General features: G+C 43.1%; 4 protein-coding genes and 10 non-coding genes across 55 annotated transcripts; 9 read left to right on the forward strand and 5 right to left on the reverse strand.

The window, feature by feature from the left end:
- Positions 1-417: 417 nt before the first annotated feature.
- Med17 (mediator complex subunit 17) lies at positions 418-20,555 on the reverse strand. Of its 3 annotated transcripts, none has more exons than XM_076575693.1 (12): positions 20,355-20,555; positions 16,632-16,798; positions 14,919-15,138; positions 13,617-13,753; positions 13,452-13,536; positions 11,179-11,331; positions 10,061-10,191; positions 9,013-9,197; positions 5,541-5,678; positions 3,785-3,902; positions 2,150-2,309; positions 418-941 (listed from the first exon to the last, which is right to left on the reverse strand). In XM_076575693.1, exons 2-12 carry the CDS (start codon positions 16,722-16,724, stop codon positions 730-732), a joined length of 1,632 nt encoding a protein of 543 aa, XP_076431808.1. In that variant the 5' UTR covers positions 16,725-16,798; positions 20,355-20,555; the 3' UTR covers positions 418-729. The 3 variants fall into 3 exon arrangements, with proteins under 3 accessions (XP_076431808.1, XP_006990591.1, XP_076431807.1); XM_006990529.4 differs by lacking the exon at positions 20,355-20,555 and adding an exon at positions 19,222-19,657; XM_076575692.1 differs by lacking the exons at positions 13,452-13,536; positions 13,617-13,753; positions 20,355-20,555 and adding an exon at positions 19,222-19,604.
- Positions 20,556-24,923: 4,368 nt separating this feature from the next.
- On the reverse strand, positions 24,924-47,259 carry Bkgd (beta-keto-L-gulonate decarboxylase). 3 transcript variants are annotated; one of them, XM_042280441.2, is made up of 10 exons: positions 47,083-47,243; positions 41,750-41,873; positions 41,272-41,419; positions 37,926-38,024; positions 34,484-34,557; positions 34,236-34,337; positions 32,059-32,235; positions 30,984-31,133; positions 28,166-28,282; positions 24,924-25,830 (listed from the first exon to the last, which is right to left on the reverse strand). In XM_042280441.2, the coding sequence occupies exons 3-10, from the start codon at positions 41,324-41,326 to the stop codon at positions 25,657-25,659; spliced, it is 948 nt and encodes a 315-aa protein (XP_042136375.2). In that variant the 5' UTR covers positions 41,327-41,419; positions 41,750-41,873; positions 47,083-47,243; the 3' UTR covers positions 24,924-25,656. The 3 variants fall into 3 exon arrangements, with proteins under 3 accessions (XP_042136375.2, XP_076431809.1, XP_006990592.3); XM_076575694.1 differs by lacking the exon at positions 34,484-34,557 and having other exon boundaries at positions 47,083-47,259; XM_006990530.4 differs by lacking the exon at positions 41,750-41,873 and having other exon boundaries at positions 47,083-47,229.
- An 89-nt stretch (positions 47,260-47,348) lies between these two features.
- On the forward strand, positions 47,349-57,079 carry Taf1d (TATA-box binding protein associated factor, RNA polymerase I subunit D). 23 transcript variants are annotated; one of them, XM_076575695.1, is made up of 14 exons: positions 47,626-47,751; positions 48,744-48,835; positions 49,027-49,124; positions 49,795-50,167; positions 51,392-51,567; positions 51,930-51,981; positions 53,756-53,817; positions 54,506-54,561; positions 54,773-54,806; positions 55,746-55,778; positions 56,048-56,087; positions 56,462-56,505; positions 56,738-56,783; positions 56,995-57,079. In XM_076575695.1, exons 3-12 carry the CDS (start codon positions 49,054-49,056, stop codon positions 56,501-56,503), a joined length of 939 nt encoding a protein of 312 aa, XP_076431810.1. In that variant the 5' UTR covers positions 47,626-47,751; positions 48,744-48,835; positions 49,027-49,053; the 3' UTR covers positions 56,504-56,505; positions 56,738-56,783; positions 56,995-57,079. The 23 variants fall into 23 exon arrangements, 9 of the variants coding, with proteins under 9 accessions (XP_076431815.1, XP_006990594.1, XP_076431811.1 ...); XM_006990532.4 differs by lacking the exon at positions 48,744-48,835 and having other exon boundaries at positions 47,612-47,751; XM_076575696.1 differs by lacking the exon at positions 48,744-48,835 and having other exon boundaries at positions 47,612-47,751; positions 54,524-54,561.
- LOC121831238 (small nucleolar RNA SNORA40) lies at positions 53,511-53,638 on the forward strand. Its single transcript, XR_006074614.1, has one exon. It is a non-coding gene; the product is annotated as a small nucleolar RNA SNORA40 (small nucleolar RNA).
- Positions 54,343-54,475, forward strand: LOC121831234 (small nucleolar RNA SNORA18). Its single transcript, XR_006074610.1, has one exon. It is a non-coding gene; the product is annotated as a small nucleolar RNA SNORA18 (small nucleolar RNA).
- Positions 54,600-54,672, forward strand: LOC121831246 (small nucleolar RNA SNORD5). Its single transcript, XR_006074621.1, has one exon. It is a non-coding gene; the product is annotated as a small nucleolar RNA SNORD5 (small nucleolar RNA).
- LOC121831226 (small nucleolar RNA SNORA8) lies at positions 55,491-55,628 on the forward strand. Its single transcript, XR_006074602.1, has one exon. It is a non-coding gene; the product is annotated as a small nucleolar RNA SNORA8 (small nucleolar RNA).
- On the forward strand, positions 55,846-55,978 carry LOC121831229 (small nucleolar RNA SNORA1). Its single transcript, XR_006074605.1, has one exon. It is a non-coding gene; the product is annotated as a small nucleolar RNA SNORA1 (small nucleolar RNA).
- Positions 56,157-56,230, forward strand: LOC121831225 (small nucleolar RNA Z40). Its single transcript, XR_006074601.1, has one exon. It is a non-coding gene; the product is annotated as a small nucleolar RNA Z40 (small nucleolar RNA).
- On the forward strand, positions 56,539-56,659 carry LOC121831232 (small nucleolar RNA SNORA32). The gene has a single exon (XR_006074608.1). It is a non-coding gene; the product is annotated as a small nucleolar RNA SNORA32 (small nucleolar RNA).
- On the forward strand, positions 56,808-56,936 carry LOC121831228 (small nucleolar RNA SNORA25). Its single transcript, XR_006074604.1, has one exon. It is a non-coding gene; the product is annotated as a small nucleolar RNA SNORA25 (small nucleolar RNA).
- Positions 57,043-102,496, reverse strand: Cep295 (centrosomal protein 295). 16 transcript variants are annotated; one of them, XR_013052608.1, is made up of 30 exons: positions 102,273-102,477; positions 98,801-98,934; positions 96,648-96,848; positions 94,759-94,883; positions 93,638-93,731; positions 88,196-88,291; positions 83,923-84,063; positions 81,451-81,634; positions 81,147-81,254; positions 78,472-78,693; positions 75,514-75,606; positions 75,281-75,381; positions 74,804-74,944; positions 74,518-74,615; positions 70,832-74,234; positions 69,631-69,811; positions 69,382-69,525; positions 65,450-65,599; positions 64,367-64,470; positions 63,804-63,906; positions 63,214-63,450; positions 62,176-62,321; positions 60,123-60,264; positions 59,132-59,670; positions 58,246-58,377; positions 57,815-57,877; positions 57,641-57,730; positions 57,461-57,560; positions 57,283-57,385; positions 57,043-57,203 (listed from the first exon to the last, which is right to left on the reverse strand). XR_013052608.1 is itself a non-coding variant. In XM_076575687.1 (30 exons), exons 1-30 carry the CDS (start codon positions 102,388-102,390, stop codon positions 57,165-57,167), a joined length of 7,563 nt encoding a protein of 2,520 aa, XP_076431802.1. In that variant the 5' UTR covers positions 102,391-102,477; the 3' UTR covers positions 57,043-57,164. The 16 variants fall into 16 exon arrangements, 13 of the variants coding, with proteins under 13 accessions (XP_076431802.1, XP_076431803.1, XP_042136372.1 ...); XR_013052609.1 differs by having other exon boundaries at positions 63,364-63,450; positions 75,281-75,384; XM_076575687.1 differs by having other exon boundaries at positions 57,815-57,908.
- Positions 63,996-64,064, reverse strand: LOC121831236 (small nucleolar RNA U2-30). Its single transcript, XR_006074612.1, has one exon. It is a non-coding gene; the product is annotated as a small nucleolar RNA U2-30 (small nucleolar RNA).
- Positions 64,185-64,264, reverse strand: LOC121831237 (small nucleolar RNA U2-19). Its single transcript, XR_006074613.1, has one exon. It is a non-coding gene; the product is annotated as a small nucleolar RNA U2-19 (small nucleolar RNA).
- Positions 102,497-142,054: the final 39,558 nt, after the last annotated feature.

A 142,054-nucleotide genomic window follows, 5' to 3' on the forward strand; every position in this document is an offset into this window, starting at 1 on the left:
CAAAAACTCACACCGAAAAGCAAGATCTGATGACCTCTTTCTGTGATAAAGTCAGACTCCTAGGAACCAGGAAGCATGGAGAGCAGGGTGGGCATGTCTGGAGTGGAAAAGCCACGTAAGTGGGAAAACAAGTGCTAGACCGCACCCATCTCCTTCTGCGCTCCCTGCTGAGGAACTTCTTAACCTGCTCCTATTGGCCCAGGTGAGGAGAGGGGCGTCACTTCCCAGACCCCCAAGAACCCCAGTGCTGGGGAGGACTGCTGCCTGTGGGTGATCTTGGTGAACTTCAGGGGAAGGGCCGGCTGTGCTCAGTGACTGTGTCAATGATGTGCTTCTTAGGTGGTTTTTAAAGAGACAGGCGTGGCTGATTTGATACAGCTTACATTCACAAAGTACTTGGAGATTTTAAACACCAAGTTAACATCAAAGATAGGATTTTTATTTTAAAAAGCAAATTCAAGCCCTTAAGTTAGTAATGTTTTCAGTTTAGCCGTATAAAAAATGTATTATTTTACATCTCCCCATACTGTATACTACAACTGTACATAAACTTTCCCCTTCCCAAGCACTCGTCACTTATAAAGTGAGGGTGCCAGCTGCTAACTTTTACACAGTGCTCCTGTGAAGGACTGGAGTGCCAGTACTTATATGGAAGACATCTCTCCTTTGTGCTTGTAACTGATCTGCAGACATCCAAGTCAATGTTTTTGGAACTTGTTCTGGAGAAAATCACAACAGACAGGGGCTCAGTGCAGACATGAGCAGCTCCATTTTATAAACAAAATTACGGCCCTCCATCTTGTTCCACTGAACCTCCTTGAATGGTCCACGGAGATGACTCCACTTGCTGTCCTGTAAAACATCACTTTTCGGAAGGTCTTTGCACTGGTTCCGGGGAAACTGGACCATAATCTTGCTGCCACTCTCAGGTCCGTTACGAACTATTGAGGAAACCAAACATCAGTACACATACTGCAACTCAGGAAGTGATGGAAAAACAAACTTCAATCTGGGAGCACAGAAACCTACCCAATCTCCTTAACAAGTGTTTCAGGAGCTGGCCGTGGCGGGGCACCCCACACACACACACCTGGTGGTGCACACCCCTAACCCTGGCATCTGGTTTGGCACACTCTGAGGCCTGGTACCCAGTGGTGCAGTCTGCAGGATCAGGAGTTCAAGGCTAGTTTTGGCTGCATAGTAAGTTCAAGGGCAGTGTGTCTCAGTTCCAAAATACTATATTTATTAATAATTTATGCATGTGTATGTATGAATGCATGTGTGTATGTATGTGTGAAAGTCAGAACACAGCTTTTTTTTTGGGGGGGGGAGATTTCGAGACAGGGTTTCTCTGTGTAGTTTTGGTGCCTGCCCTGGATCTCGTTCTGTAGACCCAGAAGACAACTTTCAATTGTTACCTCTGACCACCATGCGGTTCTTGGGATCAAAGAGGTCATCAAAGGCACATCATGGCAAGTGTCTTTACCTGCTACACCACCTTGTCTGACATCCAATGCCAAATTTTTGCTCACACTCTAAGATGATTTAAATATCTTTGAATTATTTGTTCTATAAAAATTAGACAAGATGTGCCAGGTGTGGTGACCTGCAATCCAAGCCCTCAAAGGCTGAGACAGGAAGACCAAGGCTGGCCTGGGCTACAAAGTAAATTCAATGCCAGCCTGAGCTACAAAGAGTTTGAAGCCAGCCTAAACTGCACACAAGACCTGGTCTCCCAGAAAAAGAAAAAAGTAAATAAAGGGAGAATGCTTGGTTTTAATGAAGTTTTAACTGATGCAGGTAAGAATTAAAAAATGGCCCCTTGAACTTCCCAATATTCTTAGTTATAAGAACAGAAGGCTTGCTTAGTAAGTTCTCACACACATTCTTTCCTCCCTCTGTCCCTCCCCCTACACACACACACACACACACACACACACACAAACACACACACACACACTCACTCACTCACTCACTCACACACACTCACTCACTCACACACACTCACTCACTCACACACACTCACTCTCCTGTCTGGAGTAACAAATAACATCAGATAACAGCAGTGTAAACATGTCAGCTCATCCCAGAGATAACATTAAAGCATAATGTTACAGAGCTGCCTCCCATTTGGAGCAGTGGGAAGTACCTGAAATAGCATAGTCACCACTTGGGGAGGCCACTGTGATGGCAGAGGCATTGCCAATGCTCTCTATGGGTCCGAGTCCCACGTGATTGCTGAAGCTGAGGACCTGCCAGCCCATAACCTTGGCAAGCTGCTGAACTGCATGCACCTGGTGCTGTGACATCTGTGAATGAGAAGATGGGACTGAATCATAGGCCCACTTTGGTGATCTGATGTAATTCTAAGTTTGTTGGGGTTCTCAACCTCTGGCCCAAAGTTGAGGACTTCTGTGACTACTAGAGGAGGGCAGATTCCCACCTTCCCTGCAGAAACTGCAGCTGCCTGGTACTGTCTCTCTGTGTCCACTGGCAGCTGGAGTGCAGACACCATTAGCTTACTATGTTCTCTGGCTTTAGTAACAGCAGCCATCTAAGGGGGGGGGGGGGGGCGGGTTACTTAATGCAGCCGGTAATGCAGAATGGTAAGGAACAGAGTGGGTCAGGTCTTGTCCTCCTGGCACTGTCCCTGTGAGGCTGGCTAGGTCAGTTGGACATCATAACAAAAAGCTGCTCATCAAGTGGCTTGTTCTACACGACAGCCCTCAAGGCCAGAAGACTACTGACCTCAGGCTCACATGATCAGCTGACCCATGGTAAACAGCATCCTCCCTGTTCTTCACTCTCATCCGGGTAGAATGCACTCTACCACCAACAGCGAAGGCAGCGGCACCACCACTACCCGCTTTCCCTGGTCCCTGTCCACTTGCAGACCTTGGTCTCTAGACACGCCATTCTCTGAGACACTCCAACACATCTGTGTGCACCCCAGTTAGCCAAACCCACTTAGGGTGTAACCAGCTAGGGCTAAGTTAGCCATGGCCCTCACAGATGCACCTCATTACCAGGCGTCACAGAGATAAATCCTCTATGAGAGTACTGCACCTGGAGGAACTTTAACATATTTTTTTCTTACTTTATGCAAATAATCATTATTTTACATTAGCATTAAAACCAACAACCTACATTTCTGCCACAGTTCATCACTGTACAAGGTAATCCCAAGCAAGAAGGCAAACCAAAGCCCTTACACTCCAGTGTCAGAACAAGCCTGGACTTTCTGTACTGCCCTTTCACAGGAGCAGCCCTCTCCAGGGCCAAAGACTCAACCGCTGCACTTGTTACTATGGATAATGGCTGCTGTAGTTGGCATCTGTCTTGTTCTCTCTGCTTTCCTTGGGCTAATACTTCCCCACCCCAGAGAGGTCCTATCCCCCGACAATCGTGAAACACAGAGACCCTGCTGGCTGCAGAACTGCACATCCTTCACTGCACCACAAAGAAGTGCAAATAAAACCAGGACAGAAGATGAACCAGAAGTGTGCAGTGGAAATAAGTGACAAGGTGGAAAAAATGGTTTCCCCTTCTGTAACCATGGCAGTACTGCTTGTCCAATGTGTTCGTTAAACAGTTAATGACAAGGGACTTGAGGCCTGAAGTGTGGCTGGGCATGTGCTGCACACTAGCAATTCCAGCAACCAGCAGGCAGAGGCTGGGGACCACTGGGCTGCACAACTCATTTCAGGCTGGCTGAGCCACAGTGAGACCCTATCTCAAAGAAATAAAACAACAAAATCTCCAACCCAAACAGCGTGCAGCATACCTGAGACAGAAGGAAATCCTGCAGCTCCTGCTCCTGATGAGACAACGTGATCACCCGTCCGTCTCTGTGCACAACTCGCACCTGCTCAACACCAATGTTCAACTGCAGCTGGATGGACCTGCAGACACACACTCCAGTCTGTACAATCGCAAGGCTCTTTACATCATGTTGACAGCATGGACAAAGACGGCAGCAGTTCTGACAACCTAAACTAACCTTTATGTTACCGAGAGGAGGGTGGTTTCTCAGCCTCCACCGAATGAGATCCAAGGCAGACTTCCTAGAAGTCTGCACCCAGCACTAGCTCCACAGCAGGCTAGTTGGAGTCATCATAGGACATGCCCACAGCAGCACACTTCATCCCCCAAATGGCAGGATATGTGGGACTGGCCCTGACTTAAGAAGTGAATAAGAGTTCTTGCAGCCAAGCCTGAGGACCTGAGTTCAATCCCAGGTACCCACATGATGGAAGGAGAGAACCAACTTCCACAGATTGTCCTTTACCTCTAGGCATGTACCATGGCATGCATACACGACAGTGCCCAAATAAGGAAATACATGAAAAACACACTCCCCTCAGTTCCTTCACATCACATACTTTTACTTTCTGTACTTCATCTCATGCTTGTTTATTGTTATTGAAAGTTAGTACCGCATGCAGATCTGCTGCTCCTCCCTCACAGGGGAGTGCTTTGCTCACAGTGGCCAGCTAGCTGTCTTAAGTTAGCATCTAAGCACTTGCAGAGCCTAGAGAGGCAGGATCAGGTCTCTCAGACCAACATAGGGGGTTGCAGCTGTACCTTTTTATTGCGGTTTTTAAAGACAGGATCTTGTTTTGTAAAGCCCAGGCTGGCCTTGACCTCACTGCAATCTTTCTGCCTCCACCTCTCAAGCTCTGGGATTACAGGTGTATACCACCACACCCAGTTGGGGATCAAACAGAAAACACACTTCTTTTTGTTGCAATGTTGGGAATGGAACCCAGGGCCTTGAACGCACCAAACAAGCATTCTGAGCCATACACCTTATCAAGCATCTGCCTAAGAATGCCAGGACAAGGACTGTGCTGCTCTTCACAGACACACAATGGTCAACCTGGTTGAGAGGCACAATTATCAACTCATGCACCAGAACCAAGGGCAACGCCAAGTCGGGAGAGAACTACAAACTCAGACTGCCCTGAGCAGACAATGCTGAGTGCAGACTCGGATGGCCAAACTCACGCCTGACACACTAGACGTGTACAGCCTCTAGACAAGAACCGACACAGGCTCGTCTCAGCAAGTGAGGTAGCTTTCTACTCAATGCTAGGGCTCATTTTCCACTTTAAAACCTAGGCATGTTTGACTGGGAGCCCACAGGCTGCATGTGGCTAAGGAGAGCTATGAATATGGCCCACCACAAAGCTGCAAACACGAGAGTTTATGTGTTTTTAAAAAAGATCTGTATGTGTAGGTAACATATGTGCAGGCACCCCTGGAGGTCAGAAGGGAATCTAAGATTCCCTGGAGCTAGAAGTACAGACAGTTGTGAGTCACCTGATGTGGGTGCTAGGGACAGAACTCAGGTCCCCTGGAAGAGCACTGAGCCATCTCTCCAGCCTCTTACCTCTTGTTTTTGCAAATACTTTACAGGTGATATAATTTATGGGAACTCCATGACAACTAGCAAATAACCTGAGGCTTTATAGAGTCCCTTGGAGAAAGACACAGCCAGACCTCAGCAGCGACCTGTGTGATGTGCTGGTGACACTTACTTGCATATTTGTTCATAACCTTGAGATGTGATTAAAACTTTGACACTAGACTCATAAACGTCATTGATGTTTGACCAGTGGGCCTGGATCTGGGGATCTTCAATACGACTTGCCAAGCTGTCAATCGTTGCAGCTGTTCTTTAAAAGGAAAATTAAAAAATTAAAATCATCATATACATGAGAGCATCAATTTTACAAAAACCTAAGCATTTTCATTTCTGCTTACTTTTTGATCATATCAGCATCTAGAAGGTGAAGCTTCTGGAGACATGAGCTGATTCTGGGAGCCCCTGCACACACACTGCTCTGTTGGTCCCAGTTTTGCACCGTAACACACACACACCACCTCTCATTATCCTGACGGGCTGGTTCCTTTACGACTCCATTCATCCTGTCCTGCTCATGAAAGCTTATCACATACAGTAAGATACTTCCTAGGTTCCCAGGTACTAATCTGTCACGCACCATTCACAGGTATGCCTGATCTCTGGCAACAAGTGACTTGGGACACACCCAGACCTGTTATTAAAATCATAATCAAGGCAAACCAGAGCCTTGAGCACAATCCAAACATACTGGATGCAGCTCAGTGGCAGAGGCTTGCCTACCAAGTGCTAGCTGCCAAGCTTGATCCATACCCCCCCCCCACCAGCCACTAACTGGGGAAATAAATCATGGAATATGTATCTAATGCTATGTTAACAGCTACTAAAATATCTTTGAGAAACACTTAATGAAAGAAAAATGTATAATAGTAATGATTAAATGATTCTAAATGTTTTTGTTTTAAGAGATAGAGAGAGCAGGAGCGCGCACAGGCCTATGAAGAGGAGGCAGGAGGAAAGCACACCCGAGTCCAGCCAAGGTCTACATAAGCCGCTATCTTACTGGGCCTATGGTGTAGGCTAGTGGGAGAGTACTTGCCCAGCACACACAGGCTGATCCAGCACTGCAAAACAAAACAAAAAAGTAACGGGACTGGCTGGGCATGGTGGTATACACTTTTAATGCCAGAACTCAGGAGATAGAAGTAGGTGGAGCTCTGTGAGTCCAAGGCCAGCCTGGTCTACAAAGCAAGTTCTGCAAGAGCTCCATAGACTAAGATCCTGTCTCAAAAACAAAACAAAACAAAACAAAACAAAACAAAACAAAACAAAAAAACCACCACCACCACCAACAAAAATCACAACTCATTCACTGCACACACATATAAAACATCACCAGCACATTAATGATCCTCAGGTGTGGCAGCATGCATACAAGTACCCTCCACACTACACATTTTGTACATATTTCAAGGAATATTTACTTCATGGTCAATGAGAAAAATGTAAGACTAACAACATATTCATATCAATACCATCTATCACTGAAATCCATAAAGGAAAGCAGTACCTTAGACACAGCACTTTAATGTTTCTAAGATACATCTGCACAAGTTACTCAGTTTGTCCCAAGCCCAGGCTTTTATTTACACCCACAGTGAAGCAGGAATAAACGGAGGGCCTTGGACACTAAGGGCATGTCAGTGATTAGACTGGTCTTAAACCCATCCCCACCTTCCTTCTGCTGCATCACAGCACTCTAAAACCTCTTCCTAATTTAGCTGACTAGAAGCTGAAGGATCCATGTTTTCATTCCGGCTGGGACCATACGCAAACGTCCTAATAAACCATTGTAAAGAATGGAATCTGCCTCCAGGGGAAGACCAGCCCTTGTCTCTCTCCAGAAAGGTTAATCTGGTGGGGTGAGGCGGGGACCTAGCTCATAGATCACCCCTAGGAAGTGAAGCAGGCACCTTAAGATAACGCGTGCTTTTCTTTCCCAGAAGGTCTTCCCCCCCGTACAGTCGCAGGAGCCACTACACAGTGTGAGGGTTGGCTGGGTCTGCCTAGCCTGTTCCTGCCTGACTCGGAACGACAGAACTATTTCTTTTTCTTCTCTTTTCCTTGGGTGCTGGCAAGAGCTCAGGTCGTGTTTTTAGCTCCCTAACAACTGCCTTGGGCTTCTCTGCTCTTCTGCTAAAGCTCCCACCTTCCACTGCCTCAGCTCAGGCTGCACTCCATGGTTCCTTCTGGGCAGCTGGGAGACTCACGGCTTTCGTGTGTGTGTGTGTGTGTGTGTGTGTGTGTGTGTGTGTGTGTGGTGTCCCTTTTAAACTCTAATAAACTGTTTTAATCTTAAGAGGGGACCCTGATTCCCAGATACCACTAGATGGCTCTGCTAGGTCCCCTCAAGATTTATTCTGGTAATCTTTCCTGATGTTTAACTTACTTTAAAAAACAAACAAAAAAAACCCCAAAAAAACCACGATTTATTTATTTACTTATTTTTACCTATATGTATGTCTGTGTGAAAATGCTGGATCCCCTGGAACTGGAGACACAGACAGTTGTGAGCTACCATGTGGGTGCTGGGAATTGAACGTGGGTCCTCTGGAAGAGCAGCTAGTGCTCTTATTAACAGCTGAGGCATCTCTCCAGCCCTCCTGCCATTTACTATTTTGATTGACAGAGAAAATAAACCTGTTCCTGCACCCCTAGATAGCATCACCATGACAACTGGGAAGAAGACACTGAAAATCAAGACATCCATCAGCAATATCACCTATTCACTGACAATGCCACAGACCTTCCAAGGCAAGATTATCAAGTGGAAACAGACCCTCCTCCCCCACCAGCTACGGTAACGATGGAGAGGGCAGCCTCAACAAGATGCCCTCCCTCTCATGACGCCCGCTATCCTGCAAATACTGAGCATGGAAGACGGATAACAAAGCCGGCGTGGCAGCGCGCGCCTTTGGTGCCACACACAGGCAGAGGCTGCAGACCTGTCAGTTCAAGGCCAGGTCTACAGTGAAACCCTTCTCAGAAAGACAAGGCTGTTTGGGCTTACACAACCTTGGGCTGTTATCTTTAGCTGGGTAACCTTGAGCAAACTGACTAAATTATCAAAGCCTCAACCAGCTCATCAGTGAAAATGGCTTTAATGCTATTTGCCCCCAGTAACAATTAAATCAACATGTGAGAATAAGGCCTCAAGGATGAGCTGCCAAACAAAACACAAAGCCAGGAGAAAAGTTGTTTTCCTGGCTATCAGCCAACTGTTAGCACCAGTTCAGGGTAGTATTAAAATCAGAGCATTCAGCCAGGCGGTGGTGGTGCACACCTTTAATCCCAGCACTCAGGAGGCAGAGGCAGGCGGATCTCTGTGAGTTCAAGGCCAGCCTGGGCTACAAAGAGTGAGTTCTAGGGAAGGCTCCAAAACTACACAGAGAAACCCTGTCTCAAACAAACAAACAAACAAAGCATTCAGCTAGCCGGGAGGACCCAGTCCATCACCATAACCTTACTCTCAGCCGCTTTCTCCCTGCAGGAAAAAGGAAATTTACATACACTCAAAATGAGCACACATTAGAGAGAGCAGGAAAAGGACCAATGTCAGAGAAAAGCAGTAATTTCTTCATTCTTACCTGTTCCTCAGAAAAATATGCTTGGCTTGTTTGATGATTTTTTCTAGGAGTCCTTCTGTGGACTGTATTGAATTAATTTCATTTTTATCGAAAGCTTGAGGACCTGAAAGTCTCATTCTCTTGTGGCCAAAAGGAGCACTTGCTGGGTGAGGCATCACGACGGAACTCAAGGTCTGTTTGTGAAACTGACAAAAAAGCCACTTTAATAACCAGTACCTATGTAATAAGCGTGACAAAAATGTTTAATCAAAGCTTGGCTCAAACTTTTTGAAATAATGAAAGTAATGAATTAAAAAGTAATCTTGCCAGACGTAGTAGCAATGCTTTTAATTTCAGTACTCAGGGGGCAGATGCCAGCCTGGTCTACATGGTTGGTACAGGTTAGCCAGGACTACACAGTGAGACCCTGCCTCCAAATCATCGTCATCATCTTCTTGATGCAGAGATAAATGCACTGAGTGGCCATGGGCATGACTCAAGTCTATAAAGAGGAGGGCTCCTTTGAGCTGTCATTTTTGTCTTGAAAGTTTTAAATTACAAAGCATTCTTCATTAAGTCTCATATCATGATCAGATTAACTGTCCTAGACTATCTGGTAGAACCCAGGAAACATGTAATACTGAGACTGAACTGAGAGCATCACCCATACTAAGCAAATGCCCAACCCTGAGTGAAACCCTCAGTCTGAAAACCTTTTAAAAACACAGGCTTGTCACCATTATGACCAACGGAACGCCACCTTGGGAGTTGGGGGTAGGGAGGTGGGAGGCTGGAATATATTCATCTATAGAGATTCTCAAAACAGGGCATTTCCGTGCAGCTCAGGCCTCCCCACCACGGCCACCCTTTCTCTGTCCAGTGGCACATGCTTCCCATGGTAACTCCAGAACGTGCTGTACATCCCTAGTGCTACAAGCTATCCTGCGAGCAAGGCCCATGCACTGTGTCTCTGAATCCCTTGGCACACAGCAGCAGGCCTTTCCACACTGCAGCAGGTTGCCGGCAGCGGCGGAGGCTGTGCACTGCTCAGCCGTGCTCACACTGTTACCTCTCTGATCAGCAGGTGCAGGTTGTGCTCCAGAACATAGAGGTGGTCCTCCGGACCCGGCTTCTCGGTGGCGCATTTCTGGGACTTCTTGTCATTTGAGGAGTGGCACAGGGAAATGGACAACTGCAAGCCTGTGTGGAGAGAGGCAGGACAGATGCAGAGCCAAGCACTGGACACCGAGACCAACTTCACAAAGGACAATCAGGCAATGCGCCTGACTCAAGACTCTCTCCAACTGCTTCATGTGAGCACCTCTACTCCACTGACCCTTACTTAACATGGTAAACTGCCACAGGCTGGACACTCATTCCAGACTATAATGTGGTGCTGCTCCTGAGTGAGCTGAAGACTGGGGGAAATCAACTCTTGTTTTCACAAACACACCATCTTAAAAACAAGCTTGTCTGGGTCTGTTTCAATATGCAGTTAGTACCTGGTTTTAACAGGCTCTCCTCCTGTTCCCAAAAGTAAAAGGGAAAAAATTGTTCATGTCTAACCCTAAACAAGTGGTTCTCAACTTCCTAACGCTTTAACCCTTTAATTCAGTTCCTCGTGTTGTGCTGAGCCCCAACCATAAAATGATTGAGTTGTTACTTTATAACCGTAATTCTGGTAGGAGTTGTAACAGAAATACCTGATATGTAGCCCCAGAGGGTCACGACCCACAGGTTGAGAACCACTGCCTAAACCACGAGCACAGCTATGACAACTGATTTCTAAGTTAAGCCCGTTTGCTTCTGAACAAAAATCTCATGTCTACAAATTAGAAGTAGTTTTGCAAAGTATTTTTCAGTTGGAACCTCATTTAGAATAGGCAGTATCCTTGAAATAAAATGCCACCTGACAGCAGCTACTGAACTACAGCAACTACCACAGCACCACACATTTTTAAACACCATCTGTGAAAGCCAAGATGCCCCCGTCAGGACACAGAACAGAATGGGCGGCACTGCTGGCCCACAGCATTACTGGATACACAGCACAGCCTGTTCCTGCAGCTCTCTCACAGCGCGCGCGCGCACACACACACACACACACACACACACACACACACACACACACACACACACACACCATAAAGTCCTGTTTACAGGCCTCAGCAGGCTGGCTGCTCTTACTTGGGAAGGGCTGAGAGATGATCTGGTTTTTCACCACAATGTGAGGGATCTGAGACTTAATCTGAACGGCTTCCCGAGAAAGCTGTGCAAAAATTTCTTTACAAAGGAGGACGTTTTGTGCTGCTTCTAATTTCGTCTGCCAATGTGGGGAACCTGGAAGACAGAAGGCATGTATAATCCCAGTGTCCAGCCAGATTATGTACACAGTGCACAAATAATAACATGACTTCATAATCAAGGTTCGGAATACTGGTATAGTCTTTTCTCCAACATAAAATCTCACTTAACTTTTTCTGACAATTTGACAGATGCAAACAAACTTCTGTTCGTTTTCACCACTGTCTCCCTTACCCCTTTCCTCTCCTACTCTACCTCTTCGTCCAAAGACCCCCCCTTGTGCGTGTGCGAGAGAGAGAGAGAGAGAGAGAGACAGACAGACAGACAGACAGACAGACAGACAGAGACAAAGACAATACAGACAGACAGTTTGTGAGCATGAGATTAGATTATTTACAGGAACGAGATTGAGATTATTGTGCATGAGATTATCTACAGGAATGTAGGCAACTAATCAGTGGCTACAATGTAGAGGCTAGAGGTTCTTGTATACACAGATAAGCACTGGAGAACCCAGAAAAAGTAAACACCCAGGCTTATCTCTTCAAAGGGAGGATATGTTTACCATGTCTTCCTCCCAGGATACTGGATAAGGATGCACTTTAAAACCTGTGATCCTTCGCTGTCTATAGAGACAAGCTTCACACACATTCCCCAGAATTTATGTTTTATTTGTCGCAGACCTTTCCCTTTATATCCTGAGCAATGCTTCTAAGTCCCTTAATCCCATTAAGGATCGTGACAATGTCACATGTACTTTACAACAGCCTAAGTGACTTCTATGTTATCATAGGACCAGGCCAAATCCTGAACTCACACGGACGTTACGTTCACTTCAGTCATTCTCCCTAGACCTTGATCTTGAGCACTGTCTCTGAGTCAACAGAACATTTTTAGGGAAGAAGCCAGATGTACTTTGTAAAGAGTTTCAATGTAAACATGACCTAAGCTTTGTTGTATACACAGGACTGAGTTAATTGTTATCAAAACTTTTTTTCCAAAATTGTGCTGTGCTTAAATATGGCTAAAATAAATGACCTGGTGTCAGACTCTAGAAGTCTGAACCAGTGACAGCTGACTAAGATGCACAGTGATGATTAAGATGCACAGTGATGACTAAGATGCACAATGATGACTAAGATGAACAGTGATGACTAAGATGCACAGTGATGACTAAGATGCACAGTGATGACTAAGATGCACAGTGATGACTAAGATGAACAGTGATGGCTGACTAAGATGCACAGTGATGACTAAGATGCACAGTGATGGCTGACTAAGATGCACAGTGATGACTAAGATGCACAGTGATGACTGACTTAGATAAGTCAGTGATGGCTAAGTCAAGATGAACTGGTAATGGCTAAGATGTGCCAGTGATGCTGACTAAGTCAATATGAACCAGGTTTCATATTTACCTCACCTGGATCATTTTGCTGCTGGCTGTGAAGACTGCAGAGACCCTAAACCACACCACAGAGGAAAAGGCTGCCCCTTGCCTAGAAACATCAGCTGCCTAGAGTCCCTCGGTAAGGGTCGGGGCCTCCCGAGCCCCTTGGCCATCCACAGTAAAATGGTGAGGGCCTGGTCTTGTACTAATCCGCAGCAGGTTACCACAGCCACGGAGAGCACCTGTGGAACGGGTGTGTCATACCCAGAACACACTGCTTCACAGCCCTCCTCCCCACCTCTGGCTCCTACGTTCTTTCTGTCTCTACTTTCATGTTATTCCCTGAGCCCTGGGTGGGTTGAAATCTTACTTCTTTTACAATCTACAAAAACACACAGCTCTTCACTAGCGATTTACTCATAACTTATAAGAAGTTCACTTCCAGAAGCAATCATGGCTCTTACCTCCTGCAATTCCAGGACACAAGAGGCTGAGGCAGAGGATTATGAGTTTAAAGTCAAAGATTACCTCGAAAAGCCAGAACAGATGACAGTTCTTTGAGAAACCCATGCCCATGCTCTGGGTGCCTTTCTGAGCGCCCCTCCTTCTCTCAACCCTCAATGCTTAAACCGTCTTCAATAACCACCAACTCTGCTTTTAAAGATGGACTTCCTACTGTTTTCACAGCGCAGGTCTCTTTTCCTCTCTCTCTGTTTGGCTTACTGACTATAAGAGTATAGAGTGGAGGTCGGACGCCATGACATACCTGGCTTGGATTTGGGCAATGGTCTCTTAAAAAGGTTGACTGTGCCAAGATCACCAATGTCTGGAGCCTGTTTCTGAATAGAAACCTAGACAACATGAAAAATGTTAGCAAAGTTGCTTCTGGGTAATTGGCAAGAAATGGCTTGGTAAAGATTCTAATCAGTACCTTGATGTATGCAGACCCCTCTAAATCACTAGGAATCTGGACATCCAGAGGACAGTAATCTTCTGGTATCTTTTTATCCAAATCAATGTCTGTATTCTTAATCACTTCAAAGGTGCCATGATGGGGAAAGAGAGAACCTAATTGGGTATTAAAGATGAAAACAATTAATACAGCACATTAACTGAACACAAACTGTCAAGTATAGCACATCACACCCACATCACTAAAGCATGAATTCTTTCCACTGGAAATGTGTATGTGCAGAGAGAGGAGACACTGCTGAGCCAAACCAAAAGAGGAAGTGGACGAGAGGTAGAGGCAGGTAATCTACACAGTGTGAGGCCAGCCTGGGCTACACAGTGAATTCTAGGCCAGCCAGAGCTATACAATGAGATCGGATGTCAAAATAAAACCAAAAGACAGCAACAAAATAATACTACGCAAGCATGGTGGTGACCTCCACAAGCCACACACTGTAACTAATGGAGCGTTGATAAAATGAACATGCCTCTACGAGTACATTCCTTAGACCTGAGTTCAGCATCAGAAGGACAGACCAACAGTGCTTACAGTACTATTTCCAGCCAGTTCCTCTACTTTTATGTGAAGCACCTCTGTGCAGGTCAGAAGTCTAAGTAACTGCTACATTATGAGTGGATGGTTAGGTCCAATGCCTGTCTAACAAGGGAAGACAGTCAGGATCTTCTTGCAGTTAAAGAATGCAACTAAATTCTTCTATAATCTCAAAGGACCACCACAAAGAAAAATTAAATATTTGCCCATAATTGTTTTGGGAGAAAGAACTTACAAGTCTAAAAGCAGAAAGCCCCGATTCATCTTGCAGTAGAATTCACATCAGTGTAGGAGCCTGACTCTGGCACAAGGACTCTGGTACACTTCTACTACTGTTCTCAAGCATCCCAGCAGGAATGCCTGGTCATCTCCCACTGAGCTCTGAACCTTAAACAGCCCATCCTTGAATGTATCTAAAAGGTTTTCAAACTGATGGTAGGTTGTTTATTATAGGACTACAGTAAGACTGGTCTGTGTGGGGTTTTAAAGATAGGGTCTCACGTAGGCAAAGCTTGCCTTGAACTGTTGACCCTCCCACTCAGCCTTCAAGTGTTAGGACTCCAGGTGTTTGACACCAGGCCCTGCCAAGAATGTTTTGGCTTAGAGGTAAAGAAATTAAATTCCACTGTACAACAGGGAGCTGAGAAATGATCACGACAGGAGGCTGGAAGACATCATAGTTTACCCCCTTTGCTCACACAAAGCAGTTTCTAGGGTCAGAATCTGTACCCGCACTTCTGTAGCTCAGGTCGCCCAGGATCTTATCTCCAACCTTCCTCAGTTTCCAGTGCTGCCGTAGCCTCAAGAGTTCAGAGTTGAAGTCTCGCTGGAGCTTGTTCTCCTGGTTCTCAGTCACGGACTTGGTCAGTCTTTCTGCCCCCTTCAGCAGGATCTGAGCTGCTCCGGCAAGGGACTTCTTCTTAGAGATCAGCTGCAGTGTCTGAGGACTCTACCAAAAAGAAGTCAGCATCTTCCCTATCCAAAACTGGAGTTCCAAATTATTTTAGATAACTTTAAAACTGCATCTCTTCTCAAGCAGGAAGTCCGTAATGAAAACAGGGAGGAAGAGGGTGACAGCCAGCAACGGGCTTGCCGTGCCAGCACGAGGGCCTGCTGAGTTCCAGCCCCAGCACCCACACAGAGCCCGGGGCAGCCACACGCACCTGTGACCCCCGTCCCAGGGAGGAAGGACAATTCCGGAGGCTTGGAATTGTCAGTCTAGCCAGTCTAGCCAACTGGTGAATTTTACATTCGGAAAGAGAAGCTGACTCAAAGATAGAGTAATTCAGAGAGCAACTGAGGCAGACACCCAAAGTAACCTCTGTCCTCTCCACCCTTCCACACACGCGCGCACACACAAGTACATACACAAATGAATAACTGTAGAGGAAGACAGGTGGGTGGTAAAGTGACATACACCAAGACTCTGAAAACACTTTCCCATGCAAACCTTCTTTAAAACAGAACTAACCTGTTTCTTGGCCAAGTTACAAAAAGACCTTAAGTCAAAACTGCCACAGTGGCCTAGAAACTAAACTCAGCAATGCACCACCCAGGGCAGAGCTAAGCAGGGCCCTGTCCTTATTCACCATCCCAGCCCTACCCCGTTCATATCTTTCTGTGGCCCTCACACTTCACAGTAAATCCCAAATCCCTGCTTAGATACAACCTAGGCATAGAAACCACCACCTACACGGCACACATCAATGCCCAGCTTACAATAAACGACTATGACGGGGTAGGTACCTCCTGGGAACACACTTTAAACCTACTAAAGTACTTCTGAAATTGTGACTGGCTTCAGTCATACAGCACTACACTCACTGACTGAAGATGTTGAAAACTGACCTCAGATTGTGGATACCACAACAACCAAGTGGTAAGTCTAATAAGTGCAAGTTTTCTGACTGTAGAAATGTATCAAAAAACAAAGCAAAAAGACACAGGTAAGTTTTATAGAAAGGCCACAGTCTTCTATGACCAGACTGCTCTGAATACCCCCAACCTCAGCTGACTTTAGAAGCTAGCTAAGCTGGGTGAGGCTGGCTAATACTCGGATGGGAGAGAGACCATATCACTCTGTTCCTACTTAAAGGAGCCTGACTCAAAGATGCTCCTCATCTGTGAAGCACTCAGTCCTTACATCTTCATGGGGACTTAATTTTTCTCTTTCTTAGTAATAATGTTACTCTATTATGTGAGCATGTGTGTCTGTGCATATGAAGAGGTCACAGGAGTGTCTGATCTCCTGGAGCTGGAGCTGCAGGCAGTTGTGAGCTGTCTGATATGGTCGCTAAGACTGAACTCTGGTCATCTGCAACAATATGTGCTCTTAATCATTAAGCCAGCTCGTGGATTTCATTTTTCAAGAAAATAAAATGCATACAACCAAATGTTGGTCCCAGGACTTAAGAGAAGCTGTTTGGTTAAGGCCACATGTACCTGTTTGGGAGGAAGCGCATCCTGAGAGACGGGGTCCAGAGTCATGAACTTTTTGTCCCTGACAATACTGAGAACATCGTAGAGTACACACATCTCCGTGAGGGCACTTCGCAAATTGTTCCTCACTGAGTCCCAAGGCCACAGAGAAGGTTGGAATTTTACCAGCCCTGAAAAACAGAAAGGAAAAACAGAAACATTTTACTAGTTATATTGAATAAAAGAAGGCAGTTTAATTAGAGGTTTTAACAGTATGAAAAGGGAGCTGGAGAGACGCTCAGCAATTAAGAGCACTGGCTGCTCTTCCAGAGCACCTGGGTTCAATTCCCAGCACCCACATAGTAGCTCACAGCTGTCTGTACCTCCAGTTCCAGGGGACCTGACACCTTCTCACCAATGCACATAAATGAATTTAAATAAATTATTATAATTTTTTAATTTATGAAAAGGAGAACCAGGTTTTCTTCCAAACCATCCCTTTTATCTCCTCCTCACCACCCTATCTTGAGCTGTTTAACATTTAACACAGCATTCCTTCTATGGCAAAACAAATGCAATCTAATTTCCACAGGCCAAATCTGTCATTATGTTTTCGGTAGACACTCAAATATCTTTTTGAAGCTAGGGCTTCATTCATGCCATACAAGCTCTGAACTGTAAACAACCTGCTCCCTTCCAGCATTAGAACTTGAATCACTGTAGTGGGTTTCTAAACTGTAAAAAAACAGGCAAAGCCTCAAATGGCCTTCAACACCAGCATTGCTATTGGCTGCAAGAGCATATTTTCCTTTTAATCAATGTTTAATACACGCTCACTCCACAGAATTCAAGCTAAAAGCATCAGGGAGTGAAAGTGAGTTTTCCTTTATTCCCAGGTCTGAGCATCCTCCCTTCTGAGACATACCCATTATTAACAGTGGAGATAAAACCTTCCAAAGGTTTTTCCGCTAATTTACACACATACGTTCCTATTCTCCTGCTACTTGCCCTTTCCTTCATTCGCTGTGTCCTAGAGACCCCTCACACCAGTACATAGGACCCATTCATTCTTTCACACACCCTAGGACAGCAGATCTCAACCTCCCTAACACTGCGACCCTTTAATACAGTTCCTCATGTTGTGGTGACCCCCAACCATAAAATTACTTTTGGTACTACTTGATAACTGTAATTTCACTACTGTTACGAGTCATAATGTATGTATCTGGTAAATGACCAAGGAGGTCACAACCCTGAGAACCGCTGCCACAGAACATTTGGAAACCTGGAGGCGTGTCACATTTAAGCACTCCTACTTAATAGACAGGTCAAGCTCTTCTAATGATGTCAGTACTGTAATTCAATATATACTTGTGCTATATAGTTCTTTCTGTAAGTGGGGGATTTAATGGATCAAATGGATCAACTGCTGAGCTGATCTACCTTTCAAAACACAAGCCAATAACAATGTTTTAATTTTCTACCAACTTTATGAAAAATTACATTTAATTTTTTATTTACTTATTGAGACGGTGTTTCACTATTAGCTCAGACTGTTGTGACCATTTAGAAATCTGCCTCTTCCTGGTGAGGGCTAGGAATGCCTGTATTACCACACTCTACACGAACATCTCCACTTCTACCGATCCTGTCGCATCACTAAATCACGAACTGTGGTTTCAAAAAAAAAAAAAAATCTTCTGATAATGAGGAGAATCTAAAACCCAGTCTGGTTGCTTCTCCAAATTCCTCTTTGAGTTTTGTTTCATGTAATTCATTCACTTCAAAGCTTCTGAGGTCATCTTTAAGAATCACCTGTCTCACCACCGACAGCACTCGGGAGGCAGAGCCAGGCGGATCTCTGGGAATTCGAGGCCAGCCTGGGCTACCAAGTGAGTTAGGAAAAGGCGCAAAGCTACACAGAGAAACCCTGTCTCGAAAAACCAAAAAAAAAAAAAAAAAAAAAGAATCACCTGTCTCCACCAAAATTCCCGCAAAGCTTTCAGCTGTTCTAACAATCAATATAGCAGTTTCTCAGAAAACTGGGAACTGATCAACCTGAAGACCCAGCTCTACCACCCCTGGGCATATACTAAAGACACCGTATCTTATCACAAGGGCATACTTGTTCAGCCTTAATATGAGGGCTTTTGCCTTGTTTTATTTTATCTTCTTTTGTTGTGTTTGGGTGTTTTCTCTTGGAGACTTGCTCTTTTCTGCACGTAGATGGAGGGGGAGTGGACCTGGGCAAAAGGGGAGGTTGAGGGTTGGCGGAACTGGAGGGAGGGGAAATTATCTTTGAGATGTATTGTATGAAAGAATAATCTATATTCAATAATAATAATAATAATAATAATAATAATAATAATGAATATCTAAATTTGTCCAAAAAAAAAAAAAAAAGCCGAATGCTTCTCCTGGCCTGCTACGCTGTACACGACCTGAGTCCAGACTAGGTCGGCCTTCGCATTGCCTTAACACATCTCTACAGTGACGGCTGCTACTCATCACCTACATGCAGAGAAGCACCGTGACAGGCTCAAGGCCGCCTAGCTCTTCACCACAAGACGCACTTTACCCCTCGGGAAGACCCTCGGGGCAGAGAACACCTCACCCTCCTCGTCGTCCTGCTCGGCCCCGGCGCCCGCCCAGTCCTGCGCGTCGCCGTCGGGCCCCGCCGCCTCGTCCTCCTCGGAGCCCGAGCCCTGGCTGAAGTCGATGCGCTGCGCCAGGCGCGCCAGGTTCTGGGACATGGACAGCGGCTGCAGGTACGTCTCGGTGCCATCGAGGCCCACCTCCTGCACTTGCTTCTCGCAGGCCGACTCGATGCTGATGCGCACGGCTCGCACGCCCGACATGCTGGCAGTGGCCTGCCGGCAGCACGGCGGAGACGCAGTAACAAGGAGGGACGCGGAGCCTGCACGCCACACTCCCCGAAAGCCGGCGGCTGCCGCCCAGACGGAAGCCAACCGCTCACCACCACCCCACAATGCTCCGCGTCGCGCGGAACACTTTGAGCAGGCGTGGAGGTCCAGCTGCTCGGACACTTCCGGTGTGCTGCACAAGGGAGCCGGAAGCTTCCGGTCGACGGAGATGGAGCCGCCGCGGTAGGGTGGGCTGGTCTGGAAGTATCTCCGTTAGTTGGTTAACTGGCAGCTTGGTTTTTGAAATAGCTTCTTTCCTACTGACTTGATTAACTTGTTAGCTGGTTATTGAGACGCGCGGCTCCCTTGTTAGCGGGTTAATCATTTGATTAGTTTGTTTTTTTATACAAGCAGCTCCCCCCACCCCACCCCCATTCAGTCTAGGACACCAGTCCATGAGATGCGTCCACCCATCTTCCGGGTAGGTTTTCACTTCCCAGTTAAACTTCTCAGGGAACATCCTTACAGACACACCCAGCGGTGTTTCCTCTAGGTGATTTTACGTTCAGTGAGGTTGACGGTGAAGATGTATGCACCATTACAAGTAAGTGCTTTATGTAAGCAGTCACAAAAACACTGTAGATGGGAATTTAACTCTCAGTGAGCATCTCTCTTGTTGATGGAGCTGCCTCCAGAAAGGGCTGAGTCAAAGTTAGCAAGATTTACCCTCCAGGCTGCACCATCTGTCTTAACACCCCGAGGACACCTACACAAAAGATAGCAACTGATTGTCTTGGCCCTGTTCTCGCAGCCTGGGTCAGGACTTTGTGCAGTCACAAACCTGAATTAATCATTTTCACTTGGCCAGAGAGGGCGCGCTTACCCTGGTGGAGGGACCACTGTGGTAGGTGATTAATGACAAAATGGAGGGTCGTTGTGCGGTCTCTGCAGCCACCTCACACATGTGGCATACACTCGGACACACACGTGGGAGCCCCAGGCCTCAGCAGAAGTACAGCCACAGCAAAGAGGCCTGAACAGAAGGCCTCCCCCGCCCCCTCCCCACACACTCTCAACTGCCCCTGACCTTTGCCCTAGTTACAGAGAGAACTGGAACACCTCCCCCCCACCCCCACCCCTCCAGGGAAGGGCCAGTCAGAAGCAGACAAGCAGCTCTAGGTGTTCCTCCGCTGAGACTAAAATGTTACAATTCCCTAGACCAAGAGAGCCAGTCAGCTCAGTCCAGATACCCCTAACCAGGCCTTGAGCCAATCCCAGGTCTGTAACTAGGGAGTCTTGGAGTCCCCCAACCCCCTTGCCTAGCCACTATAAAAACCCTCAACCTGTGCTACCTGAAGTCTCTCCCGCAGAGAGGCCTGAGTTAACTCCAATTAAAGACTCTTTGATTTTTGTATCAAATTTGGTCTTCTTGGTGGTCTTTTGGGAATCTGGACTTTGGATACGGGGACACACACACACACACACACACACACACACACACACACACACACGACACGTCATTAGTGAAACAAATGGCTGTTATTGGCCCAAAGGTCCCTTCTCGGACTGTATAAGCAGGCTGCTCCTCAGAGGGTCTGTCAGGAGGCTCTTTCCTGTCCTGCTCCTCAGATGGTCTGTCAGGAGGCTCTTTCCTGTCCTGCCTCTCACGGTGTTGCGATGTCAACCAGCAATGCCTTTAGTGAATGGCCTTTCCGTGCTTACTTTCAGTAATGTAGGCCGTACTGGAAAAAGCAAGAAACACTAGCAGGTTGGCAACTGTGGCCCACAGCTTGGCAGGTACCAACTCCTCCACTTCTGTCCAGTGTTTTCATTGTTGCTATTTTGTTGGCTGGTTGGTTTTTTGAGACAGGGTTTCTCTGTGTAGCCCTGGCTGTCCTGGAACTCACTCTGTAGACCAGGCTGGCTTTTGATACCACCTTGAATCTGATGCTGGTCTCCTGAACAACCTTGCCTTGTCTAATAATCTTTTGTAAGTTCTCGGGCCCTTGCTTCCCAAGACTAAGTGTGGATGGAGGCTTCAGCACAGCTGACTGACAGATGAGGAAGCTGTAGTCTGCAAAAGTATTGATTACCCAGGGTTCCTGGGGATTTCGCTACATCCAGTGTGGGATATCTGAGGGAAAAAAATCTACGTACACTATGTTCTTATGTCTGTAACTTTATCCCTCTAAGACAAAATTCTATCAATACAGCTATAACTCCGTCAGGCATTCAGGACAAGAATAACCCTAGCTAGGTACACCAAGCTCTTTATCTGTCTACTCTATTTCTCTGGGGTGAAATCCTGTCTACATAGCTTCAATTCCTTCTGGTTCCCTCTGAGTCCTGCTAACAACTAAGCTCTTATGCTTCCAACCTCATCTTCATCCTCTGTTTCCTCGTTCTCCATTTCTACTGCTCTCTACTCCCGGCAGTGACGGACTCTACAGGAGTTACCGTCTTCAAAACCTGTCTTCCTCTCCTCTCTGGCCATGCCTTCTGTCCGCTCTACAGAAAATGCCTGTCCTTTCTTTGCCTGGCCCCAGGTTCTCTGCCTTCTCAGGATGTTGTTCTACTTTCTACTTTGATATGTAAAAACCTCTTATGTTCTCAGTTGCTCTGGAGAGCCCCTAGGCCTCGAGGCAGGGAGATGGTCTGAGCCTCATTTGCCCAAGAAGCAAAGCTACATGTCTGGGTGGGGGCAGTAAGTAACCTAGAAGTTCAGCAGGTTTGGGGAGCTGAAATGTTAGCCAAATGGTCAGGAAAATATTTGGGCACACAGAATTTCATAGACAGCTGAAATACTAAAAGCTGGATAGCACCAAATATTCATAATAAATGGCTTGCCTTTTGACAGACCCTTGGCCAGTCAAAGTATAGCGTTAATACACAGCTGAATCTCTGTAATGTTTTCTTGTGGCTCGCCTCTGACTTACTCCTGACAATGCCCACAGGCAAGAGTGCCCCTGGCGGAGCTGGTGCAGTCCCTAAAGCCCTGGAGAGTCCATCTGCTGGAGGAGATGCTTCCCGAGTGGTCCTCCTTGGGCCCAGTGTCCAGAGTCTGAACAGGCCTTCAGGTGCCCTGGCTCTCAAACATGGTTCTAGCACATCCCACGTAGTCTTGACCATGGCACTGATAGCTGAAGACGCTGAAATGTTGTCGAATATTATTTCAAGGTGTGTTACTTTTGTTCATGCTCTGGAACATTAGCTTAATGATGCAAAGGCAAAGATTTGATTAAATAAAGTTCACCTGTGGTTAGGAGGCTGAGTCAGCAACTAGCTGACAGGAAGTCTTAGGGAGGAGCCAGGTAAGAAAGGGTTTTTAAGGAGGGACAAGGAGGCGAAGCATGAGGGCTTTTTGGAGGAGGCGAGCGAGGAGAGGAGCTACCTGGTATTCAGCCTCTGCAGAGCAGAATTCCACCTTAACCTTTAAATCTTGAGTTCTTTAGAGGGAGAGAGGTTTAGTTAAGTTCCCTTCAAAGCTTTGCCAGAATTGGAGCCAGAGGGAACAGAATCCCCTCCAGCTACGGCCCTTTGCGGCATAACTGTTGCTGGTAGCTGCGGCGGAGTTGATGTTGCTGATTCAGACAGCTGTGGTTTAAAAGCCAGCAACCATTTAACTAAAGGTGAACACTGAAAAGTTCCTACAGTGGTCAGGGCATAAAGAAAAGGGAAAGTGGAAGCATTAGAGAGTGCCATTTGACAATGCCCCCTCCCACTAACTGCCACCACTCACTACTGTCACACTGAGAGAGTCGAAAGCTGCTGGAGACCAACGTTTAGCAAGCCTGCCTACCCTACTTGGCCAGCTGTGCATCAGTTCTTCCTGGTTCAATGTAACTCTGTGGCAGTCCAGTCCCAGCAGAGGGGTGTGTGTGTGTCCACCCCTGCATGCATGTGCAGTGTTCATCCCTGGAGCTGGAGTCAGTTGTGAGCTGCCTCACGTGGGTGGTAGGGAATGAACTCAGGTCCTCTGGAAGAGCAACAAGTGCTTTTGAAACATCTTTCCAGCTCCCAATTCTGCTTTTGATGCTTGACTGCTGTGGTGGTTTGAATGAAAATGGCCACATACACTCACAGAGAGTGGCATGTCTGGAGGTGTGGCCTTGTTGAAGTGTGTCACAGAGTGGACTTTGAGGTTTCAGAAGCTCAAGCCAGGCCCAGTGGCTCACTCTCCCTTCCTGCTGCCTGAGGATCCAGATGTAGAACTCTGAGCCCCTCTCCAGCACCAACCACATCTACATGTACTCTGCCATGCTTCCAGCCATGATGATAACAGACTAAACCTCTGAACTGTAAACCAGACCCCGATTGTTTTCCTATGTAAGAGTTGCCACGGCTTGTCTTATTAAATTAAATGGCATGCCTTTAAAATGTACTGTCTCCACTTTCCCTTGTACCCTACAATTTGACAAACCAAGAGCCCCCAGATGCTCCTTTGATACCTGTGGGAAATTCAAAGCTCATGCAGGAACCATTAAAGCCAATCTTTCCCTGTTCTGTGAGGCCATTTTTTTTCAGACAGGCCTAGCAGCTGTCCTGATCTGTCCAGAAAGCTTCATTACATCAGGATTAATACCTCATTGGTATGTGATTTCATTAGTCTTGATACCTGAACTAAATTAAGGAAGTGAATCCACCCTCTCAGCATGGGCCCCCATGAGGAAATAGAATTCTCTTACATTCCACCCCTCCTGTATTTTTCTTCACATATTAATATCATCTATTAATAACATAATCTTTATTTGGTTTTTCCAACTAAACATATCCCAGAATCTAGCGACATGTCGTGCATAATTATCCACCCCGCCAACAAATATTTAGTGTATGCTTACGCTGGCATTGTGCTTCAACGGGGAATCAACACCTCACTCAGCTCCAGAGGGCGGGGAAGTGAAATGAAAGAATACTGACACTGGGCCAGGTGGTGGTGCACGCCTTTCATCCCAGCTCTTGGGAGGCAGAGGCAGGGGGATATCTGTGAGTTCAAGGCCAGCCTGGTCTACAGAGTGAGATCCAGGACAGCCAGGGCTATCCTGTCACAGAGAAACCTTGTCTCAAAAAACCAAAATACATACCTACATACCTACAAACATACAAACACACACTGGGCTGGAGAGATAAAGTGGATAAAGTCCTTGCTGCATGAATATGAAGACTGGAGTTTGGATCCCCAGAACCCACATTAAAACGCCAGGTGGGTGTGGCAGCTCATTGTAATCCCAGTGCTCAGTAAAAGAAGACAGGATTACTCTGACTCATTAGCCTCGCTCAATCAGCAAGCCTCAGTTTTTAAGGTAGAGAGAAAGATACTGGGCATGACCTCTGGCCTCCATATGCACATGCACTGACATGCATTCACACATGAGGACATGCACACAGGTAGCATATACATACACATTTTAAAAAGAATAGTAATATTCCTTTTATGTAGGTAAGATACTAAAACCAATATTAAACATAATTTTATTCAGTTTTGCCTCAAAATCATGTTTATTTAAAAATAATTTGGGGATTTATACTCAAGTTGTGTGCATTACAAAGTAGAGAATCAGAACACTTATTTGTAGCTTAGTTCTAAGGAGTTCTTAGACCCACACCTTGTCGACATTATCAAGGTTGGAGAGTTGATTTCTGGCTAATGATACAGAACAGCAAGAATTTTTCCAATCATCATCACCACACACTAACCACCATCACACAGTAACTTGTCGTTTTTTTTTTTTTTTTTTTTTTTTTTTTTTTTTTTTTTTTGAAAAGCATAAGATTTCTTGAATGCAGTCCCATTAGGAAGAGGAAGAAACAGGTCTCAGGATTCCCAACCATTCCCCACCATCCTGCTAAATCCAGGTTGGGGTCCTTGGCATAAGGTTCAGGTTTAAGGAGAAGGCAAGAGGTATGCCTATGTATGTTTGTTCCCAATAATCTCCTTCACATGAAAGATGCAAAATAATGAGTATCATGTATCCATATCCTTGCATTTCAAATGCCATAAAAATAGCATTTACATAGTGAAATTACTTATTGTTTTTCTTCTGTGCTGGGGGTTAAGCTGGGGTCTTGCTTGCTATGGAAGCACTCTCTTCAGGGCCCTCTAGTGGATTTTTGAATTAGTATCAGCTCCTGAGTTAGTGATTTAACCTTAGCTAATCATTTCTTCTTCTAAGCAAGCATCAGCTGCTTTAATCTCTCCCAAACGCATGGGTCTCCTTGGGCTGATCAATGCGATAGAGGAACTGTGCAGGCAAGAAGTAGCCAAGATACTCCACTGTGTCTGGGGTGGTATCATAGTGGTAATGTCCGCCTTCTCCGTGATGACTGAAGAAATGAGTATGCTCCAGTCGTAAATCCAGCCCCTAGGACAACGGACAGTCTGTTAGTATGGATTCCAACTATTTTTATTACAATGTATTTAAGGGAAGGAGAAGCTTTTGTTTTTCCCCCAGGGTTTCTCTGTGTAGTTTTGGTGCCTGTTCTGGATCTCGTAAACCAGGCTGGCCTCCAACTCACAGAGATCTGCCTGCCTCTGCCTCCTGAGTGCTGAGATTAAAGGAGTGCACCACCACCACCACCACCACCACCACCACCACCACCACCACCACCACCACCACCACCACCACCCTGCTACCTTTTGTTACTTTTAAAAAATTTTTAACACTACTTTTTGTTTCTTTGAGACAGGAACTTACTACATGGCTGAGATTAGCTTTGAACTCTCAATCTTCCGACCTATATCTCCTGAATGACAGATCACAGGCCTCTATCACTAAACCTGCAATGAAATGTTTTGTAGTGCTGGTGCTTGAATCCAGGGCCTCACGCATGCCAGGCGAGGGCTCTATCACTGAGTTCCATCTTCCAGCTGACTAGTGTTTAAGGAAGCAATGGAGTCACATGATAAGAGAAGCCAAGGATGCAAGAGGGTAAGTCAGCACAGTCATGGAGACGTAACTGCCCTCTTTCTTCCCTTCCTTTCCTCAAGGCAGCAGACATGAGCAGCTTCCTGTATGTCCTTCTGGAAAGACTCGTAACATTTTTACCCAAACTGTAGCTTTCTGTGACTGTTCTGCATACTGCTTACTTAAAAATGAACACCACAGGGGACTGGGGAGGTGGCTCACTGGTTAGGAGCATAGCTGCTCTTCCAGAGGACCCGGGTGCAATTCTCAGCACCCACGTGGCAGCTGTAGCCATCTGTAACTCCAGTTCCAGGGAGTCGGACACCTTCTTCTGGCCTCCAGGGACAACAGGCACACACATGTACATAGACACACATGTCGGCAAAGTACCCATACACACAAAAGTAACAACGTTTAGTTTTTTCTTCACGAACTGCAATATAGCTGGAGATTTTAAATGCTTCGGCTTTCTGTGACACCGGTGTAGCGCTCCGCTCAGGGACTGGCTCTGTCAACAGCCACATTTACAGTATTTCTACTCCAAACTGTTGTCACTGTCATCCGTTAGCTGATCACTTTACAGTCTTGTAAAGACAAAATCTTAGATACTGCCACTGGCTCCAAAGGCCTCCCCATCACTATTTTGTTTGAACTGGTCGACAGCACTTACTTCTAGCCTGTAGCATTAGACTATGATGAACTCCAAACACAATGGAAAGAGATCCAAATCTTGTGCTTTATTATTATTATTTATTGGTTTTTTGAGACAGGGTCTCACTGGTCCGGACCTCACAGAGAACCTAGGGAGTGCTGGGATTAAAGGCATGTTCCACCACGCCCAGCTCTTTTATTATTTAATAGAACAACTTCTGCGTAGTTTACAATGCCTGTTCTTTTACTTTACTGAAGGTAAAATCTGCTCAGCCTAACACTCAGTGAGTGTAGAAAGCCACACATCCCCTCATCTTTCAGAACAGTTCCCATAAACTGGGCATGGTGACGCACACCTGTAACTTCAGCACTGAGAAGGCAGATGTAGGCAGGAGGTCATCCTTGCCTACAGAAGGAGTTGGTGGTGGCCTGGATTGATGCATGAGGTCAAGAAATTAAAAAAAAGAAATCATGTGTGATGGCACATGCCTTTAATCCCAACACTTGACTTGTGAACCAGAGGCATGTGGCCTGGTCTACATAGTGAGTTCTAGGATGGCTAGGGCTGTGTAGAGAGACCCTGTCTCAAAAAAAATAAAATAAAATAAAATAAAAATAAAAACCCAAATAAAAAACACCCAGCTGGAGAGATGATGGCTCAGAGGTTAAGAGCTCTGGCTGTTCTTCCAGAGGTCCTGAGTTCAATTCCCAGCAACCACATGGTGGCTCATCTGTAATGAGATCTGGCGCCCTCTTCCAGCCTGCAGGCATACATGCAGGCAGAACACTATATACATAGTAAATAAATAAAAATAAAAAAAAAACAAAACAAAACAAATAAAACCCATCCCCCGCCCCCCAAAATCCACAAGGCTATCCTCCTGCTTAAATAACAAAATCCATATTCGGCTGGCAAGATGGTCCAGCTGGCCAAGTGCTTGCTGCCCAGGCAGACAAGCTGAGTCTGATCTGTGTACTCACATGGTGGGAGAGAAGTGACTCTAACAAGATGTTCTCTGACCTCCACACATGTGCTGCAAGTGCACGTGCACACACACACCCCACACAATAAGTAACTATTTTAAAAATGAGTATGCCACCAAGCATTATGACTGAGTATAAAAGGCAGATGAAGACTCACCGGGTCTTTGGAGACAAAGACTGGCAGACAGACCAAAGGAGCCTTCATCTCATAGAAATGTAACCACTTATTAACAGCTTCATCTGAGGTCAATGGGCAGGAAGAAAACTCTGCTGGCTGCGAAAAGAAAATTGTTAAACAGGAAAACACACCGACTATTAAATGAGAATTAAAAACATTCAAAATGTGACTTCATTGTAAATTTTATACATCTCACTGAATGGTTTTGGCATTAATTACATACCCCAGTTTTAAGGCTGGCCAATCAATTTGTACGAACTAAAATTAATTCCTAAGTCAATGAAGGAGTGAGGCAATCACTATCTGCTTTTACTTTTCATAGACCTTCAGTCTCTCTGCTGTATATGTTTTCCATTTGATGTGTGATTTTAATTTAATTTTTTGTGGTAACTGGGGACCTGATAATACTTATGCAAGTACTGTACCCCTGAGCCATGGCCCCAGCCCCTCCCCATTCTAAACTATGTTTCTGCTGTAGTTCTGGGAATGAGACCAGCAGCACTCGATCACAGAGCTACCTGGCTTTCCCTTTCCAATCCTTCCACCCCAGTCTTTTGTTTTTTCTCCAGTGCTAGGGATCAAACCCAGGGCCTTGCACATGCTAGTCAAAGCCTCTCCGCTGAGCCCCAGCCCCAGTGCTTGTGAGTTTGATCTGTACCCCGTAACTGCTGCCGGGAATAGCAAGTGGTGGAAAGAGAAACAAGGCCCTGCAAGTTGGCAGAGGCATTAAAGAGAATAAAATACTTTGCAATAAGCTTAAAAAAGGAGGTGAGAGAACATATATAGCAAACTATAAAAATTGCTGGAAGAAATTAGAGGGAGGCCAGCAATTTGCTTCAGCAGGTCAAAGTCCTTGCAACCTGAATTTGACCCCTCAAATGCACAATGGAAGAAAAAATCCAACTTTCTATTAAAAAAAAAGATTATTAATGTATGTGTGTATGATGGGTGTGTGTGTGTGTCACAGTGCCAATATGGAGGTCAGAGGACTACACAGAGTCTGTCTAAGTGCAATTTGGGCATTAAACTTTATCTCCAGGCCTCCAAAGCAGGCAGCTCTCAGCCTGAGGACAGACTTCTGAAAATGTCCTCTGATCTCCACACGTGTGCCCCTGCATTCACACATACACCACACACAATAATAAAAACACGGAGAAGTTAGGACGGAAAATGTGCTGTGCTTAGGGAAGTCAGCGATGACTGGAGATGGAGATGTCGGCACTCGTGAAGACTGTCTGAGGACTTGGTCAGGGTTGAGGGCATCTTAGCAGCACTACAGTCCTTGCCTCCCGAGTGTAAGAGCTTGGCTTCTATCCCTAGAACCCCACTCCTATCCAGTAACAAGACTCATCACTGCAGGGATGTGGTTCTGTGGAAAAGTGACTGTGAGGCCCTGGGTTTCATCATCAGCATGGCAAAGAGAAAATCAACGTAATCGCTATTTACATGCTGGTCTCACTATGTATCTCTGGCTGGCCTGGCACTCACAGAGGTCTGCCTGCCTCTGTTCCCAAGTCCTTGATTAAAGACATGCACCACCACACCAAGCTGCTATTTACATCTTAATGATTTCTTTCTTTCTTTTTAAGTGGACAAACCCACCTAAACTTTCTATGAAATACCAGTGAAATTTTAAAAACAAATCTGTAAAAGAAGTGAGAAGTTTTCACTTCTTAGCTAGCGTGATTGACAGGGGACAGCTGCACAGCCAGGCATGTTCTCCTGGCTCCTGTCCACTGCTGTGATAAACCACAACCAAAGGCCTCGGTAGGAAGGGGTTATTTCACCTTACAGCTTCCAGTCCATCATGAAGGAAGTCGGGGCAGGCACGGAAGCCCAACCACGGAGGAGTGCTGCTTACTGGCTTGCTCTCCATGGCTTGCTAGGCCTTATCTTTTACACCACCCTGCCCATAGTGAGCTGGGCCCTCCCATATCAAGCATTAATTGAGAAAATACCCCACAGACTTGCTCACAGGCCAATCGAATGGAGGCAATTCCTCAGCTGAGGTTCACCCTTCCCAGGTGACCGACCTATGTCAAATTGACAAAAACTAACCAGAACACATGCAGACCAATGCAGCAGAGGAGAGAGGCCAGAAACAAAGCCTTGCATGGAGTTGGGGTAAATGATTTCTTTCCTTTTAAAAAACGGTATTTATTTTAATTTTGTGTGTTTTCATGTTTTTCCTGCATGTATGTGTGTACACCATGTGCATGCCTGGTGCCCGTGTAGCCTAAAGAAGGCATCAGATCCCCTGGAACTGGAGTTAATGAAGGTTGTGAGCCACTGTGTGGGGGATGGAAATTGAACCCAGGTCCTCAGCAAGAGCAGCAAGTGCTCTTACCATTCTGTCATTTCTCCTGCCTGGGTGAGTGAGTTTTCAACAAGAGTGTCAAGCAGGAGTCAATGGGAAAAGCGGACACACACATGCAGAGGGACGAAGCTTGTGTGATCTCTGCACCATATATAAGCTACCTTCAATGGAGCAAGGATAGAACGTCAGAGCTAAAATTTACAGAAATGAACAAAAAACCACAGGGGAACATTCCTGTGAGGCTGGGGTTGATCATGGTTTGTTGGGCCATGTGAAAATTAAAGAAACTTTTACCATGAATGGTATATATCTGTGATCCTAGCACTTAGGAGGCTGAGGCCAAAGACGTGTTAATCCAAAGTCAAGGCAGTCTATAAGTAAGTTTGAGACTAGCCTGAGGTATCCAGCAAGACTCTGACCCCTCTTCCTCACAAACGGTGAAAAGCGCTGTGTCTGTGCAGGCAGCCGCAGAGCCCTTACCATGATGTGGGCCTTGACTTTCCCCTTCTGCACCACGAAGGTGCCTCCCATGCCCACAGGCTTGTTTCCATAGTGCTCTTCCAGAGTCTGCCTCATGCAAGTCACAAAGTTGAGCTGTCCTGTCCTTCTCTTGGCTTGCACCTTGATGACCTGCGGAGGGTGAAATGGTGCACAGAACCTCACCAACTGTCAGATTCTATGTAGATAACTACCTAAATGTACCATTGTAAAACTTACTGCCTCCAGGAAATATTCTTGTCTGCTCAGCACACAGATTAGAGTTGAGGGGTCTCAGTCCTTGTCTTAATTAAATCTCTCTCTGTCTCTCTGTCTCTGTCTCTGTCTCTCTCTCTCACACACACACACAGACACCAGCTATGTGCGACTCCAACACTCTTATTCATGAGTCCTTGAACTGAGTCCTACGCTGAACTCTGGAGACCAAGATGGGGAAAGTTTGAGGATTACCAGGCTTAACGGGATTCATCTCTGGTAATGGGGGCTCACGACATGTTTACAAGGTCTCACTTCCTATAAAATTCTGGATGAGGTCTCCCTACGTTCTTGGGTACTTTTAGATCTCTATTTCGTTTCTCAAGCAGCTCAAGTGGCTCTTCTTTCAAGATCTAAGTCCTCACAGAGGCTAATACTGAGATGAAGCAGGCATTGATTCTCCTTCTCCTTTTCTTGTTTCAGCGACCACTTCCGGCACAATCGTGTTATCCCGAAATAAACAGATTATTTACTATCTGTAAGTAGGCACGATCTTATTGTTTCATGCAAGTGACAACACCCTAGATTAGTATCTTGTTATCTTCTACTCAGAAAAGTGTCCTGTTTACTAAGTAATATTCTTAACTTTGGTTTTAAAAAAGATTTTGTCTTTCCCTGCACTGTTCTGAATAATTAATTAATTAATTATATAAATAAATAAATAAATAAATAAATATTTAATTATAGAAAAGCTTTGGCATTGGCACATCTGATTTTCTTCGGAGAACTGTACTGGGGCAATAAAAGCTCAATTTTTAGCTGAGAAGACATAAAGAATGCATGGTGTGATGGGCATAATCACCTTGCCAGGTTGGCCCTCACTGGCAAAAAGATTAGCCAGCAGTGCGCATCCAAAGTCGTGGTATTTTTGGCTGTATTTCTCCAGCAGGCACGTCCCATCTGCAGGGTTAATTCGGGCAAAGTAACTTCCGTTCACAGGACGGTTGTGTTCACTTGCTGTCTGAACAACTGGCATGAACTGGAAATAAAAAAGTCAATTTTAGTGTTAATGAATAAAATGTTTTCTCTCAGACTTTAAGAAATGTTATCGCAGGTCTCTTTCCCAACATGTCCCCATAATTTGGTGGTGCTGGTCTTTGCTCATGCTAGGACAGGGCTCCCCCACTGGCCTCCACTCCCTGCCCTTATTTCAAACTGTAATCCACCACCACCACGACCATTCCCCAGTGCCACTTCAGGGACCGGCTAACCCCTCTGTGGGAGTTAATGGCTGGAGAGGAGCTGGCTCCCTCTCCCTGCTCTCTGCTGCCCAGCTGCATAGGTGAGCAGCTTTGTTACACCACGTCTTCCTCACTGCTGTTCTCTCTCCCCAAATGGCTGAAGCAATCGGGAAAACTAGGAGGAACGCAAACTTCTGAAACCATGAACCAAAAGTGTGTCCTTTGAACTACCTACTGCCATGATCTTGTCACAAAGATCATGACTTATAAAATGGTTTTTGAATTTTTCTTTGAGTCATTTATTTTATGTGTCTAAGTGTTTCTCCTGCACATGTGTGGCAGACACGGTGGGTGCTCACAGAGGCCAGAAGGCAGCACTGGATCCCTGGAACTGGACTTACAGAACGGTTGTGAGCTGCCATGTGGGGCTGGGAACCGAACTGGGAGAGTAGCCACTTACCCTGTGAGCCACTTCTTCATCCCCAGTTTTATAAAACGTTTACAACATTTCTTTTTTGGAGACGACTCTGGCTGTGTATCTTAGTAATTTGCTATGAGGCCTAAGCTGGCATGGAACTCACAAACTCAGATACACTCATCTTGCCTCAATTCTGGTACTATTGTGTCTATCCTAACACCTGACAAAATGTCTTCTTATTTAATTAATTAATTATATTTTGAGATAAGGTCATATTCTGTGGTCCTGGCTACCTATGTAGATCAGGCTGACCTCAAATTTATAGTAATCCTGCTCAACCTCTCAAGTATTAGGATTACAAGCATGAGTCATCATGTATGGCTCAAAATGTCTAATCATAGATTTTAACTTTTTTGATGTTGAACACTGGGAAAAGTATATCTTCTGTGAGAGGTTCTGTGATTTTTGAACATTCGGTCTATCTGGTGAGGTTAAAAGAGAGTGGCAGTCTGGTCTCATCAACAAGGATGTAAATCAACAGTGGTGTCTTACTATCATGTGGCATATGTAGTAATACTGTACTTAGTATATATGGCACATATTAACGCGCCACATATAGCACGCATGATACACACTAGCACTAGCCATTAACTTTTGTAAGTAGCCATTGGTTCACTCTGATAGTTTCTTAGTGTTTGGTTTTTAACATGGAGTTATCCCCACCATTTCTCTTTCAATCCAAAGCTGCTTTTATATGACAACAAGGATTTGCAGAGAAGTGAGGGATCCTAATATATGTAAGAATAAAAATCACTAGGTGTGCAGTGGATGTGGCAGTCCCTGAACTGGACAGGCAGAGAAGAAGGATGACTGTGAATTTGAGGCCAGTCTGGACTCCATGGCCTGATTCTGCCTGAAAAAAACAAGGACACACTCAATACACATGCATACACACACAATACGTACAACACACACACACACACACACACACACACACACACACACACACACACTCACACACACCTACCTTTTGGGCTTAACCTGTTTCCTAAAAAACTGGAAAGTGAAGATAGGCACTTCCTTAGCATTGGATCAGGAGTGTCGTCCACTTCCCGATCTGGAGTCATCAACTACTTACAATTCACTCAAAAAGAAGGTGGTTTCATTTTTCCTTTGTGACGGGCTCTCCCACTGTAACCCAGACTGGCTTGGAATTCACTATGTAGCCCATGATGGCCTTGAACTTTAACAATCCTCCTGCCTCAGCCTCTTAAGTGCTAGAACTACATGTAGGCACCACCACTCCCAGCTAAAAGTCGATTTTAACAGTCCATTGAATAACCAGATGTCAAATGAACAGATTACTATACACACACTGACCTCGGAATTGAACCCAAGCGTCTGAAATGGACCTGCCCCTGCTCCAAGGATAAAAGCTCCAGGCAGCTTTATTTCTTTTGCAATTTCATTTAGGTCATAAACCTATAAAAAGAAAAAAGTTACTGAAGTTGTAATATAACAATTTCCTGATTTGTATTTTACAACAGTCCACTGCTTCCTCTTAGTGACAAACAGGAGTCAACCCAGTTTCTCTAGTCTGTGAATACAAAGAATAAAAGCATACTTACTTTTTTTTTGTTTACAAGAGGCATTAAGTAAGGCACACCTCCTACTTCTGCAATTCTAGTTTGCCCACAGATGCCTAAAAAACACAAGCCATCTTAAAAGCAGGCAAACACAGCATTCAAATATAAGATTCCAGAAGCCACTGACTCATCAGGGACAGATGTAAGAGGATCCCAGGGTTGAACTAACAGGGATGGGAAGGTGCAAGTGGTCCCTTCTTGTCCTGCTTCAACTGCCGCCGACAACATCGTCACTGAGCGTGGCTTGGCGGCTGGTGGCATACCGACCACTGGTTATTGAGAGGACAGGGGCCAACTTGTGGGTGGAGCTTCTAGAATTCATCTGCCTAGTAATCCCTTAGAAATCTTCCCCTGCCAAGGGCATTTTCATTTTAAAAAGTGTATTCTTTCTTTTGGCATAAGTTGTATTTTTAAAATTTTAAGACATTTTGCTCAGCTAGAATTTTCTTCTTTAGATCCATGCTGAGAAATCTTTTTTTTTTGGTGGTTTTTTGAGACAGGGTTTCTCTGTGTAGCTTTGCACCTTTCCTGGATCTCACTCTGTAGACCAGGCTGGCCTCAAACTCACAAAGATCCGCCTGCCTCTGCCTCCAGAGTGCTGGGATTAAGGGCGCACGCCACTACTGCCCAGTGAGAAATCTTTTTATGAGTTGTTTATACAAATAACAAGTCTGACAGAAAACCTTCAGATGCTAGGAAGTTTCTGTGCATCTGTGTTCCTCTGTGTCTGTAGTTGTGTAGGTATGTTGTTGTTTTGTGTGAAGGACTGAACCCAGGGCTAAAAACATACCCTGCCACTAAGCTGTCCCCTCCCCAGGGTCTCTGCTTACATTTTAAAATATATTTGATTTATTAATTGATTATTATCTGAGCATGTTGTGTGACCATACATGTTTATGTCCACATACTGCACATGTATGTCACAAGCAGAAGCCAGAGGAGAATGCTGGGTGACCTGCTCTATCACTCTCTACCTTATTCCTTGAGGGTCTTTCACTGACCTTGGAGCGATCTCCAGCAACCTTCTGCATCTGCCCCAGAGTGCTGGGGTTATGGGTACACATGGCTACTTCAGGTTTTTATGTGGGTGCTGGGATCTGAACTCAGGCTTGAGCAGTAAGAGCCGTTACCCACTGAGCCATCTCTCCAGCCCCCCACTCACATGTTTTTCTTTCTTACATTTATTTATTTCGTATGTGTGTGATGGTGGAGGTCAGAGGACAACGTGTGGGAGTCTTCCCCTTCCACCATGTGGGTTCTGGGGATCAGACTCAGCTCATCAGGTCTGACAGCAATGGCTTTAGTGCTGACCCGCCTTGCCAGCCCCTCTATCTACATTTAGTAATTATTATAACAGTGAAGTGAGACACAATTTGGGAGAAGGCACTGTTTTAAAGCAGAGTAGAAATGATCTTTTACTTGAGAAGTCTTGCAGGGACATCATTCACTGAAGTACATGTAATCTCCCTGCTGTTATATATATAGAGGAGAGATGCAAAGTCTTGCAGGTGCCTTCTGTGTTTGGGGAGGAGCAGAAATCACCCCGACTGTGCACTGAGTGATGGAGATGGTGCTGGCTGGAGGGGGAACTCCTACAGGGCTCCTGGCTGTCCAGGGAACAGGAAAGAAGGGAGCCACAGGCGGAGCTGTGCTACACACAACTGAAAACTCCTAGACAGCCAGTTGAGACAAATTTCAAAGGTGCTAGATCCTGGTTAAAATGACAAGATTAGATGAAAAAGTCAGGAAGATTATACAAAAGAGGTGGAGGCAGAGGGGAAGATCCTGGGAAGAGCATCCTGAAGAGTCTGCTAGACAGAGATAGGCAGCTGGAGAAACAAATTCCTCTTCAAAATGAAATCAGAAACCACAGGTGATTACAAGGGAGAGGAAAAAAGGGGCGATTTTAGTTTGTTTGTTCACAAGGTTTCGCTGGGGCTAGAGAGATGGTTCAGCAGTCAGGAGCAGGGATACTCTTCTAGACCGGGGTTCAGTTCCCAGCACCCACCACCATCTCGTCTGTAACTGCAGTCTCAGAGGTTCTGACGTCCTCTTCTGGCCTCCACAGGCACCAGGCATGCACAAGGTGCACACTCACACCTGCAGACAAAGCACTTATACACATAAAGTAAACGTTTTTGAGATGGTTTCTAATGGTTTCAGGTGTTGAGACTCGAGGCTGCCGTCTGGTCTACTTACAATCACAGACTGTTTGACCTGGACGACTCCCACAACATGAAACTTCTTTCCTATCTAATGTCTCTAAGGCTATGGTAAATTATGGGGCTTAGTCCAGGTGATGGGGTCCACAGACACGAGGGAGGCAGGACTAGTGGCTAAGAATTCCAAGCAGATTACTTTTAACCAAATGTCAATTAACATAATAAAAGAAACAGAAAAACCACACTGATCTTTAATCCCTCATTACCAGAGGGCATATCGAAGGGGGTTGGACTTTGAAACACACCTGCCTTTGGTCTTGAGCAGGGCGATCCTGAGTTTACTGAGTCTCTCTCACGCTCCACTTACCTTGGAATGCTGCCGCCACAGCACGTCTGCTCCAGTCTGTCACACTGAGACTGTTTTACTCAACCAATGGTCATTTCTTTCCCTTCTCACTTCAAACTCGACAAATTTCTTGAAGAGGTCTAAGCATTTAATAGATGAATCAAATATAAGCCCTAAAAAGAGGCTTATTTAATTTTACATTATGTGTATGATGTGTGTATGTGTGGGCATATATGCTCAGGAATGCAGACTCCCTCGGAGTCTAGAATAGGGCCTTGGATCCTCTGGAGCTGGAGTTACAGGCAGCTGTGAACCACCTAATGTGGGTGCTGGGAACCAAATGAGTCCTCTGAAAGAGCAAAGGCACTTTTAACTGCTGAGCCATCTCTCCAGCCCCCAGATATAAGCCTCTTAAGAGATTTTCTGAGCTTGAGTAAATGATACAACCAAAAATTAAAGGAAGTTTTGTTGTTAAGATTATTATATATACAGTGTTCTGTTTGCATGTATGCCTGCCTGCCAGAAGAGGGCACCAGATCTCATTACAGATGAGAACTGAATGTGGTTGCTGGGAATTGAACTCAGGACCCCCCCCCCCCCCCCTCCGCCCCGAAGATCAGCCAATGCTCTTAACCTCTGAGTCATCTCTCCAGGCCCCCAAAAGAAGTTTTCATAAGTCAATTGGGAAGTTAAAAACAAAATTCTTGTGCTCTCAAATTTTAGCCTACTGAGTATGTTACATAACCAAACGTTCATGAAGGATTATGAACACACAATGAAATCTGGCCCACAGAAACTAAGCCAAATTGAGCCTGAAAGTTGTAACAACAGCCTTTATTCATAGAGGAAAATAATACTGGCTTCTGAAAAAGAGTGTGGCTGAAAACCGAAACCATTTTTTTTTAAGACTACGCACCTTTTACAGGAAAGGTAAATGGCTCCTTTGTTAAATCTGGGCAGTCAACCACGGAAACCTGGACATCAGCAAAGTTGTCCTTCAGCCCCTTCTGCAAAACTAATACAAGACAAGCAAAGGAGGGACTTAGCATTAGGCAAAATTTGGCCACCATATACTAAGTCTTCCTTCAAACTTAGACCACTAAAAAAAAGAGGGATGGGTCAGGGTGGTGGCGCACCACACACCTTTTATCCCAGCACTTGGGAGGCAGAGACAGGTGGATCTCTGGGAGTCCAAGGCCAGCCTGGTCTACAGAGTGAGTTCCCTGGACAGGCAGGGCTATACAAAGAAACTCCGTTATGAGAAACTAAAAAAGAAAAAAAAAAAAACAAAAAAAAAAAAAAAAAAAAAAAAGAGGGATGGACCCAGGACTTCAACACAAAGCAGTCTACCAGTGACCTGTACCACCAACTGAGGAATGGTCTTACTGATGAATAAAATTAGACTTTGACATGATCAGAAGTATAATGTACTCTATGACACATACTTACCATGACCATGGCAACTCCTATAAAGGAAAATATTTAATTGGGGCTGGCTTACAGTTCAGAAGTTTAGTCCATTATCATCATGGCAGGAAGCATGGCAGCATGCAGGCAGGCATGGTGCTGGAGAAGAAGCTGAGAGTTCTGCAAATGAATATGCAGGCACCAGGCAGAGAACTGGCTTGAGCTTCTGAGACCTCAAAGCCCACCCCAATACTGACACACTTCCTCCAGCAAGGCCAAGCATTCAAACACAAATGGGGCCATCCTTGTTCAAACCATCACACATTAAGTGTGGTGCTCACATTCTGCAAGCACTATACTTTATTGTAGGTGCATTATACCATAATACAAATGTAGAAAAACATAGTGTCTTAACATTCCAGAACTTTTTTCTTCAAGAACTTTATTTTATTTTACGTGGTTTTTTAAAACAGAGGTCTCACTATGTAGTCCTGGCTGTCCTGGAACTTATTACATAGACCAGGCTGGCCTCAAACTTAGAGAGAGATCTTCCTGACCCTGTTCAAGAGAATTTTAATAATAACTTATAAAAGTATGTCCAATAACCTGGTATCCCATAGCTCCTTACCAGAGAAGAATGATACTTGTGAAAATCAGAATCTGATACCAATTAAGTGAGTGACAGCTTTGTGTTATGGATGATGATTATTGTTATTATTATTTTGGTTTTTTGAGACAGGGTTTCTCTGTATAGCTTTGGTGCCTTTCCTGGAACTCACTCTGTAGCCCAAGCTGGCCTCGAACTCACAGAGATCCGCCTGCCTCTGCCTCCCAAGTGCTGGGATTAAAGGTGTGTGCCACCACCACCTGGCTTTGGAATATTATTTTAAGATGTGCTACATTTGTTATGCTATGGAACATTTGTTTTAATGATGCAAAGATGTGTTGCATTCTTTCATGTTGCATTTGTTAAACTCTGTGAAGCTGTGTTACTTTGCCTGTCTAAAACACCTGATGGTCTAATAAAGAGCTGAACGGCCAATAGCAAGGCAGGAGAAAGGATAGGCTGGGCTGGCAGGCAGAGAGGATAAACAGAAAGAAGATCTAGGAGCAAGTGGGATGAAGGAGTGAGAAAAGAAAGGGCCAGCCACCCAGGCACAGCCAGACACAGAATAAGAAAGAGAGAAAAGATATACAGAAATAGAGATAGGTAAAAGCCCAGAGGCAAAGGGTAGACAGGACAATTTAAGAAAAGCTGGTCAGAAGTAAACCATGATAAGGCCGGGAACTCATAAGTAAAAATAAGATTCCATGTGTATTTATTTGAGAGCTGGGGGGCAGGCCCCCCAAAAAGAGCAAAGAGCCAAAAGAGTAAAAAAAACAAAAACCAACTACAGCTTTGCCAACAAGAACAGGCTCTTCCATAGCTAGGGAGACTGCTACAGTGCAGATCAATTTAACAGAAATATATGTATTTCGTTTATTTATAGAACATGCACGCCCATGCACGCTAAGGTGCACGTAGAGATTAGGTGACAACTCGTGAAGTTGGTTCTCTTCCTCCACTAGGTTGGTCCCAGGGATGGAAGTCAGGTTGTCGTACTTGTGCTACAAGCATCTTTACCCACTGGGCCATTTCATCAGCCCTGTGAGCAATGTATTTTTAAGGATCAGAAAGATAGTATAGGAAAGCAATGTAAAAAAAGCAAAAAGCAGGTACATGTTTGAGTCTCAGTCTCTTCAAGAACAGTTAACTACCAGGTAGCACACTGTGAGAAGTACAGGACCGTTACAGAGACCGGAGTTCCACAGAATGGAACCTAACCACATCAAGGACAGGGCAGATCCTGAGACATCAAAGGTTTGAATGCATACCTTCTAGGCTTCATTTTGTGTATTCAATCATCTTTTTCCTTCTCTGGTTTAGATTGGGGGAACTTCCTTAAATTCTTGTTTGAACAAGGTAAACAAAACACAAGAAATATCCACAGACAAATTTGAGTAAGTGAATTGACAATCTGTGAATAAGGAGGCAGGCAAAGTATATTTGGGACTATGAGCAATACTATGAGCAAAAATAGTAGATTATCTATCTATCTATCTATCTATTTGTAATGTGTGAGTGTTTTGCCTGCATGTATGTCTGTGCACCGTCTGGGGCTGAAGGTCAGCAGAGGGCACTGAATCCCCTAGAACTGACAATTACAGACAATTGTGAGCTATGGGAGTTCTGGAAATGGAACTCAAGTCACTTGAGTTCAGCCAGTGCTCTTAACCACTGACCCATCTCTCCAGCTCCAGCAAACTATATATTTAAAGAATACTGTTATTGTTAAGATTGCACAACTCTCTGCTAGTTTTCATTGCACAACAAGATCACTATAAATGAGATATGATGGTTACTTCTAGGACAAATAAGCAGAGAAGGAACCACCACAAGGGTTGGGAACAAAAGGAATTTTGAATTTATCTATAATCATCTTTCAAAAAATTTAAAACTGTGAATATGTGTCAGTATGTAGAGAGGACCAGCTTTTAAGGTATGTGCAGTTTTACGTGATGCTAAGGATCTTGAAGTTAAACAACTTCTATAAGATGGACTAATAAGTGAAAATGCTTATAACATAGCATAAAAACTTATAAAAGTTGCTTTCTTTTATTTTTTGAGAGATAGAATTTTGGATTTTTTAAATTTAAAAATAATACTGAACAGATACTGAAACAGAAATTTCTGAATCAAAAGTACCATTTCAATAAGATACAGATAGGTAATTAGCTACATATGTATCTCAGGGATCTTGTGGTTTTGTTTCCTGGGACAGTCCTTCAAATCCCAAGGCTGACATCATTTTTACCTTCAGCAAGCTCCTCCAGACTTGGCACATGAAAAGAAAACTCAACACAAGCCATTTTCTTCTTCTCAGCGAGGTTGCTCAAACACAGCAGCTGTTGGCGACAATCACGGGAGTTCACAGGGCACCAGCACCCACAGTCCCCGGGGTTCTGGAAATGAGGACCAGAGTTCAGTCACTCGATGAAGGCAAAGGCCATCGAGGTTCCACATCCTCAGAGCTCACTTATGTAAGGGGGCAAAGTGCCCCAAACACAGCGCCATGTCCACTCCATGTGCGCAGGAGGAGAGGGACCTCTCCCCACTCCTCCTTCCCTCGTCTCCCTTTCAGTCCTTTTTCTGTTTTCTTCCCTCCCTCCCTCCCTCCCTCCCTCCCTCCCTCCCTCCCTCCCCCTTCTCCTCCCCCCCTTTCTGGCAGTGTTGTATGTAGAACCCAGGGCCTCAGCTGAGTGCTATGTCCCAGCCCAATACTGTATTTGAACCTGTTCTTCTTTGTTTCTGTGTTCAGTTCTGAGATGGAGCCAGGGCCTCGGGCATGCCAGGAAAGCACTGTACTGTACTCAGCTTGAACCCGGGCTTTTCTAACAGAGGGTCTAAGAATGTGGTCTGGAAACAAAAGATAGGTACTAAGGATCACAAACAAGTGGTTGAACTCTGTGTGTTCATGTGTGTAGGTATGCACATTTACAAGATTCTATACTGTTTTACCTATATAGAAAACATACGATAGATCACTCTTTTCTACTCTCTATTTGACATTTAAACTAAAAGTTAATTGTCTTAGCCCTAATAAGTTCTTTTTAATATTGCATTTATTTATGTGTGTGTGTGTGTGTGCACTCGCATCACAGCACACCTGTGGAGCTCACAGGACAACTTACAGGAGTTGGTTCTCTCTCCACCGTGTGGATGTTGGGGACTGGACTCAGACAGTCAGTCTTGATGGTAAGTACCTTTACCCACCATGCCATCTTGCTGGCCTGACTACCCTTATTATTATTTCTCAATGGAGAACAAATTTGACTCTAAAAGTGGATCTCAGTAACAACAAAATACCAAAAGCTGCATTTTAATAGAAAAACAGGACACCAGGAGTTTGTTTTATTTCTTCCCTGAAGCTACAAAATTATATTATAGGATATGTTGTAAAATTTCATTTGTTTACATTCAAATCATTCCTCTTATCTATCATTTTAATAAGAGACAATTTTAGTTACCATTTGAAATGGAAACCTATGGAATGAATAGATTCTGAAAGTCAAATTTTTACTTTAATTTATAAATAAACATACTTACTTGGTAAATACTTTTAATATTAAATTAATCTAATAACCTAACCAATTATAATCTTATGTTTCTCAAAAATGCACAGCAAGAGCACTTTACAGAAAATGGACACAAATATGCAAAGACCAGTGTGTGTGCACACACACACACTCACATACACACACACACAGGGAAATGGACACAGAGACACAGACACAGACACACACACACACACACCCCATTCAGGAGGTGAGGCTGACAAGCGGAGTGAGATGACCAGAGCTATTCAGGGAAAGAAAAGGAGGGGTGGGGAGATGATGGCAAGGCCAGTCACAGCCTAGGACAGTCAAATCACTAAGGGCATTTAGCCTCTCAGAGCACCACGGGAGCAGTCTTTAATATTGTTAATGGAACACTTCTTTAATCCAAACTGTGGGGTTTAAAAGTGCCCAAGCAGCAAGAAAAAAGTGGGTCCCTCAGATCTCTTGTGGGTTTCTTTCGTTTTTTGTTTTGAGGCAGGGTATCCACACCCTGTCTGCATAATGGAACGCCTCCTCCAACTCACAGAGCTCCTCCTGCCTGCCTCTGTGTTTCCAGTGCTAGGATTAAAAGCGAATTCATACCTGGTTTAAAAGGGAAGCTTTGACCTGTGTGCTGGGAATGGAACTCAGTCCTGTTGGAAAGCGGTACACACTTTTAACTGTGGAGCCGTTTCTCTAGCCTAGAATCTCTGGAAATATTTTTCAGGTTCATGGGTTTCTTAGGCACAGGAGTTTTAAAAATGATTTCATTAAAATATTTATTTATTTGTGTGTACATGTGTGTGCATATATGCCACAGCACACACGTGGAGGTCAGAGGACAACTTGCAGAAGTCAGTTTTCTTTTTCCACTGTATGGGTTCCAGGGATCAAACTCAGGTTATCAGGTTTGGCGAAAAATGCTTTTAACTCCTAAGCTATCTTGCTGACTTGCAATTTCTTTTTTTTTTTTTTTCCCCGAGACAGGGTTTCTCTGTGTAGCTTTGTGCCTTTCCTGGATCTTGCTCTGTAGACCAGGCTGGCCTTGAACTCACAAAGATCCGCCTGCCTCTGCCTCCCAAGTGCTGGGTACAATTTCTATTTTTGACTACACTTTCAGAACATATATTGTCCATGAACATGCCATTGCACATATTTAGCGCCTGACATTTATAGTTTTCTTTTAAGACATAGGATCCCTACATTACCCTTGCAAATCATCCTCCTGCCTCAGTCTCCAAAGTAGCTTAGATAGGTGACATTTACTTGAGTACCTACGAACATCAGGTTTTATTGCCCTTTAGTTATTTAACACATTTACTCGTGTTTTTCAAATGAAGCCAAGTAACAATTGAAAATGGGCCCCAACTGGTATAATCGCACTTGAATTACTCTAAACATACTTTTCAGTGGAGTGATCTTTGTTTCGAACTCAAACATCGTACTTTTCTTTTGAAATACTTTAAGATTGGTACATCATATACAAATAGCTCTCACACTTTCCTTACCCGGATGTTCCACGTAACCTATCACAGTCTGTGTCAGGTAACTAGCAGATACTTCCTAATGTAAGAACACACCAAAGTTTGCACGACGAACAGCATATTCATTCACTGTTTATTATTTTTATTTTCTTTTTGGCCCAAGCTAGTCTGGAACAGTGCTCCTCCTGTTTGAACCTCTTGGGTGCTGAGATTTTATGTGTGCCTCCAAACTTGGCCTTAATATAATTCAGTATATATGGAGAAAAATGAAAGCATTTTCAATAATTATGCTCACAGGAGGAATAAGAATTCAAATTAGAGTCAAAGATATCCCTTAGAAATGTAGAGTTCTTGCAGGCTGACAGCAGGGGAGAACATGTGACAGAGTGTGTGTGGAGGGTGGGGTTGGAGTTACGACACACAGAGTGTGTGTGGAGTTTAGTGTCCACTAAAGCCAGAGAGGCTCCAGAACAGCCTCTAGCCAGATGAAGGCAAATACTTACTCTCCTGACCGAAGTGGGGGTGTCGGTGCCTCAGAGACAGGCAGAGAAGGGCGAACAGGCAGGAAGCTAACAACAGAGAGAGAGAGAGAGAGAGAGAGAGAGAGAGAGAGAGAGAGGGCAATGGGCCAACTGTGGCCACCAAGTTGAGCGCCATGATTGAAGGTGTAAGTCACAAACTGTCACACCCTTTAAAGTCTCTCAAAATTCTCAAGTCCATGACAGACTTGCGTTACACTTCTCATTGCACAGGAGAGGGAACAGGTCAGGAAGGACATAGGATTTACCCAAGAATTCAAAAGCAGATCCACACCAGGCATGGTGGTGCACATGTTTAGTTCCAGCAGAGGCAGAGGCAGGGGCGTCTGGTCTCACAGCTGTGCAAGTTGTACAGTCAGTCACACAGGACCCCATATTCATATAGATCTGCATGTATCAAACCACACATACAGTTGTGTGTGTGTGTGTGTGTGTGTGTGTGGTGCCAGGCACTGAACTTGGGGCTATGCTTGCTCGGCAAGCTCCCTGTAATTGAGCTGTATCTCCAGGCCAACAACTTTACATCTGAACTGTGTTTGCAAACTCACAGGACAGTGAAACATGAGCAGGGCCAAGGCATGTCCTTCATCACATATGGAATAAGCTGGGGGGTTGTTTTGTTTTTTCGAGACAGTGCTTCTCTGTGTAACCCTTGCTGTCCTGTCTGTGGACCAGGGCTGGCCTCGACTCAAAGACTGGCCTGCCTCTGCCTCTCGAGTGCTGGGAATAAAGGTGTGTGCCGCCGCCACCTGGCCTAATAAGGTGTTTGTAATGTCCCATTAGAACTTAATCCCGGTCGAGTTGCCATGTCTAGCATAGTAGGTGCTGCAGAATTCCAGGTTACAGGCAAAACGTGCAAGGATCAGGAAGTAAAAGGAAGGTGAGTGTGTTTTGTACGTGGTTCCACAGCTACAGTAACAAATACGTAACTTGTACAAGTTATGAGGCAGAAATCCAAACTGCAGTGATTCTGTAACAGGGCCCTATGACCTTAGCAGGCCCTCAGACCTGAGGACAACTGACTCGGTGATGGAAGTGCCATTCAGGCTGTAAAAGTCGGCACGTGGACAGCACCACCAGCCCAAACAAAAAGGCCGAATCCACCACAGTCCGCAGTTCTGGGACAGTCTCAAATGCACTGACCTTGCTTTTTAGCTCTATAGTTCTGCTTCTGGCTAACTGTCCACTTTAACTGAAGTGTGTCATCCAGAGTATGATTTCTGTGCTTAAAAGCTGACCCTGAGAAAGGCTCGGTGCTACACTGGGGTCCAGAGCACCCAGCTCGTAAAGACTGTCTGTTGCCTTAAACCCGTGTCTGAACTGTGCTCTGCTGACCACGCCACAACAATTCCACTCTTTACGTTCTTTTCTTTTTTCTTATTTGGTTTTTCAAGACAGGGTTTCTCTGTGTAGCCCTGGCTGTCCTGGAATTTGATCCATAGCCCAGGCTGGCCTCGATTCATACAGATCTGCAAGCCTCAGCCTCCCAAGTGCTGGGATTAAAGGCGTCTGCCGCTTCCCCATCCCCTGCGCATTAAGCTCTTACGCACTGGCAGTACCAACATAACGAAAGATGATAAAACTTGCGCTAGTAATTCTAATTTTTCTTTACATAGGGCGGAAAAATGTGTTTTTGAGTCAGGGTCTCACCATGTAGTCTAGGCTGGCCTGGCAACCCTCCTTCCTCAGACTTCCAGGGTCTAGGATTTGCCACAGTGCCCAGCTATCTGTCTCTCTCATTTTGAACAAGACCCTGTATTTTGACTTTGCCCCCTGTCCTTTCACGGCACACGGGCTCTGAATGTGACAGCTCGAGATACCTGTCTGGGAGCTCACAGTGACTGCACTGCACTCCCAAGTAGAGCAAGACCTTACTTTTTTTTTTTTTTTTTTTTCTTTTTTTCGAGACAGGGTTTCTCTGTGTAGCTTTGCGCCTTTCCTGGAGCTCACTTGGTAGCCCAGGCTGGCCTCGAACTCACAGAGATCCGCCTGGCTCTGCCTCCCGAGTGCTGGGATTAAAGGCGTGCGCCACCACCGCCCGGCTAAGACCTTACTTTTAAGGCGAGTCCAATCGTAAAATGATAATAAGCGCTGACTAAGGGCAAGCAGCTCTGGGCTTGTCACACAATACAGAGGTGCAGCATGGACAGCAGCTCTGGGCTTGTCACACAACACAGAGGTGCAGCATGGACGGCAGCTCTGGGCTTGTCACACAACACAGAGGTGCAGCATGGACGGCAGCTCTGGGCTTGTCACACAACACAGAGGTGCAGCATGGAAAATAACTCAAACCAGCTGAGCATTGAAAAGAAAGTACTGTAAGGGTTAAAAGCAACCCCAGCTAAACTGGTTTACGCTGTTGAGTCAGCTCAGGATCTGAAGGAGGCAGCTCATGCCTGCTGGGAGCTAACTCCTGGATGGTGGGGTGCCCACAACACCGGCACCCTTCGTCTGAGGAGGAACTCGGCACACTGTAGGCTCGACCCCCCAACATACGGACGCTCACCTGACGCGCAGTGCCTTCGCGCTTGCAGGAATGCCTTCTTTCCACTCAGGAGCACAGGTTCAAGGTCCTGCCTATCTCTTCCACCAGCTCAAGGCCTAGGGACGAGCCGGGAACCGCCCCTCCCGGGGCCCGCCCACCTCAAAGTCCACCCACACAGCCACGCCCACCCACGTGGCCGCGCTCTCGCACCCACCCGCCGCTAAGAACTCACGCGAGATTTCGGCCTGTTTAGTCCCGCTGCATTGGGCAGGAACGTTCTTTTCGGCGCGGTGGAGGAGGAAGACGGCCGTTCCTGCATTGGGCTCCCGGGTGTGGAGCGACCGAAGAGTGGGGGCCTTGGGGTCCGCGGGCCAGGGCTCTTTGGGCGGCTCTCCGCACGGAGTCGGCGCAGTTGTCGAGTGAGGCGCAACGGGCCGTGCTCCGGGGCCTCGCGGGCCGTGTTCCGGGCCTCGCGGGCCGCGCGTGGTTCCCGGTCGCTGTCGGGAGATGACAAGGTGTATGCGGCTAGGAAGGGTTTTTTTTTTTTAGTGTCCTGTGCTGCCTGCCTACATCTCTTGAGGGCTTAGAAGATCTCGTCGGTCGGCCCACGGCATATATTCGCACCGGTTTTTCGGCAGTCACCACGTGGCTTCCACACTTGCAGTTTCAGAATTTGAAAGCACCATACAGGTAGGATTGATTTCTAGATAGGTAGCTGTACTGTAGTTTGCAATTACCTTTGAATTTCCACACATACATATCGTTGGTGCAAACAGGCCAAGTATGGTACATTTGAGTTCTGATGAGCTAATATTAAAAAAATTCATATAGTGGGTATTTCACAATCTAAAGTCTTAGTCAACTGGCTTTCTTGTCCTTGAAGGTTATGATTAATATGATTAGTTTAGTTCTAGGATTTGTGTAGCCAAGGATAACGTTGAAGTTTTTATCCCTTTTGTATGTGTGGGTGTTTTGCCTGCCTGTTAAGTCTGCACCACGTGCGTGCGCTGCCCAGGACTGGTTACAGCCCCTCCCCTTTCGGTTTTCGGAGATGGGATTTCTCTGTAACAGTCCTGGCTGTACTAGCTTCTACTTTGTAGATCGCTGGTTTCTGAGATCTGCCTGCCTCTGCCTCCTTAGAACTGGGATTAAAGGCGTGCACCACCAGTTACAGCCCTTTTTAAGCTGCCATGTTGGTGCTGGGAATCCAATTTTTGTGCCCTTGAAGAGCAGCCAGTACTCCTTTTTTTGTTTGTTTTTCGAGACAGCCCAGGTTATCCTGGAATTCACTCTGTAGACGAGGCTGGCCTCGAACTCAGATCCGCCTGCCTCTGCCTCCTGAATGCTGGGATTAAAGGCGTGCACCACTGCCCTGCTCAGCCAGTACTCTTAATGCTAAGCCATTTCTCCAGCCTCACCCTAGAGACTATTGTACCCTCTTCCCTGATTCTTGGGATTACAGTGATTTTGAACAGTAATTGTGAGCCACTATCTCTGTGTACTTCAACTGCCCGAACTGATGATGACGCTCTTGTTTCAGCCTTGCAAGGGTTCGCCTTGAAATTAGTAATGCTGAAGTACTGTGTGGCTGGCTGCTGGTAGAGCCACCCAGGTGCTCTTGTTAGGTATACTTAGAAAAAACAAACTGCATTGGAATGTGGTTTCTTTGCTTTCACTTGTAGATAAAAATACTGTGAATGTATGCCACATATGTGGGGGTATCCAGGAGGCCAAAAAAGCATGGACCTGGAATTAAAGTTGTGAGCCACCCAAAGTGAGTGCTGGGAACTCAATCTGGAAAGTTACTCTTAACTGCTGAGCTTCTCACTTGATGTAAAGTGGACTATCCTTAGATCAATTAATTTTACCTAAATTCATGTGGTGGTATGGTGTATGTTGAGATTCTCGGTTGAATGCTGGGTGTCCTGGAATGTGCATCAATCACACTGAAATTTGTAGTCGCAGAAAACTGGATAAGGCAGAGAGCAAGTGATGGCCCAACCAGGAGTGAATTCTGTTGACTGCATGACATCTGATAGAGCTGGGGACATTGGAAACCAAAGGTAAGGCACCTTTTTGTGTGTGAACATCTAGATTCAGTCTATTCACATGTTCCTTTCTTTTTTTTTAAATTAAAGGTCTCAGGTGGCCATGGGTGGTTTCATTCAGATAATCCTGCCTCTGCCTCCTAAGAGCTGGGATTAAAGGCATATTACACACTCTGCAAACTACTGCAGATAACTCCCCAACCTGAATATGTAAAAATGGGACATAGTCTTACATTAGGAAAACATATACGTTTTCCCAAATTGGCCTATTTTTGTCTAGTAGGTAGGTAGTGGAAGGGTTAGAAAAGTTAAGCAGATGATTTGGAGCTTCTTTCTCATGGAAGATAAAATTGAATATTTTAAATAGCTGTGTGTTTTAGATATGATGGCCAGGACATGGTGGCCTGGTGTGTCACACTAACTGGTACTTACTCCATTCTAAAGTGTTGGGTATGATGGGGGAGGGTTGGCTTTGGAAGAAAGGCACATTTGAATTTTTAACATTTTCTCTGATTTGTCCGATGTGTGAGTGCTTTGCTGCAGTATCATGTGTTCTTTGAAGAGGGTGTGTGTGGAGCTCCAGGAAATGGGAGTTAGTAATGATTGTGAGCTGCCTTGCCACTCAGGAATGAGAATTGTTTTTAGTGATAATTCAGTAATGCAGTTTATTTATTTGTTTTTTTAGTGATGACTCATCTGATAGCTTATTTAAAACACAGTATGTTCCTTCACCTACACAAAGACTAAGAAATCCTACAAAATGTGTGATTTCACCTGCAAGGGTTGAAACTGACTCATCAAGTGACTCCTCTCTGGAACCAAAGCCTCTGACTTTGAAGGCTATTTTCGAAAGATTTAAGAAAAGGAAACGGAAAAAGAGAAAGTATAAGCCAAAATTAAGACCAAGAGGAAGACCACCTGGAATAAAAAATGCTAGAAATCCTAGAAGGTCACAGATAGATATCAAACAAATTAAAGACAAAGGAGCTGTGTTTCCATTCTTAGAATCTGAAAATGGAAGAAAACCTTTACCTTGGAAGAAAATTTTAACATACGAGGTGAGTCATTCTCATGTAGACATACACTAGGTAAAAATGGAATGTTTGTGTGCCCCCGCCCCCTCCTTTTTCAAGACCAGGTTGCTCTGTAATAGCTCTGGCTGTTCTAGAATTTTGTAGATCAGGCTGGCCTTGAACTCATAGAAATCTGCCTCCCAAGTTCTGGGATTAAAAGTGTGGGTGTTGGCCATTCTTAGTTGAGGTACACCTGGAACACTGTTGCTTTGACAAACAATGGCCTCTATGTGAAGTGTGCTCCAGTCTTCAAGTGTTTCTGAGTGAAATCTGCAAAAATTTAGAGAATAAGGCTCCAAGATTGTATTATGCAGAAAATTCCTTCATTGTACTGTCTAAACTACTCTCAAGCATACAATACTCAAGGTACCTTTTCAGTAGCCCAAGTCAAACCTGTCATTTCAAAGTAAGGTTATCATTTCTTAAAGCCCATTTTTAGAAGTATCCAGAAAGGGCTGTAGAATAGGAATGTGAAAGATGCTGCTTTCTAGCTGGTCATGTGCATTGTTAACCTAGGAGCCCTTGCCCAAGGAATGGTACCACCTACAATCTAGGCAATCTCTACACAATAATAGTAGCAGTTGAGTATCCCTTCTCAGGTGATTCTGAGCAATGTCAAATTGAGATAACTAGGACAAGGGCTGTAGAGATACATATATGGCTGTTCTTCCAGAGTAGCCAGGTTCAGTGTCCAGTATCCTACATGGTCTCTCACATCTATAACCTCAGGGATGCTCTCTTCTGGTCTCTGAGGGCACCAGGCATGTAGAAGTACATTGATATACAGGCAATCAAAACACCCATACACATGAAATCAGGAATATTCAAGTACCCAGGTATTAATTAGGGTTTTCAAATATTTGAGCATTAAATTTTACAAAAATACAAATGATCCTTATTTGGAATTTGTAATCAGAAAGGATTAATGTAGTCATTCTTTTCATGTGTGTGCATGTGCAAACCTAGCAGAAGTTGCTAATTTAGGTTGTCTTCCTATTCAGCTTGTTCTTGGGGTACTGTCTTGACCTTCCAAGACTGGAATTAGTTACAGTAGAACCACTGTGTACACTCAGCATTCACATGGTTTCTGTGCTTCCAAATCTGGTCTTGATGTATAGTGAGCCATCGCCCAGCTCCTTATAGAATTTCAAGCTTGATTATCATTAATTGATGTTCTAAGATTTAAGGAATTGTGTATCTAACTTGTAGCAAGCTGTTGCAAGAGGATTTTTTCACCACATTGAAAAACTGAAGTATGAGCAACACCTTAAGGAATGCTTGGAGCAAATGCATGCTGGGGAGGATTTAGAAAAGGAAGACCTTGACAGCCGGAGACACAAGTACATGGATGATGATGGTCCTCTTTCTCCTATTGAAGAGCCTTTGTAAGTTGGACCTTGAAGAGTTATTTGTTCCTGGGTTTGTGTGTGTGTTTTAAAGTTAACTTAAATATCTATTACTCCACATTTAACTAGTTTTGAGACAGTCTCACAACTTTGTGGCTTTGGCCTACACTCAGATTTATCTACCTCTATCTCCTAAGTGTTAGGATTAAAGGCACGTATGCAGTGATAATGCTTAAACATGTAATTGTAGCACTTGTAGGATTGTTTATTGGGTATATGCAGAGGACATTAGTTTGGAGAGTTACAGGCAGGATGTTAATGCTTTCTTTAGAGCATAGATTTCAGTAGTGTTAGAATATAAAGAGGTAAGGTTTGTGACAGTTATTTACTTTATGTTACAGAACAGAAGATGAGGCAACAAATCCTGAGTCTGGATGTGATATCAGATTGGTTGTAAGTGGCTGATTTTCAATGTTTATGGAATGTAGAAGTTGTATACAGTGGTTTCTATTAAAATTCTATTTAAACTTAATGTAGGAAACAAGAATGAAAATACTCTAGAATATTTGATAATGAGCTTTTTTTTTTTTTTTTTTTTTTTTTTTTTTTTTTTTTTCTTTTTGCGGCTCTTCTGCTTATCCCAGGATTCAAAGCTCAGGACCTTGTCATGCATTCACATTATGATAAGGCATCCTACTGCTCGCTGAGCTCTAGCCCCAGGTTTGAATATTTGTATGTAGGTATAGGTATGGGTATATATGTGTGGAGGCCAGAAGTCAGTGCCACTTCTCCATTTTATCACAGATACCAATGAACCCCGAGACCATAGACCAGTGGATTAATCTGCTGGCACTGTGTTTGTTCCCTGCTACAGGCTTATGCATGGCTCCATTCTTAAGATTTTTGTTTAATTTTCAGTATTATGTATGTAGGTGTTGATGCCTGCAGGCATATCTATACCACGTGCATGCCTGATACCTGGGAATGATGGAATTGGGTGTAGGACCCTTGGAGCTAGAGTAATATACATGTGGGTGCTTGGATTTGAATCTTAGTCCTCCATAAGGAAGAGAGGCCAGTGTTCATAACCACTGAGTGATCTTTCCACCTCCCATTAAAATACTTTGTAATGAATATTTAGTTAGTCTTGTGATATGAAGGCTGTCACCTGAGAAAATAGTGTAGGTGTTTATTTGGACTTTGAGGAATAGATGTAGCACTCACCCACTTGTCAGTGGTAAACTTAGTTACTAACCGATTTTTCTATTAAATGCAGGAAGACAGTTGCTTCATAATAAGCTCAGAATTTCCAAAGAAAAATTTAGAGCAAGAAAAGAGTAAGAAAGAGTCTGCATTCTCTAAAAAAGCTAAGGCCAACGAAACTGCACAGAGAGAACATGGAAGGGCCTGGAAAGGAGATGTACATACAAGTATCAAAGAAGGTAAAGAGGAGTTGGAAAAAAGAAACAATAGGAAGACATGACTACAAGTGATTTTTGTATGCCAACTAGATGAAGAAACAAAACGTGAGCCAGCCTGAGAAAGAAGCCACAAATTACTGGGGAAAGCCATTATTTACTAATTTCAAGTGTGATTCTGATGCTGGAAGAAAAGTGCTAATATAAAGACCCGATTTCAGCCTCTGTGAGGGTTTAGCCATAGTGTATTTGTGTACGCTATGCATCCTGGTACCCAAGGTCAGAAGGTATCAAGGCGCTTGGAACTGGACTTAAAAGATGGTTGTTCACCAGCCATCTCATGGGTAATGAGAGCCAAATCATGATCTGAGTCACCTTTTCACACCCCTTCTCAAACACAGCTTCAGGATGCTACAACCTGTGTGCCAGCTTCTGGCTAGGTGTGTAACTCTTGAGTGGAATAAGAGCGTGTCTTCCCCTAGGATGCGTTGAATATTGCCATTGTTGGTATTGCGGTCAGTTGGAAGCTGGCTTTTGTGTCCGATTTCTGTGGCCTTGTTTGGCAGCACTTGAGTATGGTTTTGTTCAGCTGGTGGACAAAGGCAGGCTAGACAGGTGCAACAGTAAATCCTCTTTTGCAACCCAGAACTCATTGTTCAGTATGAGTTTTGATACATACAAGAAGGAATATAGGACACCACAAAGGGATTATGGTACTAATGAGGTTGGTTCTAGCTGTCCTATAATTTAAAGGCATAAGTAACAGTAAAAAAAAAGCCCAATGTGACAATATTTCTTTTTTTTTAAAGGCTTGTCTTGATTATGAAGGCAGAATTGAAGATACCTGCGAATGGATGTTTGTTTCAGTGTGGTAAGTAGCATACTGTCAATTTATATCTTCATTATATTTGTGAATGCCAGTTTTATTCTGTGAAAATCTTAGAGTGCTCTAGCTTTCAAGAAATCCTTGAGCATGTTCAACTGTATATATTTAGAAAGTAATTTGAAATGTTTACGATAGTGCAAGAATAAGCACTGAAGGCTATAAGGTCTCATACTCAAGTTAAAACATTACCCTATAAACTTTCTGAAACATTGTATAATTACAGCAGAAATTTGTACAATCTTGAGTACATATAATTTTCAAAAGTGTCAATACTGTGCTTAAAAAAAAGTCAGACTATACCCTTTTAGCCTCTTGAAGAAAATTTACTTTGTACTGGTGCTTAAAACAGCTTGGTAAAGAATCCATACCATGTGCTGAGTATTTGAGGACCTGGCCCTATAAGAATGAGCTTCACTAGGCAAGTGTTCTGAGATGACTTTTTTGTGATTTCCTAAAGGTCCTATTTGTAGATAGATGTTCATACAGAAGTTGGCATCACAATGCTTTCCTTTTGAGGTCTATCCCGATGGGGCTTCCCTAATAGCCACACATCGTTGGAAACGCCTCATATAGTAACTTGTGGTTTGCTTGATTCACAGGACTGCTTATTAGGTCTGTGGAAAGGAGGAACTACAAGACATTTAAAAGTATGAAACACTAATATTTCATTCAGGTTTTTTTTTAACTTCAGGTACTGGCATATCCTTCAAAAATTATTAAGAGTGTTAGGTAAGTTTGGCACTGTATCTTGGGAAAACATAGTTACAGTTCATATGATGAATTAAAATTGTTCAACTGCTGAATGATACAGACATGAACTAAAACTTAATTCTGATAGAACTGGCTACAGCTATTAAGTCTGGACAGTGAACTTAAGACTAGTTTTTATAACTGGGAATTCTATCCTTTTTTTTTTAAAGACTTATGTACTATTCTCTAGGAATGAATATTAGCAGAACTCTTCAAACATGTTGGTAAGTGAAACTAAATTTCTGTTGGTTTTTAGTTTCAGTGTCTCATGCTTTAGGTGTTACATGGTATAGTTCCCAACAAAAGCAGTGGCTGTGTATAGACTCGAAAAAAACCTTTCTTTGTGCTCTCATGTCAAAGTGCCTAGAAATGCTCAATCAATAGGAATATTGAGTTCTTAAACACACCACATACAGTGAGTGTACTTGTCCCACTCCCACTCCTGCATTTTTAGGAGTTAGGAGCCTGAAGGCAGCAGGATCCAAGTTAGAGGCCAGCCTGGGAAACTATTGGAAACATGCCTCAGAAAATAAAGTTCTTGCTGGCTAGATGGCTAACAGATAAAGTAATTGGTCCCAATAATTGGTTCAGAACCCTAGAAGCTGGGCCGGTATGAGAGCCAAATCTGGGAACTCTGGCTTCAGTGAGAAACCCTCAGAAAATAGATGATCAGGGAGGGTACCCAACAGCGTGTGCATATGTCTGTGTTCCCAAAGAAAAAAATCAGGCAAGTTAAAGTTTGATTTGAGCATTTTTCCAGTGTGGGTGGGAATGAAGAATCAGATGGAATTCTGAATCACCTGCATAAATGTTAACAGCCCCCTTAATATATGGAACATTGGTTATTCAGAAGAGACCATACCATTAGTGTCTTCATTAGGAGCATGAAGCTGTGGGTTTTAGGAATTGGCACTGCATGGTATCTGCACTCAGCAGTTCTTTCCTGCTGGCGTGTTCAAAAGACAGTGCAATAGAAATTCACTATCTGGCATCGTTGGTTTCTTGGCTTTGTGCATGTTAAACCTGGTATTTCTAATGATACAGTTATTTTATACTGGATATATTTATGGTGGCTATGGGTACCCTGTCGGTTTGGAGAATAGCTGGTATATGCTCGGTGGGCAAGCACTGTCACTTGCTGAATGAATCGCTCTTCTTCCTAGGGTGTCAACAAGTGAGAGGCCTACATTAAAATGGTAATGCATTGTTTCTGTTTGCTTCTAGCTGGTTTTACTTGATGAATAATGTGTGAGACTTTCACTGAGCCTCATTCTACATAAGAATGGGCACTGTCAGTCAGTGTCCAGAACTGGTTAATGTGGCTAAATTGAGGCACAGGTCATGCTTCCATCACAGTAGATCTATTACAGTGGTGACAATGAGACCTGTAACATTTTGCCTCTTATGTGAAGACAAGATAATGATTCATTTCACAACACTTACTCAATGATCATCAATCCTTTAGGTTTCTAAAGTCGTTTGAAGTCGTCACCAGAAATCTTCTGGTAAGATGTTAACTTTATGTACACCATTGTAGTTAGATGATAAGGTACTGGAATTTGCTGTCAGAGACATGATGTTGTGATGATGGGCGAAAATGTTCAACTGCTCTGAATGGGCTGAGTGAAATTAGCCTTTCTGAACATCTACTTTTGGTGGGTCTCCAGATACCATATATGTAGACAAGGATATAGACCCAAAGGATTGATTTTATTTGATCTTGGGAAGTCTATTCCCTTAATCATGAGGATCTTGGAAGTCCTGCCTTAATTTCTCCAGGGCAGTTTTTAACACTTAGCCATTTTTGGGCAGTGGATTTTAGGAAACTTAAACATTGGTAATGTTTACAACCATGTGAATTTAAAACATTTTTCCACAGGTAGAAATCCTTGAATTTCTCATGAAAAGAAAAAAAAAATAAAGGCAAGTAGTCATTCTAATGTCATTTTTATATAATGGTCATTACCAAGGCTTTGAGAAATTCAGTTTCTCATTTGCTGTGGACATGACCATAAAAAAATTCCCATTAGGTTTTCTATGTGCTACTTGGCTGGCAGTTAACCTGTTGGGGACATTTTTCTTCTGATGTGTAAATCGTAGATGGCCCTAGAATGCTCAGCTGCTTACTCTTCCCATGTTCTTGTTTGTCCTGCAGGGCTGATAATAAGTAACACTGGACTGAGCATCCTTGGAAAGGAAAGGTATGTATACAAGAAAGACAGTGAAGGTCATTTCAAAGAGGGCTTGTTGGACTGTGAAACCAAAAGCTCTTAACGCTGTGACCAGAGATTGATGTTCTCCACAGAACAAAACAAGCACTCAATAGTGCTGTGTTTTTCTGAGAAGATACATGCATTTCCTTGAGTCAGAAGTTTTAAGAGTTTAACTTTAGTTTGTTAACTCTCTCTTCAGAAATCCTGAACCCATGTGACCTGAATGAAGAGCAGCATAGAATAAATATTTATTTATTTAATAAAAATTTATTTGCAATAAATAATTTTGTCTGTTTTTTTTATACATTAAACTAAAAGAACCTTTTACACAGTTACTAAAAGAAAACCCTTTACACAGTTTGTAGGAAGTCAGCATGTATTTTTGGCTCGAAGTTTCTCTAATGTTTTCTGCAGAAGGAATGAAAATTAAATTTAGCTGTTTTGTTTGAGTTAGCACCTTTGAGGGTAAAAACTGGCTCCTGCTCACCTTATGAAATTCTTTTGCCCTTGCTTTATTTTGGGCACGGACTTCTTCTTGCTTTGCTTTTTCTTCTCTTTGCTGTCTTACCTCAGCTAACTGCCTGTATAATCTGGAAGAAATGTGCATGGAATTAAATGGCATTAATGGCCAAACACTAAAAGCAAACGAACAACAAAACCCATACCTTAGTGCCCTTTGGTGAGTGAGGGCTTGTCTGGCCTTCCTCTCTTCAGGGAGAGGTGCTCGAACTTTGTTCACACCCTTCAGGCGGTTCAGGGATGAACCTGAGATCAAGAGATTGATTAAAGGGTTGGTTCTAGGTCACATAAACATTCCCAATACCTGTTGCCAGAGTCATGCATACCTGTTTGAGGGAGTTGAGTCTTACTCCGCATTTCTCTTTGTTTTTGGTAGGATTGCCCCGTACATGTGTTTTTCCTTTTCATTGATGTGGCTGTAAATTAAAAAAAAATTTTTTTTAAACAAATATCCTTGACTTAAACATATTAGGGGCTGATATACTAGATACTACACTTACCTGAAAGTGTCACTTGGGGTTGATTTACACAAGGCTCTGATACGGCTCCATAATCAGAGGTTTCTGTTGGAGATGGAGTCAGAAATGCACCTTCCTAAATTTTGAGAAAGTTTTACTGTGGCACTTAGGCTTTTCCTTGTATATGAGGCTCTGCTAGCCTCAAACCAAATCTTGCCCTCCCCCTTCCTTTGTAGACCCTAAACTAGGGGTGGATGTGCCTAGGTAGCTTGCGTACTTAATGCAAGCTGTTGTCACCCTGCCTAAAAAACAAGTTTCATGAGCACATGAAGATCATGTTTTCAATGGCTTAAGGGTAGCATAAAAACCTGCTGTACTTCACCAATAATCCTGCTCTGTGTAAAAATGACAAAAAGTGAAGATTCCAATTTCCAGAGAGAAAGGCTGTGCACACAGAACTTAGGGGCACTTACCTGGAAACAGCTTGGTGCTTCATTGTCTTCAAGGGTTAAGTTTGCAAGATCAGTTTCAGCAATGCTGATATCACTGGTGCTTACTAGAGTGAGGTCTGGTTCTTCCATTATACCATAGCCAGATTCTGTTTCCTGTGTAACAATTTAAAGTGAGGAACGTGTCATACATAAATTAGGAAGACCTTATGGGACTGGGGAATATTCAGAGCATACGGGAGCAATGACATTACTTAAGTTTAACCTAAATGTGGACTGAAGTTTGTAACCTAAAGGAAGTTCTTTGTTGTGTACATGTTCATGTATGCAGGGCCAAAGAAATCAACTTCTGACATAAGTGTGGACGAGGTAGGGTCTCCTGGCTGTCCTCAGGACATTAATCTGTCCCCTTTTGAGGTTCTGTTCATGTTTGATTTAATATTAAGTTTCACACAATGAGAAGTCCCATTTTTTCCCACCCAACCTACTGTAGTACTCTGTGGATCTTGTATACACATACACAAGTATTTTTCAGAACTCTGATGGGAATATCCTTAGTGTCCAATAACCATGGAATTTATGTATGACATGTTCCTCTCATTTTGAATTATTACACAGTAAACAGATTAATCCCATAAGCGATTAATGGTGTGTGCCTTAGCATCAGCCGACCTTTGTTTTGACAGATTTTGGCTGACTGCAGATATCTGTCCATCTCTGTCTTCCCAGCCATTAGATGTAACTGCTATTCCTCCAGCCACAGTATGTATTAGAAAGTGGAAACCACAGCTAGTTGACTATATAAGCTTAGAACTAAACAACTTCTGCTAACAGGATAAGCCGAGCCAGATGTGCTGGAAAGATTTCTTATGAAAAGTGATTAAGTGTTATACAAAACACACCTACTTACCCAGACGGGAATAGAGCTCTGAAATGACTTAGAATTTGTGATGTGCTCTGCTTGTGCTAGCTGAGAAAGGTTTCTTTCGGTTTTAATTTGAATACTCTGTGAATTTCCCTCCGAGTCAAATTTTACATGTGGATTTATAGCTTCATTTTCATTTTTAGTGAGTCTTTGGCTATCTGACATTGTAACCACTTTCCTGGACAGTTCTTGAAAGCCCGACATTTCTTCTTTGCTTTCTAATTGTTTTCCTGAGCACTCACTAGAGATGGAGCCACATGGAGTGCTGTGTTGCAGGTGTAACTGGTCAAATACAGTAGCATCACCCGGTGAACTGCAGACTGGACTCAAATTCTCTGTTGAGGACTGAAAATGAACACTTTTTTTCTTATTTTGTGGTATTTCAGTCTGTTCAGAATAGTTCTGGTTTTCCATGCTTTGGTAAGTACCTCTTGCTTCGATGCTGTAAATACTTGGTAGATCAGCATGTTGGCTTTCCTGTGAAGAGAATTCTGGTAGAAGCTGCTGAAAAGATTGTTCAGATCCTGCATTAAAAAAAATTTCAAAGTCAGCATAAACACTGTATAAAGAAGAGAAAGTCACATTTTAAGTTAAATTGCAAATAGGTTTTATGATCTATAGTTTTAGATGGAAAAGTTGATGTATATAAACATTTGATAACGCACAGTGGTCAGTGATTTTCAAAAAAGCATTCCTAATATCAACTAAATTCCATGGTTATTGGACACTAAGGATATTCCCATCAGAGTTCTGAAAAATACTTAAGTGTATGCGTGTACAAGATGCAGAAAGAAGACTACAGTTGGTTGGGTGGGAAAAAAAGGGACTTCTCATTGTGTGAGACGTAGTATTAAATCATACATGAACAGAAACTAAAAAAGGGACAGATTAAGAAGAAAGACGTGAAAGATAAATGCCAAAGAAATGAAGAGAGTCTTGGAGTTTATTTATCTTTCTCTAATTTAGTTACACGTACCCTCAGCAGCAAAAGTCTGAGCTGCAGCATGAGCCAGGTGAACATCAGGTTGCTGGTTTAGCCTTGAGTTAGAAGAATGCAAGTTGGCTCTCAGTGCTGTGAAACAAACTGTGCTTGTGGACGATACTTTAACATTGGAGCTCTGCGGAGAACAGTAAGAAAGAGAAAGGCTGTAATACTGATTCTATATTACCAGTCAAATCACCCACACCACATATCTTTAATACTATTTTTCCTTCACTACACTTTACCATTATAATCAAGGTCTTGTGATGGCTAAAGAAACTCCATTCCACCCTCCTAAATTCCCAGAAGATGAACTAGCAACCTGTATCCTGCCCATAATGGTGTAACTGCTGTGAGATAATGAACTGCTTGCTCTGGTTTCTGTAAACCCACTTAATGCTGAGTTAGACAGCTCCTTTATCAATGTGTACAAGGGGGAGAAGGACAGTACCTCATGTAGCTGCAAATTCCACAAAAACAAAACTGGTCTTGACCTTTAAAAGTCCCCTAGTCCCTTTTGTGCAGCACACCTTCAATTTGGCTTTAAGGAAGGCTGTTGCCCTGCTAACAGTATTAATAAATTAATCTACATATTATTTGGATTGAGTCTGTTGTCTTTTCCTAGTGGTCTTAGTGAACTCTGTAACAGCGTACTTTTTGATAAATCTAATGTCTCCTTGGTGTTGGAGAATGAATACAAGGACCTATGCTCAATTCAGTCTAAATTCCCAAATCCCTGAAAAAGATATAGGTCTTTTTTTTTTTTTTCCCTGATAAATAGGAACTATGTAAGTACAGATGGGCTGGCAAGATGGCTCAGCATACAAAGGCAATTGCAGCTATGCCCACTGGTATGAATTTGATCTTCAAGACCCACATGTAAGAAGACTCTCCAAAGCTGTCCTTTGACCTCGACATTTCAAACCATAACACAAGTACATGGTACACAAAAAATAAATGTAAAGAACCACCTACAGGCTACAAAGTCCCACATTTGGGCTTGGCTTTATAACTGACATTTTTAAGATTCTGTGAAATGTTTACCTTTTAAAATATGTTAACAGATAAGATAAAATCCAAGTAAGAAGTAAACCAAAACACTTAAAAACAAAACATAAGGCCCCTATGGGATCATACACACAAGCTAGACATGAGGCCATCTCTGTAGCAGGCTGGCCTCCATCCCTCATGTGCTTCCAAATTCTGGGATTAAAAGTGTGCATCACTTCACCTGTTCGTTTTTTATATCAGAACTAGGAAAATCAGGCTGTGTACATACACAGTGTCTAAATAGTCCAAGATTCTCATTTAATTGATCAGGGGTGTGATGTGCATGCTAGGATGTGTGTGTGTGTGAGTGTGTTTAGAAATTTAGTAATCGAGCTGGAGAGATGGCTCAGAGGTTAAGAGCACTGGCTGCTCTTCCAGAGGACCCGGGTTCAATTCCCAGCACCCACATGGCAGTTCACAACTCTCTGTAACTCCAGTTCCAGGGAATCTGACACCCTTACAGGTCAAATATATGCAGGCAAAACACCAATACACAGTAAATAAATCTTAAAAAAAAAAGTTTAGTAATCTACATTTAGTGTATTAATATTTAAAAGAGTAAAATATACCAAAACTGATACAAATAAAAAATGTGACTAAATATCATGTGTATATTAACACTTCTGTGACAGTTTCATGCATATATACAAAGAATTACAGTCATCCCCATGCCCTGTTGCTCTTTCCTTCTCCCTCCTCCCACAGAGCCCTTCTGCCCACTTTCAGGTCTTCGGTGTTGAGTTTAACTAGGGTTGCTTGCATAAGCACAGACAGAAGACTATTTGCTGAAGCATGGGCATGTGAAGAAAGTGACATTCTTTTCTATTATTAAGAAAAGACTCAGGGTAGGCATGGTGGTGCACACCTGGAACCCCAGCACATGCACAGACTGTCTTGGCAGTATATCCAGTTTTACCTTGTACTACGAAAAAGAACAAAATGAAACAAAACAAGATCAACTGTTCATCAGTACTCATTGCAATGAACTTTAATTTACCTCGTAAAAGTCTCTGTTGTCTTGAGAAATTCCAGAGGATGAGGATAAGTCAAAATCTAGATACGGTTCTAAGGGTTTAAAGAGCTGATGATGTAAGTGTGGAAATATGTGTTCCAATTCTGGAAAGTCAAGGTCCACAGCTGGAACTTTTGAGTGGGGGGGGAAAGAAAAGTTTAATTTAAAAACATGGTGAAACCTGGCAAAGGAGTCCTGAGAACATGCTCATTAGCGTGTTTAAACATTTCTAATATGGCAGGATTACTTCCGTTTGTTTTCCGTGCTCACCAGATTCATTCAAAATAAGTTCAATCATAATTGTTCCCCAGGTGTAAGAAATGGAAATCTTCTACGACCAAAGCTAAAATACAAATCTCCATTCTACCAGCTTCAAAGGCTTGTCAGGTTAATTAGGAAGAGCAGGCCACATAAGACTACATGAGAAAGCTTAGCTATAAGCTTTGAACTCTTACTTAGCTCATTTCATGATCAAGAGTTGAAAATGACAAAGGTTCACTGTCGTCTTTGTTGCTGGGACGCACGTACTGTACTTTATGTGCACATCTCATTTAATTTCAATTTCTCTTTTATGGAAGAAAAGGTCTCATAGCCAGGAAATGCTCTAAATCTCATTTAGATCCCTGCCTTAGTTGTAGGAAGATGTCCTCATTATCTTCTCTTTAGGCTCTTCAAGCTGCTTTGTTTTTTTTTTTTAATTTAAAAAATTATATTCATAGTGCTTGTGTGTAGGTCAGAGATAACTTCCAGAAGTCAGTTTTCTCCTTCAACCATGTAAGTTCTGGGGACTGAACTCAGATCATAGGCTGATAGCAAGTACATTTAATGCCAAGCCATCTGGCTGGCCCCTTCTATTCTTCCATTAAAGTGCTCCCAGATGCCCTGCCTCATAAATGCCCTCACTATTATCTGTGGCATAAATGATGTGCAGGCCATAAAAAAGATGAAACTCAAACAATACTTAAAACCAAAAATGATGACAGGTGAAGAGCTAAAAAAACATTCTTTTAAAATGATTTTTACCCTGCAAGTCTCTTTTTTCAGGTATCAAATTTGCTTCACTTATATCCTTGTCTCTGATCTGCTGAACACGTGTGTGATCGGATGCCCTTTCTTCCTCCGAGGGCAAAAGAGATTCATTAGCACCCAAGGTGTGCAGCTGCTGATAAATACCTTCTTGTTTACTGGTAGATTGTTTACTGGTAGATTGTTTACTGGTAGATTCTTGTTCTTGATGCTCCATTTGTTCTGAAAATGACTCTAAAATCAAATATAATGAAAACATTTAATTAACATTTATAATACATTAAGTTAATGTCTGGGTACTTCCTCACAAACATAATGTGTCATAGCAGTATATATTGCTGAGATTGGGGCAACCAAGAAACCTGTTCAAAGAGATTTCCACTAAATGGGAAAATGTGCCAAAGAGCATTTTAGAATATCACACTGTATGGTCTTCTGTTCAACACCAATGGTTGCCTTTGTTGACTTGAGACATCTCCCCAAACACATCACCTGGACACAACATGAAAAAGCAATGCTCCCTCCATTACCACACTTCAGTGCAGCCAGTGCTGCTCCTTCAAAACGTCCACACAGTTTGATAGTACCTGGATCTGTAAGGCTCAAATCTGTGATTTCATAACTTAAGAAGCTTCCAGTAGAAACAGTTACTGAAGATAATGCCTCCTGAGAAATCTCTTGTGTTTCAGCCTAAAATTTCAAAAGGAAATATTAGATCATGATGCATCATGACCTATCTAGAAAAACCACAAACAATCACCATTGCTAGTTATCACTTCTGAGCTCAGGTCAAGTGTAGAAACCTTCATAGTGACAAGTTCAGTTCTAAAGCCTTTTCATCATTGCTCAGAAATGATCACACACCCCACAGACACACCCCTTCTCTCACCATCCACCCCCCCCAACACACACTCTTTCTCTCACCATACACAGACCCTAATTGTTTTAAGCTATTTTGTAGTTTTGCTTCTCAGAACTATAGAGATCATGCACCAAGCAGACCAAAAGGTCTTCTGATGCTCAGATTTGGCTATTTTCATCATTGATCCACCTCAGTAGATCTCAGAGGACAAATTTGAAGTTTCTAACAAACTAAACAGAAATACAAAATCCAACAGGTTAATATAGAACACAAAGTAGCATCACTGACCTTATCATCTGGCTTTACAATTGGACCCAGATATGTACACCCTTCTTCTGAGACAGCATGACTCAGTATCGCATGATTCTCAGCATCAGATTCCTTGACTTGAACTAAAATGTGGATTGGAGGTTTCAAAATAGTGGTAGGGGAAGTTAAGACAAAGTAAAATTTTAGCACCTGCATTTCTATACCTTATTTTTATATTTTGCTTCTTAAAATTGCCTTACCTCAGGCCAAATAAAAAAATATCAATTTACTCACTAGGGCAATATTCATTACTTAAAAAATGTAGTCACTGCTAGTCCAGCAGTAAAACTCTCTTAAAATATTTAAATATTAATTATAAAGTTGGGAGAATCAAAATATCAAAAATGACAATGTCCTATAATGTTGTTTCAACCGTAACACAAAAGCAGATGTTGGAGTCAATCCTTCTCTTATGAACCCTCCAATAGCTACAATTCACCTATCAATTATTTGTGTTTAAATGAAGCTAAAATAAACAGAAATCCTAGAAAGATAACTACTTAAAAAGAATGTTACAGCTAATAAAATGGTATTGGAGCTCTGTTTTGTAGGCTAGTAAACAATATTATATCTTCATATCTATAATGTATCCATAAATTCAAAAGCAAGAAAATTAACTTTGGTTGCACTGGGTGGTGGAATTGGCTGACTTAAAATGCTTCACAATGTTTACAGGTATCATGCAGCACTCTCTTGGAATGTCACAATTTTCAAAAAAACAGCATTTCCTGGCACTGTATTCACAATGTGGCCTGCAAAGTTACCAACTCATCATATCTCATATAATCGTAATGGTACTCACATAATACTACAGTTTTACAATAAAAAGATTTTCTAGCACTTTGGAGACAGAGGCAGAAGGATCTGTGAGTTCCAGGATAGTCTGGTCTATACACATCTCAGCTTCACTCTCATGACTATTAATGACTTCATAAATCAAGAGAGTATGGGTGTACCACAGTGATCTGATTACCGCCAATCACCAAAGCTACTTACCACTATTAAACACTACCTAATCACCACTTTTTGTCCACATGTCCTGTGTGCAACACTTCAACTTACCTGATTCATCATAGTCATGGCTTCCGCTGTTCTGGGCAGGTGGCTGGTGACAATCAAATGGGTCACGTGCCAGTGGACTCCCCAGGAAACTTTGTTCTCTGCTTATGGAGACCCTTAAGGGGTCTCGGTCTTGATAAAAGTCTCGTTTACCTGGGTTAAAAACAAAACAAAACAAAGACTCATTAAGTTGCAGTTGTTAAAACTAACATGCCCATTTATTTTTAGATATATTTATTTTTTGAGTATTTTCCCCTTTGTGTTCGTGTATGTGCAGTGCCCTTGGAGGTCAGAAGGGGCACTGGATCTCATGGAACTGGAGTTAAAATGGTTGTGTGCTGGGGACTGGAAGAGCAGTAAGTGTTCAACCTCTGAAACACCTCTCTAGTGTATAAATGGCTGTCTTATCATCTAAAATGGCCATTTAGATAATAATTTTTAAAAATCTGAACTCTTAAAGGCTCAATTTATACAGCAAGAAGATAAGTGCTGGTTGTTTAGTCAGGCCTTTATATTTTTTTACTCCACCAGACAGGCTTGGACTGTCCTATTGAGGGTCCTTGATGAAAATGCCCCACCTTTTCCATGAAATTGAACAGTAAATAAAATTTTGGACCAATAGAAAATAGAGAACCAAACCAAAAACTAACTTTTAAAGTAACTCCTATTTTGTATTCATGAAACAAAAGTAGGATATTACCAAGGTGGTGTGTGTAGGAAGAACCAGAGAAAATGACTTTCTGTTAACTGCAATTGGATAATCAAAATAAAAATTCAGAAACAAACAAACAGTGGAATAAAAGAATTAAGGAAATTTATCCAGAAAGCAAACAACAACAAAAGTACAAAAGAGAAAAGAAACATCAATACATATTAGTGTACCCAACTTAATTATCAACCTGTGTCCCCTCTAACTGCCTTACCCATATGAACTTTCAACCAAGCTTTACTTTGTGAATTAAAAACACTGCAAGACTTTCCACTTTTCCCTCAACCAGTTTTCATTTCCTTGGGGGAAAGGACATTTTTTATGAATGACCTTGTTTAGCCAGGTACACATACTGAATCCCAACACTTGGAAAGCTGAGACAAGAAGACCATATGTCTGAGCATAGTCTGAGCTACACTGCAAGGCTCTGCTTCAGAGACAAAAGAAGGATGCTGGGAGTTAATGCAGCCATCCAAAAAAACCAAACACAACAGTCAGGATTGAGTGGGAATGGAAAGTGGGTGGGTCTATGAGCTCAAAGAGGAGAACTAAGAGATAGTAATTTACTGGGTGTTAGGAGGACATCAAGGGAGGGGTCAACCCTTAAAGAGGAAGTGGATTTTTCTCCTTAGACAAGATGGCATTTTTGTAATCTCAAACATGATTCAATTAACTACTGGAATCAGTGACAAGGTTTTTCCTCACAATCATTCTAAATTAGGTAAACTGTTTAATTCCTGAAGGGGAAAAAGCTTCCAAAACCACTGATAAAATCCTCTCGTTTCATGAAACTTATGTTCTCTCCTACTATGAACAGAAAGGCACTGAATCTTGGAGGGCTCTGTGTTTTCCCACCTTCCCACAATCTTTCAGTAAGAAACAAGGGCATCTTAGTTTATGGCTTGACCCAAACAGCTGATAATAACATTTCACTCCTATGTGCCTTTTTATCAACAAAAAGCCAATTTTCTCCTACATAAGCCCTGCTCTAGGAAATTTCATCAAGAAAATTATCTGGTGACTCTAAAGGTTGTTAAGAAATTCAAGGATTTCAGGAAGGAACTTTTAGTTGTCTGGACATAAAAGTAGTATGGTAAACAAATAAATCTGTTTGATTGTTGGTAAAGCCAGTGTTTTAGGCATAATTATCTTATAAAAGATACAAGAAAAGATCAAGGCCAGGCTGGTCTACATAGTGAGTTCCAGGTCAGCCAGGACTACAAAGTGAGAGTCTGTTTAGAAACAAAACAAAAACCCTCCATTAAGATGTAGGAGAAGAGTAGTGGGAATAGAGAGCAGACGGGAAAAAGAGAACCGAGTCTCATCTTTGAAACATGTCTAGAAGGCAGACATGAAAGAAAGCACTGTGTCAGAAATGTGGGACAATAAAGACTGTCACAGCACACTGCCTTCCCATGGGAGACAGAGAAACTAGTTAGTGTGCACCCTGCCTTCCCATGGGAGACAGAGAGACTAGTTAGTGTGCACCCTGCCTTCCCCATGGGAGACGGAGAGACTAGTTAGTGTGCACCCTGCCTTCCCATGGGAGACAGAGAAACTAGTTAGTGTGTACACTGCCTTCCCATGGGAGACAGAGAAACTAGTTAGTGTGCACACTGCCTTCCCATGGGAGACAGAGAAACTAGTTAGTGTGCACCCTGCCTTCCCATGGGAGACAGAGAAACTAGTTACTCTAGGGTAAAAAGGGCCAGTGAAAGAACACCTTGGCCCTGAGACCAGAGCCAAGGAAATACACCCTGCTCCTAACCAACTCAGGAACTGAAATCCAATCAATGTCTGAGCTTGTCCCAAACTCAGGAATTGAGATCCTACCAATCCCCACCCCAAAAATCTCCACCTTGGAAAGCTCCTCCCCTAAGCCCTATACCTGGTCAGTTTGGGGCTACCCTCTTCCACCCTGGCAGAGGCAGCCACTCTCTTGGATTCCTCCCTCCCAATAAATCTCGAGTGAGGTTTGTTATATAGACTTTCTTTCACCGGAGCAGAGCTGTAATGGCTCTGGCCGGAGTAAAGTAGAACTGCTACATTTCTGTGGGTAAACCCCCGAGCAGAGCAGAGGTATAACTGTAAGCCCCTCAAGCCACTTGAGTGGCCAGGCCCCTCCCCTGAGGACCTCTAACTGCCAGGTTCCACCCTCAGAACACTGTCCTAACTGCTGGATCCTGCCTCCACCCTACAGAGTAAAAAGCCCAATCTTTGGACATTAAATCCCACCAATCTCCACCCTGGAAAGCTCCATCCTCTTCCCAAGAAACTCTATATAAGCTCTGTATCCCGTTCAGGTTACTGCTGTTTCTTGCCCAAGGAGAGGCATCCAATCACCTGTTTTTTTTTCTTCTCCCAATAAATCTCTTATGTGAGGTTTGTTGTACAGTGTGACTGTGATATTCCTTGGTTCCTGGCTGCCAGGATACCTTTCTATCAGAGCCGTAATGCTAAGGGTAACAATTTTTGCCAGAGCAGAGCAGAGCTGTAAGGGTTCCAGCCAAGCTGAGCAGGTGGTACAGAACTGCAACACTTGGGTGGGGAAACTTTCCCTCGCTGGCCAGAACTGTTACATTCCAGGAATCTGAGCAGAGCTGTAACATTTCTCTGGAGCAGCTGTTACACTTGCATTAGGGAAATCTTTCCTGGAGAAAGGGTTTTAACACTTTGCTGGGGGAAACCTCCCACTGAAACAGGGCTGTAACACTTTTGTTGGGATACCTTCCCTTTTCGAGCTGTAGGTAATCCTTGGCTTCCGACTGCCAGGATACCTTTTCCCTTCAGAGCTGTAACAGTTAAAAATTGTACACTGCCTACCCCATGTGAGACTGAACGACCTACAGTGCTGTATTTCTTTAAGTCAAAAATATAAGGGCTTCAATACATTCTATTTTTGTGTGTCCATGTAATATGTGAGTGTTGGTGTGTGTGTAGGTGTGTCATGGCATGTATGTACAGGTCAGAAGAGTACTTTTGGGAGTTGGCTCACTCTTTTCACCTGGGATCCAGAGACTGAACTCCAGCTGTCAGGTTTGTACAGTAAGCAGGAAAATGCTTTTTACCTGGTAAAAAGCCATCTCCATGGTCCCAAATTTTAGATTATTTTTATGTAAACCAGTTTCTCCTTTTACAAGTACTCAAGACTAGCTCTTTTAGTATACTGAAAAAGGGCAGAAAGCTATCAAACTAGTAAAACACTGAATTTTACCGCGCTGTTTACCTGGCATGGAAGTCCTGCCACTTGCGGGTGACTCCACCTCCTGTATAGTACTAAGCTCATGCTGGTTTAAGTCCAAACCACATTTCACTTTGGAGACAGGTGGCTTAGAGGCTCTACCATTCAGTTCTTTGCCCAGACTCTCACCTATCAGGTCAAAGACAAGGTTAAACAAATGAAACATTGTGAACACACAGGAAGCTTTTCTTCAGTCAGCAAGCTGCAGGGATGATGGCAAAGAGGCATGCTCACCAGACAACAGGATCATCTCACCACGGTGCTCATCAAGGACAGCTACTGAACGTGGCTGCTCACTGCTAGCGCTCTCCTGATTAGAGTCTCCCCAAGCAGAGCCTCGGATGTGAGGAAGCCACCCTCTGAGCTGTTCTATAGGCTGCACTTTCAGGTCATTCTCACCTGTGGGCTTCCTTGCCTGAAAAAGTGGATGGGATAGGGAAATGGGGATGTATGTTATGGGATCATGTGAAGAATCCACAAGATTTACATCTCACTTAAGTCAGAACCTCAGCTGACTCACTAGCTCCATCACTACAGCAGTTTTCCCTGTATTTCTGTAATTCACCCACCTAATGGGCCTGACAATGTACCTAGAAAGCACCATGAGTTTATGATTTTCTTTTGCTCAGTGCCTATAAAGTTCCTGTAACTTTCCAAGTGGAACATGCTATTCAGAAAAACCTGAACCCATATACCCAAGTATAGCTAGAATAAACAACCTCTGTGTTTTATGTTGACAGATTAAAACAGATATACTTCTAGTGCAAAATGCAGCCCCACATCCAATCCTAGCTCCCACTGTGCCTGATGACAGCTTAGACCTGCTGTCCCTCTGGGTTCCCACCCTTTACTTTTCCTTCACAACTATAAGACTTAACTTCTAGAATCAAGAGCCTCCTGAACATCTAGGTGTTACAGAATTCTGTTTGTACTACGAAACGTAAGAAATGGCCTAAAATAGAATAGACCCATTCATATTCCTGAGAATAAATATATGGCAATGTCTGAGTGACTACACCAGTCTTCTCAACAACTCAAATGTAAGCAGTCATCAATAGGTCTGGTCTCTATCAGCCTCCAACCATGCCAGCTGTACCATATGACACTTAGAGAAAAAGAGGGCATACAGTTTGATTCATATACAAATGTCACAAGTCAGTAGAGAACAGGATCTACCACACGATAAGAAAATTTCTGTTAACCAGTCCTTTTGACAATCTTTATCTGTGGTCAGGTAAGAAGCCACTGCAACAAAACTCATAAATGAAGATGGATATTCTTTAATGGTAACTATTTAAAATGACCTTATGCAGTAGGTAAATCTTTGTTTTAATTTCCATACTCCCAATAACTAAAGGGAAGATAGTTTAGGATTAAAATGGAATCAAGTTTAAACAACTTTGTGTAATACTGAAGTTTTAAATTCAGAACATACCTGACTGACATCCAAGAAATCTTTCAAAGTCTCTCTGTGTTTTTCAATTTGCTGCTGCAAGGCTGTCTGTCTCTGCACAAGTAATTCTTCTTGGGCTTTTTGCCTACAGTGTAGAGCTTCTCGTTGTAGATTCAACTGCTTCTGAAGTCTCATGTTGTCTTGCTGAGTTAAAACAGGCTGGGAGTAACTCAAAAGTCTGTTCTGCAATCTTGGGGTCACAGAATCACTAGAAGGAGCTGCACGCTCCTTTTTAGGTAAGTACAACTCACAAAAGCTCTCAGATTTAGCTTCCGCAAAAGGTAATGGAATGAATGGGTGCTCTATTTCCTTGGAGAGAAACAAAGCAGGGATGGCATGCTCAGGAGAGTCACCTTTGTCCTGGCTGCTTGGTTTGTGTAAAAGCAGTTCTTTAGATGTCATTTCTAAATCCAACGGTCTTGTCAGGTTACTGTGTTGAGGTAGAAGGGGCTGTGAAAAGCTCAGATACTCACCACGGGATCTGGGCATCTCAGTATCATCACTTTTGGTTGGGAAAGATCGTAGGGTCCCTTCAGAGTTGGCAACAGGTAGCGCTACCTGTGACGAGACTGAAGAGGAGCTAATCTGTTTGCAAGATACCCTTTGCTCCAATTCATTTAACCTTTGCAAAAGCAGTTCCTCTTGCATTTCCTGGCCAGATCTAATGACTTTCTTTTGCATATCTAACTGCTGTTGAAGTGCCTTCAAGTCACCATGATGAGGTTGGATAAAACGTTCACCAGGTATCTCTTCAAATCTGCATGGTCTGGGAAACACCAACTCTTCCTGGGCTTTCTCAGTAGAATGAAAGGAATTTGTTTGTGCATGGAGGTGCTCTGGATGTGCTGTCAGATTATTCTGCTGAGGTAAGGCAGTATGTGATAAACCCAATGCCCTGCCAGGCAAACCCAGCATCTCAGAACAACCTAAAGATATTGCATCACCACTGTTGGTTGAACGAAGTTCTTGTGTTCTTTCAGAGTCAGAGAGAGAGAACGAAGCGCGTGAATGCTGAGGTATCAGGGGAGAAGATGGACCGACCTGCTCTGGGAATACTCTTTCCTTCCACTCTCTTAGTATTTCTTCATGAGCTTCTTGTCTAGACTGGATGATGGTTTCCCTTTGTGTAGCTAATTGTTCTTGAAGGGCCTTCAAGCTGTCTTGCTGAGGCTGGATAAGCTGGGCTATCTTCACAAGTCTGTCCTGCAACTCTGGTATCTGAAGATGGCTTGAGGTCACTTGACTGTCACCCCCTGTTGAGAGGGGCTGCTGTGTGGTACCAGAGGCAGCAGAAGGCAGGGACACACATGATGAGGGTCCTAAGGAGGGCATGAAGGAAGAAAAACCTGTCTGTTGAGAAGATGAATTTTCCCGAGTTTGAGGACTAAACTGTGAACTCTCTTTTTCTTGGTCTACCCATTCTTGGTGTTCTTGCAAATTATTTTGCAGAGGGAATGTATGTTGTGAAAATCTAAGCAGTCTTTCCTGAAATCCTGGAATCTTAAGGCTTAAGGGCCCTGTACTATCATTCTTGACTGATACAAACTCTTGGAATCTTTCCCATTCAGCTACCTGGGATGGAGAAGACAAGTCACCAGTTTGTTGAGAACAAAGTCCTTTTTCTAATTCATTTTCTTTGTGTGCATATTCCTGAATTTCTTTTCCAGCACCAAGTATAACCCTCTGCAGGTGTGCCTGTTCCTGAAGTGTTGCAAATTGCTCTTGTCTTGTCAAGTTGTGCTGCGGAAAGCCACGAGACTCCTCCTCCAGTGCTGGGGTGATCAAATGATTAGAGGGAAGTATAGTCTCCTCAGATGAATTCAGTTCCTGGGGCCTCTCAGGCTCAGATTCTGAAACTGCACGAGAAGCATCTGAATGCTGAGCAACCACCGAGGAGAGAGAATTTCCTGGCCTAGACCTGGTGTCTTCCAAACTTCCTTCTCTGTGTAGAAGGAATTCCTCTTGTGCTTCCCCTCTAGCCTGAACGGCATCCCTCTGTGTAGCCAACCGTTCTGGCAGCAACTTTAAACTACTGTGTAGAGGGAGGATCTGCTGTAGAAAACTTGAAGACCCATCCTGAGAACTTGAGATTTCAGACTGGCTTGGGAGAAGACCTTTCTGGTTTGTAGGTAAAGGCTGTTCCTGGATTTTTCTATCAGCCAATGTTAGTGAACTAAATGACTGCTGAGCCACTTGATGTGGCCCAGAGGGCCCAGTCTGTTCAGATTGTACAATTTCATCCAGCTTACTCTGTTTATGTGCTAACAAGACTTCCTGGGCTTCCCGCCTAGCTTGAAGGTTATCCTTCTGAACATTGATCTGGTCTTGGAGAAATTCTAAATTAGTTTGCTGTGATAAGACAGGTAGTGAAAAACCCCAAAGCGTGTCCATATTGCCTGAGGAAACAGTGGCATCACTTTCTGCTGAAGATGCCTGGATTTTTCCTGATTCAGCTGAGGTAGATGGCAGTGAAGTAAAGAAATCTCCAGCTGATGATGGGAAGAATACTGGAAGACTAGCCTGCTTTTCCAGTTCTTTCTGTGTGCAAAAAGCCAGCTTTTCCTGGGCCTCTTGTCTTGCTTGAAGAACTTCTTTCTGGAGTTTTAACTGTTCTTGGAGAAACTTTAAGTTACCCTGCTGGGCTGTGATTGTGTCTGAGGATGACAAAGGCTGATCATGCATGTGACCCATTACCGAGTGGTTTATGGAAACTGTACTTTTGCTTATGGTTGTAAAGGGTTCCTGAACTTTTCCAGATTCAAGTTTAACAGGGAGATTAGTAAAAGAACGTTCAGGCACCAGTGGGAGAAATGAAGAAGGTTCAGTTGGCTTAGAAGATATATTTTCACTATCCTCTGATGTTATCTGTTGGGAATCCAAAGTTTGACAAGTTATTCCCCTCAGTGGTTGAGATACTTCTCCAGCATCCAGTAATGTTTGTGGCCCATCATAAGACAAAGTTCTTGAAAGTGCATGAGAATCTTTAGGGACAAATTCATAGTCTCTCTGATGTGCTTCCACTTGAGAGAAATGCTGTAGATGTTCCCGTGACCCCACAGACTGCTTGGCTAATATCTCTGATGCATCTGTTTCTCCTTGCCTCTGTGAAAAGTAACCCTGTCTTAGTGCCTGCCTATGACTTTGATCTAATGCAGGGACCTGTGAGGATTGCACAAGTTGATATTTGCTAAGACTCAGCTTCAGTCTCTGGCATGGATCCCAGTGCTCTGATGCAGCAGTAGGCTTTTGGGATTTCTGTGATGGTCCTGATATAACAGAATCAGGTATCAGTGATGTGGGTGACATGGATGGGTATCTTTCCTTTAATATAGTCTGGTATTCAAGTAATCGTTTCCTGGCAGTTTCAACAGACTGTTTGTGTAACCTATCAAAAACAAATATAAAAACAAATATAAAAACAAATATTACTACTTTAATTACTAACTAAAAAAACCAAACCATCAAATTCTCAAATATTTATACATTAAACCCTCTAAGTAACAATCTAAAGTTGGCCATATTTACAACAAAAAAGTACATTCCCACTGCCCTTGATGAAAACATCATGGCAATTCCTAAGGTAATTCCAATTAGAACTTTATATAAAACAAATAATAAATCCCAAAGATATAGCACACTGTCTTACAAAATTATATCCTAGTTCATACCTGTTTTGTTGTAAAAGCTGATGTTGATAGTTACGAATCATCTGCCTGTGACAGTCTTCATCAGAAATCGTAGCATGTGACACGGGAGCAGGGCAAACCTAAAAATGAATGAAGTAGTTTACTGTTTCTACAATGACAGGGAAGTCCAAAAAGCTCAGCACACAGCTCACTAGCAAACCTGGTCACATCCACACTGGCACAGCACACATCCTGATGAGGAAATCTGTCAGGTGGGCGGAACATAAACACATGACTGCTATCCTCTGGCTTCCCAATGGCATCCTACCTCAGGCTGCTGAGTCTTCTTCCTTTTCTCTTCTTCTTCAAGTTGAGCCCGGAAACAATCAGTTTCTAACCTTAACTTCTGTTGTTCAATTTGTTCAAGTAATTCCAACTGCTTCTGCTTCTGCTCTTCTATCTCCATTATCTAGATAATAAGAGCACTATTGTTTTAACAACAACAGACTCTCAAGGGAAAAGTTCACATACATTGCATGAAGAAGAAATACATGTCATCACCAAAAGGACTTCTCATCCACGAAGTAGTCTTAAATCTGCCATTGGTGTTGCCAAGGGGATTATAGGAGAACCAAGAGAAAGGGGAAAGAAGCACACAGCAAACACCCAAGGGGCAAATGAGTGTAAGGAGAGACCGAATGCATTCTGTCAGCCGAATGTTATGTAAGATTAAAGACACGGTATCAATTGAGATTAAGAAGAACTGAATAAGTCAAACAAAACTCTAGCTCCAGGGCCTGCTTACCTGTTTGTGTCTTGCTGACATTCGAATTCTGACTGCTTCTTCCTGAGGATGAAGCAGTACTGAACTCTGAGGCACAGGTGTGACAGGTGGAAATACAGCAACTGCTACAAGAATCACCAAACAAAAATTAGCTCCAATAATTCAGAAAGATGACCCCACTATGGTACCCTTCTTTACTAAGGAAAAGATGTGAGGAACCACGCAGGTTTAATTTGAGGATGTGACAGAAATACCTTGTTCCTTTCCAGCACCTGCTTGGCAGAAAAATGGCTTATCTTCACTACTCAGTGGTCCAGACTCAATCGTCAGCCTATCAGAGTCCATGACTGTAACAAACACCACTGTCAGTATGATAATATCAAGCTTAAAGGGAGCAAAATAACCTGCATTATTTAGGTCAGATCAACCGCTCTCTCTTGGTCCACAGCAAGTGGACCCTCAGTGAAGGCTCAGTCATCTTTTTGGTAGCTACATACATTAACCAGACAAATATTACAAGAAAAATCAAAGACTAAAGAGGTGCTAGAGAAAGGTCAATGTGCCTTTCCTGGGCTAACTAGATACTAGGGATTTTATGACACCAATTCCCCCATACCAGGGGCCAGTCATTCTGCACAGCGCCCTCATTCAGCCACCTAGAGTGGCATGGCGGATGACAAGGGACACTGTGCTGAATGGCAAGAGGCCTCAAGGAGGCTCAAAGGTTGAAAGAGGGACAGAAACACCACAGAATCACCTCATAAAAAGTTGGAGAATTCAATCAGGTACTATGTAAAGAAAACAGGCTATATTATAAAGCTGACAGTGAGTCAGGTGTAAAATCGCTGATGGTTTGGATTATAGGTAATGAAACAAGAGAACAAGAAGGATATAAACCTTTCTGCTCCAGCAAATAAATTAACATATTACCAGGTACTGAACTGTGGGAGACTTGTAGGGAGTTGGGGGTACAAAAAGCATCTGTATAGGTTGGGAATATCTAGAATTCAATTTGAGGCAAATTTAAGATGGTAATAGATCTGAAAGTGAAAGCATCAAATACTGAGTTGAAATCTAAGGAGGCCAACTTGGGAAACACACACTTTAGATGCTATCAGTAAATACAAAATATTGTACAGTGTGAGTCAGAGGTGAACTAGGGAGTTCTGAATGAAGGAAAACAGAGCAGAGGAATGGGCTCTGGGGGCAACGACTAATGGGTGCAGCAAAAGAAAACACAAAGGAGAGAAACGAGAGAAGTGTTAGGAGGCCTAGTAAAGGATGCAGGCCAAGGCTTCTTGTATACAACACAAAATCCAACTCTCTTTCCTCTCAACAGTTTGGGAGCAAAACATCTCCATATACAAACAAACACACCTTCTAAAAAATATATCCAAAAGATAAATCTCTAAGAAATACAACTGAAATCAGAGCAAGGAGATCTTATTAGTATGATCCTAGTAACTTCTGGAAATATATTTAAGACCCATTCCCCCATTCTTTAAAGTTAACAAATAAGGAAAGGCTCTCTGGTGGGAATGTAAAGAAATATAACACACTCAAAAAACACTAATGTGTTTGTCTTTTAATTAAAGAAGTTTTCTAAAAATCCTCATTAAAAACTAAAGATGTGGGGAGGCTGGGCAGAGTGAGCTGTTTAAGAGGGCTAGGTTTGGTTCCCAACACCCATGTTTACTCACAACCACCTGTAACTCCAGTTTCAGAGGATCTTCTGACGTCTTCTGACTTACTTCCACGTGCACAAGGTGCACAGAACCAGGCATGCACACACACACACACACACCACACCAACTGAATAAATATTTAAAAACAAAAAGACGTGAGAGAATCACCAGGCATATAGCATAGCATACATATAAAACACACACACACACACACACACACACACACACACACACACACACACACACACACACACACACACAGAGAGAGAACAAAGATGTGGGCACAGACCAGTAATAATGCAGAAACAATAAGAAAGCAATAGCCTAAACATTACAAGTAACTAACTGATGTGGTTCAATGACTTCCAGAAGTTCATACAATGAACAACAGCAGTAGTTCAGGAAACTCACTAAGGTGTGCAGCATTCTTTTGTGGCCTTTAAGTAGCAGAATTATCTCTTAACTTTAAATTTTTTAATTGTATGTGTATGGATTAATTTAATTTAATTAAATTAATTGCTGACTGTATGCCTGTGTACCATTTGCCTTCCTCGTACCCTCCCTCAGAGGCCAGAAGCGAGGGTCTGATCTCCTAGGACTGCAGTCACAGAAGACCGTGAGTCACCAGGAGGTGATGGAAACTGAACCCAAGCCTCTGGAATAGCAGTAAGTGCTCTTTTTTTTTTTTGGGGGGGTTTTCGAGACAGGGTTTCTCTGTGTAGCTTTGCGCCTTTCCTGGAACTCACTTTGTAGACCAGGCTGGCCTCGAACTTACAGAGATTCGCCTGCCTCTGCCTCCCGAGTGCTGGGATTAAAGGCATGCGCCACCATTGCCCGGCAGCAGTAAGTGCTCTTAACACTGAGCCTCCTTCCAACCCATTTCTTTCCCTTTCTCATTTCTTTTAGTGATTTACTCATTTTTACTTTATGTGCATTGGTGTTTTGCCTACATGTATGTCTGTGTAAGGGTGCTGGATCCCCTAGAACTGGAGTAATAGACAGTTGTGAGCTGCCATGCAGGTGCTGGGAATCAAACCTAGGTCCTCTGGAAGAGCAGCCAGTGCTCTTAACCTCTGAGCCATCTCTCCAGTGTTAGGAACCAAACCCAGCACTCTTAGCCAGCCTCCCCATATCTTTAGTTTTTAATGAGAATTTTTAGAAAACTTTTAAAATTAAAAGACAAACACATTAGTGTTTTTTGAGTGTGTTATATTTCTTTACATTCCCACCAGAGATCCTTTCCTTATTTGTTAACTTTAAAGAATGGGGGAATGGGTCTTAAATATATTTCCAGAGGTTACTAGGATCATACTAATAAGATCTCCTTGAATTATATATATGATTTGCTTGCTATTCTTTGTTTTCCCATGCATGAGACAACCACCATGCACCCCCACCCCATCCCTCCAGGCTGAAACCAGGGCCCTGAATCTCTACTGCGGTGCTAAACCCCAAACTCATCTGAGCATCGTTTTTAACATCTGAAGAGGGTTTGTGTGCCATCAAATGGACTACCGGAGAAAGCACCTTGCTCCTGCTCGGAGGACAGCGTTCCCTCCTCGAGGGTCATAGCTCCTGACTCCATGGTTGGTGCTTTACTCCCAGGCTCACTGACACTTGAAGTCACTTCACTTTCATCCTCGGATGCAGATTTAATTGTCCACAGAGACTTTTGGCTTCGAATCTTATTTAACAATCTTTTAAAAAGAATTCTTGAGGGGATCTGTTGGGTCTTCATTGCAAAGGGTACTAAAAAAAAAAAAAAGAAATAAAAAGAAAACTTTCATTGCTATAATTACTTAAGCAAAGACACAACTTTATTTTCAATATTTAAAGGTTAGTGTATTCAACAAAATAAACTTAAATTCAAATTTAGACCATTTTCCAACAACATAATACATATATACTAATTTCAAGCTTAACTCTCAGGAGGACATTCACTCTGCTAATCAGCTTGTAACTAAGGTTAAGTTTGAGTCATGCACTGTAAGGTTTCTTACAGTTCTTAGCAGGCTACAGAGAAAAACAATCTTACAGCCTTGAAGTTAAGCACTTGCTTTTAAATCATTCTTGCTAATACGTGAGGCGAATTTTTCTGTGGTTGTAAGCAAATCCTTTCACTTATCAAAAACCAGAAACAAGGTATTTCTTCAAGCACCATTCCACAGAGACAGCATAAGCTAACTAAGAACAAAACTAAAAATTCTCTATGGGAACCAAACTGTGCTGTGGCTTAATCAAAGAAAAAATTAAGAATACCACAGTGGTTGAAAACTGGCAAGTAGTATGTTTTAATACATATTTAAAGAAAAGTTCTAATAGAATTAAAAATGTAGTAAACAGTTCAGCATACAAAAGCTGCATGCTCAGTGCAACAAATTTCACTTAAGTGTCTATCAACATTATCCAGGCCATTGTGCATCATCTCCAGCCCTGACAAGGCTCTTTGTCCTTCCAGTCAATACACCCAAAAGATGACTTAACTGCACTCTACCTCACAACCACACACTAGTTTACCCTGTTCCTTAGTTCTATATAAACACAGAGCCAGGTACTGAGGTAACACTTTCTGGCTTCTTTTCAGTTAACCACTAGTCTGTGACCTACCCATTTTTAAGGCAGATTAATTCTCGCCATCCATCCATCCATCCATCCATCCATCCATCCGTATTTTGTGTGTACACACTAGGGATGGAACCTAGGACCTTACACCTGCTAGGGAAACACTCTACCACTGAGCTACATCGCCAACTTTAATTTGTAATTATTTATCAAAGAGGACTTAGTTTTAAAGAAGGGTGGGTAATAGGAATCCCTAGCCCTTTGTTATTGTTGTTTTCAAGAGACAAAGTATTGCTATTTTGCTCAGACCAGCCCCAAACACCTGGTTGTCCTTGGCTCGGCCTCCTGAACAGCTGAAACTACAGGCTGAGCCACAACACCCAGCTTCCTAGCTATTTATGAAAAGCTGGAAGACTGAGCAACAGTATGCCAGATTGTAACTGGGCTTAGCAGGAAATAGTGTTTCTTTAGAGAATGATAGGCTTCAATTCTGGCTAACTAGAAATATGAATAAAAAGCTCCACTAAATCAGCTAACCCCTGGATGAAATGGTTTAGAAAAAAAAATGTCTTCTTAAAGATACTATTAGCCTAGCAAGAAAATAAGCTTGTTCAGAAGAAATTGTTTCTGGGGAAATCCTGAAAAGCAGGATGGGTAAGACTGACCCTGCTGTCTGCTGAGCCACAGCAGAACCAAACTTGTGAGACTCGGGGTTTGTAGAAAAGACGGGGAGAAGACCTTGAGCCCCCACCACCAAGTCAGAGCCACAGAGCCATTTCCAGTGTAGGGGTGTAGGGACAGATGATGAGATGTAAACCCGAGTGGCAGGACATAAAGGCAATATAGGTAGAAATAAAGAGGAAAAATGAGGTCAGTTCAAAGGTATGGAGATGGTTTTTAAGGAGATACAGAAGTAAAAGAGAAAACTGTTTGATCTGCCTCAGGCAACAGTGATACCATCATTCACTTAATTACATTTATTTATTTACTGGGGAAGGGAATGTGGAGGTCAGAGGACAACTTGCTGGAGTCAGTTCCCTCCTTCCACCATGGAGATCCCAGGAATCAAATTGAGGTTATCAAGCTTGGAGGCAAGTGCCTTTACCCACTGAGATATCGTGCTGGCCCCCATTGTTCACTTAAGTTAGGAAGTGAAGGTTTCAGTAAGCAAGAGATGACTAAGTGCTGGATATGAGTTTTAAGTACCTATGGGACAACCAGTGAGAAAGTTCAACGTTGAAGCCTGGTGTGAAGGATAAGAGATCAAAGTCTGTACAACTCATCATGATACATGAAGTACCCAGCAGTAATAGGATTTCTAATTATCTGGTCAAGTCTGAACATTGCTGAGCCTTCAAATGAATTTCACACAACCTGAAGCTCTCCAGATGGTATCACAGGTGAATGGCTTCCTCCAACAAGTATGGAACTGACCTCTAATGGCAGAAATATGCAGACACTTCCTGCTACTGCTTCCAGGAGAGTCATTATCGGTGCTTAAAAGGAACACATTTTCCTAATTCTTAGCTGATGATTCAATTATTTCCCGTGAGTTGTAACACTCAGCTTACAGGCTTTTACTGCCTGTCTCACTAGACCACGTTAGGTCAGGGTCTGCACTTGAGGGTTCTCATCTTCACCTCGGTTTTCTCGCTCCATTGAAAGGTCCAGTTCTTCATCTTGGAGCTGATCAGACATGGCAGGCAAAGGCTCTGGCTTAAGATGCAAAATCAGGTTTCCTTTCACCTCTGAGTAAATAAACACAGAGACATGTTTTCCTTCTAGTATGACTGAAAATAGCTAGGAAAAAAAGGAACTTGACTATAAAAATCTTAAGGCCCCTTTTACACAAGAACCCATCACAAAATGAACACTGCTCACTACTACAAATGACTTCCCACGGGACATTGAAAAGCACTGCCAGAGCCCCCGAGAGCCCCTTACTCCTGTCTGCACTGTACATGTCCTCAAAGGCGAACTCCAGCTCCCGCTGCCAGTCTTCCTTCACCTCGCTGCGTCTGTACGGCAGTTCAACTAGTTGTGGTGGCATCTGGGCCACTGTCTGCCTCCTCCGTGCCAGGTCCTCTTTCTGCAGCTGTTTGAGTTCTTCCATTAGTCTCTCCTGGTTCTTCAAGAATAAACAGATTAATGACAGCTGAGTCAAACTTCAGATAGTCACTTTAACTGGAGGCAGGGGGGGATATATATGAAGAATAAGGCCTACAATTCCCCTCCTCTTCCATTTGCTCTGACATAAAACATACAACCCTAATTTCTCTGGTCAACAAGTGTCTGCTAGATAACACACTGAGAACATCAGGGGAGATGTCAACCCTAGACTCGTAATGGGACAAAGCAGGTAGCACTGCGAGGTGATACGGCCTAGACCATAAAGTCTGAGAAGTGTCTGCCACCACTGCTCTCCTGGCCGAGGGAAGCCGTTTCGTCACTTTCTGTTCAACCGCCAGGGCTCCTGCAAGGTGCTGTAGTTCAGCTCTCTGTATTTCTCAAGTCCCAGGTGACTAAGACTTAACTGACAATGCTTCCCATCACTCCAAACTCTGATTCCCATGATTAAAGGGGATGTGTGCATCTCTCTATGTGTAGAGTACTATTAACACAAAGTTTAATCAGAATGTCTTAATGAAGCTATCTAATTTAATTTTGATGGTAAAAGACAAAGAAGGGGGATCAGAGAAACCTCCTCAGTTTCTGGGTAAATATTTAGTCACACAGAAGAGGATGAAGCAGTAGGAGAAAAAATAGGGGCAGCACATAGGAACGGCTAAGGCAACCAGAAAACAGCATAGCGTTTGTAAGCCTAAGGCACAGAGGGCAAAGGGATTACAGACACAAACTATAAAACCGGAGGGGACAGAATCCAAATGCCAATTACAACAGACCCAGCAATAAATCCATTCCTAGACCAAAATGTCTTAGGCCAAAGGTTCAGCCAGGGCAATGGAATCTATTAATGCTGAGATGCCATGGTTTGGGATGATTTTTCCTACTTGAGAAATACTAGTTTAGAATCAAGAGGAGTGGCCCCAACGACTGTTTTTTTGATGACAGCATATGTGTTACTTGCTACTTGAGTGAATGCATCACTCCCTCAAAGCATGGTGTGTCACTCCACTGGTATTTTTCCTAACAACAGGGAATTTTTAAATTCCATGCATGTTCCTATGAGCTTCACACAGTCCTCAGAAAACAGATGATGAAAGTGAGCTAAGGCGAGCTAAGATTACCAAATACTACAGAGCTAAGTCCAGGCAAACCATGAAAGCTCACTCCTGTGGCCACTCAACACTGCTGCTTTTATGGAAGGATGTGTTCAACGTAGAACTGTTTCTCACAGTTTCTGTTGTTACTTCTTAGAGGTTTATTTCTTAGATAGGAATGATTAATAATTCAGACAGTTAACTAAATCACATTTCACTTCCAATTTATGAAAATAAAACTTTGAGGGAGGAGGTTATAATCTAACCCCTACTATCCAAGTCAACTTCCTTAGGATAAGTCCACTGAGGCACTTAAAAACCTTCTCCTAAGGTGATGGGTGTTTAAAATACACAAATGTAGTCAAACTCAGAAGGGAAAGTGAAACATGCAGAAAGTGAATCACTTCTATGCTGTTTCACCAATAAGCAAGGGCATGAGCCTACCTTTGAATCGACACTCAAAGGGGCCAGTAAGTGCTCTGCTCAGAAAATACTTAATGAATCAATTACACAAAGTTATATAACACAAATGCAATCAAAATTGCTACATTAAAAAAAGTGATTAATTTTCTCAGGTTCTTTTTGGATTGAATAAATGTAAAAAAAATGTATCAGTAAACATGTGAAACAAAGATACATTCTGAGAATAGCTTTATTTAATCCAAGTTAAAAAAAAAAAAAGAGAGAAGGATTTTTGGAAAATTCTAATGTAATTGTACAAATCAGAGACTTTCTGTGATGGTTAATGCTGTCAACATGACAAAATCTAGAATCAGCTGAAGATGGGCCTCTGGGCATGCTTGTGGGGAATGATCTTGATTGCATTAATTGAGGTAGAGACCTGCACAGCATGGATGGCATTTTCCCTAGTTGGGTACTGGACTGTACGAGAAAGGAAGCTGAGTAGTTGCAGGCATTCATGCTGTTCCTGACTGTGGTGTGATGTGACTAGTTACTTTAAGCTCCTGCTTCCCTGACTTGCCCTCCATGATGGACTGTACCTTGAACCATGAGGTAAAGTCAACTGGTCCTTCCTCAAGTTGCTTTTCTCAGGGTATTAGATCACAACAACAGAAAAAGACAGTAAGAAACACTATCTTCACACTCTAGGACAGAACTCCCTGAGAAGTTCTACAATGCCACCAAACAGCCTACCAGCAGCAGTCACAGGTCACAGGGAGATGTCAGGTCTTACTTGGGCCAAGTGGATCTTCTTCATGGCTTGGGATCCCCGCACATGAGCCCTTTCAAACTGCTCCAATCTCTCCTGTGCGGCCTGCCTTCGTAGTCCTTCCAACCGCCTAGCTTCTTCTTCAGCAGCCAAATGAGCATCTGGCTAGCAGTCAATCAACACAATTTTAGATCTTTTTTTTTTTAAATGTGAAACACTGAAATAGCTTTAAAAAGCAACATGACTAATAGAATTTTTCCTACTTACATAAAATTAAATAGTACAAAAGTTTTTAATATATGCAACCACAACATTTGGCTATAAAGTGATCAAATTATTAGTATAGAGTCTTATAAATACATTTTAAAACACATCAGGCTTCGTGCATTCAAAGATAGTACTCCATGATTTTTAAGAAATTCCTCTAGGGCTAGAGGGCACAGTGGTTGAGAGCACTGGCTGCTCTTCCAGAGGTCCTAAGTTCAATTCCCAGCACCCATATGATGTCTGACAACCATGTGTAACTGTAGTCCCATAGGATCTGATGCCCTCTTCTGGTATGCAAATGGACATGCAGATAAAACACCCATATACATAAAATACATAAATATATAAATCTTAAAAAAAAAAAAAACAGAGAGAAATTCCTCTAAATAGCAATGCTGACTCAGCTGAGGGCAGAATAATGATCTGAACATAACCTTGGTTTCCTAGAGCTCATGCAGACACAGCGACCATGCCAGTTATGCGTCCGATACTCTTCATTATTTGAACATCTACTTTCAAATACACACACCATTTTATTTAACATTCATCTTATTTTAAGTATGTACATGTGCATCCATCAGTGCAGGTGCCCTGGGAGTCCAGAAGAGGGCATCTGATTTTCTGGGGCTGGAGTTAAAGCTGGTTATGAGAAGTCCTCTACAAGCACAGTAAACACAACTACTGAGCCATGTCTTCAGTCACATAGGCAGCATTTTGAATGTAATCAGGAGTGAAAAACTTTGTTTTTTATATGATCAAATTCTATCAATAAATTCAAACAATAATAATGAAAACAGAAGTTATTAACTTTACATGCAAGATTAAATGCTCCCAGAGTGGGTATGGTGGCTCACTCTTGCAAACTGGTACTTAAGAGATTGAGTTTAAGGCCAAAAAGGGCTAAAGTGAAACACTGTCTCAAAGAAAGAAGATGAAAAGTCCCCAGATAGTGAGATAAAATAGGTAAAGATAATGACAGTAAGAAGGACTGCACTAGCCAAATGAGCCTACTAAAAGGAGTTAGCTGACAGAAAGCGGTGGCGCACGCCTTTATCCCAGCACTCGGGAGGCAGAGCCAGGCGGATCTCTCTGAGTTCAAGGTCAGCCTGGTCTACAGAGAGAGTTCAGGATGGCCAGGACTACACAGAGAAACCCTGTCTCAAAACACCCCCCGTCCCCCCCCCCAAAAAAAAACCAACTTATACAAATCTAAATAATGCCAGGCAGAACAAAAATAGGTTAAATAAAAATTACAATAAGCACAGAACATTAAACAACACTTCACCCATTCAGGCCTTAAAGTTTTAATGAAAAAAAAATTGCTATGGAATTCTCCTCTCTTGAGGATGAATTTAAAGCAGAATGTCAATTCTGAAAAAATCGAACCGGGGACCTCTCGCGTGTTAGGCGAGCGTGATGACCACTACACTACGGAAACCCCCTACACAATTCTGAAAAAATCATGAGATGAAAAACTTTAAAACAATATACAACATGAATGATAATTATGTCTAATCCAGAGATAATGGAGTAGGCAATGTGAAGAATAAAAAGAGGGTTGGGGATGTAGGATGTAGCTCAGCTATAGCTCTTGCCTAGCACATACAGGGCCCTGTATCCAATACACAAAACACACACACACACACACACACACACACACACACACACACACACACACACACACACACACACACGTGGGGGGGGGTTGGGGATGGCCGGACAACTTTAATTAGTTAATTTTGGTTTTTTAAAATGGGTTTCTCTACATAGCCCTGGCTGGCCTTAAACTCACAGAGATCTCCGTGCCTCTGCCTCCCGAGTGCTGGGATTAAAGGTGCCCAACTGAAAACTGTATTTTAGAGCAACAAGTATTTAATATTGCACAAATTCCAGAGTAACTATATGTAAGCTAGAGGCAGACATATGTGTACACGTTGGGGCCAGAGTTTGACTGGGTTCTTCTATCAATCTCTACCTTATTTTTTTAAACAGGCTCTCAGGGAGCTGGGAGCTCATGGACTCAGCTATGCTGGTCAGCCAGCCATAGATGCCAGGGATCTGCTTGCTTTGCCTCAACAATGCTATGGTTACAGATGTGTGCTGCCATTCCTAGTTTTAATGTGGGTGCTGGAGAATCAAACCTAGGTCTTCCTGCTTACAATGTGGCAGGCACTTAGGAAATGAGCCATCTCCCCAAACCCTATAATTGTAAACAAATTTAGTTTTCAAACCTACAGGCTGTATGTTGACTTCAGCACCCATATTAATCAGCCAACCAAAATTTTGTTGTATTTAAAATCCCACATTAATGCTGTATTGATAACTGATTTCCCTAGTAGCCTAATATATACAATATGAAAAAGTATTATAACTACAGTTACACTAGGAGTACCAGTACATGCTTTAATCTCAGCACAGAGGCAGAGGCAAGCAGACCTCTGTGAGTTCCAGGTCAGCCAGGACTATATGGTGAGGGACTTTCTCTAAAAAACAAACAAGACCAAAAAAAAAAAAAAAAAAAAAAAACAGGAAAAATGACTGTTACAGAGTAACAGCAATTATAATAAGGAAATATCAGTTGTTCCCTCTTAACACTGGCAGGGACTTCTAAGTCATTGATGGAGACCAGCTCCCACTTTTTTCCCCAGGGTACTCTTGAGGAGGGAGAAGTGAGAAATATATAGATAGAAATAAATATCAGTTAGAAACACAGGATAGCTCGGGAAAGCCTGGGTCAAAACCCACCAGCCCCGTCTGTCTCTCCTAAAGGGCTTTTAAAGGAATGCCAAGGGGTAGAACAAAAGACCTCCCCGCAGCACAGCCAAGTGCAGACCATCCCAAACACCTGGTGGCCATGCACGTGGTCGAGCCATCCCCTAATGCAGCCCTGCTGTTTAAAGCAAACTCAGATCTGACTAGGAAGCTTTTGTGGGCTCCCACAAGTCATAATATTATGAAGATAAAGGAATGGGAAGACAGCCATTCTGATATTGTTGGTACTTTTTAAAAGGCAGTGCAATGCATTTTATCAAATATTTCAGTTTGGAAGCAGGAATTTTTCCTCTAGAAATATATTCTTTGTTTTTTTTTTTTTTTGGTTTTTCAAGACAGGGTTTCTCTTGTAGCTTTGCGCCTTTCCTGGAACTCACTTGGTAGCCCAGGCTAGCCTCGAACTCACAGAGATCCGCCTGGCTCTGCCTCCCGAGTGCTGGGATTAAAGGCGTGAGCCACCACCGCCCGGCGAAATATATCCTTAATATATAGTCACATATAGATATAAACGTATAAAATTATTATGTGTCTATTATTTAGTGAAGCATGAATTATGAGGGGGCTGTTAAAAATCCTTTTTCTAGGGACTGGATAGAGGGCTCACCAGTTAAAAGAACAGTGGCTATGCTTCTGAAGGACCCAGGTTCAACTCCCAATACCCATATGGCAGCTCACAATACTCTTCAATTCCAGTCCTAGGGTATCAGACAACCCTCCTCTGGCCTCTGCAGGTATCAGGCATGTGATATGGTACACAGACACACATACAAGGCAAAACACCCATAAACATAAAAAAAAAAAATCCTGTTTTTAAACCTTAGTGTGCATGTCTATACATAAAGACAGACTCTAATTCATATGATATTAACTATTTTGTCTTCTGGTGATAGGATCATTGATGTTTCTCCTAGTTTGCCTTCTATACAAAGTTCCATTTCTGCAAAGGATCTATTATTTTATGATCAAAAGTTTTAAAGCCTACTTTATGTTATAATAAAACCTATTTTGTACAATGCATGATAAAAATATATTTACCATTTTAAAAAACAGTCACAAATAGTCATATACTTCTTCCATTCATACGGAATAACCATATATCTGACATGAAAATTCAAAACACAATTTACAAGGCTTTTTGTTTTCTTTTAACCTAGGATAGTTAGTAGGATTGTTTAAATTTTGAGAACTGGCCACACCAGATGTAGACTCAAGATAAAACTCAATGGAATAAACACAGAACAAACAGTAAGTCAATCACCTGCTTTGTGCCCATCTGTCTACTCACAAAAGTGGACATATGATGGTAGGTGGAACTATTGGTCTTCAATGAAGGAATTCTGTTTATTTCAATGTTCTGGAAAATAGGACATAAAATAAGAGTTTAGGTTAAAAGCACACATTTTCAATAAATCTAGATCCAATGCAAAAAGTAAAATTGTTTTTATTTTTGAAACAGTATTTTGCTATGTAGCCTGATTGGCCTGGAACTTACAGCAGTCCTCCTGCCTCAACCTCCCAAGTGCTGGGATTACAGGTGTGCACTGCCACAAAACAGTGTACTAAGTCATGCTATGGTTTGTTCTAAAATTTGTTCAAATTGAATCCCCACTAGGAGATGTTAGGAGGGAACAGGGTAGAAATTTCTGGGGTTATTAGGGAAGCTCTTGTAACGAACAGATTAATCCTTTCAAGTGATTAATGAATTCCAAGGCTGTTTCTAAGGTGAGTCTGCTACAAACGCCGGTTTGCCTAGATCTCCTTATTTGTGGCTTTGATGCTTTCCATCAACTCATGACTGCCAGTAAGAAGGCTACTGCCAGATGCAGTTCATCAGTCTTGGACCATGAGCCAGTCTTCTCTATGAATTACCTCGCCTACTGCACTGTATGATTAAAACAGAAAATGCACTAAAACCAGATCAATGCTAAAATCTGCTTAATAATGAAATAACTTTTAATCCAGAGTTAAATTACTTCAAGTTTTAATAAAAGTACTAGATATTATAATATTTCAAAGACCTTCTAGATATGTATATTATAGTCAATGTTTTTATTGCGGTTCAGAAGTTCACTCTAACTTCCAAGTTATTTAAAGAGACATTTATTTTTGTTATAGTATCTCCTACACGATGCCCTTTACTGGGGACTGTTCCCAGGGAGGTGCTCTTCCACTGAGCTCCATCTCCAGAGCACTTTCAAATCTCCTGAATAAAAACATGCTTATGAGACACACCCAATCAAGTGAGAAGCACAACTAATCACAAAAATTCCACTAGAATTCACATTAGTCTCACTTGTCAGTGTTTAATCACGTATTTAGTTCTGGTCTAGAAATACTAGCGAATATTTAAGCATACCAACTGCACAAGTCTCAGGAAGATGAATTGAGTAGTTCTCTGCTTCCACCACTTCGGCATAAAAGTAGATTTAGCCCATCACAGTTTATCATGACCTCATAAGTAATTAAATCAATTATACTAACAAGGGATTTCTGAGTGTCCACTCTGTCCAAGCTAGGTACTGTACAGAAAATAAAGTAACAGTCCAATTTCCTTGAGTCTCTTCTGTACCTGGTACCGGCACTGTCCCTCAGCTCTGATATAAAAAGAAGGCACACAGTAAACTCTATGTCACATGGTCATGGTGACAGTCATTGTGGGACTCACAATGTGTCTGAGAAAGCACCTGTTAAACCACAAAGAGGTAACACTGACAAGTTCAGAGGGAGTGTTAGGAATTGTATGTGGCGGGACCCCCCCAGAAGCAGCGGTGGGCTGGCAGGCAGCAAGGGGTTCAAGAGGTGCTCAACTCGTGGGAGGAAAGCGGAAGAGGAGGAGAGGGAAATGGGCAGAGTTTTCCCTTAAGAACAGGCTTTTACGGCAGGGCACAGAGTGGCACCAAAGGGCAGGATCAGAATATTAACAGGGAGAAGTATGACTGAGAAATGATCAGACACAGCTTTAACATAAATGAGTGGGAAAAAACAAACAGCACTCAAATAAATACAAAACAAGGAAGACAGGATGAAGGAAAACCAAATGAATGGGCTAAGAGAACGACCTAAATAGCTTCTGAAAACTAGACACCTTGGTTCTTCACCAAACCAATTATCTAATCAGAACTTTGGTGATAATGTCTAGCACTAGTATTAATTTTTTAAGCTCCCAGGTAGCAAATGTTCAGTTGAAATTGAGAACAAGTCAGAAGGTGTTGAGGGGAACCTGGAAACACAGGGAAGAAAGGGTGAGAACAGGGTGATCCCATTCAAAGTCTTATAACTGAGGCAAAAAAAAAAAAAGAAAAGAAAAGAAATTATAAACAAAAAACATTTCCCACTAATGAAAACATTAGCTGATTATTTTATTTCTGTGATAGGGTCTCATGTAGCCCATGCTGGCCTCAAACTTGCTATAGTTGATGGTCTTATACTCCTGATCCTCCTGCCTCCACCTCTGAGATTACAAATATGTGCCAGGAGTTAATTTGTGAACTAAAGTTCAGTACAATTACACAACACACTGGGTAGTGGTGGCGTAAACCTTTGATCCCAGCACTCCAGAAGGCAGAGACAGATGGATCTCCGAGTTCAAGGCCAGCTTGATCTATAGAGAGAGTTCAAGGACAGCCAGAGCTACACAGAGAAACCTTGTCTCAAAAAAACAAAAACAAAAACAAAACCCCAAAATACCCCAGACAAACAAAACTTACTTCTTCACAAGGATATTAAAAGCTGAATATAAAACATGATTCAATTTACAAGCAACTTCTAAGAACTAGTACTCCCAAAATCAAGGTAGTTAGTTATACATACAGACTGAAATCGGGACTCCCTGCTAAGATTTTAATTGCCACCAATCCTTAGTTAAAACACAATTTCCAGTGAGCTAGACTTTAGAGTTTCATTAAATAAGTCCATGGACTGTCAGCACCGTTAGGATGATTTACAAATGATTTTAAATTGCTCAGACAATATCTAGCTTCCAGGCTGTGTTCTGCTCTGCTGTAAGCTACCACTGGACTTAAACTACCAGGGTGCAGGCTAAAAGCAGAGCTCATCAGTACTGACATTGGCTCACCCAGCAAAGCGGGTGTATCCAACAAGTCTCATAACTACAAACAGAACAAGCCTGTTTTTCTCCTGTATCTAGTACTGTCTCCAAAGGCAGTGCAAAAAAGAAAGAACATGCTTTTAAATGTGCACTATACTACCTCAGACATTACAGTGCTCACAGCACTGAGGTTTTCAATGAGGTTACTATGGCTGTTTACATTTGCAGACAGTGCAGACTAGTTTACCTCAGTGAAGTCTAAAGAAATGGATCCATGGGAAGCTAGTGGCGCAGGAGAAAGATGAGGACTTGGAGACTCTGATCTTGACATAAACTCTGGTTCTCTACTCAGGTTAGTCAACCTTGATCTTCACCTTTCCTCACACGTGAAGCAGGGATAACTGATACTCTGCATTGCTATCACAGTGAGTAAATGCGACATCCTAAAACCACAGATATGCAACAGCGCCCACTCACTACACCACAGGAACAGTTCTTGGATAAGAGTTTAGTATATCCAAATTATATTCTTTCCTTGGATCAAATAAACAAAAACCTTGTTTTTTATTTGTTTGCTTGGTTTTTCATGAGTGGGTCTCATCTCACATAGTCTAAGGTAGCTTCTAACTTGCCATGTAGGCAAGACTGGCCTTGAACTTTTTTTTTGTTTAATTTTTTTCATTTTACATTCAAACCACAGTTCTCCCTCCCACCCTCACCCCAACCCCCCCACCTTCCATCTACTCCTCCAAAAGGGTATGGCCTTGAACTCTTGATCTTTCTGCCTCCACCTCCAGGAGAATGCTGCCATGCCCTGCTAAGATATTCTTAGTTTGAGAAGCTTAAGTAGTTTACACATCTTTCCTCAGGTTTCTCCGTATTTGAATTTTTATCTATGTGAACAAACAGTGACCCAGATGTACTGTATTTTCTGTATATGACACAAGGTCTTAAAAGGTACACCTTACCTTCAGGGTCTCCAAACACTCCACAACTCAGCCCTTTAAACAAAGTCCTAGTCTTTCCTTTGGTATCACAAACTCACAACCAGCTCAAAACATATTCTAAGACACTGTTCTTTCCCAAACACCTGAGCAGGTCTGAATGAAGAACCTACTGTAAAACATTGTTTTTTAACCAAAAAGAATACAATCACCCATATCTTAGTTTGTAAGAGCTATATAGCTATAAACAACAACACACAAGGAAACACACAAACAAAGCAAGGCTCTCTGAAGACTCAGAAGTGGGGCTGTGTATGTTCACAGGGAGCCAGTCATCTGCTGGGCTAGAGAACAAAGAAGCACTTGAGAAACATGGATTCAGGGCCAGCATGAAGAGCTTTCTCCTCTATGATAGGAACTTCAGAAAGAGAAATAATGACAGTAGCTGTGTATAGAATAAAATTCAATACCTTCAGAATGATACAAAAATGAAAGACATCCACCCCCGCTGCCAAGGGGGGGGGGGAGCAACAACAAATGTGCTGCCCTGGAATTGATAATTCTACCTATCCTGCACTCTGAAAAAGCATTTTACTTCAAGAAGCTAAAGTTATTTTGGCTTATGAATATTGGAAAATAATAAAAGCTATCAAAAGGCATCCTAGGTTAAAACACTGCCTGCACTCTACGATCTTGCATGGTCCTGAGGGAGTGGCTGAAATAGGATACTTTCACCTGGGCGCCACTGGATCAGGTGTTACATGGCAGGTGGCCTAGTGAGAGCAGAGAAGACAACAGAAGGGAAGACCCCAGAGCCTGACACTCATGCTGATCTCTCTCTCTCTCTCTCTCTCTCTCTCTCTCTCCTCCCTCTCTCTCTCTCTCACACACACACACACACACACACACACACACACACGCACACGCACACGCACACGCACGCACACAAACAGGATAGACATACTCACACCAGTATTAAGTTTTCAAGCTTTTTTTTTAGAAAGTCTCTATTTAACTTCTCACATAAAGTAACTGTAATTTTGACAGTCATCTATGTAGCCACTCCAAAGACTATAAAATGCTAATATAAATAAGAGAACCGATTCTTTCTTTCCTTTTCCCTTAGAAACAAAGTCTTACTGTTGCTCACTAGTCATTTCCTGCCTCAGCTTCACAAGTGCTGAGAATGTAGGTATGAGCCAGCATGTCCATTCTAGTACTCATAAAATTCAACTCTTTTAAACATGTAAACAAAATTGAGTCTAATCACAAAGTACACACCTTACTACTATAAATAACTTTCTCATGACCTTATGACTGTAAACCGAGTTTTAAATGTATCTGAGCTCTACTTCTTTATTAGATTGTGAGAGGCCAAATCCAGAATGTGGGCTGTCTATAAAACAACTAATATAACGATTTTTTTTTGACAAATACAGGCTATAAAAAATAAAAAGCCAGAACAATTAGTAGGACTATAAAAACCAAAACCACTATGCTTCGAAAACACAAAACTCCCACTGGGGAAACCTGAACACATAGTAGGCATTAGGTAAAACTGAGAAAAATGTCAGTACTATTATTTTTTAAAAAATTCTTAAAAACATATATTGAAGTATTTATAGGTAAAACAATCTCTAAAATTTTAAAATACTCCTATATTATTACACAATTAAAACTTGTTTAAACTAAGCTCTAGGCAAGTCACCTCAAAAGGGGCTGGGACAGGAGGTGGCAGCCTGGCCACTTTAGCTGATCTCTCTTTTTCCACAAGCAACGCTTCCTTTCGAGCTTTTATGTGCCTTAAAAAATAAGAGATGCCACCAATTAGTCTCTTAGGTAATACCTGCTGTCACCAAGAGGAACAGAAATGCATTTACTTGATATCATTACCCAGAGCTAAAAAGATAAAAGCCAGAGACTCATCTTCTAGCCGAGTCCACACTCTGTAGTTTGACCAAGCAAACATGTAAGAACATGTTTACCAACCACAAGAGGCTTATCTAAAGACAGGAGGGTCAACTGAATAATCATAGAGAGCAGTGGTTCTCAACCTTCCTAATGCTTCAACCCCTTCATACAACTCCTCATATTGTGGTGACTCCCAACCATAAAATTATTTCATTGCTACTTCATAACTGAAGTTTTGCTACTGTTATGAATCTTAATGTAAATATCTGATATGCAGATGGTCTTAGGTGACCTGTGAAAGGGCCCTCTGACTCCACCCTCAGGTTAAGGACCATTAGTCTAGAGTTCTTTACAGGAAGAGCAGAACTACAAATGGTAAAGACAGGTCATTGTATAAAATGACCAGTGCAGACCAGTAACAACACACAAAAACTATTAACAACTGAAGCTCTCCAGTCCACCTTGTGTTTTGTGTGTGTTGTTGTGTATTTTGTTCTGTCCCTGGCTGGCCTAAAACTTGGTATGTAGACCAGGCTGGCCTTGAACTTACAAAGATCTGCCTGCCTCTGCCTTCCAGGTGTTGGAACCAAAGGTGTGCACCACCATGTCCTACCCCAAGATCTCTTTAATGCTCTTAACCACACAGATTTTTTTTTTACTTCCTTTTTCCATCAGAGACAGTTTTGGGTTGATATTAAGTCTGAACTGTCCACACATTTCTTCAGAAACTTAGCAACTGCCACTGAACTCAGAATGTTCGCTCAGCTAGGTAAAGCATCCCCACTGCATTAGTGAGCACAGTTCAGAGTGCAACGACACAACCTTCCTTACTGTGTCCGTCCTTACACAGCCTCCAAAGGCCTCGCTTTTCAGCCACATTGCCATCAGCTGAAAACATGGTCAGAGGTATCATGTTACCTGGTTCTCTGCTTCATTAGCATTTCTTTTTGACTTTTCTGCACTTTAAGGGCTTCTTTATGCCTCATTTCAGCTTTTCTTTTTCTTTCTGCTGCCCGCCGAGCCAGAGCATCCAAGTCAGGTTCCTAGAAGTATATATGGCTTAAAAAGTCATTTTAGAGTAGATCAACAGAAATGGGTCTATTTGATATCAACACAGAAGCTATCTTTTTTTAAAAAAGATTTATTCATTTATTTTATGTATATGATGCTCTACCTGCATGTACAACTTTATGCCAGAAGAAGGCATCAGATCTCATTACAGATGGTTGTGAGCCACCATGTGGGTGCTGTGAATTAAATTCAGGACCTCTAAAAGAGCAGCCAGTGTTCTTAATTAATCACTGAGCCACCTCTCTAGGCCCAAAGTGACCTTTCAGTTCTGTCATCCCTTCCCATAGTACACAGATATTTTCCAAAGTATAGGAATGATACCGCTACTGCCATACCATAATAGTAATCATTTAGCTTAGCATAAAAACATAAAATATCAAGCTACTTTGGACAAGGGTTAAATTAACCAATAAAATTTTTTATTTAAACTAAAACATCAAATTTATAGTAATATAGTAGGCTGTCTTGTCTGCAAAAATCATATGAGTGTCATTCAAATGAGTTAGGCTTGGGAGGATGTTTAAACACAAGGCTGATCGTGACCCCAAAAAAGGTAAAAATAAATCACTAAAATAAGTAACTTAGAACTTAGGGCTATTGGTAAAAACACACAAAAACCAAGATGCCACATCACCTCAAGGTATTCCTTTTCCTCAATTAATTGTTACTAAAGATTAGTCTTCTTTGGTGCCAGCCTGTTTTCTGTGTGACTGACTCTGGGATGACAAACTGTCATTTCTTTCCTTTGTTCTTCCCCGTTTCCATTTTATTTAGTTCTGTTATGCAGCCTTGATTGACTTGTAACTTACTATCCTGACCAGGCTGGCTCAGAGCTTAGGGAAGTCCTCCTGTCTCTTTTCTTGAGGGCTGGTATTACAAATATCCACGTGTACCACACCTGGCCAAACTGCTATTTTTCCAGCCCTAAATCACAGTCAGCAACAAAGGAGCTCAAGGACCTGCTCAAACACTGAGCTTTCCTCTGCCTTTAGGAAAGTCATCAACGAAAGCTAAGTGCATGTGTACTCACTACTATGTATTTAGAGGTCAGGGATGAATTTGAGTCTGGAAATCTGAATTTAGTTCCCCAGATCTAGTCAAACTGCTTGAGACAGACAATTTCTGACTGAATAGGTTACCATCTTTTATACAGGCAAGAATGAGAAGAAATAATGCTAACTTGGATGTGGGAGCCCGTTCTGGGGTTCCTCGTGGCTTTACCCAGCAGGTCCGAATAGAGGATGATCAGGGCCACGGGCCTGAGTGCAGGTGTCTGAGATGGCCTGCACTTGGCTGTGCTGGGGGAGGAGGTCTTTTGCTCCACCCCTTGGCGTCTCTATAAAAACCCTGGACCAGAGACAGTCCGGGCCCGTTGGAATAGGTTCCAGGCCCTCTCGAGGCTATCCTTTATTTTCTATCTGTTTATCTCCGCAAGACTCTCCGCTATAAATCCTTCTATCTAATATTTCCTGCTGCTCGCACTCAAGAAAACTCTGGGAAGCTGTGGGGGTGGTGGGTAAACGCCCCACACTTGGACACCAGAGGAAGAAAGGTGTGCTTAGCATGACTTATAAGGAAACAACACCATTATTCTCACCGTAGATTAAACTGATTGAGAAAAGGTCAGCTTGCTCTCCCAGTTCTATACGTTAAAACACGTTTCTCATGTCATCATTCAATAAATCTAGTTTAGTATAACCACACTGCCTCAGTCAGTGATGAGATGAGCCACTCACATTTTCTTTAGCCTGTCGATGTCCCTCTCCCATATGTCTTAAACTTGCCAAATACAGTTTTTCCAAGTTTTGTATTTTCTGGCTTTGTGCTTCTTCCCATTCTGCCCTTAGCTCCTCAGCCAAACGGGAAAACTGCTGATTTCGCCTCTGTTTTATGTCTTCTCGTCTCTGGAAGGCAATGCCCCTTTCTTGTTCTCGAACCTGAAAGATGAGTATTTCATACAAAACATATGAAGGGGGTTTAAACATTTTTTAAAATCTAATTGAGAATAGGAATTCAAATGAATTCTCTTCAGGTGTATCAATTTTCCTAAATACTTGTTAAGTAAGGATTATGGTTAGCAGAAAAACCCAACTGACAAGAGAAAAAAAGGGGAGGGTTACTCAGAGATGTTTTTATTTCATTCATTTATTTATGTATATGTGTGTCATAGCACAGGAGCCAGAGTTCAACCTGCACGAGTTCCCTGGGATGAGGGTCCCTGGGATAGGACCTGGGTTGCTAAGCTTGGCAGTAAAGCACCTTTACCTACTGAGCCATCTCAGCAACCCCCAAAGCTATTTCTAAAGTCTCTTAATTGATGTGTGTGGTGGTATTGTGTTCCCCAAAATATTGTGTACTCTAATAAATTTATCTGGGGTCAGAGAACAGACAGCCACTAGATACAAAGGCTAGAAAATGGTGGCACTCACACCTTTAATCCTAGCATTCCAGAGATAGAAATCCCTCTGGATCTCTGTGAGTTCAAGGCCACATTGGAAATAGCCAAGCATGGTGACACACGCCTTTAATCCCAGAAAGCCAGCCTTTAATCCCAGGGAGTGGTGGTAGAAAGCAGAAAGATATATAAGGCGTGAGGACCAGAAACTAGAAGTTTTTGGCTGGTTAAGCATTTGGCCTGGTTAAGCTTCAGGCTTTTGAGCAGTAATTCAGCTGAGAGCCATTGGGATGAGGACACAGAAGCTTCCAGTCTGAGGAAACAGGACCAGCTGAGGTGAGATAGCTGGTGAGGTGAGATAGCTGTGGCTTGTTCTGTCTCTCTGACCTTCCAGTATTCACCCCAATAACCGGCCTCGGGTTTGATTTTATTAATAAGAACTTTTAAGATTCCTGCTACAGATGTGTTTCAACTGCTCTCTCTACCCTCAATAACATACAAAATGCTAAAATGGTAAGGTGATTTCACAAGTTTCATAGCCAAAGAGGTCAGATAAGGGTTCCCTCTCCAGGGTATATCATCTCTGATTCTAGATAGAAAGCTATTACTTTACTCACAAAGGCTTAACTTTAGAAATTTCCTAATACATTTGTCTTAGAAGCTGATATAAATAGTCTGTTTCATCTTTCCAGTAGTCTTCTCCAGATTCTTTCTAAGCTTCCTTTTCTAATTTTCACCAACTATGGATCATTTAGAAATGGGGCAGTAAGATTTTAAGAGCCAGAAATTGAGGGAAATTACTGCAAAATAATATCTCCTGGATATAACCGAACCGAACTGTTGTATACATGGACTTATGGTGGCTGACACAAGACCTGCGTAAGATCAAGCCAGACATTACTCCTGAATGGAGAGGGAGTGCTCGTGATGCCGCACGCCTAGCTAAGGAGCTCCTGGGAGCTGATAGCTGCAGGGAGTTAGTTTACTTCAGCATGTGGCCCAATGGTAAGCTGCCCACGCTCCAGTGGATGGCAGTACACACATGCAGGTGCAGGCAGAATTAAAGGAACTCAGTGGGAGGAAAAAAAGTAAAAGAAAAAGATGGCATGAAGTAGGGAGAATGTGAGCGGAAGTTGAGGAGGAATGGAGGGTGATGAGAGGGGTGGATATGCTCTAAGTACATTGCATCCACATATGCAATTACCAAAGAATAAAAATTCTATATATACACACATACAGATATATGTATATGTACATTTAAACAACTATTTTCCAATACTTGAGTTAAACACTATCTATTTTTCAACTCTTCTCCAATCTACTTTCCATTGTCTTATGTTTCAAATGTTCCAGAACTGGTTTATAAACAAGAACCAAGGCTCTTTCAAGGACAGAAAAAGCTCATAAATGCAACATTTCATTTAAAACGATCTAATCCAAAAAACACCAAGGATTTGAGGAAGACAAAAAATTTAGACTCCAAGTAAATGATACCTGAAGCAATCTTAGTTTCCGTCTTCTTTCATAATCTTCCTTCAAAATGAAGGCTTCCTCATTAGGACTCAATCTCAGTTTTCCAGTGTTCATCACCTTTCTTTTCATTTCTGCGTATTTTAAATATAAAGGATCTGAATTGAAGAGAAATAAACAGAGGAATGCCTATAAAATATATTATTAAAATAGGGCAACAATTAAAATAATGTCAAAACTTCAATCTGTTACTTACACGTGTGTGTGTGTGTGTGTGTGTGTGTGTGTGTGTGTGTGTGTGTGTGTGTATGTATATATAAAAGGGCATAGGTAAACAAAGTCTAACTTATTCACAAGCAGTCACAAATCTGGTCTTTAGCCCACAGGCTGTCGAAGGGATGAGGGAAAAGGAGGAGGAGGCAGGACTGCTCAGAAGTCTGTCTACCCCTAGCAAACTGACAATATTTCAGGCCTTACTTTTTCCCTGTTTTGGCATTTCCAGAATTTATTAAGCACTTAAAAAATGTGCTGGCACTGAAGAAATGTTTTATCAAGAACAATGTAATACCGGTAACCTGTACTTGAACAAAAAAAGAAAGGTAACTTTAAGGGCCCCTGGTTTGCTGTACACAATTTGATCACCTAGTGCCACTAAATGCCATTGAATTTTATCAATTCCAAGGGCTTAGTCTAAAAGTTTCCTCAACAATTACAAACATGTTATACTAGTTTAGAATAAGGGTTCTATTGTTTCAATAAAACACCATGACCAAAAGCAACCTGGGAATAAAAGGCTTATTTCAGCTTACAGTTCCACATCACAGTCCATCATTGTGGGGAGTCAGAGCAGGAACTCAAATGGCAGAAACATGGAGTCAGGAGCTGATGCAGAGGCCATGGAGGCATGCTGCTCACTGGCTTGCTCCACCTGCTTATACCACTCAGCACGGCCACCCCAAAGATGGATCAGTACACAGTGGGTCTCACCCTTCCACATCATCATCAATCAAGAAACTGTATTACAGATGTGCCCACAGGCAGACTTTGTGCAAGCATTTTCTCAGTTGAAAATCCTCTTCCCAGACAACTCTAGTTTGTGTCATGGTGACACAAACTAACCAGGATTATGTTATCCTTTTTTAAAAATGACCATTTGAAAAACAACCTATAGAATAATTCTAATTGGACACAGGAAGTACTTAGATTCCCAGGTCTATTATTCTACTGCTGTTTTTGGGGTGTCCTTGCTGCCCACCCTACGCTTCCTTTCTGTCTCTGGTTCTGAGATGGAACTCAGGGCTTTGCACCTGTTCATGCTTCCACTGCGCTATAACCCCGCTCCTCTTCTCTAGAGCTTCAATTTTAACACGCTCTTAGTAGCGGAGTGTGGTATTGGAACCTAGACTGGGATAGCTATAGCTGGTGGAATTTGAAAACTCTTTCCAAGTAATTTTGGGACCAGTCTGCTCCCATGATCACTCAGCATCACCACCCCATTATGATTTTACCTGAGGTAAGTGCACATATCTCTGGTCTCTTCTCAGTGATGAGCAGGCAAACTATATCACTGGATATTTACAGCTGTGTGAAGTGAGCTTAAGCTTAGCCTCTTCTTTTTTTTTTTTTTTTTTTTTTTTTTGGTTTTTCGAGACAGGGTTTCTCTGTGTAGCTTTGCGCCTTTCCTGGAGCTCACTTGGTAGCCCAGGCTGGCCTCGAACTCACAGAGATTCGCCTGGCTCTGCCTCCCGAGTGCTGGGATTAAAGGCGTGCGCCACCACCGCCCGGCTAAGCTTAGCCTCTTCTAAGGAGCTGTCCTCTATGAATGACCTTGACTCACTCGTCTCACCTAAATACAGACTATCTGGATGCATATTTAAAAAGCGATGGCTTATCCTTTAGTTTTTCACTAATTACTATCTGTCTTTTGTAGAGTGATAGTAGCTATAGGGTTGTTTTTGTTTTCGTTTTTAACTCTCAATACTCAAATAAATATAGTAACTTAAAAACACTGTTTCAATGAAGTGCTAGGATAATCTAGTAGGAACCAATACATTTTTCAGTGAATTCTCCATCACAAGTGTGGCCAGGACAAATATGGTCTTATTCATCACTTTATGTTTTTTGTCTAAAAAACTGTCTTGCACTTTATAGATAATTTAGGGTGGAATGAAAGAGACAGAGATTTAGTACGGTACCACATGGGCAGACCCAGTCATGATTATACACAAGAGGTCTGGTGTCAAACAGGAGTAATTGCTTGAATGGAAAACCTTTTCCAATACATCCCACTGATATTCTTGTCCCTTTTTAAAGATTTGTTTATTATGTATACAGTATTCTGCTTGCATATATTCCTGCAGGCCAGGAGAAAGCACCAGATCTCATTACAGATGGTCGTGAGCACCATGAGGTTGCTGGGAATTGAACTCAGGACCTCTGAAAGATCAGCCAGTGCTTTTAAACCACCTCTCCAGCCCCCACTGATATATCTTAAGAAAAAAAAAAACAAAAAAAAAAAAAAACAAAAACAAAAACAAACTTCCAAGGATGTTTGGTGCTCTAAGGGAGGAATATTATAAGTTGTTTCCCATAGGAGAAAATTATTCCTTCTACACATACCAAGTAGATGACTCCTGTTGCCTTTATTCACTAGTCATTTCTATCCGTGTGGGTTTTTAAGTTTTATGTTTTGTAACTGTCCAATAATAGATACAGTAGGACTTACTTTGATATATTTCATTCTGAGGATTAGGCAGTATCTGACACACAGTAATCACAGCATTAATACCTCACCACACACAGGCGTCCGCAGATGTGGATGCACGAGACAACATTACCATTCACTAGCAGAAGGCAGTAGCCAAATCTCAAATCCCTTGGGTCTTGTCTCTTTACTCTGTGTAAGGGGAGTAATAACCCACCACACGGGGTTGTACTAAGTATGTGGCTTTATTAGTGCGAAACCGCCTAACACATTCTAATAAAAAGACTGACGACAACTATTCGTTGCTGTAGTTTCTTTTTTTTTTTTTTTTTTTGGTTTTTCGAGACAGGGTTTCTCTGTGTAGCTTTGCGCCTTTCCTGGAGCTCACTTGGTAGCCCAGGCTGGCCTCAAACTCACAGAGATCCGCCTGCCTCTGCCTCCCAAGTGCTGGGATTAAAGGCGTGCGCCACCACGCCCGGCTTCGTTGCTGTAGTTTCTTGAGGCAGGGTTTCACTATGTCGCCCAGGCTAGCCTTGAACTCGAGGCACCCCTCCTGCCTCGGCACTGCCTCGCGAGTGCTGGGATCACTGGGTGAACCAACACTCCCGGCTGGGACTGCTATTCTTTCAAAGCTGAGTGTGACAGAAGAGTACCAGGGGAGCTACGGATGGCGGATCCCGCAGAAGGCCGTGCTCCCTGCAGGACCGGCCTCGGGGCGGCTTAAAGGGCCGGAAGGCTCGCCCGCCTGCTCGCGGCCTGCCCGGAGAACCCTGCTGGGCCTCCGTCACTCACCTGACTGCGTGTGCGGCCGGACCTCACCGCACACAGGCGTCCGCAGCCAGCCCGCTACCCAGCAGCCGTTTGGGTGCCCGCGGGACGGCCATCGCCAGCACCTCGTCACTTCCGCCATTCAAACGGCCACCAATGGCGGGAGCGGACGGCGGGAAGCAGCCTGGTCCCGCCTCCGCCGGGGCCGCCGGGTAGGCCGCGCCTAGCTGAGACCCCGCCCACGTCCCGCCCCGCGTACGTGTAGCCCCGCCTACGTGCGCGCACGCGCAGTCTTGCGCAGGAGGCCATTATTTCTCACAACTGCCGGGTGAGCAGTCTCACTTCCTCTCTGGCGCTCGGTTTGCTTCACAGACCCGGAAGCAGAGACGTAGGGAAGGGAAGCTCTCTGGCGAGCCACGAAGGGGGACGTTAGTCTCTCTTGTTCTTGGGGCGCGTTTGGTTCAGTTGCCTGGCACTTCGAGCTTGTCTTTGTTGACCTGTGCTCCACGCAGCGGGCGTCTTGGACAAGTAGTCCACAAGTGGAAAGTGTTCTGTTTTTAATAGGAAACCATGAGGAATCAAAGCAAGCGCAGTGGGCTGACAGAGCATCTCTGTTGCATGCTAGCTGGGACCCTAAACCAATGGAGTCATAGTTTCTCTTTAGACCTGTATTGCTGTAGACCAAGCCACCCTGGAATGTCCAAAGTGGCGTATTCTTTTCACCTGGCATCTGTTTCCTGTCAGCTGAGGGCTCGATTGGGAGTGTTCAGTGCAGTGCCTGCCTCCCTGTGCCTTTACCACAGGGACCAGACATCTGTCGCACTCCTTGTTCGCTGGTTTTCAGAGGGAGAGTCCTAAGAGCATTCTCCAGGAAAGAGTGAGGCTGTTAGTGCCTTTGCAGGGGAAGCTGAGGCGTTGTAATTTTGGTGCATTTTATTGGCTAAGTATCAGGGCCAGCCCAAACTCAAGTCAGGAGAAAATTAAGGCTTTGTAGGCATCTTAGTTCCCTGCGGTGTCCTTAGTAATACTTGAGCTGCCCTCTTCCCTGAGTCCATGGGAGACTCAAAGGTTAAGAATCATGTGAAGGCATTTTGCAGATTCTCAAAATCATAAGGTCTTCTTTTTGTGTGTTTTCTTTCTTGTTCGGAACTTTGCCCTTTGATACAGACCCAGCCCCTCACAGCACAGAAGTATGACCAAGACAGGACAACTGTCATTCTCTATCTCCCTTGTCATTGTGACTGGCCCATGGATGGGTACATGACCTCAACTGGGCCAACAGTATTTTGTAGCAATTGTTTTAACTGGAACCAGCAAAAATGAACACATTCTTTGGGTTCATGCTGGGGTATGAATCTGGAGCCTTGCTGAATGAATTCTTCATTGAGTGATTCCACACAAGCTGATCTGAAGGCAGAAGTCTGACATACATCAGGGAGCATGTGAGGGAAGTCCAACAGTGTCCAAACTCCTGGATGCAGCCATCTCTGACGTCAGCAGTACCCCTGGTCATTTTGTATCTTTCTGACAGGAACCCTGGATTTAAGATGTTTTCAATATGGGGTTCTGTGTTTTGTTTGTGAGACACTGGCTTACTGAATGTTCTGGAACCATGTGAGTTCCAAACCAGGCTGGCTTTGAACTCACAGAGATCCTCCACCTCTATCTCTCTAATGCTGGGATTAAAGGTGCTTGCCACTACAACTTGTCAGTTTACAGGTTTATATTCTGTAGACATAATATCTGGCATCTTGGGAGCTAAAACAGAATAATGGTTGAGATATGGGATCCAGAGTCCAACTTCATGGACGTAAATTCCTAGCTTACCGACTCTGAGCCTGTGCTAATTCCTGAACTTGCCTAGAAGTCAGTTTTCTCAACTCAGATGTAGCAAAAGTGCTCCAAAAGGTCGCTGTGAGGTTTTAAGCTGTTAAGACAACTCCTGGCAACACAGTGTATGACACAAGCTGCTTTTAAAATTTTGCCTTTTAATACATTCTTTTTAAAATTTTATTCTGGAGACAGTCTCTCTGTGTGGCCCTGGCTGTCCTGAAACTTGCTGTGTGGACCAAGCTGGCCTTGAACTCACAGAGATCTGCCTGCCTCTACCTCTCAAGTACTGGGATCAAAGGCATGGTCACCATAGCACATAATGCTTTGGTTTTGATTTTTAATTATGTTCATGTATTTTATAGGTATAGAGAAGGTGGGTATGTTTAGCTTCTAATGTTGTCCATCCATTGGGAATGAATGTGTGTGTGTGTGTGTGTGTGTGTGTGTGTGTGTGTGTGTGTGAACATATGTGTGCATACATGTGTATGTGCACAGGTATGGAAGTCAGAGGTCAATGTCAGGTGTCTTTTTCTATGGTTCTCCACCTTGTCTTTTGGAACAAAGTCTTTCATTGAGCTAGATTGGTAGCAAGACTGACAAGAGTTCTCAAGGAATATACCTGTCTAAACACAATCCCTCCCTGTACCTCCAACACCACCGTGCCTGGTTTTTACATGTGTGGTGGGGATCCGAACTCACTTCCGTGTGCCTGCACAGTAGGTACTTTATTGATTGGCTGTTTCCCAGTTCTTGAATAAACAAACACTGCTGGTCAAGAGGAAGAATGGTGACATTGGTGTGGCTGGCTTCTGTGCAATGCAGCCTCTCTTCAGAATACAGCTGAAGCCAATTAGGCTTGGAGCATTGGTTACTTTAGCATCATATGACCACAGTACCTGGGACGCACAACTTAATGTAGGAAAGGTGTATTCTGGCTTACAGTTTCTGAGGCCTTCAGTCCATCATGGCCAGGAAGGCAAGGGGCACTTCATATCTTAGGCATGGACAGGAAGTAGAGAGAGTGAAATGGGAACAAGTTGGGGAGAGTATGCACTCAAGTACCCACTGTCAATGATTTACACCCTCAAACTAGACCCCACTTTCTAAAATTTCCATGACTTCCTCAGATAGCATCACCATGTGGAGACAAAACATTGCAGTTGTGAGACTGGGAGAGACAATGCATTCAAATCACAGCAGAATAGTTTAAGATGGCTTTGTAGCTCTGAGTTCACTTTAATCTCTAACTACATTCTGGGAAAAAAACAAACCTGACATTTAAGCATGAGGAGTCCTCGGAGTCTTGTGTATAAAGTCCAAAAGAATGTTGGGTGGAGTGCACTCCTGTAATCTCAGCACTCAGGAGGCAGGGGCAGGGGTATTATCACAAGTGTGAAGCTAGTCTAGGCTACATAGCAAGTTCTTGGCCAACCAGGGATGCAGTGAGACCCCATTCAACAAACAATCCAAAAGAAAGGAGAGCTTATGTTGTGGAATAGAATATCTGTTTAACTATATAAAGATGTATTGCATTTATTTGTTTTACAGAATATTTGTTTGACTATGTAAAGATGTGATGCTTTTGTTTATACTGCATTTGTTTGACTATGTAAAGATGTGTTGCTGTTTTACCTTACCTACCTAAGGCACCTGATTGGTCTAATAAAAAGCTAAATGGCCAATAGCTAGACAGAGGAGGGATAGGTGGGGCTGGTGGGCAGAGAGAAAAGGAGAGCCAGCTAGCCAGACATGGAGAAGCAGGAAAGCAGGATGGACAGCATTTAGATGAAGTAAATGAGCTTCAGGGCAGCACATAGATTAATAGAAATGGGTTAATTTAAGTTAAAAAAGTTTGAAACAAGCCTAAGCTAAGGCTGAGCATTCATAATTAATAGTAAGTCTCCATGTCATTACTTGGGAGCTGGTTGGTGGACCAAAAAATATTTCAACTACATTTGGAATCCAATGTGGGGCACATATTTCTATTCAGGACCTGAGAAAGCTGGAAAAAGAAGAATGAAAAGACAGGAAGAAAGGAAGGAAGAGAGAAAGAAAGAAAGAAAGGAAGGAGGGAGGGAGGGAGGGAGAGAGAGAGAGAGAGGAAGGAAGGAAGGAAGGAAGGAAGGAAGGAAGGAAGAAAAGAAAAGAAAGAAAGAAAGAAAGAAAGAAAGAAAGAAAGAAAGAAAGAAAGAAAGAAAGAAAGAAAGAAAGAAAGAAAGAAAAAGAACTGGCATGGATTCCTAGCAGCCTGGTGCTAATAGCTTACAGAGGCACAGCTCTGCTGTACAGCAACCACTTGAGCAGCAGGCACATTAAGTAGAAACAACAAGCTAAATAAAAACACCCCACAGTGAGGACACCAACTTCCTAGAGCTGGGGCAGTTAAATACAGTTCCTGGTTAAACAAAGCTCCCAGTTAAATGCAGCTCTTGGCCGGGACCACGGGGCATAAAGCTCTGCTCCCATGGACCTGAGCCAGCCACCAGCACAAAGCCAAGTAGCCAGTTTGTTTGGCTCACTCGGTCAGAGAATGCTACAGGTGTGCCATAAAGCAGGTCCAGAACAAAGGAATCTCTAAACAGGTTGCAGTGTGTTTTTAAAAATGTGTGTAGGCCAGGCGGTGGTGGCAAACACTTTTAATCCCAGCACTCAGAAGGCAGAGGCAGGCAGATCTGTGAGTTCAAGGCCAGCCTGGTCTACAGAGTGAGTTCCAGGACAGCCAGGACTACACAGAGAAACCCTGTCACAAAAAAACAAAACAAAACAAAACCAACCACAAAATAAAAATGTGTGTAGGTGCTTAAGAAAAAAAGGAAAATGGGGAGAGATAGTCATTACAAAAATAGTTTAAAAATTATAAAGAGAGAGAGTAAAGTAATATAAAGGAAAAAAGTGAAGTAAAGATGGGAAATTAACAGGGAGTCTGGATCCTATAATGTGTTGTGTTGACTTTGAATTTTTGGAATGCTGATGAGTGAACGACAGCTGCTGACAGACACTGGATTGTAAAAGGGACTGCTGAATTAAACCAGCCTAGATACTTTAGAGATGTCTTAACTTTAAAATGGAATTCAGAAAATGTATTGCTTTTGGGGGAGAGATTTTGCTTTTGTTTCCATAGGAAATGAAAAGCTGTAGATTCCTTCAAGGTTAATAGAGATCAGGTTTGATTGGAGGAGACCTCCTGAAAATCTTGGCTACAGACATAAAGAAATAAACCAAGAAAAACTACAAGACAGGTCACATATATACTGATACCTCTGCATGGGAACAGCTCTGAGATGGGACAAAAAAATGTTACAACTAGTTTTCCTAGGACTTGACAATTATCTCAATTTTTTCAGGGTCACCCCCAGATAACAGAAAGCAGTCTAGAGAATATAATGCCCACATTCCCAAGAGGTGGGGTGGTTTTTGGTCATTTGGTGGGTTATAGATGATTATTGTTTATAGTTGAATTTAAACAACTATAGCCAACCCCCTTAAATAAAAACAAACATTCATAATTTATTTTTGGGAATACGGGTATAGTTCTCTAGACTACTTACTGCTGATTGGGGTTGCTGGTAATCTTTGGAGGACCCTGAGAAAATTTAGGATTATGGTCAAGTCCTGACTGGAGTAGTCTGTGAGGCTGGATCATCTTAGGCAGCAACCTTGAAGCCGTTCTGGATGCAGAACTCAGAGGGAACTGCAACAGAGGCACTCTGAAATGTTGGATCAACTGGACCATCTTTACAGAGTACTAGAGGATTATTCCACAGCAGTCATTGTTTATGGGAGATATAGAAATATAGGATACAAAGACAACTATTAAACTCAAATATTTTACATTGGTATGGATTTTGGTATATTGATATAAATTTAAAGTTATTTTTGTTATACTATATGTATGTTTCTACTCTTGTATGGAGTACTGTGCTTATCCAGCTCATTTAAAAATGTAATATATAATTAAGAAATGCAGGTTAGTAGTTAGTCATTATATAATCAAACTTGTAGTCATATTAGATATGTTTTTTAAATTAAGCAGATATATTTTAGATACACAGGTGATCTTCATATGCTTCAGAGACTTACAGAATATAGTATTTAAGATGTTTAATAACCTAAGGCTTTTTATGATAGTGAAACATGTCTGCTCCTGACAGCACCAATCTACTTCATAAAGGATGGTGGGCATCAAAGAACCTCCATATGAAGTTTGCTTTCACTGTGGCAAAGCTAGCCATTTGGGCAAGAAACTATTCGTGCCTCGACTGCTGACAGTATACTGTCCAAATTGAACATGCAGGACACACAAGAAAGGTGACTGCAGAACTTTGCCAAGACAAGGCAGGACAGTCCTTCAAAATTCTTGCTTCATAGAAAAGTCTGTCAGATATTGTAGATGGGTGCCCCAACATTGTAAAGGAACCTTGGGTGAGTGTCTAGGCAGCCAGATGTCTCTGTAATTTCTATAGTTTTGAAAGTGGCTTGCACTGCACTTCCTGTTTACTCAGGTAATATTATATCTTTCTGGAGTCTTTGATGAAGTTGAAGACTAGATAGTTATAGTTTTCTTTAGTTATGATAGAAGGTAAGTTAAGTACAAAACTTTGGATTCATCAAGATCAGATAAATAATGGAGTATTTTCTCTGAATTTGCCAAATACAAATAGACTGGATATTGTATATATAATTTTTGTAATTACTTTTATTATATATAGTTTTACTATGTTAAAGTTAAAACATTTCCTTTTTATTTAGACAAAAGGGGGAATGTTGTGGAATAGAATATTTGTTTAACTTTGTAAAGATATTTATGTTGCAGAATATTTGTTTAACTATGTAAAGATGTGTTGCATTTGTTTTAACTACATAAAGATGTGTTGCTATTTTACCTTGCCTACCTAAGGCACCTGATTGGTCTAATAAAAAGCTGAGTGGCCAATAGCTAGGCAGAGAAGGGATAGGTGGGGCTGGCAGGAAGAGAAAAAAGGGGAGCCAGCCAGCCAGCTAGGGGCTAGCCAGCCAGGGCCAGACAGACACATAGGAAGCAGGAAGGTAGGATGGACAGTATGTAGATGAGGTAAATGAGCCTTGGGACAGCACATAGATTAATAGAAATAGGTTAATTTATGTTAAAAAACAAAACTAGCTAGAAACAAGCCTAAGGTAAGGCCAAGCATTTATAATTAATAAGTCTCTATTAATTAATAAGACTAATAATGTCATTATTTGGGAGCTAGTTGGCAGACCAAAGAAACTTCCAACTACAATCTTTTAAGAACAGAAGTAATCTAAGAGGTTCCATATGATAGCCTGCTATTTGGGCTTCCCTGATATTAGCACCACACGGGTGGAACAAGTGGCCGTTGCTCAGTAGGACTGATATCAAGAGTGTGGCAACCTGGGCCATGATGCTTCAAATCCCAAATACTGTCTTAAGTCATGGAGTAGGACTGAGCTATTTACTTGAGTAAGAAAAGAGAATGGGCTGGAGAGATGGATCTGAAGTTAAGAGCACTTGTTGCTCTTGCAGGAGACCTCAGTTCAATTCCAAGCACCCACATGGTGGTTCACAACCACCCCTAACTCCAGTTCCAGATTTGTTTCACCTTCTGACCTTTGCAGGCACCATGGGCACATGTGAGATATATATATATATATATATATGTATATATATACATATATGTGTGTGTATGTATATGTATATATATATATGTGTGTATATGTATATGTATATGCATGTATGTATATATATATATATATACAAAATGCTCACATAAATTTTAAAAAAAGAAAAGAAAAAAGAAAGAAGAAAAGGAATTCTATTGTTCCATCATTTAAATCTTTTTGGCATATTGTTCCTATGAGATGCAACAAAACCATTGATACCAAGCTGCAAGTTACATGTTTACAAAGACAGGAAGGGCTAGACAAAAAGGAAAAAAAAAAGATAATTTACAACCCAGAAAAACACACAGTCAAGTGGGGCTATGTAGAGACAGCATTGGTTTTGAAGTTGGATTCAGATGTGGGTCTGAGCACCTGCTTTACCAGAAGTTAGTCTCTCTGAAGCTCTTGGGGATAAAAGTATCAGTTTTCACTGAGTGGTCTCTGTGCCAGAAATTCCCATCTAACAGCAGTTGTAAAAACCACATGTAAGAACTCAAGTTTTGAGGCTGGAGAGATGCCTCAGGATTTTGATCACCTGTTCATGCAGAGGGTCAGGGTTCCATTTTCAGCACTCAAATGCTAGCTCTCCACCACCTGTAACTCTAGTTCCAGGGGATCCAATACCCTCTTCTGGCCTCTGTGAAACATACACACCTGCAAGCAAAACACCCGTAAAATAAATGAATAAATAAAATTCCTCAAGCTGTAAAAACCAAGTCAGCTGTAATCATCTTACTTAGAAGCGTAACTAATTATAAAAGGTCACAGTATGATTTGTCCACCAGAGCCAGAGCAGGGGACATCCACCTTAGCATTTCTATTACTGCCAACTGACCTGCTTAATGCATCTCCTGAGGAGCACTCCTGTTTGCAGAGCACTCCTTTCATCTAAAATTATTTCCAAAGTGAGGCTAGAAGGTATAATGTGAAATCATAGTACTTGGGAGGCAGTGGCAGGAAAATTGCAATTGAAAGCTGTTTGTGCTGTGCCACCCTGTTCTACACGATGAGACCACGTCTCAAAAACAACAGCAGTGAAATACAGCAGCAGCAGCACAAACACTATTTCTCCTTACCTGCGAGCATAGCAGTAATTTACACACATTTAACACTTGGTGTTCACGGGGGTGGGGGGTGGGGGAGGGAGGCACCAGGAGATGGCTGGAAATTCAGGCTCTCAGGTCCTGCTTTGACTTGCTGAATCACAATCTGAATTTTACTCACATTTTTTTTTTTTTTTTTTTTTAATTTTTTTGAAGTGCTAAGAATTGAACTCAGAGCCTCATGCATGCTGGACAAGAACTTTGCCACTGAGTTATACCCAAGCCCTCAGAATCTGTATTTCAAATAGACCTGCCCATTGTTTACAAGCACCTTAGCATTTGAGAAGCCCTGGCACACACAGAGCCCCTTGGTAGGAAATAAGGTTTGGTATTATGCTGTATATTTTGAAATCAATCGATGAAAATATATGACCCTGTGTTTCCCAGCCACAGTGTTAATTCTTTGGATTATGGCAGATCTCCCAGTGCCCATTTCCTCTCTCTAGATCTTATCTCCTAGAGTCAGTGGGAAGTCCTTCCAGCCTGGAAGTGTTATTCAAACACCTGCCCCACTCTGTCTGATGTGATAAAGCTTTGGCTCTAAGAGTATCGAAGGTGAATCCTCTTTGACTTGACTTGTTCCCAAATAAGTGGCACATGGTGATGCTATTTGCAAGTTAAGAATGGTCTGACCACCATTATTGTCCTGTGCCATCATCCTAGAACTAGGTTTCCTCCTAACTCAAAAGGTGAGTCTTGAACCTGAATCCTTGCTGGCACCAGGAGCCTTAGGTTTGGAGGCCTAGAAGATAAAGATTGAATTGCACTTTTGTTAATGAACAAGGCTTATACCCAGAAAACCTTTTGGACTTTCTGAGCATGAGTTTTCTCATCTATATAATGGGCTTGATAGTGATAATTCAGCTCTCAGGGCAAGGACTGGGAAAGTTGTAGACTGTGATGGTCTTGTTTCTCTTATGTGTACTCTGGAATCATGTGTGGTGACTGTGTTGACAGTTAAAAGGGAAATGCACTGAATAGAAACACGTCTTCTGCCCTGGGTCTGGTGGTCCAGTAACATCAAGGTAAGTTATAATGTCCTTAGCTCTTCATTGAAGCTAAGGAGATGTATGCAGACTGAATAGATCCCTATTGCAGGACTTGGGAGAAATTGGAGCCCTAGGAGCCAAGGCTTGGAGGAGATGGAGGGGGCAGGAGAGCATGAATGCTGGAACCTGAGAAGTGCTATCGAGGAGAAGAGATTGTCTTTGTGTCCTGAGTTCCAGTTTGGTCACAATCACCTGCTTCAAGATGTTGATCCTAAACAGACACTGTGACTTTCAAGGGAGAAGAGACACTGTTCGCAATCTTTGTGCCTTCTGCTCTTCAGCCTGTGAACACCCTGGGTTGCTGATTTGCCATGGATTTTCCTGACCTCCCCCAAGATGATGTTATCTACAAGCTTATTCAACTTCAAGGATTCACAGGCAACTCTTCCTAGGCCATGTTTGAACTTTAAGAAGGGCATTTTAAGTCCTGAAACTAAAAAATGAGAGGGTCCAGTCTCAGGTGCTGTCTGGCCTGTGCGGGGAGGAAGCTGGAGAGTAAGAAGTGGCATCAGGTCTCAACAACTCTAGTACACATCAGCTCTGAGGATTAAAATATCCACCACTAGAGGGCAGGCTAGACAAACTTTGGAATCTTTGCTCAGTATTTTTTATTTCAATTTATTTGTGTTTCCAGGGACACCAACCCAGGTTCTTACACAAGAGAGACAAGTGCTGTGCCCTGAGCTACATCCCATCCTCAGATTTCTTCCCCCACTTCCACAAATCCCCTTGCTTACAAAGAATGACTTAAGGTCACTGGTATCAGGGAGACACGAAGGCTACCATGACATTGACATCGTTGTCTTATCTAAGTGCAGCTAGAATGCTAGTTCTGGCCCAGAGGAACACACAGGCACACGTCCTCATGACACAGACTACCATCGAGCGTCTGCACTGGGCATGTCATCCGCTCTCTCTTCTTTGATCCTCACACCTGTCTGAGGCAGGTTTTTAAATTGATACTTTCATGTAAATTATTAACAAAAGAGAAATTATTTAACAGATGAAGAAACAGACTGATAAAAGTTAAGTGTATTCATATCTTTTTACAAAGCAAGCAGCGGATAAGTAGTAGAGTCAGGCTGTTTGTTGAATTTGTTTGTTCCAAGGGTTGTAATTAAATGATGCATCACGGACAGTCCCCAGAGGCCTTGGGGACCACTGTCTGACAGCAGTAGCTCTAAGCAGAGAAAATAGTTCTAAACAACTTCTGCTTGTAAACTGTAGTCAATAACAGTGTTGTTTTTATGAGTTTTAAAAATGTTCAATTTGTTTGTGTGTGTGGTTATGGGCATACGAATGCAGGTTGCCATGGAGTCCAGAAGAGGGTGTTAGATCCCCTGGAGCTGGAGTTACAGGTGGTTGTGATCCATCTAATGTGGGCACTGGGAATTAAACCTGGGTCCCCAGCAGTCAGTGCTCTTCTTTGAACCATTTCTCCAGCCCCCTACATTTTTTTTTTAAAGCAGAGTACAAGACGGAACGTGGTGGCATGAATGCGAATGGCCCCCATAGGCTCATGTGATTAACTCTGGTCTCCCAGTTGGTAGAACTGTTTGGGAAGGATTAGACAGTGTGGCCTTGTTGGAGGAGATGTGTCACTGGAGGTGAGCCTTGTGGTTTCAGAGGACTTGAGCCATTTGCAGTGTGCCCTCTCTGCTTCCTGTGTGTGGATTAAGATGTGAGCTCCCAGACGTCCCTGTCACCATGCCTTCACTTCATCATCATGGACTCGAATCGTCTGAAGCCATGAGCCCAGTGAAACATGAGCCTGCTCAGGCTTTCTTGGTAATGTTTATTAAACACAATCTTTCCTTGTGGATATATGTCTTGCTAAAATTTATATCATGAGTCTAGGTAGACTGGGGTGTTCTAACGCTCCTGGCTCATCAAACGAACAGTCGCATAAATCTGTAGAGCAGGAACATCACACCAAGGCAGACTGCTATAGAGCCGATTACTTGGGGACGTTCATGGAAGGGTGAGCCGACACCATTGTTCAACATCTACACATAAAAAGAGAGTCTTGTGTGGCTCCTGGAAGCTCTAGGATGGTACCTGTAGGTGAACACCACTGTGCAGGTCTGGAAAAGTCAGAAGGGTTTGATATATTGATGGGTTCCTCAGCTCACAGAACAGTGTATCTACCACCACTATGTCATCCCCCCTTAACAGTACTGACTGATGGAAGTATCTCACAGTACTGCTCTGCGCATGTGCAGCTGGGACTTGTCCCCTTGTCCTCCATCTGTGTGCTCATAAGCACTAACAGTGTCGGGGCTGCAGAAACAGTGCTTCTGGATGGGCGGAATTAAGGTCACCTGTTGTATCAGAAGTGGTTAACATAGGCCGAGGTGTTTTTTTTCTCCCTGGTCCCCAAGAGTGCTGATGTAGGGCCTGGGAGGCCTAAACCTTCAAGTCTAACACCTCAAAGTCCAGTGCATGATCTAGGAGATTGGCTGTCTTCTGAGAACTTGTAGGGATGCAGAATGCCAGAATCTGCATCTTTTTATTTATTTGTTTGTTTGTTTGCTTTTTACAAAATACACAGATGACTGTCTGGTTACATTCAGAAGCTGTGCCCAATTGACTCTTTGGTCTTAACTGTGTTCTTTTATGGTGAGTATTTGATGAATGAGTATTGCTACTTGAGACTGTGGACACACTTGGACAGCTTTGATGGCTGTGGTTCGGAGCTAGCGTTCAACAGTGTGCTTGCCAACATTGCTTTTGTTTTTTTATTTATTTTTTATTATTTTATGTATGTGAGCATTTTGACTGCTTCTGTGTCTGTGCACCACACATGCATACTTGGTGCTCACAGAGGCCAAAAGAGTGTCGGATCCCCTGGAACTGGAGTCACAGATGGCTGTGAGCTGCCATGTGGTTCTGGGAATCCAACCTGGGTCTATGGAAGAGCAGCCAGTGTTTTTAACTGCTGAGTCATCTTTCCAGCCGCACTCACTGCTTTTGTTTTTGAGACAGGTTCTAACCATAGCTCTGACTGGCCCGAAACTGGCTATGTAGACCAGGATGGCCTTGAACTCATAGCAATCTACCTGCCTCTGTCTCCTGAGTCCTGGGATTAAAGTGTGCACCACCACACCTGGCATGACATTGCTTTTTAAAAAATTTTTTTCTTTATGTATTTGATGTATCAGTATTCTATCTACACATATGCTTCTGTGCCAGAAGAGGGCATCTGACTCCATTATAGATGGTTATGAGCTGCCATGTGGTTGTTGGAAATTGAACTCAGGACCTCTCCAGCCAGTGCTCTTAACCGCTGAGCCATCTCTCCAGCCCATGTCATTGCTATTTATTTATGTTTTTTTCCCCCCCAAGACAGGGTTTCTCTGTGTAGCTTTGGTGCCTGTCCTGGATCTCACTCAGAGATCTGCCTGGCTCTGCCTCCCAAGTTCTAGGATTAAAGGTGTGCGCCACCGCCGCCCGGCTTGACATTGCTTTTTAATAAGCCTGGTTTCCAGACAAGCATGGACACTGCTCAGCACTTTGTTTTGTTGCCTTTGTGCCTATCTCTCTCCACCCTTGTGTAATAGAAGGCTTGTTCCTTCCCTAGTGAGACCTAGGATCCTAAGGTACCAGGAAAATTTAATAGATAACAACACATCTGTGAGTAAATGGACTGGACATTTTCCTTGTGTTGTAAGTGGGGTATCTGGGGCTCAGGGAGTGCAAACATCATGTCAGACATCCCACAGCTGGCAAACAATGGAGTTGGGACATGCCTGATGTTGGCATCTTGTAACCTTTTCTTTTGTGTGGTAAAGGATCAGAGGGCTGTGGGAGCTGGCCATGTAATTGCTAGAGGGTCCAGAGCAGTCTGAGGTCTGGGGACAACATCTTCCTTCTTCCCTTTTGATATGGTGACAGGAACCTTGTAGACTGGCACCATGGTGAATAAGAGGTTTTAGTAGGGAGACCCTGGAAATCTCTCACTGGCTGTAAAACAATATTCACGTGACATGCTGATTACTGCAGAGCCTCTGGATGTCCTTCCTGGGTCATAGTTTAAGAACATAGATTCCAGGGGCTGGGAAGATGACTCAATAGTTAAGAGCACTGGTTGCTCTTCCAGAGGACCTGGGTTCAATTCCTAGCACCCACATGGTAGCTCATAGCTGTCTGTAAATACCTGCTCCAGGGGATCCGATGTCCCACTACAGACATGCAAGAAAAATACCAGTGCACATTAAAAAAAAAAAAAGAAGAAGAAGAAGAACATAGATCACTGTGCTCTGCCTGGGGTAACTCTCAGTATCTTCTAAGTAAGAGCCTAAGTATCTGCATTTTTTGAAAAAACAAGTTTAAAAAACCCAGTGCCCACACTCTGTCCATCTTTCCCCAGATGAATAATGGAAGGGATAACCATCCTCAGGAGCTTGTAATGTACCTGGTAATTACTCAAGGTGCAGATGGAGGACTGTACCACTGGCTTTACCAGAGACTTACTAGAACAAGTTCATCTCAGGCCCATACTAACAGCCACTGACTCCAAATTTGCATTTTAACAAGACCCCTGGGATTGGCATGCCAGAGAGAGAATCATGCTTCCACGCCTAATCTTGGCTTCATTTTGTCTTCAATGTATGAAGGTAGTTTTTCAGATGTGGAAATGGCATGCTGAGGTTGAGGGAGGTTAGACACCTGCCCGAGGTCACTAAGAATACAAACTAGACTTCATGTAACTCTAGACCATGTTTCTAATCAATACACTAGAGATTCTCACAGTTTAGTATGTGGAAGATTAATCTGGGAGCTTCTCTCTGAAATTCTGACCCTCCTCCTCTGCAGCAGAGCCTAAAACCAGCCTTTAAACCTAATCATCTGGGGACTCGGAGGCAGCTTGCCACAGAGCACTTTTGCCATTGAAAATCCCGCATTGTATTTTTTTTTTTTTTTTTTTTTTTTTTTTTTTTGGTTTTTCGAGACAGGGTTTCTCTGCATAGCTTTGCGCCTTTCCTGGAGCTCACTTGGTAGCCCAGGCTGGCCTCGAACTCACAGAGATCCGCCTGGCTCTGCCTCCCGAGTGCTGGGATTAAAGGCGTGCGCCACCACCGCCCGGCCCCGCATTGTATTTTACTCACAGAACACGCCTGTGGGGAAAGAACGGTTTTGTATTTCTGGAGAACTTCAGAGTGAAGTCTTGGCTGATAAAGAGTTTCATCAGTTGCTGGACCCTGATGCTCCTGAAATCTCTGAATTCAGTCCCAAGCTTTGGGGAAAATGGAGGGCCCACTGTAGTACAACAGACACATCAAAGCAGGGGTTTTATTGGACACTAGACAGATATGGGGTTCAGGTAAAGAAAGATGTGACATCTATTCAAGAACAAATCCCAAACTTTGTTATTTTTCACATGCTATAAAATTAAATACAAGTGGCAGCATTGGTTACCTTTTAAAATTTTTATTATGATTTCATATATAATTTAAACCACTAGATGGTTGTAACTTTTGCTAGTTAACTGTGTATTCCTGGAAAACAGTCCCTAGCAGCCAGCACAGCGAAAAGGCCTGCTCATTTCTGAACCCCTCAGGCACTGACCAGTAAGGAGGAACACTAATGGCTGCACAGGCGCGGATAGACACACAGCTCCACAGGCTGTGTTGGAAAGCATATTTTGTTGTGACAATCATCTTCTGAACAGCTCAGGGTACTGTGTGTGTGTCCTCATTATAACACACACACACACACACACACACACACACACACACACACACACACACACACACACTTACACCATTCCTATCATCTGATGGTTGCCACAAGGGAGCCAGGATTGATACCAAACAGAAAGTGAACTACATGGAGGAAACAGAAAGGAGAACTTTGGTGAACTGTTTGAGCAACCTCACTCAAAGCCCATTATTTCATTGTTTTGTTTATCATTTGTATTGAACATTTATTATGTTCCAGGCCATTTGATAACCAGTTAAGTGGCAAATAGGAGTTTATCAGCTCCAGGTATCGTAGTCTGGAGCTGGGCAATCAGGGATGCACACAACTTCAGCACATTAGCTTAATGAAGAAGACTCCACTCTAAAATGTCAGCCACAAGGAGGGGATGTAGGCTTGGTAAGTGTGGTGATGAGGTATGGTTATCATCTGCGGAATGTTTCCTTGGTGTCAGATACCTCCCAGTCACCAGCGGGCTCTCGGTGGTGATTCCATACTTAGAGATGTGGTGAAGTTCTGAGAGAGCAAAGGCCTTCCCACGGTTATGTGGGGATACTGTTTTATGAGAGCCTGTCTTTCTCAGAATCCACAGCAGCATCCTTTTAACCTTGCCACCTTATTTCCATGGTTGAAAGAGTGAAAGAGAGAAGAAATGAAAATTCATACCTGAAGAAAATCTGACATAGCCAGTAACACCTCTGATGATTGCTGCTGAGTTACAAGAATTCAATCTTTTAGTCTTGGATAAGTGTCTGGTAATTTTCTAGACAAGTAGGTGGCCTGAGCAAGGCCGAATAGATGATTTTATTTCATAAAGTCTAAAGGAGAGCCATATATTGAGATTCCCCATAGCCTTCTCCCACGACGGTTCAGTGTGTTCAAAAGGGACCCTGTTGTGATGTAGAATGCCAGGATGGAGGTCAGAGTGTATTAAGGTCCTTAACGTGCTAAGAGAGATGGAACAGAGAGACTGAGAACACACAGCAACACACATGCCCTGGAATCATCAAAGTGCATGTGGCCTTTTCCTGACTGGTGGGAGATCACGGTGCTTTGGGCTGGGGTCAAATCTGCACTGTGTATGTCCATAAGCCTGTCTTTCTGAATTTGCCCAACAAGCACTCATAACCATGGAGCCATTTCTCCAGCCTCCATCATGGACTTTTCTCATGATAAATTATAACTAAAGTTATAATTGTTAGGTTTGAGGGGGGGTGAGTACAAACATTTGAAGGCCAGAGTTCCACTATCACATTGAAAGTGCTGACCTTGACAGAAATCACTGGCTGCTGGGCTTCCGGTACTGTGTTTCAGACTGGACACGCATGAATACAAAGAGATGGGTTCCAGGGCATGTAAGACAAGCATGCCATCATAATAAATGAGACTCCCAACTCTCTCTCTAGGTTTATATTAATACAGAGGCTCATTTCTGAGCTCTGTTTCTCACACGGGCCCACAGCGAGGTGCAAGCTGACGCAGCCACCTCCTCCTGGAACATTTTCTGCCATTGAGAAGAAGGAAAGAGGTGAGAAACTCGGTGTAGCTCTCGGCATCACCTCTGCTCAGTCTTCGCTGGCTGGAGGAGTCCACAGCTTTTCAAGAGTTTAGCAGGGCAGGCTTTGAAAATTCTCTCCGAGGATATTTGCTTCAGAACAGTACTTGAATAACCCGTGGATAGAGTAATTGAGACGCAAATTAAGTGGTAAATAGTCATTATCTTTCGTGAGAAACATTTCATTTCACAGCTTTGCTAGGATTATGTTTCGACTAAGAACACTGTCTTGCTAGTGAAGTGTGAGGTGATTCAGTGGTGGGTGGACCACATTGTCAAGGAGCCTCCCAAGTCCACTCCTTGTCTCTTCCACACAAACTGTATTTGCATGTGTCCAGTCTGAAACACAGCACAGGAAGCCAAGAAATGGCTCAGTGGTTAAGAGTGCTTGCTGAGCGATAAATACATTTTACATTAACAAATATTTATTCAAAACACCACAAAATTCAGTGGTACCTTTCCCCACCAGCCTGTAAACAAGTTAAGGTCAGCATCAAGTCCATTCTATATTCCTAGCACCCATCACTGCCTTGTAAGTAGTAGGTATTAGTAAATTGGTTATTGGGGGCAAAAGAGTGTCTGCCCACCTTGCACAACACCAAGACACATACACATGACTGAAAAATAAGAAAAACAGATCTAAAGGAAGCCCATGATGGAGACAGGCAGGGCTCACTACCTCCCGTGTTATGGATATGGAAATTGAGGTTCGAAGAGGTTAAGTGACTAAGTGAAGGACTCTGGCCAGCACATGCATGGCTGATGTGGCTCTGGCAGGTCTTACCCTTCTCCCCAGCCCCTCTGCTTTGTTAAAAATTGTTAAATTACATTCCTCAGGCTAGTCACCAAGATCTGTTCCCTTATTTGGCCACTTCCTCCTCCTGAGGCTGACCATCAAGGTCCAGCTATCAAAGTATTGAAGTCCAGCAATCAAAAGCCCCCTTTGGTTCCCCTAATCAACACACCCAAGTAAAAGGAAACACCTCACCCTAACACAGGGCCTCCCATTTTACATTTATAAACTGCAATTTGCCTATAGGCCACGCCTATTTCCTCTCTATCTAGAGGCAGTTCTTTGCCCCCACCCCCACCCCACCCCCCAGGACAAATACCCCTGCTCCCTCTCCCTGGTTCCCTTCCCTGTCTCCCTCCTCCTTTATCTCCTGTCTTTGTCTCTTAATCCCTGCTCTCTGTCCCTCTGGGGCAAATAAATCTCCTTTGTGCAGAGAATGTGGCCTTAGGGTTCTGAGCTGATGCTTTCACTAAGGTCACTTATCCTTCCAGGACTCTCCCTCTGTATAATTCCTTCAGTCTTTGGCACAGCCTGGCCTGCTGCTGCTACCTGATGTTCGATCAGGCAGGACAAGCGTGCAAGATCCTGGAGGCAATGCTCTCCATCCATGACCGGATGTTTGGCTGACCTGGCGGCAGTATTTTGCTCTGGGGCATTGCCTGGCAGAGAAGCATTCATAGATGTGAGGGCAGCTTTCTTCCTCAAGGGCTCCATTCGCCCTCTCTCCAATTACATTTCTATTCTTCACCCTGTCCTTTGAGGACTTGTAGACCTTGCTACGGAAGCAGGTTTCCAGGGTTACCAGAAATCTGTAGCTGAAATCTTTCTGACTTTGGGCAATGGTCCTTGTCAGTGAAGAGCTTGACTGCCGCCATCTTCATCTCCTGTGTCTTTGACAACTCTTCCCTCTTAGGTCCATTTGTAGGGAATCTGTTAAGAACAGTACCAGGAAGATGCAAAAGAAATTATAGACTCCGTGTCTTTGGTAACGGTCCTAATGGGTAGGGTGGTGTGATGGCTATTCCTGGTTGTCAACTTGACTACACCTGGAATTAACTAAAACTCAAGCGGCTGGGCACACATATGAAGGATTTTTCTTAATTAAACCATTTGAAGTGGGAAGCCCACTTTTAATCTGGATCTTTTGAGGTGGCAAGATCCACCTTTTATATGGGCCATACTTTCTGCTGGAAGCCCATATACAGGACATGGAAGAAGGAAGCTTGCTCTCTTTGCCCGGATGCCCTCACTCTCACAGGCAAGTCCATTCCTCCACTGGCATTAGAGTCTACTTCCTCAGATTCTGGCGTATACTGAAGACTTAACTGGAGCATCCAGCCTCAGGGACTGAACAACTATTGGACTCAGACTTTCCATTGGTAGACAGCCACTGTTGGACTAGCTGGACCACAGCCTGTAGGTCATTCTAATACATGCTCTCTCTCTCTCTCTCTCTCTCTCTCTCCCTCTCCCTTTCCCCCCTCTCTGACACACACACACACACACATACACACACACACACACACACACACACACACACACACACACACACACACACACACACACACACGACACTTGTTCCAGGTACCAGCAGCAGTCCAGACCGTGTCAGAGACTGAAAAGACAGAATTATCCAGAGCGAGAGCTCTGGAAGAGTTTGGATAAATACTTATCTGTGTGACCTTAGATTAGTCACTTAACCTCTTTGAACCTCAAATTCCATATCCATAACACGGGAGGTAGTGAGCCCCGTCTCCATCATGGGCTTCCTCTAGATTTGTTTTTCTTATTTTTTAGTCATGTGTATGTGTCTGTGTATTTGTGCAAGATAAGCAGACACTCTCCCCACCCCTGCCCATAACCAATTTACTAATACCTACTACTTACAAGGCAGTACTAGGTGCTAGGAATATAAAATGAAGCAGATTTGATGCTGACTTCAAATATATATATATGACAGAGATTCATTTAAGTTCTGTTCCTCTGGAGCAGTGGTTCTCAACCTGTGAGTCATGACCTTCATGGGGAAGTCAAATGATCCTTTCACAGGGATCGCATATCAGATATCCTATATCATATATTTACATTATGATTCACAACAGTAGCAAAATTACAGTTATGAAGTAGCAACAACAATAATTTTATGGTTGGGGTCACTGCAATGTGAACTGTACTAAAGGGTCACAGCCTTAGGAAGGTTGAGACCACTGCTCTGAGAACCCCGACTGCTGCCGGTGGGAAGTGCTTCTCTCCTGATGTCAGCAGAGCTGGGTGGGTCTCTGCTCAGTCACTAGCTGTGTGGTTCTGACCTGGTCACAGCACTGATGGGTCTGTGAGATGGAGAACACCGAGTGCTGTTCGGGATGCTTTGATAAGTGGATGTTATCAAACAGGGATGATCAAACCTGGTATGCCGAGGAGGAATCATGTGTGAGAATGTAAGTTAAAATACAGGTGTGTATGTGTGTGTGCATGTATCATAGATCAGAGGACAAGTGTCATCCTCAGAAATACCATTTACCTTCTTTGAGACAGGGTATCTCCCCGGCCAGGAACTCATCATTTACGCTGGCTGGCTGGGTAGCAAGCTCCAGGATCCTCCCATCTGCACCTCCCCAGCTTTGGGATTGTAAGTACGCACCATCATTTCAGCATTTTTACATGGGTTCTGGGATTCTAACTCTGGTCCTCATACTTCCAAGGCAAGAACTTTATCAACTGAGCCAACCCCCCCTCCCCCAGCCCTAACACATAGATTCTGAATCAACTTGTACCAGCATGTCTGAAATCGGGCTTGAGGTACTGGTTTCTCTCAGACCCCCAAATGATATGACATGGCTGAGAACCACTGTCTACAGACACATTAGACATTGTGGGGCCACAGTGTACAGTGGGCATCTGAACGCCAAGGCTAGTGGGGAGGAGAAGCAGTCCTGAAACTTCCCAGTTCATGCTTCTTGATATTTAACATGTGTCCCAAAGGTGAGTCTAAATGCAACGTTTATTGTTTCCCCCCTTACTTCAGGAGTAATGAATGGAATTTGCGGGCTTATAGCTAGCTCACATCTCAGTCCTCTTCCTGGCTGACATTCAGGCTGATTTACAGTGCCAAGGGCTAAAGGCTTGAAAAAATCCCAGCATCCTACTGCTCTGGCAGCTAAATTAAACCTGATGCCCAGAAACTGCGTGAGCAGAATAATGAACTGGTCCACGCTCCCTCCAAGCCCCGCCAGTGGGGGAGTTTTGTAGTCCGGGAGGAAACCACTGGGGAAGGAGAATCCATGTTGCAGGAAAAGTCCCAGCAACCATTCACCATCAGGCAGATTGTTGTTTGTGACAGAGAAATTTACCATTTTTTTCAATTTGCCTAAAGTTTCATGAATTATCAACACAGAGAAAGCAAACAAGGTCTTGTCACACACATGTTCTTGGGTGTGTCCCTTTGCCCAGATCTCCATACCTCTCCAAGTACTAGAGTCTTGGAATGGCTGTGTCCCATTAGACAACTAGCCTGAAAGACTCTTGTCTTCCAAATGATAAAAACTAAACTCATCCAGTGCTTGTGGTTTTAAAAGCCTCTAACTTACATTATATCATTTTATCCTTATGACTATAAGCCCATGACATCTCCATTTTCAATCTGGGGGAATTTGTGTGCTGTGTTTAAGGTCATGTTGTAAGAGGCAGAGATGGAAGGTAAATCTATCTTTGGACCATTGGACTTATTCTTTAACTTACTTTAGAAACTTCTTTAAAAATGCTCATACCCAGGGGCTGGGGAGGTAGCTTAGCTTTACAAACACATTAACCTGAGTTCAATCCATAGAGCACACAGAAAGACAGGTGTTGCCGGAGGGCTTCTCTCCAGCTTCCCCAAGCCCCGCAGTCCCACAATCCACATATAAAATAATCACTCAGACACTTATATCACTTATAAACTGTATGGCCGTGGCAGGCTTTTTGCTAACTGTTCTTTTATCTTAAATTAACCCATTTTTATAAATCTATACCTTGCCACGTGGCTGGTGGCTTGCCAGCGTCTTCACATGCTGCTTGTCCTGGCGGTGGCTGCAGTGTCTCTCCCCTTCTTCCTGTTTCCCCAATTCTCCTCTCTCTTTGTCCCGCCTATACTTCCTGCCTGGTCACTGGCCATCAGTGTTTTATTTACATAGAGTAATATCCACAGCACTTCCCCTTTTCTTCTTTTTTTAAAAAGGAAGGTTTTAACTTTAACATAGTAAAATTACATATAACAAAACAATTACCGAGCAAGAATTATAGTTACAATATTAAAGAAGATGTCTTATCTATCTTATATTTGTGAGTTTAAGGTTTTATAGCTAACTTATCTTTTATCATAACTGAGGAAATTATAACTATCTAGTTTTCAACCACATCAAAGACCTGAGAAGGAACATAATGGTACCTGAGAAATGGTAGATGGATGCAAACAACTTTCGGGAATCTTGCAAGAGTAGACCAAGACAGCTGGCAGTCTGGACAGTCACCTAATGTTTCTCAGCATTGTTGGTGCATTCAAATTGGCTATAGGCCTAGAGTATCTGACAGACCATTTTCAGAAGCAGGAATTCTGAGAGACCATCTTACCCTGTCTTGGCAGAGTACAGTGGTCGCTTTCCTTGTGTCCCGCTTGTCCAGAAAGGACAGCATTGCATTTGTACTGTCAGCCATCAAGGCAAGGGCAGTTCTTTGCCCAGTAGGCCATTTTGTGCCAAAAGACAAACTTCCAAATGGAAATGTCTTAGAAGCCCAACATTCTCTCGGGATCAATTGGTGCAGCCAGGAGCAATTGTGTCTCATGTCAACAGAATTTTAAGTTATTTAAATGCCATATTCTCCAGGTCTATGAAGTGTTTGAAGATTACCTGCCCATCTGACCTATGTATCTGTAAATCTGGATAACCTAACTAACGTAACTATAGAGATGACAGGCATAGGCGACTATAAATCTATAAATCTTATCTATCGAAATAACCTAAGGACTAAGGCTTCACATAAATAAGGTAAACAGTCTATAAGCAAATGTATGGTGAAGAACGATGACTTCAAAATTGTGACAATACACAAGATATTTATAACAGAGGTAGGAATATATAGTGCGATATGCAATATGACAATAGTTACAACTTAGTATATATAATATCTTAGATAGAACATATTAAGTATTAGGTTCAGGTTCTTTAGGATAGGACACCTTTGAATGATCTTTATAACATGCTGTTTACCTATGCTCTATACTTCTCTGGATTTTAGTATGTGTTTCTTGCTTGATATTGTTTGCATTGGTTGTAGTTACATCTTATCTAGGTCATTATCTCTCATTATTTCTGGACAATATTTGATAACCATTCCTTTGTATATAGTCTTGTATTAATTTAGAACCTTCTTATTTAGACAAAAAGGGGGAGATGTAGTGGGTAGCCATTCCAGCTTGGTTCTGGAAGTTCCAACCCCCATTGAGACTCTGGCAACTGTCACGCCTACGAGGCGGGGCGAGGGGAGGCGCCTGGGGACCCGAGAGCTGGATGGGCCAGCGCTCGCTCTGGGCGCTCTCTCGGTGCCGGAACGCTGACCGGTGCAGATTGACTGTGCAGAGCTCCGGAGAACACCGCTGGACTGCATTACACCTTCCCCAGACCCCGCGACCTACCCATTACTTAATTTGTGAGTTACGCCATTAAATAAATATCCTTTTAACTACGTGGAGTGGCCAAAATAATTTCTCCAATAGACAGGCGAGATAGTATGTGTTTTAAATCATGGCACCAGAGAGGCAGACAGGTAGACCCCCGGGACTTCATAGCCAGCCAGGCAGCTCGGCTGGTTTCTGCTTCTTCCAGGCAGCTGCTCGGGTCTTGGAGTCTTTTTTATAGCTCTACTTGTCAGAGAGTCTTCTTTGCGGCTCAGCTTCCTTCCGTCAGCTTTTTAGTGCTTATTCTGGTAGAGAGGGGCCTAGTGAATCTGGTCAGTTTTAGAAACTTCCTGAAGCTATTTTGAGTTGTTTACCTTCCTGGTTAAGGAACTTCCTGCAAGATGGAATTTTTGTTTTTACAGGGTTGGGAGGATGTTGGTTTGGTTTCTCAGAGATGGGGTCATTCTGTGTAGCCCCAGTGTCCATTGACATTGCCCCAGCAAGGTGGAGTGTTTTAATCTCAGAAGAAACTGTTACTTGGTGAACCCAAATTCAGTGAGAGAGTGTTCCAAAACAATGTGGATGGCTCTCGATTGTCCTCTGCTCTCCGCATGTATGTGCATGCACGCCTGTGCACTCATGTGTACACACACACTTCCTCACGTACACACCAGTCCCCAGGTCTTCTCCTGGCCATCTTTGGGGTAAGGCTGAGTTGTAGTTAAGGTATGAGGGTGGCCCACGTTGAGAGGAGTTGTTCTGGGAGGTTCTAGGACTGTCAAGGGGATTTTTTTCCTTCAAAAAGAAAAGTATTTGTTGTTTACATAGAGCCAAACATGGGACTTAGTTCTCCTAATGTGTAATTTCTGGCTCAGATTCCTGACAGACTAGGCGGAAGTGAAGGGACACCAGCCCACTCCAACAAGTGGCTCTGGCAGGCCTTGCCCTCCTTTCCATTCCCTCTGCTTTACTAAAAACTGTAGATTACATTCCTAAAGCTAGTCACCAAGGTCACTTCCTCCTCCTGAGGTCGACTACCAAGGTCCAGCTATGAAAAGCCCCCTTTGGTTCACCTAATTGACGTGCCCAATTAAAATTAAACACCTCGTCCTACCATGGGGTTCTTCCTTTACCTTTATAATCATCACTTGCCTATGTGCCTCATCTGTCTCCCTTCTATCCAGAGGCAGTCCTTTGTCCTCTGGGACAGATATCCCATCCCTCTTTCCCTTGTCCCCTTCCCCTTCTCCCTGGTCCCCTATCCCCTTTGCCACCCCATCCTAGCCCATCCTAACACAGACCTCCCCCTTTCCTCCTCTTCAAAACTACACCTGCAAACTCATTTGCTGCTGTTTCTCTGCCTGAGTCAGAAGCAGCCACTTTAACTTTTCTTCCCTGCTTAATAAAGGAGCTCTCTGTGAAAACAGGTGTTTGGGTGTGGTTTGTGCCTAATCCGGGGTCCAGGAGGAAGCCGGGACCTATATGGGGGTTTCCTTCAGGAAGGAACCAGTGTTACTGAGCCTCTTCTATGGGTAGATGCCCTGCTGGCCAAGCATGTGGTGGGAAGATTGGAATCACCCTCTCCTTTTAAGAAAAGGATACTAGAACACGACAAAGACAAGTTCTTCATTCAAAATTTGCCACACCTGCCAATGCCAGATTCCTGAGGGTTCTGCAATGCCAGATGTTCTGCTGGAGAGTCTGATTGCCTAGTCTGGAGTAATTCCCAGACACTGGCAAGGTTCAAACACTTTCCAGGTGAATCCAATGTGTAATCAAGGCTGCACATCACTGCCATGCAACTCTCCTTCTGAAAGAGACTTAGAACTCATTTGTTGTAGGTACTAAATGAATCCTTCCATATGCTTAAATATAAACACATACCATGATTTCCCACTCCCCACCCCCCACCCCTGCACCTCATTTTCATTCTTTAAGAAAACTCTTTTACTTTTTTTATGATACTAGGGATTGAACTCAGGGGCTTATGCATGCTAGGCAAATGCTCTACCCCTGAGTCCAATGCCCAACTCAAGAACACTTTTTAGAATATTAAGTCCAATCGCCCACATCCATGTGTCAAGATTGTCTAGTGAGCAGAGAAAGGAGGAGGTCCACCTGCAGCTCTGGGGACCCAAGGGGGGTTGACAAGAGGGAGATGGTGCAGAGGATGTAGGGGAAAGTGCAGAGTGTTGTGTTGAGTCACGAGGACAATCGTGGGCATGTTTACAGTTTTGTCTGCAGTCTGTCTGCCCTAGGACGTAGACCTGACAAGCAGATGTGATGACTCTGGCCAAGTGAAGCCCTTGCCATCAGTAAGTTTGCAGTGTCTTACCAGTTCCTTGTTCCTGGGACAATCTCCGGGACACTGGGTTGGCATTGGGGGAAAGTGGAACGGATCTCCTTTTAGACTGGGTGCTGGTTCCACTAATCTGCAGCAGGTCCCATGAGCACAGTCTGAAGTGGTAAGAATGTGTGTGGAGTACATGTCTTCTACCTCAAGTGGGTATCCGTCTACCCAGTCACGTATCTGGGTCATCATTGTGGTTTGCATGCAGAATGCCACTCAGAAGTTCAAGTATCTACATGTCATGTCATCAGCTGTTGCTCCATTCTGAAAGATTGTGAAAACTTTAGAAGGTGGAGGTTATCAGAGGAATGATGTCCTCAAGGGTTTTTAATCCAGTCTCCTTTCCGGTCTGTTCTCTACTTCCTATTCTGTCAAGATGTGAGGACACAAGGAGTCCCAGCTGCTCATGCCTCCCACCACCATGTCGTCCCCCCAATTGTGGGTTGTTTCTCCTCAACCTGTGGGCCAAAGTAAGTCCCTTTCTTCCTGTCAAAGGAAGAAGCAACCCAATACAGTTAATATTTCAAGATTCCAATGAAGTGCCTCAAAATTACTGCCGGATGGAGGGTGCAATTCCTTGTCCATGTTAGAAGAAAATAATCTAATTTTTAGAAAAATATTTGAAATTTGTCCAAATGAAAATTCGTAGTCAATTGCATCCAATTGGTTTCTCTCAACCTTAGTTATATCTGAGACTCTGCCTTCTAAATGACAAACTAATAATATTTAAGTGGCATCGACCAGTTCAATTGGACCTAAATTAAGGGGTTTTGGGCAAAGATTATGTGTTATCTAAAGAGAAGGTGAATCATTACTTTCCAATTTTTTTAAATTTTAGGAATTATTTTAAAAAATTTTAAGTTTCCCAAGCCAACATTTTGGAAAGTACCGAGGACAGTTTTAAGAGCCATGCCATATTGCCTGCCTGAGTTAAGTCTCTGTTGTCCAGTATTGAGTCACTAACCAGAAACTTTTGACATGCCTGGACAAGTCCTGAGTTATTAGAAAATAACTTAACATTTCCTTATCTTTCTGCTACACTGACCATTAGTAACAATGTTTTGTGGTTGGGTTGCTTGTCAACTCAGTAGTCCCCTGATCTTTTCCCAAAGAAAGTTTCCTGGTCTGCTTACTATAAAACCCACTTGAAGCCGGGCGGTGGTGGCACACTCCTTTAATCCCTGCACTCGGGAGGCAGAGGCAGGCGGATCTCTGTGAGTTCGAGGCCAGCCTGGGCTACCAAGTGAGTTCCAGGAAAGGCACAAAGCTACACGGAGAAACCCTGTCTCGAAAAACCAAAAAATAAAATAAAATAAATAAATAAATAAAATAAAACCCACCTGAGGAAAAAAAACTTTCAGCTTGATCAGAATACTGTCTTGCTGTCAATTCTTTGTGTCTCTTGTCCCTTTTGTTTGCCATTCCCCCTTCTAGGGTCTCTGCTGAAGATCCCGCTGGCCGGGACAGGAAAGGTTCCCCTAGCCTTTGTTAATGATAATTGAGTTTCAGTGGTATTAACTGAAGGCGTACTTAATTGGGAGAGTCATCACGGAGCTGCACACCTGTTTTTACAATCATAAACGAAGCTGTCGCTTTATGCCACATTCTGCCTTTTGACATGAAGATTAGTGAGAGGCCCTTGCCATCCTCCAACCATCTAACCCATCAGAGAGACCCCAGAAGCCCCCCAACGGAGAATTCTTTCCACAGCTGGTGCTCGGGGCAGAAGAAAGGTGGAGAGTGTAACTGGCCTGGACTCCCCCGGTTGTTAGCTTTCCTGCCTCAGCAGACTCAAGCCACACAGGACCAGACCTTAATGAAGCCATGGCTGGTGCTACTGGGACACCCAGAAGGCTTAGCCCCAGTGCTTTTTAGAGCCCTTGGACGTGAAAAGGCTGACTTCCTCTGTGTGTGTGTGTGTGTGTGTGTGTGTGTGTGTGTGTGTGTGTGTGTGTGTGTGTGTGTGTTTCCTTCAAGATAAGATTTTGCTGTGTAGCCTTGGCTGTCCTGGAACTCACTTTGTAGACCAGGTTGGGTTATTAATTTTATAAGCAGGAAGAGGACTGGGCCCACTCTGAAATGCTGACCCCTTGGATGGTCTTTTCTAGATGAATTTCTGGATTCCAAGCCTCACGGGGACAGAACGGAATAATACACAATGGGCAAATTTCTACAATTCTTCCACGATTAGAATGTCACTCACTGGAATGAGGCAAGAATGTATCAACCCAACAAGACACAGATTAGGACTCCCTGAAGCCCAAAGGATAGCAAGGTAGAAAGTGTTTGATTGGTAGCTAGGCCATTAGATAGGGTTGAGCCAAGGACCCATAGAATATGATCAGTGGATAGCTTAAGACTCCAAATGTTCAGGCAGGGACCAAGGAGGGAACAGCAACTCTGGCCAGACATTAGCTAAAACTAGGAACATAGGGGACTGAACTGATTTTCAGTTCAGGAGCAGGCCAGGAGTTCCCAGAGCTGGAGACTCCATCACACAGTTGTCTTGGCAGGACTATAGCAGCCTTGGAGAGTCCAGTGCTTAGATGGGAGCTGAGGGGTGGGAGTGACATCTAGCTGTGAGGTCCACGGGTTGTAGAGGCTGCGAGTTGTGAGAAAGCTGTTTCTGTTCAACAAGTAATAAGGTCTTCCACACAGATTCTTTTTTTTTTTTCTTTTTCTTTTTTTTTTTTTTTAAGATTTATTTATTTATTATGTATACAGCATGTATGACTGCAGGCCAGAAGAGGGCACCAGATCTCATTACAGGTGGTTGTGAGCCACCATGTGGGTGCTGGGAATTGAACTCAGGACCTCTGGAAGAGCAGTCAGTGCTCTTAACCACTGAGCCATCTCTCCAGCCCCCCCCACCCCCGACAGATTCTTAACCTTACGTTGACTTTATCTCAGCACGCTGGTTTTTCTCTTGATGTCACTGCCCCAATGACTTCAGTGCTTAGGACAGGAGCTGCTAGCTTGCTCAGCACAGCTTCAACACAAAGTATTACCTGGCTCCCCTAGAGGCTTCCATATAGATGCCTCATCCTGTAAAACTGCATCTCTAACGCTTATCCAGGTTTTTTTGCCACTGTTGCCTCCTACCCGAGCCATGATGGCTTACAAAACCAGTGGCAGGGCATTCTAGGCCTTCCTACAACCTCTTGCCGTGTCAGGCTCCCGGGGCAGCGTTTGCTGAGGGCTGCTGCAGGCCTGACTCGGTGCTTAAGGTACCAGTGTCAGGAGGAGCCTGGACTGTCTGTTCTCATCAATGCAGCCAAGCAAGGGCCTCTCCTGCCTTTCGGGAGACAGCTCGGTCTCCTGGTCACGAGGTGCTCTCTGGCTGCTGTGCTTCTGCTATTGTCTCTTGGTCAGTTTTTCCCTAGCTCTCTGACTTCTGTGTATGACATGCACTTTTTCTAATTTCTCAGGCTCTGAGATTCACTTAAAGAAATGTCATACTGCTTTGTCCAGTCTTGTGTGTATGTGTATGTGCGTGTATGTGTGCGTGTATGTGTGTGTGTGTGTGTGTGTGTGTATGTGTGTGTATGTTTGTGTGTATTTATGGGTTCTTCTAGTTTGCTTTCTGTTGCCTTAATAAAAGACTGACCAAAAAACAACTTGCAGAGGAAAGGGTTTATTTCATCATATACTTTGCTGTCCATCATCAAAAGCAGCCAGGTTAGGAGCTCACGCCAGGAATGGAAGCAGAGACCACGGAGGAGTGCTGCTTATTGGCTTTCTTCCTCTAGCTTGCTCAGCTGCCTTCCTTACACAACTCAGAGCTACCTGCCCAGAGTCGGCACCACCCACAGTGGGGCTGGGCCTTCTCACATCAATTAGCAATTAAGAAAATGCCCCCCAGATATGCCCACAATCCATTCCAATGCAGGCAATTTCCCAGTCAAGGTTTTCTCTTCTCAGGTGTGTCTTGTTGACAACTGACACCAACCATGACAGTGTGTGTATATGCATGTGTATATCTGTTTATGTGTGCACACATTTGTATTCCTGTGCATCCTTGTGTTAATACCACATCTGTCTCTGAAGTTCAGAGATATTTTGTTTTATGGATCTCTTAGGTATAGTAATTAAAACTTAAAATGTAGCTTTGGCTCTCACATTCCTGCCCACCTTTCAGTTGTATCCTGAGTCAGATCCTTGATTCTATGATGGATACCTGTTTATATTGGGATCTCATAAACGTCAGCTTAGTGGTGCCTAGACAGGAATTATCATTTAGTTAAGGCAGTGATTAATAGCCAACAGAAATTAGCAGAAGCAGAAGGACCAAAGGCCCTGTGATGGCTGACATCAGAGTTACCATCTATAGGGAACCTGGAAATGAAAATGGGGACCAGTTATTTACTTCATTTTAGGTCCCCTTTTTTGTAATGACTTTTTTTCAAGTATAGCCCGATTATTTCTAATGATTCCTGAGTGGTTTATACAGAAACAACTATTTTCTCTCAAAGCTATAATAACCACCTCTCTGTTTTACATAGAGCAGGGCGAGTGCCCTATCATACTATAGAACTCTTTCAGGGAATGAATCTACCTGTTGATAGATCTGGTCTATTTAGTTTTAACAGGTACCTTTCTTGGTATGCCAATAGGCACAATAGGCACTATTTTGTCCCCTATGCCAGAAGTTTCCTTTTAATCTAACATCCTAGCCTGTTGAGGGGCAAAGAGTGACATACTCTTCTTCTGTAACTACTTCCTGCTGAAGCCCAGGAAGGCTGGAATGCTAGTCAAAGGCAAAGAGGGATTCAGGCAATGGGGCTTCATCAGAAGTATCTGGTTCGCTGACCTAGCCAAAGAGACAGGAAGCAATCACATTGGATGGAATGGTCCACATCAGCTTTCAGCAAGTCTAGGGCTTCCAGTCATTTGAATCAGGTTGCAATCAGCAGCTGATGCTTAGATGTGTCCATCATCCAAGTGGAAATCTGCTGAGACAGATAGAGACTAGGGACAGAAGTTAAAATTTAGGAACTTAAAGGAAAATTTTGAACTTTCAGGCCCATAGTCCTAGTAATTGGGGAAGGGGAGGACTCCCAAGACCAGGAGAGAGAGAAAAATACCATCCTCAGGAATAGACAGGTGGGGAAATTTAGGCTGTACTTATCTGGAGTCCTTTGGACCTATGAGAAGTGGATCCAAGACTTTCTTAATTCTCTAAAGCTTATGTGAATTTTTTTAGTTTACAAAAAGAAATATAAAAGTTTTAGATATCATTAGGATTACCAATCTGTATTAAAATCCACAATGTAGAAAAAGCAGGTAACAGGTGTCTTTAAAACAGCTAGAGTAGACTCCTACAAAAAGCTATAGATTTATGTTAAAAAGCTTGAACATTTTCCCTCTGTCCAGAGAGGCAGATACAGATTGGACAGAAATGTCTTTGGCCTGATGAGAAGCACCTTTAAGTCTATACTTAGAAGACAACCAAAAGAAACCTAGAATCCTGAGCTTGTGACTGAACAATAAGCAGTCAGTGCTCTACTAGCTTATCAAAACTCCATTGATCAATGTTAAAGCTTTGAACTTGAAATCTGGGTTTAACAATACATAGAAGGGGAAAGAAATCTGAAACATTTTCTATTTCCACATACCTTAAATCATTTACTTATACCTTCACAACTTGCATTTACATCTTAAATCACTTTCTGATACCTCAGAATTTATTTAAGCTTTTATATCCTCAGGCCTTTATATATCTTAGAACATTTTCTTAGACCCTCAAAATTGCATAGACTTCAATACTTTTTTTTCCATCTAATAATTTACCAGAGAATAAGCAGTTATTAGTGAGAACAGTCATTGCAAGTCATGTTCCTTTAGTGGAAAGTTACATCTGAAACCTGTTTATCTTTTAATATGAAACCTGTTAGCAAAACAAACCTGTCTACCTTTTCTCTACATGAGACCTAGGAAAAGCAAGTCTTGACTTTTATGTATGAAATAAGCTAACAAGGTGGCTGCAGCCTTGGGAAAGAACCTTGTTGCTGCTAAGCTGACAAAGCTACAGTTAGCCTAGCCGCCAATACCATCAGAGATCTGAGAAGGATAATTTATAGCAGAAAATATAACAAATAGCCTGTGTATCTGTGGGAGTCTGTCAGAGTCCAGCTCTAACTTGTTGAGGGGATCTTGTAGGGAGGAGAGAGGAATGAGGAAGTATTAGATAGAAAATATAGGCAGAGACACAGGATAGCTTTGGGAGGGCCCTGGGTCAATACCCAGTCACCTTAGGGTTTATGCCAAATGGCTTTTTATATATTGCCAAGGGGAGAGGCAAAAGGCCTCCCCATTTCAAGGTCAAAGCACAACATACAGCCAAGTGTAGACCCTTCAAAACACCTGGTAACCAGGTCATGGCCAAGTCATCCCATTATGCAGCCCTGCTGGGTAAAGCAAGCTCAGATTCTCTGACCTTGAGTAAGGTCTTACTAGGGAGCCTCTGTGGGCCCCCACATATATCAGTTAAATTGGAAGAGACTAGTCTGTTACCCAGATGGCCATCCCAAGCTCCTGTGGTCTCCATGGCATTGAGGGCATGGGTATCAGGACAGCATCGGTCTTCAGTTGCCAGGTCAACTTCAGTTGAAGGTGAGAGAGGCTTTCCTGTGGAAGATAAACATGGCAAAGTGAGGCAACCAACCCTTCACTGTCCTGCTGGTCCACAGTTTGGGCAGGGTCCTGGCAGCAGGTGTGACATTGGGGCAGTCTTGTGCAGTGGTTAGTGATACCACAATCAGGGTGGAGTTGTTGTGGTTCCCTGTCATGTTCTTTGGAAATCTCAGGATCACTGCTAGGAGCTGAGAATCACTGTCTGTCACAGTAAGCTCTTCCCACTAAACATTTTAAATGCCATAATCATCAGATCTCTGACAAGTTTGAGGACCATTATCTATTAAGTGTCTCTGAGCTAAACAAACCTAGGCTTGACCTTGAAAACATACCTAACATGACTACAAGTTTGATTATTATAGATGACTAACTACTAACATGTATTTCTTAATTATACATTACATTTTTAAATGAGCTGCATAGGTACAATACCTTAAACAAGGGTAGAAACATATATATAGTATAACAAAAATAACCTTAAATTTGTATCAATATACAAAAATCCATACCAATGTGAAATATTTGAGACTAGAAGTTGTTTTTTTAGTTTAACAGTAGATTCAATAATCTACCCTTTTATATATTCCCCCTCATTTTTTTGTGTTTTGTTTTCTTGGGGGGTGGGAGATCCCTGAATCTGACATCCTTCCTTTAGTTTCCATCCTGACTATGACCAATAACAACTTGTAAGCAACCCCCGAAACAATGACAAATATCCACCGAATGACCAGAAACCATCCATCCCACCTCTTGGGAATGTGAACATTGTGTTCTCTAGATTGCTTCCTGTTGTTTTGGGGTAGTGGCATTTCTAGGGGACCTTTAGAAAATTTGGATAATGATCAAGTCCTGGGAAAGCAAGCTGTATTATATTTTATTTAGTCTCTGTGTGATGGAAAAGTGTAGAGCTTATCTGAAGTCTTGGCTGGAGTAGTCTGTGAGGCTGGCCCATCTCAGCTAGCAGATTTGAAGTTGTTCTGGATGCAGATTTTTGAGGAAACTGTCACTGAGGCATTCAGAGTGGCTGGATCATTCAGGCTACTTGTCTTTATTCATTCCTGGTCCTTTTGTTCTGAAAACATACAAACTTTTAATGGTAACATACTTATCTGTATTAACATAAGTATGGAATATGCAGTGTGCACAAGTCAGCTAAAGATGATTTGTTTTATGTTTGAGCAGGTAAAAGACATCTGCCAAATTTATTTAGTCCATTTGGATTGTATAACAAAACTGTTATGAGTACTCTGTAGCCAATGTTTATAATGTCTCATTTAGTCTCAGAGATTTTCTCATATAGAGGAATCAGCACATAGATTACCTGTCCTGTAGTCTTTCCTGGCTTCCTCCCTCACATCTGCAGCCAAGATCTTCAGGAGGTCTCCCCTGGTCGAATATGATCTTTATTAATTTTGAAGGAACCCATAGCTTTTTGTTTCCTGTGGAAGCAAAAGCACAACCTCTCCCCCAATGCAACACATTTCCCAACTTCCACCCTGAAGTCAAGACATCCCTAAAGTATGTAGGCTTGTTTATTTCAGCAGTTCCTTCCATAATCCAATGTCTCTCTGCAACTGCCCTTTTCTTGTCAGCACTAAAAAATTCAAAGTCAACAAAGCAACATACAGGATCCAAGTACCTTGTGTATTTCCCACCCTTATGTGGGCCCCTCCATTCCTTGAGAGTCTAGCCTCAGGCTGGCAGGTATGATCAGGAGCTGCGTTTACCACCCCAGCCCTGGGAAGTTGTTGAGCTCACTTTCCAGAGTCCCCTTAAGCATCAACTATTGTGAGTGCTGGCAAAGAGGCCCAGGTAGAGAATGTAGCAGTGCTGATGGGCGTGACTGTGGTCATGCCATGCACTGGATATCAAATGTAGTCAGATTTTTCTTAATTATCCTTAAGAGTTTACAATAACTTATTAGCTTTTATAAGACTAGGATTTGCTGGGGTGGGGCTTATGAGCGGGAACTGGGGGAGCCTACAGGCTAGCATTGCCCTTGACAAGTTAATAGGCACCACAGCCATGTGTTAATGTAAGGCTCCAAGTTCCTTTTGTCAGAAATAAGGAGAATGACTCCATTTTTAGTAAGCAGGAATTTTCTTCAAGCCCCAGAGGGAATGAGGACTTTTGTCTAATGCTTGACCTTGGAGAAAGGACTTTATAGCTTCATCTCTGTTAAGTCTGACCCTCAAAAAACAATTTCTCAACTGAAGCTCCTTTTAGTATCAAAATTGAGGGGGCACAGCAGCACCATGGATAGGCTTCTCTGGGCCCAGCCTCCACTAGGCCTGACTTTTAATTTAGTTTCAGTTTTGGTTTCTGTACCCTGCTAGGTTTCAGTTTCTGTTTCTATACTCTGTTAAAGCAGGAAGAAGAGCCCCAGCCAATCATGTTCAGGATGACCTCATCCCCTCCTGGCTGCCTATAAAAGGAGCCTGCAAGCTCTGTTCCAGGTCCCAGCCATTTTGTTGTCTGGCTGGCAGACCCCAGCATGCTAGAATAAACAATGCTCTTGTTGATTGCATATGTGAGTGGTGGTCTCTGTTCTGTGGGGTGTTCTGTGGACCCTAACAAAAATAAAACTTAACTCACAAACTCATAAACCCAGACCACAGAGAGACTGGGAAGTTTCCTGACCCATTTTTTGTTTGTTTGGTTTTTTTGAGACAGGGCTTCTCAGTGTAGCCTTGGTTGTCCTGAAACTCACTTTGTAGACCAGGCTGGCCTCAAACTCACAGAGACCTACCTGCCTCTGCCTCCCAAGAATTGGGATTAAAAGTGTGTGCTACCACCGCCTGGCATTCCTGATCCTTTTATAGTACACCATTACATTACAAAATATAACAGTTCCTTATATGACTCAGTTTATCAAAATAGCTTAAGCTTAACAAAACTGGCAAAGATGAAGAGGCTAGACATACATTCTTAAGCATGAATAGACCTTAGGTAAGGAGAGACATTCTCTGAGCCAACGATTCTCAACCTTCCTAATGCTTCAACCCTTCAATACAGTTCCCCATGTGTTGTAATCTCCCAACTTCAAAATCATTCCTGTTGCTATTTCACAACTGCAATTTTGCCAGTGTTATAAATCTCAATGCAAACATCTGACAGGCAGGTGGTCCTAGGCTACCCATGTAAAAAGGTCTTTCAACACCCAAAGGGTCAAGACTTAAAGGTTGAGAAGCTGCTCCAAACCCTTTCCAAACTGCTTAGGTCATTGTCTTGCTGCATCAGAAGATAGGAACATTCCAATTTCTGGTGTTTAGTGTTTGGTGCTCATAGCTATGACCTTAATTTTTAGCCCTTTATATCTTTTTAAGTTCAAATATTAACAATATAAATCACTTTATAAACTTAAAATGTCTCATAGCCATATAACTTTAAATGTTTTAAAAACTGTTCCTTTAAAAAAAAAATCCAGTTTTTAAATTTTCTGCAAAACTCTTAAATTTCCTCTTTAAAAAAAGTTTAAAATCTCTCAACTGTGTGTTCCTGCAATATCAAAAATAAAGTACCTTTTTTTACTTCAAGAGGGAGAAAACAGGGCATAACCACAATCTGGGTAAAGCAAAACCAAGCTCCAGCAGTGCAAACAGTTTAAAGCCCAGTATCTGGTATTCATTCACAATCCTTTTGGAATTCTCGAGGGGCTGGGACCACCTCTTTGGCCCCATCCTTGGCAATATACACACAGCCTTCTAGATCCCAGCCTGCTCCATTTCACTGTGGCTGGTGTTTCTGGTGACTATCACATGGCGCTGACATTTCCAAAACTGCTAAGGTCCCTCATTGCAACTGGGCTCTCTTTAGGAACTCTAGCCCTGTCACACATTTTCGTGGCACTTCTCCAGGACCCTAACAATTTGCAAACCTCAGCTGTCCCACACGACCCCTTCACCTCTGTTGGTTTTAAATACGTGGCACTGGTTAACATGCTGAAAGATCATGAGGACAATAAAACCCAGTATCAAAGCTTTATTAGGAGGAGGTGGGGGGGGGGGGGGAGAAGAGACTGACCAGGCCTGGGAAGAGGAACAGAGAGAGAGAGAGAGAGAGAGAGAGAGAGAGAGAGAGAGAGAGAGGCAGAAGAGAGGGGAGGAGTCTGTGACCTGATTTTTAAGGATTTCCCTGCATATGCGCATGTGGGTTTACGGAGCTATGCCATGCATGCACAGATTGTATGACCACACCATGTGCATTACATAATGACACAGTGCGCGGATGACATAAGACACAAGACCCCTTACTTAGCTACTGAACTGTGCATGTGCGGTCACCAGCTGGAAGAGTGGTAGAATCCTAACAATGCCTTTAAAACCATTATCAGCTGGGTGACTCGCACATTACAAAGTTTGACTGCAAGCACAAGGTATATTCTTGCATATGAATGTGTGGAGGTGCAGCTCTAATACCTTATTAAACAAGCATTGTTTTTAAATACTATCTTTCATAAATCTTGTTTTCAGCACAGGACAGGAATTATACAAAAATCCATCCTAATCCAAAATATCTTGGAGACCTGTTGTTGCCTCCTTGGTAGGCCCACTCCACGTGGTCACCTTTAATCAAGATGGCAGTGAAGTCACATGACATCTGTCTTCTCCAACCATAACAAAGATGGCTGCCAGCCATGTGGCTGCCTAAAGATGGTGGCAATCCAAAACAGAACCATGCCCCATGGTTCCTTTAAAATTACCCATGCATGGATCTTTAACTATCAACTCCCAGCGTTACTAGTTTTAACTTTTTTTTCATAGATTTCACAGATTTTTAACCATATCCAACAAAATAGACTTGTAAATCTCCTCGAGGTACAGTGTGTTCACATAAACCAAGTCTTTTTTTTTGATTTTTTGAGACAGGGTTTCTCTGTGTAGCTTTGCGCCTTTCCTAGACCTTGCTCTGTAGACCAGGCTGGCCTCGAACTCACAGAGATCCGCCTGCCTCTGCCTCCCAAGTGCTGGGATTAAAGGCGTGCACCACCACCGCCCAGCTTAAGTTTTTTTGGATATTCTGCTTTGCTTTCTTTTCCCCATCACTGTGCTAGGTGGATCATGTGACACAGGACATAGAGGAAGCATTTAAACATGCCTGGGTCTAGTGAAGGGAGAGCCAGCTTTCCAGTAAAGAAGAACAGCATAAAACAACTTCAATGTCCACACCCAAAAGACATCTGAACTCCTCCTTCTAACCTGAATCCAGTGAGCAGAGGTGAATTCTGAGCCCTGGCCATAAATGCAGCCATGGCAGCAGTGGCAACTGGCTGCTGTCGGCGGCAGAGACAGCAGGAACATCTGGCCCATTTCTGTCTCAGCACAATGCTTGCAACAAAACTTACAGACACACTAGAAACCAGAGAGACAAAACTTTCCAACAAGACAAGCATACACAACTTGCTTAAGAAATAGACAAAACTTTCCAACAAGATAAAACTTTCCAACCAGAACCAGATGACGGTGATGTCTCGCTCTATGCCCTGGATGGGAGAATATTGGGGTCCTGTTGAATCCCCTCCATGTGGGATAGGGATCCCACAAAACAGAACCAGACTATGACTCACCAGGAGGCCTCTGTACTGGAGGGGTTAAACTCTTCCACTTTCACAGCTGAATTTAGGTTCCAGTTCTCTGAGAAGGGCAAACAGGAGTCTTGTTCCACTCATCTACAAGGCCCTTACATTCAGGGTCGAGGGAGAGAACAAACACAGGGTCTAAGTCAGCCTCACAGCATCTCAAGGACAAACCCAGCAGCCCCCTCTGAGTCACATCTGCGCCTGTGCAGATGTGCCCAAAAATGGTAAGACTAAACCTCAGCCAATTAGAAATATACTAACATAACTGCTCCCTGCTTAACCAGTTATGTAGCTGACCCTGAAACTCCCTCAGCTGTGCTTAAAAGGAGCCTACATGTGCCTCTCATTGTCATCGCCATTTTTTTAAAAAAAGATTTGTTTATTTATTATGTATATAGTGTATATATGCCTGCAGGCCAGAAGAGGGCACCAGATCTCTCTATAGATGGTTGTGAACCACCATGTGGTTGCTGGGAATTAAACTCAGGACTCAGGAAGAGCAAGCAGCCAGTGCTCTTAATCTCTGAGCCACCTCTCCAGCCCAAATCTTAGTTATATGTTTCCTCAGGAACACATCTTTTTTTTTTTTTTTTTTGGTTTTTTGAGACAGGGTTTCTCTGTATAGCTTTTTGCCTTTCCTGGAACTCACTCTGTAGCTCAGACTGGCCTCGAACTCACAGAGATCCGCCTGGCTCTGTCTCCTGAGTGCTGGGATTAAAGGCGTGCACCACCACCGCCTGACTGTCATCGCCATTTTATACAGGTGAATAACCCCACATGCATGCTGGTATAATAAATGCTCTTTGTCCCTGCATACTATTTGAGTCTGGGGTCTTCCTTCAGCATTTCCTCAAATCCTACAGTAGATGATTGCTGTTTTTCTCAGCATGGAAGTTCACTTTGATGGTCCAAGAACCGAAGGCAGCCTCAGAGCCTTGGAAAGTCTCAAGGCAGTGGCCCCTCAGCCTGGAGTTCTGGAGTTGTTGGGCCCCATGAGGCCCTGCATGAGGCCCAGTGTAACTTCTAGAGCCCAGCTCAAGTTTGGCGACCTGTCCTCGGACATGACTTCCGCATACAAGTGACTCAGCTCTACCTGACCTAGAATCGCCTCTACCTAGTAACTGCTGAGATGGCATCATCTCATTGGCCCGCTATCCTCACTGCTCCCCCCAGCACCCCAACCTATTTAAGTCCACTTCTGATGCAATAAAGTGGGTTCCTGCTTTGACAAGACTCCTGGCTCAGTGTGCTTCTCTCTGGTGGACAGGAGAGGTCTGGGTTGTGGACACTCACCATCCCGGAGAGACTGGCTGGACCAGTCCTGCCTCCGCCCTACCTGTTGGTCAGACATGGAGTGAAAGTCCAGCTTTAGAATTTGGTCTAAATCTGGCTGGGGCCAGAAAATGTTAATCCCACCAACTGAGAATATGACCACTACCACAGTTTAAAGCCAAATTTGAAGCAAGCTTTTATTAAATACTGGTCAGGTGAATGGACTCTTTGGCCAGGTCCATCTCTGGTTCCCCAGAAAAATGGCCCCAGATCAAGTTTTGTAGCAGCTTAAATATTTCCCATCAGGTCCAATCAGGGCAAGCATACATCCTGACACACCTCCAGCCTACATCCAATCAGGGGCAAGCACACATCCTGACGTATTTCATGCCTGTGAACCTCCTGCCCACATATGTAATCAAGCACATCCCATGCAGATAGGTCAAACAAACTTGTTTAGGGCAGTGAAAACATGTGGCTTGTTATCTCCCATAAACAATAGCCTCCAGCATTTCAGGAACTGTCTGTCCTTAGCAAGGGGCTTGCAGATCAGAGGCATTTTTGTTTCATGGATCCCTAAGGCATAGTAATTAGAACAATTCCCAGCAAGTCTCTGGAAACCACTT

This window comes from Peromyscus maniculatus, chromosome 7 (genome assembly GCF_049852395.1).
Source record: "Peromyscus maniculatus bairdii isolate BWxNUB_F1_BW_parent chromosome 7, HU_Pman_BW_mat_3.1, whole genome shotgun sequence".
NCBI lineage: Eukaryota > Metazoa > Chordata > Mammalia > Rodentia > Cricetidae > Peromyscus > Peromyscus maniculatus.

Excerpts from the sequence above, each read along its gene's own strand:
- Taf1d (XM_006990532.4), top strand. The coding sequence starts at position 49,054 with ATGGCCCAACCAGGAGTGAATTCTGTTGACTGCATGACATCTGATAGA. Across the intron at positions 49,125-49,794 it reads GGGGACATTGGAAACCAAAG|TGATGACTCATCTGATAGCT; the intron begins GTAAGGCACCTT and ends TTGTTTTTTTAG. Across the intron at positions 54,807-55,745 it reads AGAACTCTTCAAACATGTTG|GGTGTCAACAAGTGAGAGGC; the intron begins GTAAGTGAAACT and ends TCTTCTTCCTAG.
- Med17 (XM_006990529.4), bottom strand. The coding sequence starts at position 19,465 with ATGTCGGGCGTGCGAGCCGTGCGCATCAGCATCGAGTCGGCCTGCGAG. Across the intron at positions 13,754-14,918 it reads CCTGAGCTACAGAAGTGCGG|GTTCTCTCTTTCCCCATCAT; the intron begins GTACAGATTCTG and ends ATACCCAATTAG. Across the intron at positions 10,192-11,178 it reads CATCTCTCAGCCCTTCCCAA|GCTTGCAGTTGTCCATTTCC; the intron begins GTAAGAGCAGCC and ends CTCTCCACACAG.
- Cep295 (XM_042280432.2), bottom strand. The coding sequence starts at position 102,390 with ATGGCGGAAGTGACGAGGTGCTGGCGATGGCCGTCCCGCGGGCACCCA. Across the intron at positions 74,235-74,517 it reads CAGCTTTTACAACAAAACAG|GTTACACAAACAGTCTGTTG; the intron begins GTATGAACTAGG and ends TGTTTTTGATAG. Across the intron at positions 69,526-69,630 it reads TGAGATGATCCTGTTGTCTG|GTGAGAGTCTGGGCAAAGAA; the intron begins GTGAGCATGCCT and ends TTGACCTGATAG.
- Bkgd (XM_042280441.2), bottom strand. The coding sequence starts at position 41,326 with ATGGCTTGTGTTGAGTTTTCTTTTCATGTGCCAAGTCTGGAGGAGCTT. Across the intron at positions 34,558-37,925 it reads ATTTACCTTTCCTGTAAAAG|GCATCTGTGGGCAAACTAGA; the intron begins GTGCGTAGTCTT and ends TGTGTTTTTTAG. Across the intron at positions 31,134-32,058 it reads GTGAGGGCCAACCTGGCAAG|GTCATCAAGGTGCAAGCCAA; the intron begins GTGATTATGCCC and ends CACCCTCCGCAG.